The sequence below is a fragment of the Amblyomma mixtum genome, chromosome 1, assembly GCF_055824585.1.
Source record: "Amblyomma mixtum isolate Tamu chromosome 1, ASM5582458v1, whole genome shotgun sequence".
Lineage (NCBI taxonomy): Eukaryota > Metazoa > Arthropoda > Arachnida > Ixodida > Ixodidae > Amblyomma > Amblyomma mixtum.
The window spans coordinates 22301603-22445781 of NC_143012.1; the positions used below are offsets into that span (position 1 = coordinate 22301603).

At 46.7% G+C, this 144179-nt stretch overlaps 3 protein-coding genes across 3 annotated transcripts in view; 2 read left to right on the forward strand and 1 right to left on the reverse strand.

The window, feature by feature from the left end:
- Nucleotides 1-26520: 26520 nt before the first annotated feature.
- On the forward strand, nt 26521-89772 carry LOC149365701 (inaD-like protein). The gene is made up of 11 exons (XM_089545315.1): nt 26521-26902; nt 54112-54227; nt 56321-56475; nt 61933-62036; nt 62116-62199; nt 68649-68775; nt 77222-77300; nt 78394-78424; nt 80682-80801; nt 83166-83332; nt 84661-89772. Exons 3-11 carry the CDS (start codon nt 56346-56348, stop codon nt 84917-84919), a joined length of 1101 nt encoding a protein of 366 aa, XP_089401441.1. The 5' UTR covers nt 26521-26902; nt 54112-54227; nt 56321-56345; the 3' UTR covers nt 84920-89772.
- A 10082-nt stretch (nt 89773-99854) lies between these two features.
- Nucleotides 99855-101480, forward strand: LOC149365702 (uncharacterized). Its single transcript, XM_089542523.1, has one exon. It carries the CDS (start codon nt 99870-99872, stop codon nt 101478-101480), a length of 1611 nt encoding a protein of 536 aa, XP_089398649.1. The 5' UTR covers nt 99855-99869.
- A 38668-nt stretch (nt 101481-140148) lies between these two features.
- Nucleotides 140149-144179, reverse strand: part of LOC149365703 (uncharacterized) — an 18123-nt gene continuing 14092 nt past the window's right edge. The window contains exon 5 of the mRNA XM_089545329.1: nt 140149-140611. Within this exon, the coding sequence (XP_089401455.1) occupies nt 140176-140611 (436 nt within the window). The 3' untranslated portion in view covers nt 140149-140175. The remainder of the gene's footprint in view (nt 140612-144179) is intronic.

The window sequence follows — 144179 nt, forward strand, 5'->3', positions numbered from 1 at the left end:
AGGAGGAGAAACCGCGTGTCTGGCTCCTTGGCATTCCGTTGGCAGCCTTCTTGAATGGGTTTACCTGAATTCGGCAGCTTTCACGCCTGAATAGCGCATTCACGAGATAGGACACTCTGCATAGTGCGTACATTGGAAGACGTAGTCCCATATTGCTCCAAGAATGCAAAGCATCTAGCTTCTTTCTTTCGGTGCGAAAAAGAAATACGCGCTAATAATAGACAAACATTCGGGATGTGAGATTCAAGGATGCGCTGTATATACGATGCTTATACGCTTTATGCAATTTATACGAGCCGCTCGTTCCCCTTCCCTTGCCTGCTTTATAAGATGGAGTTGCTTGAGCGAATTTCTTTCAGAGAAAAAGAAGTAAAAATGTTCTTTTGCATTAGGGCAGTCTGAAAGCGAAATATGAATTTCCGTGTTGGCCAGACAGGAATACAGTGTTTGCAAACATTTCTAAGGAAATCGCGTTCGGCAGGAAGACAGATTCAGCAACACTTACTTTCGAGGCATGAAAAAGGTGAGCAAAATCAACGCGCGCAGCGCTATTCGCGGTAACTTGGCTATGAAATTGGTTCAGCAAGTTATTGCTTGCGATGGAAAAAGAAAAGGTATCTGTGGTGTTCAAAGCCCATAGCACGAGCGGCTTAAAGATGCGAGATGACAAGTTGTATAGTGAGTGCATCCTCTTTTCTCACCACCAGCTCTTCACAGAGCCAAATTTACAGCCTTCTTCCGCAGATATTTGTACTTTATGCTCTTACCCAGTCAGTACAATCGCAATATACTGCCAGATGACAAACTTACATGCACTGAAGATAATGCAGGCTTGAGGGAAGTCACACATATTTTTTTTTATTTTCTTTAGTTCATGATATTGCTTCTCAAATTTGTTTCTTGGCCACGGGACAAGGTGAAAACCTGAGCTTTCTCTAAAGTTCAACTGCGGCTCTTTTGTTGTGTAATCAGACTGTTACTGCCCGTATTTCTCCCGATCTGATAATTTCCACCCCGTTTATAAATCGTGCGGAAATTAATTCCTGACCAAGTCGATTTTAAAACCTGCCGCTTCCATGGCCTCACTTCTGGCTATTTCTGAATCTAATGGCAGGAATTTTTTTTAATTAAACTTTCTCGGCAGTAAATGTGGCTTTTCCTGCATAGCAAACAAGAAGATAGGCAGAAAAGGTCATATATTCGGTATTTTTCTAAGTACAAAATTTGATGGAGTTTTTGTAGTCCCCCTTTAATGAGCCCGTCTGACATATGGGGTAACGGCCCACGGATATGATGTGAGGACATCTTGTTTCCCTGCTACCCATGAGCATTTCTCATTCCTTACGAAAGCAGATTTGCATGGAGCATGGGCAACAGATATACCATGTTTTAACTAAGCTTGACTCGTCGCAACGGTACTGAGCAAACACACTAAGTACTTTCTAACGTGCCTCTTTTCCTCGCAACATAAGAGTGTCCGTGATTATTGGGTAATATGATTAAGCGCACGTAAATCTAGGAAATGCTATGTTGTTGGAGGAGGCAATTTTAATGTGGCGAGAAATAAATTGTCGCATGGAAGCAAAAGAAATTACGCAGGTTTATAGCGATGTACAGTATTCGTAGCTCCGTAAGGCGTAAAAAGATTAAGGCGCAATTTTGTTTCGCACTTATTGAATTCGCCTCTCGCAGCGACGCTGTAGGATTTGGTTGCGGCAGTTCTAAACTACCCTGGTGGTGGTGCTCACGTGCACTGAGTCAATCTAAAAAATATCAGATTATTTAAAAAGCTAAAAAAGGCCGTCACCGTCTGGAAGACTTTGAAGTAAAGAACGTTAGCTATTTGGTTTACTAGAATTGATATCACCGTCTGGAAGACTTTGAAGTAAAGAACGTTAGCTATTTGGTTTACTAGAATTGATATGAATGAGATGCGAGATGTGCTGTTTTCTAGTTGCTGCCACAGATGGCGCTGTGATCTCAGGATGGTAGTAGACCCCACGAAGTCTCGAAACGTGATGAGTAAGAGCGAACACTCTTAAAAGAAAGAAAGAGAGACCAACAAGGTGAACCGAAACTTTTTCTGATAGGAATGAAGTCCTCGTATGTCATTTGAAATAAAACAAGTAAACCTCATGTTTAAAGGTACCATGCAAAGAATTAAAAGGCGCTTGTAAATGTTAGAAGTGATGCTCAGAAGCATTGACACCAAGTATGAGTCTTCGGAACTGAGAAGGCAATTTATTATGAATTTTTAAAAATCGCGTTTTTTTAAATTCGCGGGCCGTTTGGTGTCTTCGTAGGGAGCCATTTTGAAACCAAAATCGGGAAAGCAGACGTCACTAGTAGGGTCCCTAGAAATAAGGGCCCTATCACTAGTCCCATGACGTCGGCAGGCCACCACGGGCACACGTCACGGGCACACCTCCGGTAGCGGTGAAAATCGTCTGCTCGAGCCGCCGCGCGACCTCCTCGCGCGAGCCAGGGCACTGCCTTCACGCATATGTTTTCAATTTACCTCTGCCGCCTCTTACTGCCGCGAGAAGAAAGCGCAGAGACCGGAGAGACGCTGCCGACGCACGCTGCTCCTCCGGAATGGGACAACTGGAAGTCGTAAACCAAACGTCAGCGAATGACGTATTCATGGGCGGAGCCCAGTCCCGGAACTGTTTTCTTAATTTTTTTATGGTGCCCCGCGCGTACGAGTTGAGGGGGGAGAGGAGGAGCGTGATTTTTAATCGTCTGTAACTTCGTTGTTATTGATGCTAGCTCAAAAATTCTTGCGCGGGGGTGACGAGTGATGGATTGCCTATCTTTGCGTAATCTCAAATAATTTATTGCATAGTCCTTTTAAAGTGTGCGAAGGAGCTCATTAGCTTGCTCCTGTATAGCCCTACGCAGATTCTGAGAGGCCGAGACGCATTGGTCTGCGTATTGCTGTCCTTACAACAGCCTAACAGGCACATGGAGAGGTATCTGTGGATTATGACGTGGATAATGACGTTCAATGCCCGTAGGTTTGACACTGTCCTCACAGCGCCGTTACCGAGCTGTGCATGCTGTCTTTGAAATTTTCCGCAGTGATCAGTCGAAGTTTCGGCACCTTCGTTCGGGAGAACGTCAACAAGCCCCAGGCATACTAAGAAGCCCCGGTGCAAACCGATACACCATCACCTAAAACAGCCATCGATCACCTGAAGCAGGGACACAAAATGCGCAGCAAAGCTGCTTAGGAAAAAAAATGATTGTTTTGAGAGCTTCTTCATTGAGACATACTGCGGGCTTAAAATCACTTCCTGGACAGCCAGAATTTTCTTCTCAGCCTTCAAGACGGATGCTAAGTGCTTCCCGGCAGATTGAAGACTTCGGCACCCAGAGAGACAAAGCGTGCCGGATTATCCTCAGAATGGGCAATTCCAAACGAGCGATGTGCGACATTCATGAGGGCGACCACGCCGTTATTTATTTATTTATTTATTTATTTATTTATTTATTTATTTATTTATTTATTTATTTATTTATTTATTTATTTATTTATTTATTTATTTATTTATTTATTTATTTATTTATTTATTTATTTATTTATTTATTTATTTATTTATTTATTTATTTATTTATTTATTTATTTATTTATTTATTTATTTATTTATTACAATACCTTCAGGGCCCCAGTGGAGCGTTACAGAAGGGAGTGGATAAAAAAGTAAAGACTATGCAGCAAAAATGAAATCAAAGTAAATAGAAAATGTAATGTAATACAGCAAAGAAAGAAAAAACGTAAGCTTGCTCAAAATACAAATCAAATTAGGTAACAAAACAGCCTAGTCAAACACATAGTTTTCCGGGGCATTTTTAAATAAACAGCTGTTAGAAATATCGGCTTGTCTCCTCGTAATCCATCTATCTCGTAGCACCACCACATCCACCCTTTCGTCTATGTTCTACCTAGTGCAAATTGAGGATCGTAAAATAAATACGGTTGGTAGTGCTTGCTGCTTTTGATACTTGGCCCGTAGCAGTGGTGCACTCACATTCTGAAAAATCGTGCAGAAATCGACAGGTGAATGGTGACTACTGTTTTTACTCGCACAATGATTTGAATTTTCGCACTCCCCCCCCTCCCCCCCCTCCCCAAAAAAAAAAATTTAGCCAGGGGAGGGGGGGGGAGGCTAATTTGCTGGATGCGTTTATTAATGGGACAGTTCCGGTGTTCACGTTACAAGCAAACCCGCCATAAGTTGTGACGAAATTCGCTGACTGCTCGAGAGGTTCCACCTGACCTCATTATGTCATCAGTGCCTCCCATGATCGGTTTTGAGCAACCTAGTTTCGAGATAGCAACCAAGATAGCATTACAGTTCACGTCAGGAGGAACTCGGGGCAATCCGGTGTAAGGAAGTTCACTGATTGGTGGAGAGAGGTCTGTTGACCTTGCTCCGTCATCACAACCTGCCCAGATGGGTTGGGAGCAACCCAGTTTCTAGACAGCAAATCTAGACAGCATGAGAGTTTGTCAGAAGCAACCCGAGCAACCTGGGCTTACTGTAAAGGGGAATGACGTCATATGATAACGTGATCTCAAATGAGATATGACGTCGCAAGGCCACACGGCTCCAAAGGCTGGTGCGCGAAAGATCCCTAACGACATTATAAAAAAAGAAACTCCTACAAGAAATTTCCTCGCGGCCCAAATTTCTTAACCACATCTGCCGACAAAGAATTCAAACATAAGATAATAATCATGAGTCTCAATTAACATGAGTTTCAACTATAGTGAGCCACAACTCAACAGCGCTATGGCAAATACTGCTCAAAGGAGCCCCTCCAACCAATGACGAAGAACGATTCTCCGCCTTGACCTATCACCTTGGGCCGGCTGGCATGAAATTGTAGGGGGTGCCTGATGAATATTTGTTTATGGGGGTTTAACGTCTCGAAGAGACTCCAGACTATGAGGGACGCCGTAGTGGAGGGCTCCGGAAATTTCGACCACCTGGGGTTCTTTAACGTGCACTGACACCGCACATTACACGGTAAATTGGGTTTAGAGTAAAAAAAAATGGCGCAGTATCTGTGTCACATATATGGGTGAACACATGAACCACGCCGTATGGGAAGGAATAAAGGAGGGAGTGAGAGAAGAAAGGAAGAGGTGCCGTAGTGGAGGTCTTCGGAATAATTTCGACCAACTGGGGATCTTTAACGTGCACTGACATCGCACAGCACATGGGCGCCTTTTTTGCGTTTCGCCTCCATCAAAATGCCATCGCGGCAGGGATCGAACCAGCGTCTTCCGGATCAGCAGTCGAGCACCATAACAACTAAGCCGCCGTGGCGGCTTACTTTGATTAACAGGTAATAACCGCGGCTTAATAATGAACCACGGCTTCATCAAAATCGGTAGACGCCATTGGTTGGACGACTTCCTTAGAGGGGCATCTGCCACGATATTGTTTAGTTGTATCGGACTATATTTCCTTTGCGTTCCTCCATGCATTTTCTTCCGGCTCTCCTCGGCTGGAAAAAAAAAGAAGCAGCTAGAATCTTTTATTAGCATTCCACCTTAACGTGCCTCCTACGCTCGCAACATGCTTCGATTCACCTCCCGCGGAAACCAGCAAAGAGCAAGTCACAAAGAGCAACAAGAAGGGAGTCGGAGTAGAACAGGAAGAGCTATGCCCCAAATGCACAAAGGGTGTAATACATGCGTGTATTGCTGTCGAAGCATGCGAGAGACGAAAGGCCCCGACTAATTTCACGCTCCAGTGACGAACCAAGAGTAATTTCTTCGTCGCAGGAGAAAACATCTCGTTCGAACTAATGTAATGATTAGGACTCGGTGGTGCAGACGGTAAGACGTTGGGATGAGGAATTCTCCGATGCCAAAAGCGGCTTTGCGCTAAGGTCGTGTCTCTAGTGCGTCTACGTCATTGTTCTTAGGTAAATAATACTAAGGCTTTTACTACCTTTTAACAGGTTTAAGCCGGAGGTTGTTCCGTTAGTCGTGCGCAGCGTTGGGCCGTGGTTGGGTTAGCAGTAATCATCTCGCTCACGGACGCCTGACGCCCCCTGTCGGAGCGGACAAGTATTGTTTTAGTTGTCATCCGCTACGACTGGGGGCGTCAGGTGTCCGGGGTGGTACTGAAACAAACACTTGCACATATATACTGATGACTGAGTGTTCGTTGATCTTTGGGGGGTGGGGGGGAGGGGGGGGGGGTACTTTAGACGACAACAGATAGAAATGACGAGCACAATCACGGTTAGCTTAGTCGAACGAAACTCAAACACCATCGCTGTGTCAGTCTTACACGAGACTGTAATCTGTCCTACAATTTTTTTTTTCCATAAGCTAGAAGACCGTAAGGCGCCTCCAAATCTCAAAAACATGTTTGTCGTTGAATCTGACGTCTATGCGCAAACTGGGCCGATGTGAAAGGGAATCAAACCCGCGACCTCGTGCTTCGCGTAGGCAATAGCTACTTCAACAGTCAACGCCCCAGGTCATAACCGCGAGTACCAGGCGACGGGTAATCCCTACGGCTAATTTCCTAGCCAGAAAATGAATGTATGGCTGGTTTGGTTTGGTTTATGGGGTTTAACGTCCCAAAGCGACTAAGGCTATGAGAGACGCCGTAGTGGAGGGTTCCGGAAATTTCGACCACCTGGGGTTCTTTAACGTGCACTGACATCGCACAGTACACGAGCCTCTAGAATTTCTCCTCCAAAGAAATTCAACCGCCGCGGCCGGGATCGAACCCGCATCTTTCGGGTCAGCAGCCGAGCACCATAACCGCTGAGCCACCGCGGCGGCTGAATGTATGGCCGCTAATGGCGGCCATACATTCATTCGTAGGGATACGGCGTGGTTTCGACGAATGAAGGTGTAAGGCATGACTGCATTAAAAAAAAAAAGCACGGGTGCTCTCACAGAAGTAGCGGCACATATCAATGCTGAGAACAGTGGCGTGGAAGACCACAACAGAAAAAGCATTGGAGCTACGCTGCGTTTGGCCTGACTTACTTCCTGGAATGCATGCGGGCGGCGCCGTCTTGACTGTCTTGCGTACACACCTACCGTTGTCAATAAAGGAGCTTCAGTCCAATCTTAACGCTAGTCTCTTGTCTCACGACCTCCCTTGCAACCAAATGTATTCTACCAAAGCCGTCTTCATTTTCGTTTTTTTTTCATCACCGGCTTCCGCAACATATATTGCTCACCCTCATGGCCAGGGTTGGGCACGATACCTGAAAATAGTATCTTCGATACTGATACCCGATGCACGATACCGAACTAGAATTAGGTTAGGTTTAGGTTTATGGGGATTAACGTCTCAAAGCGACTAAGGCTATGAGAGACGCCGTAGTGGAGGGCTCCGGAAATTTCGACCACCTGGGGTTCTTTAACGTGCACTGACATCGCACAGTACACGGGCCTCGAATTTCTCCTCCAAAGAAATTCAACCGCCGCGGCCGGGATCGAACCCGCGTCTTTCGGGACAGCAGCCGAGCACCACAGCCACTGAGCCACCGCGGCGGCCGAACCAGAATTGATTTGCGATACAGGTGCTCAACAGTGTATCGTCGCTACTTCAGTACATCTCTGAATTCCCCAGTATTAATAAAGCCGGTAATAAGATTTGCTAAGTTAAAACATTTCTAGCCTTTTCTGGAATTTTTAGCGCACTTGATTTAGCGGACTGCACATTGAAGAGTTTAAACGAATCCGGTCGCAAGGATAATTCTTTAAGCTCTACTGTCGGCGCAGCTGCTTTCGTTATAAATGTAGCATTGGAATGAATTCATGGGGACGTTGAAATGATCACTTTCATAAGCAGCCTAGAAGATTCTTTATTTAAAGCCAATTTTCTTCATCAGAACTGTAACGGACACGTGTCGTGTTCGTATCAGTGCCGCGCATCAGTTATTCCATCGCGCCGATGCGCAACAGTAATGCGCAGTAGGTTACAGCGTCCCGCTCGGCTCGCCCAGAACGCCGGCACGCGTCCCGCTCGGCTCGCCCAGAACGCCGGCGCGCGTCCCGCTCGGCTTGCCCAGAACGCCGGCGCGCGTCCCACTCGGCTGGCCCAGAACGCCGGCAAGCGTCGTGCCTATAAAAGCTGTGCCTTCAATAAACAGTGGTTCATTCTTGCACTGACCATGCTGCTGTAAGCGTCGTCCCTCCGGCTGGTTACATGGTGTCAGAAGTGGCCCTTTGAGGCCTATGGAAATCGACCCTGCGTCCGGCGTGCGATGGACCTGCTGAAGACACCAGAGCCATTGCGGCTGACTGGTAACGTAACAGAAAACTGGAAGCGTTTTAAGCAGAAATTCGAGTTATTTCTGCAGGCGACGGAGACTAAGGACCAGCCCAGATCGGATGCATCCAAGGCGGCACTCCTGTTGAGCATCGCTGGCGACGACGCTTTGGACGTCTTCAACAACTTCCAGTTTGGCGACAATGAAGACAAGACGAACTACAGCACCTTGGTGAGCAAGTTTGATGCTTATTGTGCCGAAGTTAGCAATGAAGTACATGAAAGATACGTATTCCGTTCAAGAAAGCAAGCGGAGGGAGAACCTTTTGAAAAATTTGTTCGTGACTTGAAAAAGCAAGCGGCACAGTGCAACTTTGGCACGCTGCAAGAATCGATGATAAGGGACCAGATTGTATTTGGCACGTGTAATCCTCGACTACGTGAGAAGATGCTGCGGGACAACCAGCTGACGTTGAAAAAAGCAGAGGAAATGTGCAGAGCAGCAGAGACGCTAGCACAGCGGAATGAAGTTTGGCACAGAGGGGACGACAGTGTCGACGCGATTTCGAGGCGCGCGGCTCCCTCGAAAGAGGGGAAAGAAGCAAAAAAACAGTTTCGTTGTCGTAAGTGCAACCGCTGGCACAAACCTAAGCAATGCCCAGCTTTTGGAAAGAAGTGTCGTTTGTGTCACAAGCTGAACCATTTCGCAAATTGCTGCGCGTCAGCCGGGGTCAGTGAAGTGCGAGAACAGCAAGACGCGGACTTTGACATCCTAGAAGTCACCACGGCAAAGCGCGAGAGGGATTGGATGGTCAAGGCTCAAGTTCGTAACTGTGCGATCCGTTTTAAAGTGGACACCGGATCGCAAGCAAGCTTGTTTCCTATGTCGATTTACCAAAAACTGCGGGGAGCAGAAGAACTGGAGCCGACTAATTCGATCCTGCGGGCGTATAACGGAGGCATCATAACGTGTTTTGGAACGTGTACGCTTGAAGTCCGTCTTGGGAACACTTCTGCCACAGTGAAGTTCTTTGTGGTGAAAAATGGGCGTCAAGCCATACTTGGGCTAGAAGCGAGTGAAGCTCTGGGGCTAGTCCAGCGTAGGGTATGTGCCGTAGACAAGACCGCAACTGATGACCTTCTGAAAAATTTCGGGCACATATTCCAGGGCCTCGGGTGTTTGCAGCAGGCGTACAGTATGGTCTTGTCACCTGAAGCGATACCAGTAGTGCAACCAGCGCGACGAGTTCCGGTGGCGCTAGAAGAACCCCTTAAAAAAGAACTTGACCGAATGGTACGTGCTGGCATCATTGTGAGGGTGAACGAACCTACCGACTGGGTCAGCCCCCTAGTTTTGGCAAAGAAGAAAGATGGCACGCTGAGGGTGTGTATGGATCCCAGGGCTATAAACAAGTACATAAAGAGGCAGCATTTCCCGCTTCCTAGGCGAGAAGATTTGGAAGCGCGTTTAACAAATGCCCAGTACTTCAGCTGCCTTGATGCAAATTCGGGCTATCATCAGATACCGCTTGATGAGCGGACTTCGAGGATCTGCACTTTTTCTTCGCCGTTCGGGAGATACCGTTTTCTCCGGCTGCCCTTTGGCATTTCTTCCGCACCAGAGGTATTTCAACAGAGTATGAGCCAAGTCTTTGATGGCCTACCCGGCGTACTGGTATATATTGACGATATTTTAGTATGGGGTTCCAGTAGACAAGAACACGATGAGCGGTTGATAGCAGCGCTAAAAGCCGCCGAGAAAGCCGGCTTGACTTTCAACATCCAGAAGTGCAAGTTTAGGGTGAAAGAAGTCAGATTCCTTGGCGATATCATAGGCCGAACGGGCATATCGCCTGACCCTAAGCTGATCAAGAACTTGGTGAATATACCAACACCAACGTCCAAGAGCGACGTCCAGCGAATGCTGGGTGTTCTTAATTACTTTGGTAAATTTGTCCCACGACTGTCCGAGCGAACAACGCTTCTACGTGAGCTTATCAAGACGCGCTCAGAATTCCAATGGACAGATAACCATGCGCAGGAGTGGAAAAAACTAACACAAATCCTGACCACCGCCCCCCTTCTTGCAATCTTTGATCCGCAACGAAAATCCAAAATTACCTGTGACGCATCAAAAGACGGCGTTGGTGCAGCATTACTGCAAGACTACAGTGGTGAGTGGAGGCCCGTAGCATACGCATCTCGTGTTTTAACGCAAGCCGAGAAGAATTATGCCCAAATTGAGAAGGAAGCACTTGGGATATGTTTTGGCTGCGAAAGGTTTCACGAGTTCGTGTACGGTAGAAACGTGCTTATCGAAACGGACCACAAACCGCTGGTAGCGATAGCACGGAAAGAAATTGCTGACATGCCACCACGAGTGCAACGATTCTTTTTGCGTTTGCTAAAGTACGACTTTGTCTTGCAGTACATTCCAGGAAAACATCTCGTTCTCGCTGACATGTTGTCACGGTCAACAAAGGATCAGGTCGAAGAAAAAGGTGGCACAACACACGACGTTCAGGTTCACGCCGTCCAGTCCTTGGGCTACATGGTCACCTCCGAAACGCTGCGGTCGCTACAGCTAGAAACTGCACGGGACTGCTACCTCCAGACTGTGATAGCATGCTTGGTGGACGGGCAGCCAGTGACAGGTGAACTCAAGCCATTTTCGCACGAACTCTCTGTCGTTAATGGAGTAGTGCTGAAAGGCACTAAAGTCGTCATACCGAAAAGTATGCGACGAATCATGTTGGAAAGAATTCATGCGGGCCACCTTGGGATGCAAAAATGTAAGGAGAGGGCTCGGAAACTTATTTTTTGGCCTGGTCTGAATGGCGACATCACTGCCCGTGTGGAAAGCTGTGCAACGGTGCAGAAAATACGCGTACAGGCAGCCAGAAGAACCCTTGCTAATGCGACCCGTTCCAAAATGTGCTTGGTACAGGGTTGGAGTAGATATCTTTTCCTATGCGGGCAAGTCGTACGTGGTTGCGTATGATGCATTTTCAAATTTTCCCGAGGTCGCCACGCTCGACAACACAACTGCGGAAACCACGATCGCAGCCCTTAGCGCCATGTTCGCCCGGTATGGTATACCAGTGGAAGTATGCACGGATAACGGACCCCAGTTCTCGAGCCATGAATTTGCCACGTTTGCCAGAGCATATGACTTTCATCATATAACATCGAGCCCCCGTTATCCGCAGTCGAACGGCTTGGCGGAAAAAGGAGTGCAGATCGTGAAGAGGATCCTGAAAAAGACCCTCGACGCCCGGGAGGACTTCTGGCTTGGTCTTCTTGCATATCGCTCTACACCGCTGGAAGATGGGCATTCTCCGGGTGAGCTTCTTCAGCGAAGGCGACTTCGTTCTAACCTTCCCGACTTCGGCAGGGTGACTCGTACTACAGTAAGGAAACGCCACCAAGCCAGGGCTGGACAGCCTTTGGCAGCACTACACAGAGGCTCAACGGTGCGACTTCAGGATGCTGCTGGTTGGTCGCGTAAAGCGAAGGTCGTTGCTGAAAGCGCTCCAAGATCCTACTTGGTACAAACCAAACATCAACGTATGCTGCGGCGGAACCGCCGGCATCTGCTTAGGACGGCGGAGCAGTACACCAGTGAAAGCGACGACGACACTTGTTCGGGTTCTCAGCCCCGTACACAGCAACCTACGACACCAGCTGAATCAGGTGCACAATCCTCTAGAGTGGCCTCTGCTACAAACGGTGAGGAATCTTCTCGACCAGCAAGTGGATACAATTCTCCGTCGAGCATCCCATCGTCGCCCACCGTGAGAAGATCAACTCGGACCTCCCGGCCCCCACAGAGGCTACGCTATGACGAACACTTTAATCAAGTGCCCTAACTGTGACTGTTATATTTAAGTGTTTCATTTTGTTCTTTCCCGAGGGAGGATGTAACGGACACGTGTCGTGTTTGTATCAGTGCCGCACATCAGTGATTGTATCGCGCCGATGCGCAACAGTAATGCGCAGTAGGTACAGCGCTCTCGCTCGTGCCTATAAAAGCTGTGCCTTCAATAAACAGTGGTTCATTCTTGCACTGACCATGCTGCTGTAAGCGTCGTCCCTCCGGCTGGTTACAAGAACCGGTCCGTGAGCACTAAACTACATACGAATAAACTACAATACGAATTTTTGTATTTATTTAACTGTAGTAAGCAACAGCATTTCCGCATACTGTCTTTCTTGCGGGGCTCTTTCTGAAAGAGCCCTGCAATGCGGCCATGATTTAAGCGAAACAAAGGAAAAATGCCTCTGTGTCCAGGATCACACCAGCACGTTTGGTGTGTGGTATTTTATGAAGGTGGCTTTTACCGCGAGAGCGTTATGGGTTCCGTTCAGTGGAGAAACCGGCGTAGCTGGCGATGGCGTATCGAGAAAATCGGAGTTGAGAGGGTCGTGACGCCATAACCGCATGGCCACGCGAGGATAATTAAAACACCCCCAAACAATGACACAGTGCAACAACGATGACGTCACTACGGAATTTCTCCCTGACCTACTAGGCCGTTCTTTCTGCTATAACTGTAAGCCTGTCTCCTGGTCCCTGCTGTCACCGTGTGTACAGAAGCGCAACATACCTGTATAAGTAATTTGTTTGCCAAACAACGAACGTAGGAAGACAGACGACAGACAGGGCCAATGCCACTGACATCGTCTCTTCCTGGTTTTATGATCTTACCGTGTGTAACGTCCCAAAGCGACTCATGCTATAAAGGAGGTCGTAGTGAAGGGCCCCGGAAAATTTCACCCCCTGGGGTTCTCTAGCGTACACTGACATCGCACAGAACCCGGATCTCTAACATTCCGTCTCCATACATCGAAACGGGACCACCGCGATAGGGATCTTTTCCTATTTCTTCCCTTTTTTTTCAGTGCGCTATACCTGCTGAACGAGCACCTCCGCCCCAAATTATGACATGGTTTATGGTTTATGGGGTTTAACGCCCCAAAGCAAACTAAGGCTATGAGAGATGCCGTAGTGGAGGGCTCCGTAAATTTCGACCAACTGGGGTTCTTTAACGTGCACTGACATCCCACAGCACATGGGCCTCTAGAATTTCTCCTCCGAAGAAATTCAACCGCCGCGGCCGGGATCGAACCCGCGTCTTTCGGATCAGCAGCCGAGCACCATAACCGCTGAGCGACCGCGGCGGCACCCAAATTATGACACTCGGTAGCGTCAATATCTGCGGCACACTTCTTTTTTTGAGCATCGGGTATCGGTAAAATACACGGTACCCTAAAATGTATTTCCGGAGCCCTTCACTGCGGCGTCCCTCATAGCCTGAGTCGCTTTGGGACGTTAAACGCCCATAAACCATAAACCATAAAATGTATTTCCGACACCGACACTCTGATACTTTCATTTATAGCAAGCGATACCTAATACGGATAGACGAAATGTATCGAAAGATAGTATCGAAGATACTTGTTTTTTTGATACTGTCTTCGATACTACCCATGCCTGCCACCTGCCATTTCGGCCATGTATCCAGTCTACGCTTACGAATATACTGTGTCCTCTTTATATGTGTTTGTCTTCTGTATAAATGTCGAGATCTTTACCTGAATTACCTTTGGTTTGAATTGTTATGCACCTGAGCATTACTGTTGTCCCTGTTCCCGGTGACAAAATTTGGCGGGCTTTTAAAATACAGCACTTGGATACCAGACAAGATAAAGTGAAGAAGCAAGTGTAGATAATAGGCACTGCACTAAATAGACACCTGTGTAGCTGAAGCCATCACTCATGGATCTTGAAGAGCGGAGCGGATACCACAAACTTTCACGCTGCGCTTTAGTTTGACAGCAATTAATCTAAACAGCGCGAATTTGTGTGCTGCGTTGTTCTAATCAGGAACAACTGCATGAGTTTAAAAAAATATGTACGCTTCAGATAAACGATATTTCTTTCTTAAATTGGCAAGGAAACTACAGCGACATTTAAAATATTAGTCTAACAACATTTTGAAATTATCGTGGCATGCGGTACACAGAGAATTTGCACTGAAATTCACCCTTGGCGTTTCAGGCTGACATTCTTTTGCTATTTTTAACCACACGGTTGTTTTTCTTAACCGCGCCTAAATATTTGACTCATTTTCCAGCTTAATTTCCGAGCCTCTCACCCAACCAGTTAATACTAGCTATACCTAACCTGCTTGGAACAGTTAAAGTCAGTGGCACATCATGGTCACTGCGACGTATACACTGCTCACTTCGCCTCTTTTAAAGGGACACTGAGGAGAGCACTATTAATATTTTTTTATAGTAAAATCCGATAGTTCGGCATGTCATGGCTTTGTTGCCACTTGGCCGGCAGCGAAAGATGCATTTATTTCTAAGAAATTTGGATTCGAAGTTGAAAAAGTTTTTCCCGCCGCTCTGATTCAAACTTGGGATTCGTCTATGACGACACAGGACTAAGAGACGCGAAACATGACGCGCACATGACGTAACGCAGACTCCGTGATTTCTGGCTGCCAGCAGTGTGGCCTAGCAGCAGCCGAAAAGAAAGCTACCGCCGGCCGCACGTTGAAGGCATCTATCGGCTATTGCGGCCGTCGCTACAGTCGCTTCGATTACGTTTGCACTGGCGTTTTGCCAGCGTTACGATGGATCTCGTTCTCGAAGTCGTCAATGAAGTTCTCGCAAATAGACACCTTTAGCATACCGTGTACCTTGTTACCGCTAGCGGAATACCGGGAGCCCGCCTACCGCCGGAAAACAGGCGCTGATTTGTCCCGATGCTTCAGGAGCGCGCGTAGCAGCCGGGCACGTGGCGCCATCTGGCGACGTCAAGGAAATTTGCGCATGCATTGGCTGCGCCTCAGTGATGCATGGTTTCTCGGTTCCTGGTGTTGCTAGAACCATTCGTTCTAGCAACACTGTTTTGTCCTATGATCTCATCACGCTTGTACTTGCGAGTTTGGCCTGTGGCGGCGATACCTGTATTTTGTTTCTTGCTCTTTTCTACGTTACAAGAGCTTTGTTGTCAGTATGAGTGGCGTTTTTGTAATCAGGAGCTGGTATTCTGTCGATACAAGCTAACTTCAATTTCTCCTCAGTGTCCCTTTAACCAGTCAGTTACGTAGACGTAGAGGAGAAGTTAAATGCACAAAGGTTGTTGAGATCCGGCCGCAGTGTCGGGAACGCTAACCAGCATGCCGTTCGTAACGATACATGCACGAACATTGAACCACCCACACCAGCGCCGCTTCTATACAGCTGTTGTCGCTACAGTAACATAATGGCTCTTTCCACTCCACTGGGTGGTGACCCCGGAAAGAGCCGAAAAGGTCGTGACAGTCGTAGGCGGCGCTTAGCTACGTCATCGCACGCTGATGAACTGAGCAATACTCACTGGACACCTCCTTCCCCGGAATGCGGCAAGGCCAACACAGCTGGGCCAGAAGTCTTTATTCTAGCTAGTGCGCCCGCACCACTGCACTGGTACAAGCCATTCGGAAGTGGACCTTGTAACGTTAGTTGTGATTCTATTTCTGCTTGAGGATTCCCCTTGCCAAACAAAGCTCCTACATTACAGTGCATCTGGCCAAACAGGTTTGGACAGATTTGGATATACTGCGGCATCTCGTCTGACGTGCTTTGCTCAAGCCTGATTCTAGAATCGCAAGTAATGGCTTAGGAGTCATTTCTTCGCTACCTATTTGTGCAGGTGTCGAGGCAATAACTGTCCGGCCAATGAATAAGGATTGAGCCGGCAGCATCGTTGCCCAAAATTACGACACGCGGGTTAACCCTTGCCTCAGTACCGCTGTAGTTTATGGTTCCGAGCTTGTCATCTCAAAAGGCATTGCATTGCGCGCATTGTCTGGGATACAGGTGTCGTCACTTTCATTGACGTGGCCACTCCTGTCACCATAATGACAATGAAGAGCTCCCCGTTTCGTACATATTGCTCAGAGTAGCAGTGAAGTCTGAGCTCCCTTACATCGTGGTCATTAAAAGTAGCACAATGACCGGCCACGCATAGCGATGAATATCGCGAGGCTTGTAAACTTTGTTTTCAATATGTCAAGGCTGCTCAGCTCTACAAGTAATTCGTAATAGTTAAATTTGCAGGTTTAAGTACGTCCTGCGCACTCAAACGCCGTAAAACGCCAGAAAAATCAAGAAAGCGCTGCCATTGCCATTTTATACTTGCATTCCAGCGCTGAAATCTCCACCCGAAACGCTGACTTCATGCTTTCACCATAAAGTAGGTAGGTGTACTGTAACGCTGATATTCGTGAGTGGAATGTTTTTTTTTTTTTGTAATATTCGTGAAAACTGTGTTTATATGCGTGTACGGCTTCTACAAAAAAAATGCATATTATTCTACTAGAAGCTTGCGCGAAACTGGAACTATAACACAAGCAAGCAGCTTGCGAGGCTTTCCATTTATTTTTAGGTAGAAGCGCCAGAGGATTCTAGAGGTTTTGGCATGAACAATTTCGCCTCCATTCAAATTCAACCGCCGCAGCCAGGGTCGAACCCGCGTCTCACTTGCGTGCGTGAATGCATGTGCGTGCGTGCGGCTACACGCGATGGTATCTATAAATGATTGCGTCCACGTGCTCCGTAGCAGGTGGCGATTAAATAATGATTGGTCGCGCGAAGTTGCTCGGAAAGACCAACCTGTACTGCACAAATTTCATCGGTGGCAGCGCCTGCCATCCCAAGGCAGTGGTGCACTGCTTAACCGCTATGAATGTTAAGCTTAGGGAGCTATGAATGTTAAGTGAAGAAAGACCCATTCTGCATATATGGGCATTAACCCATTAGGCATCGCCTCATCCCCTTAAGGCGGATTAGCGCGGATAACAGAAGGGGTGCGGCAGCGGCTACTTAGAGCCATGCAGAGGTAGAATTGCCAACGGCGTGGCATCGAGTTACATCACGCCGCAGCGCGTGGCGACTGTGTTCATAAAGTGAGCGGGCGGGCTTATGCCTTCTCGCATGTAAGCAGTCCTAAGTGTCTGTGAACACTTTTTTTTTCATTGCCTTTGCGCAGTAACGTGGGTGTCGACTCCATCGTGCTGTAATTACTGGCCTCTTAACGAGTCCGTACCCTTGGCGCAGCAGGTCACGAGCACTTCGCATGGGACCTTCTAGCGAGCACTTTCCCTACTAATTTGGGACTGCACCTTCACAGACCTCGGCTCACAACAAGGGCACGTGCGTCGAACTTTCGAAATCTCCAGCGCACTCGGTGGGTCACTGTTGCATGCAGGCGCAGTCAACTAATTAAGGATGCGCAGAGTGCGGCCAGCGCTGCTTGCGAGGGACGTAAAGACGCCTCCGCGGTAATTGCAGGCCATTATGAGTCGACGCGGCGAATGCAATGGAGACTAGAGGCGAGTTTCTTGAGTAGGATAACCTAAGCGACATGGAAAAAAAATAAACAGACGGTCATGTATCATGGTTGGTCAAATGTTTAGGGGAATCCCCCAAGGTGGAGTAAATTTGTAATAAGGGAGTAATTACCCATTGGCATCCACCCAAACGCAGCCATAAGGCTACAAAGGAAAGCTATACAGCTTTCTCAGAAACTTCGTAGTTTCGTAGAAACTTCGTAGAAACTTCGTAGTAATGTATCATGGTGATACGTAGTTTCAGCGCTATCAGTACGTTAAGCAGAAGAAATGTATTTGTGCCTTCTGTTCATAAATGGATCATGTGGGCGGTGGCAACAGGTCCTGTGAGATTCCTCTCTGGTGGCGTCATATCTTGCTGAGCTGTCTGTAACGGAGATGTGTGAGAATTGTGCCATGTGGGACATATTGGGGTTAAGTTAATTGTGAACAAAAATTGGATTTACAGGTCCTATCTCCCAAAAATCATAAGGCCCAGAGTCATGTGATCGACAACGCTGGATAAAGCAGCGAGCTATGGAAAGAAAAATAATCGGTGTAACGTTAAGAGTCCGCAAGCGGGCAGAGTGGGTGAGGGAACAAACGCGGGTTAGTGACATCCGAGTCGAAATCAAGAGGAAGAAATGGGCTAGGGCAGGACATGTAATGTGAAGGAACGATAACCGCTGGTCCATAAGGGTAACATAGTGGATTTCAGGCAAGCGTAGCAGAGGGCACCAGAAAGTCAGGTGGGCGGATGAGATAAAGAAGTTTGCGGGGATACAGAGGCTGCAGCTGGCTACGCCGCAAACATGATCGTCCAAACTGTCTCACGGCTGTCGAATAGATAAAATACCAATGGCACGTGACGACTCTGCTTAGGAAAAGACTGGAATGCCAGAATGCAGACCGGAGAATATATATGAGGTAAGTAGGGAGCAGGCACGAACACACCGACAATGTATGCGTCGTTAAAAACGCAATGTTGTCCACAGAAATCTCCTAAACTCTAGTCACAACAGCCGACCCGACCGGAGAACTGATTTCAGAGAGACAAAATGTCGCAAGCTTGCATGATCTGATAGAATCGAGGGAGGAGAGCCAAAGGTAAAGACCATGAAAATAGGTGCACCAGAAAAGCCTCTGGAGTTGCTCTTTAAGACCCATTTATTGCGAGCTGTCTTTTTTGCCCACAAATGTAAGCCTTTGCCCTTGTCGCGATTATTTCATGCTGACTGCTGCGTTAAGCGCGGTTGAACCTAATCAGGATGCTACTGCGAAAATAGGTGATAAATACGGAGCCATATTCAATGTTGTGAGGCCGTCGGAAGCATTTATTCACTGCGCACTTTTATTCTGTGTTAAAGAGGCCCATTCAGGAAACGATTGAACAGCGTATTCTAGATCGGCGTGCATTCAGTCTCAGCATTCAAAAACAACATGGAATAGCGCCGAGGTTGCAGTTTTGTAAAACATGTTTGCTTCCCGGTTGCCTTCTTCGAGACTTGTACACTCCGAGCACATCAAAAGGGCATTCAAATCGTTTAACAACGCTGCGTAGTGCCCTTAAAGAACAATGCTTAGATCTGTTCTTGATAACCACCCCCGGAACTAAAATGTACGCTCACTCCGGTAAAAACAATACCACCACTCTGGTGATTTCTTTATTGTAAATTCATCGTTTCAAATAATGTACATGAGTGCAGTTTCACAAACGCAAGCATTCTTTTTTTTTTCTCTCCTCAGTTTGTTTCCGCACAGACTGTTTCGAAAATTGTACCTTGGACACCGCAACCATTATGTTCAACCAACACAGCCTCATTGAGATCGTTAATCTTGAAAAGATTCATTATGCGGGCTCTTAAAGCTGTATGTTTAAAAAAGCAGATTTTTTAGAATACGCGCACCTGCAATTGTAAATGATGTTCGCAAGCCTGGAACAAGGAGCGCTTGAAGCGAAGTTTTTCTCGAAGCTCCTCTCCGAGCTACGCTTATTGTTTTAAATGTTGGGACAATGGTTTTGGAAGAAGAGTAAACAATTCGATCCAAGCCTAATGGATTTCTCTGCCAAAGCAGTGCATTCAAACTGCGTCTGGAAATTTCGAAAGCACCGAAGGTAGTTTCTTGAGGCCGGTGCCTGAACTCCGCGATAATTATCCAAATTGATTACGCAGAAACGGACTAACAGTCTTTGCATTAGGAGTACCGCAGTATCCTATATGGTTAAAAACAAAACACAGTGCGAAATCTTTCATTCATAGCGTGTTTTGTACCGAAAGAGCTCTGACTCCGATAGCTGCTTTATGAATCCCGCAGTGCAAGCATAGTAAAGCTCGACACCGAATCACGTTCAAAAATATATCTGGCCAGCCACCTTTATGATCAAAACAAATATCTGTTGACTGTTTTTTCCCTGCTGTGCCTCTTTCCATAGATCTTTTACTGCATCGCACCCTGATTTTCTCCATGCTTCCTTCTCAAAATTAGTTGAAACGTGGAAATATCAGTATCAATTACTGCGATGCGTGTCAGTTCAACTACACTGCCCTGATAGGAATACGACGACGGACGAAGGCGAATAGGCAGTCAGGGCGCCCAACTTCCATGTGCGTTTTGATCAGCAGTATCACACGTGTGTGCTCGTGAAGATGCAGAAATAATGAGAAAAAGGCCCAGATTCACACAAGCAATGACGAAAATACACTAGGAACGCGACATACAAACCTTCAGGGGCTATTCAACTACATTCAAGAACAGTTGGCGCTTGTGAATAGTGCTATCGAAGCTGTAGTAAAAGAGAAGAAGCCTAATTGACGACGATGGGTTTAAATGGCGCAAGGATATCTTTGGCCGTAGAGAGACAAGGGATAAATCATTTTCTTTACACATGATGAGTTCAAACACCCACTTCTCAAGCATTTTACCCCGAGGGAGGCCGAGCGCTATGGCAGGGGAAAGCTTGCACTCATTTTATCATTGGTGGATACCCGGGGGCACTGGGGATTGAAGCCCGCACCTCTCTCATGTGAGACGGATGCTGAAACCACTAAGCAGCCAAGGCGTTAAAAGCGGCCTAACCGTACGATCCACTTTGTCCACTTGGCTGGCGCAAAATACAACGTTGAGCTCCAAGAATCACGTAGGTTTGTGCTCCGCAAAACAGGCATGGCGTATGACATTCCACTATACTGCGAAAAGTGCTATGTCGGGAAATCGTCGCGTAGCAAAAAAAGTGGCTGCGGCTCAACTCAACTCGGCTAGGATACACACAACGAAAGCTTTGTCTAGCATGGTCATAAAGGGTTCAGCTTTGGTTCATCTTTATTTTTTGAAGACTTTTGTGAGAAGAAATTGTTTCAGCGCACGCAAATCACGTTATGTACCACGTGCCGCAAGTGCAAGAGCAAGCGCCCAGAGCGGCGGTCGTCTAAGCGGCGGACGTGACTGCCAGGCGCAAGAGCGAGTCACGTGACATATCACATGCCACAACTGGCGAGGGGGAGCGGCCGAGCAGCAGCCAGCGCAGTGGCGGGCATGACTGCTAAACGCGCAGCTATGGCGCCGAAGAAGATCGAGGCACCTGCCATGCGCGATTTTGCGCATGTAGCACACCTCCCCGTTAGAGGTCAAATCAAAGAGCCAGATGACCTTCAGGCTCAGCATGGGAGAAGTAGAGCTTTTCGCTTTAAAACGATCGTCTTACAGGAAACGCACCACACCATGGCTACATCGGCAAGTCAGATCGGGAGATCTGCCAGGCCTTCCCAGTTAACAGGGAAGGAGACAAGTGCCTGGCACTCTATTGAGCTCTTGATCGAAGGAATAAGTGGTCTTAAGTCACCACTTTATCTGTCATCTTATTAAAGCAGCCCGCGCACCACTGCGAACGCAGGAAATAGACTAGGGAACATAACCTGGGGGCCCATCTTCAGCGCTCCCTAGGTCGAAGTGATTTTTCCGAGACCGGATTTAAGCTTGCGAATAAGTCGGTACCTTATCTGTCAGCTTATGTGCTTTGGAACCTACTGACCCGGGCTGCGCACATGAAGGTGAGCACTTGTCGGCATCGCGTCAAATGAGTGGTGCAGGTGGATGCTATTTCATTACTGCAATATAAACTTTAAAGCTTATGATAACTGAATTGCTCCACTAAATTTAAACATTCGGCAATATTTGACGCCTTTTCAAAATACTAATGCAAGCAGTGCGGTTGAACTTATGTTAGTCGACAATAAGGAGCTCGTCGGAGCATTTTGCGTTAATGCCGTGATGTCACACTGAAACTTTGGTGCATGCGCCTGTCTTATTACTGTTCTGCGCCCGAGCACTGGTCCCCAGCTATAACCGTATGCCCTCAACTGATAGCGTCACCCTATTCTAAAAGTCCCTATTCTCTCCGTTAAGAGAACCCGATAAGGCGGAGTTGTCGCCGCATTACTTTCAATTGTGCAGCCAAGAACAGCACTCAAACCTGAGAAACTTCTTTTTCTGAATTGTCGATATTTTTGTCGTACCATTCGTAGAAACAGTTTTTTTGGGGAAAATTGTTTGCTATTCGCAAAGAAGGGTAAAAATTAAGCCGTTGACTATTACGCTTAATTCATCTTTTATTACTGCGTGCTACTCAAACACTCACGCCACCCAAGGGAGAACAAAACTGCACAAATAAAGAGCTTTATTTGCGCCAGTGCCTTTGTGCCTCATGTGTCTAAGTGTACGGGTAGTGTGCAGTAATCAGACATGCAGGGACCCTCTGTTTCTAATTTACATCAGTGGTCTGCCCTCTCTGGTGAACTCTCATATTCACCTATTCGCTGATAATTGCGTCAATTTTAGAGAAATAACCAACACTAACGACGTTACATCCGTCAGACCTCAACATAATAGGGAACTGGCGCAAAGAATGGTCAATGCAGCTAAATAATAACAAATGCAAAGTGATGCCTGTATCTAGAAAAACTTCTGCCCCACCTCACTACTACACCATTAACATTTCGTTGCAATTATATTCAAGTTAGCTTCATCGCATAGCAGAGCTGTGGCGCGGAAATAATTCAGCAGTAGAGACCGCAGTCCACCTTCAAGCGAGAGCCTGTTAGCCGCGTCATATAAATACCTCGGTGTTCACATCTTAACTGATCTTTTCATACCAAGAAGATAATTGCAAATGCTAATCGCGTGCGTCGCAACTTTTTTAATGTTCCTTCAAATTTGAAACTATTGCTTTATCGAACACTAATACAATCCAAACTCGAGTATGCAACACCTCTATCGGACGCTACTAATGACAACTTAATGATCTTCAGATGGTGCAGAACAATTATGAACCTTTTATCATTGGTAACTACAATTGCGAAGCGAATAAAGCTACTATGAAGTTTAATCTCTGCCTCTCATCGCTAACATCGTGTAGAAAAGTGTTTCGTATCGCCCTGTTCCACAAGTTGTACCATCATCCCGCTCTTCGTGATCACCTCATCTCCCAACAAATTTCTGTATCCCGCCGCATAGATCATAAAAAAGTCGGAATTGTGTCATGTAACATGAAATGCTTCTCGCATTCATTTCTGCCGCGAACCTCATCTGACTGGAACCTCATCTGACTCATCTGACGTTCCCGCAGAAGTTACTGGCACTGAAAATTATGAGTAGTTCCGCGTAGCACTAGTTAACATCGTATATTAAGGTGCTGTTTAACATTCGTATAACCAACTATATTTTTTTCTCCGTTCTTGTATATTTATCAGTCCCCCTTTTTGAATGCCACTAGCCCTGAGGGGTAACGTAAACAAAATAAATAAACTATTTCCTGTCTTAAACCCATCTGTCCCGCGATATCCAAGTTACAAAGAGTGAATTTACATTTAGGATTTTGTGCCACCTGTGAGAGAAGGTATTTGGTATCTACGTTCCCTCCTTTATAAACTCGTGTATGAGTCATGGGCATATCTGTGCCATGCTCTCATCGTAGCCATCCATCGTAAACACACATTAAAGAATGACAATGTCGAAGACTCTCTGCATGAATACAGGTAGCAACACTGCTATTTAGCCAATTGGAACATGGCCGGTCGTGAAGTCAAAGAGTTCCAGATGTAGCTGGCGTTTTTCTTTGTCTGAAGTCGTTTCCTATCTGAAAGAGGAGCGGCTGCATTAATGGCGGTACGAAGCAAAACCCCGGCTCCTAATTCACTGTTCCATGCGTAGTGACGCCATTTATACTTGAGACAAATGGAAGCTAAGGCGTATGGACATGTGCTCTCAACGAGCGCTCTACCAAAACATTTCCTCTTCTCACCGATCACTCTGTAGGACGCGAAGTTCGTCAAGTACGCGACATGCCATATAAGAAGCGCAGTTTCAGAAAGAAACAAAAGTATGTTTTGTTTTTCCGGTCATTTCTCGACCTTCAGTAAAGCGTCGAAACACTTGACGGGGCTTACGAACGCCCCTGCAGCTGCGATGCGACGGAAATAGATCGTAAAAACGGCCCAACCGCCTCCCGAAGTCTATACAATGCACCTCGTGTAAGCCATCCCTTCAGGGAATCAACTCCACCTTTTGTAGGCTTTTTTACTTTTTTCAGTCTTGCCGCCTCCTTTTTATATAAATTTTTATTGCGCATTTCTCATCTGGCAATACTCCACAGAGTGAGGGTAATAAACTGCACATCAGTTATTTAGCTTTTTTTCCTCTTTCCCTATCCGCACGCAAGAAAGGAGCTTGAACGAGAATCAAGCCGCCTAGCAAGAGCTACAACTCGAGAAGTTACAAGCAACATCCGGGTTCATAATCCTTTCGTAATTATTCTCTTCCGTAGTCAATCAGCCTAATTATTTTTAGCGCAGAGCGAAGCGCACGGGGGCAGGATTGTCGTCAGTACAATTAATAGATGAGGCCCATTTTCAAGCCACGCGTTTTCAATGCAGACCTTTTGTTACCAGTTGCATGTTATATCGTCTTCTCCTAAACTGTGCACTGAATAATTACATGTTCATCGAATATGACCATAAATTAGAAGTTGGCGCCACTCTTGTGAGTGCGTGGTCCCTGTGCCCGTGTTTCGCATTATGAAATATAATAGGTTATTAGGTCTTGCGACAGCATACCATAACGAGTATTCTTTCAAATAATAAAGCACTCTATCGCTCATGACGAATCAACACACGTTTCCAAACGGCGCTGCTCGCTACAGCTCGTCCGAAGTAGATCTTGACGCCATACACCGTGATGACTCACATAACGGTTCGTTCCAGAGGCCATAGAAAAAAATGCCAAAATCCCAGCAGAGCTCTTACAATAGAAAGCAGGTCCTCTTTAATTTCAAATTCTTTGGGTTACAATTTATACAGCGCCTCGCCAGAAGCTCAAGCCTTACGACTCGGTCTGTGATTATCACAGTCGTTTAATGCTTAGCTTTTTTCTTTCGCTCGATTTGTGTTTTTCTTGAGGTAGCAGTCAGCCTTTTCCGAGAAAAAAATGTGAGATAAGCTTCCGCGAAGACTCTGACCGGTCGATGCGCCGACCCGAACTTAATGAAAGTCTGAATTCGATGCGACATTATCATGCTGTGCTGAGAACGTGAGTTTTTTCAGATGAAAAAAAGTGGGCGCCTATTATGTGGCTTGTGATATTGTAGAGTGCCCAGGTTCAAACATTTTTGCTAAGTCTCTATAAATAGCGGCCCTTATACTGGGCTTATCAGGTCATACAGTGTGTAAGGTTTAATGTCCCATTGCGACAGATGGGTTATAAGCGACGCTGTAGTGGTCGGCTCAGGAATAATTTAAAACTAGTGAGGTTCTTTAACGTGCACTGGCATCGCACAGTACACGGAAGACTTGCGTTTCGCTGTGAAAGTGGAAGCCGCATTAGTGATTGGACCTGCGTCCCAAGTCTTAGCAGTCGGAAACACCTATTTTTGTGCTAATGGGATAGCTTCGTCTCCAGAGGAAACGTGTAAGACCATTTACACCTTTACTTGACATCCTTCGCTAAGCAAAGGAAACTTTACTTTAATGACAGCCTGACACGCATTCTCTTGTCTCCACCTACATCTTAGAGTTTCGTACCTTGCTGAATATCAGTAGACACAGGAAAGCCTCGGCTTTAACTGAAGCGACAGCTGTGAAGGAATCAAAGCATGGGGGTTAAAGCCGCTTTCGATGTTTTGTCCTATCTCAGCTGTCATGTTCTGTTGATGTGCATAAAGATTAGGTGGGCTTGAATTCTGATGGCATGGCTCGTATAATAGCACCTGCAAAACTACGTTTAATTACCTAGACGTCTCTCTCGTAGCTGTTCCACGAACCTATCGGTCGTCAGCGCCATCTATAGACAATGGTGTTATTTATCGCCTACACCAAACAACAATCAAGGAAATAAGAACAGTTTATTCCACAGGCATAAGCGGCGCGACAGTTTGAAACTAAAAGGTCCTGTACCACTGAGCGTGCCGAATTTCGAAACTTAAGTCATATATTGCGCTTCACAACTGGCGTGATCAGTGAAGTGGGATGGCAGTAAACGAATAGATCAATGTTGGTTTAGGTGTCTGATTAGCAGGCTACGCATGACAGGCCACTCCGTGGTAAAGAAGGGGACGAGACACGAAGACCACGAAAAACAAAGCTCACATTGACAGCTACTGTTTAATCACCTACTGTATAGGAGTGCCTTATTTTCTGAATAAACAACAGTAGTGAGTGGCACAGCCTTCTAAAGGAGGCTATGTCAGTGTGCATTCTCTTTGTGAAGTCTTCTTCCTTCGTCCCTTTAACCGTGGTCTAGCCTGTCAGTGGCAGCACCCTAACTAAACACCACGTATAAAACCGACTGTCTTTTTACGCCTTTTCTTTGTTTTGAATTGCAGGTCGACCTGATGCTACTCCAGAAACGGACGAGAACTGCTTCAAATTACTAAACTGAGAGCGTCTCTTCTCCGAAGCCTCCGCTTCTCTTCTTGAGAACGAAGCCGAAGATATCAACCGTCTACTACGAGAGGAGTTTCTGATTGCACCAGTCGTCGAGTGAGCTGTGAAAGTGCGAAGGTTTTTGACAGCACATTAGAGAGAGCTCCATGTCACCAGGTCTGTGTCTGGGATAAGCTGTACCACTTCGCCGCACCACTTCACGGACGCTAACTAAAAGAGGGACCGTCAAGGCGTGACAAAGCACTGCGTTCATCGAAGCGTCGAAAGGATTACCTCAAGTCTTCGGGAATCACGGTATCCGTGCGGTGTTTATATCGTACAGAAGGTGAGTCGTTTCTCTCTCACTTTTTCTCTCTTTCTATCGAAAATCTTCAATCGACTTGCTGATTGATATGAACCTAGACCAAATGTTATTCGAGCTAAGAGGCTGTCCAGCGGAAGTAAAGGATATGATAATGCTTCGCTGTCAGTAGTCGCTATCTTTGTAGGGTGATGAAAGGCCTAAGCTTTCAAATAAATTACTTGTTCGACTATGTGACGGTTTCTCACGCGACGCCCTGTGACGAATTTTCGGGACCCACATAGTTCCGGACAGTGATGCGCGCAGAAAAAGAGGCGACGTTCATCCTGACCCCTAAACTACAGGATTTGGAAAACGAAAAGCAGGGCGAACGACAACCAAGGCTTCTTTTTCTTTCTTTTGCATTTTATTATTGTACCCGCGATACATTAGTGGTGCGGGCGAGGTCCTCTCTCGACCTCTACCTATAGTAAGGTTTTTATACTGCTGTGCATGGAATGGGCATAAACCCATTACGGGCTAAACGACGACCCGTATGTGCTGCCAAATAAGTACGATACGCGTACTATGATAACTTTCAGTTTACTCTAGACATGGCTGAAAGTGCTGTTTCTGCAGCCCTGCTGCCCAAATTTCGTCCGTTCTGTCATTCGCTGTTCACGTTCGCAGTCTTAATACTTTTAGGGTGCGGATGGTTCGTCAAAAAGACGCGGCATCATGGACTGGTCTGTGATACCACCGTAGTGTGAATATCCTTACGCAATTGCTCATCAATCGACATCACGTCACGGACGCCGGGAATAAAGCATGATGTGTGTTGCCACTGTGCTCCAGATGTTCGTCTTTACTCCGTGGGTGGGTTTCGGCGCACTGTGCGTTCTCTTTAAAGAAATCAATGGCGTGTGAGTTCCACTGCCGAGCAGGTTTGGCGCAGGTAACACGTGCTGCTCATTTAAAGAGACAATTCGAAAATGCTCCAGTACTTAGATTGATGAGTACTCAGTACTGGATATTGAGGTGCACTTTAGAGCCCAAGAATCTTCAATTCTCAGAGGACAGATGCTCGTCATTGGAGATTTGGAGATTTTCTCCAGAGTAAACGGCTGTCGTGGCACCTCTCAGCAGAAAGTGTTGAGGAAAATCCCCCTTTCCTTTTCGTGCGCCATCACTGCAGACAAATACAGATCAAGAACGAAGCAGCTTTTTCCGGTCAAATGACTCCCTTCCAGCCGAAAGCGTCGTCCCGATTCTCATGACCCTGCTAGCGTGACAATGCAGGGAGCGGCGCGACAATGCTTTCTTCGGCCACTCCCTTCATTGTCACGCTAGTAGGCTCATGAGAATCGGCGGACGCCGTTGGTTGGGAGGGGGTCCTTTGACGGGGAAAAGACACTTCGTTCTTGAGTTCCGACTATAGCACTAGGTGGGTCACTGGCTAAAAAGACGTTATGTGTACTGCTGAAGGACGAAAACCGATTTCGCGGCAGCTGCAGTCGAGTGGAAATGCAGAAGTCTCGTCGCGCGAGCTGCCGCTTACATTACCTGTAAAATCGCCGAAAGTAACCATTGCAAATGGTTTCAAACATATCCTGCTAGCGCACCTATGCCGCCTATAACTTAACAAGGTAAATCGGTGGCTAATTTTTTACTCTGTGAAATTGACAAGAAAAATCACACATCTTTGGGGGTTCTTAAGTGTTAATCACGCTTAATTACACATTTTGCCACCTAATATGAGACAGATCCGATGTTTTTTCACTATGCAGCGACGACTTCCGATGGGTGTGACGTCACACCGTTCCCGTGGCTGTATCGACGTCCGCGCTAATGCGACGCAATTTCGGTATTTCTGCTTATAATGAATTAACTAATTAATCCACAGTCATCAAAATTGGCTTGTGATCACGTTTTCCTCCTCTATCTGAGGCACCATTCGTTTTCTTCTTTTTTTTTAGTTCCCGAGTTAAATGTGTGTGACACGCTTTGTTAACGGACGACACTATGAGCCATTAGAGGTTTTCGCCTTAATAACACTTCACTGGTATGTTTCATGTCATCAGCTCAGTTTTCGAGTGCCTATCTGTGGCTATATATAAAGGCAGCTCGCTAGCGTAAGGCCAGGCATTAGCCTCATTAAAGGAAAAAGACAAGTATAAACGTCACGCAGGATGTCAAGAATAAACGAAGTGAAACGGTGCAGAAGATAAGCGCTGGTGCTCCTTTCAGGGTATTAGTTAGCCGGTGGCTGTATTAATCCCTAGCTAATTGGAAGGACGCAGGTGGCCCGGCAAGGCTAATCGAACAGCATTTGGGAAAACTATTTCCACGAAACTGCCTCGCAAAAGGACGATGGCGCGAATGAAAGCCACATAGGCACTGAGGTGTCATTAACGTCTATGGTGCCGTTCCAACAAACTGCATTGCACAGGAATTGAACGAAACTTGTTTTTTGTTAGTTGTTCAGTTTGAGCGCGTTACGTGCCAAATATGTTGCGTAAAATCAACAGTCCCTGACATCGCTACGATGACCGCTACTGCCTGTGATCAGCAAGAATGATAACGAGCTGGATGTGCCTTATATTGTTGGTTGCATAATAACGAGAAAGCACTGCATATTGCTTGGTTCGCAGTAATTACGTTACGAGTGAAAGAGCAGCCGGCTCGGCAAAAAAATATTAATCATCTCCTCAACATTCAGCAAAGTAAAAAACGTAAGAACGTCATACTAAGTGTATTCTCTTCCGCAGTACGTACGTACGTATGTCGTAATACTTCGGGGCAGAGACATGTCGACGCTAGTTCAAACTCATCCATCAGCAGTAAGCTGCATCGCACATGTCCGCAAGAGGAATTCTCGATGCCGGCCGGGTGCTCTCACAAATGTGCCATACGTGCCCAAGCGATTCAGGTGGTCTTGGAAGCGGTCCCTTTTTGTAATGGTTTCAATGCAGCTGTCTTTCTCACAACATTCCCACAAACGAAGGAACGAACACATAGACAGACGGATGCTGTAGCATCTACTCGTGTGTGTGTGTGTTGTTTTTGTGGTTTCCCCATTTTCTATTTATTTAAAAAATAAAATAAAACTCATAACTGCGATGCAAAACGTATTACAGCAAGATATCCCAAAATACATGACTGAAGTAAAAGACACAAGTAATACTGCGCTTATGATAGTTCAGGCGTAAGTGCAGCGCGAGTTGCACTTGCACCTCAAGTATCATACCGAGTCTTCCGAAAGCTGCTCTTCTCTCCTTCTGGCCTCTTTGGCGCAGCCGATGTGAAAATATTCAAGAACTTTCCACTTAACCAATTTTCCATTGATCATTGACTCTCTTTTTGTCTACACACTCTGGTCCGAACTTTCAGCGTGGGTACGTGTAATTTAAAAGAATCAACAAAAGCAGCAGTAATGACGCCGTGACTCCAAAACTGACACTAGGCATCTTTGACAAGACGTGAGGGAAGTGGTGGTAGACATTGGTGCGTATGGAATGGCGAATGAAACGTTAAGATGATCATCATTTTAAACTAGTTTGGTAGATAAATTGTTCATTAGTGGTTTTGTAGAAAGAAAATGGCGCAGTAACTGTCTCACTTTTCGGTGGACACCTCAACTGCGCAGTGAAGGGAGGGAGGGAGGTGGGAGTGAAAGAAAAAAAGAAGAAAGGGGTTCCGTAGTGGAAGCCTCCGCAATAATTACGACTACCTGAGGATCTTTAATGGACACAGGCATGGCAAGCGCACGGGCGCCTTTTGCGTTTCATCTCGATCGAAACGCGGAGCCTTTCAAAGCAGTATCGCACCAAGTGGGAAACAAGGGGGGGGGGGGGGGGGGGGGTGTGATGTGCGCCGCTTACTCATACCCGATTACTCACAGCCCATTCGAAGAGTCATTACCTAATGGCAATTCTCCGTCTTGGTTTGTTTTGCTATTTCTATTTTGTTGTTGTTGTTGTTGTTGATGACGATGTTCCTGCTGCTGCTTCCGCACGGCTGTATTAATAAGACAGGGAGGAGAAAGGCGCCGGTTATCTCCTCCCTGGTTTCTAGTTTGTTGCTCATTAGCGCAGTGACGAGGCCTCTGCTAATTACCGTCGACGCCGGCCTGCTCTCCTGCCATTTGTATACTACGCAGACGCTATCCACGCTTCCGTTGTACCCGTCGTCATCGGGTAGAGCGAAGACGTCCACTAGCCCCCGCGCTCTGACTTGTGCCAGACGCGAGGGGATCCAATATCGCCGCGGCGATTGCAACTTCCCAAGCGCGCCTAGAATCGCAGACGCATCCTCTGAATTCGGGCCAATCAGCTTGTGATGCCACCGCGTATGGGTTCATTCGTGGACGTGAATAAGTGACATCCACACAGACGGCAATAGAGTACCCAGGCTTTGTGCGCATATACAAGAAAATTTTGCTAACTGCCTCTGCCTAAAGTAACTTTCATCAGTCGGTACAACACGGGCAGGCCTAAATTCGGGCTCAAGACATGGGCTCCACTAGAGTCAAGTGTTTTGTATTTCTTCGCTTTCGCTAACGTAAACTTCAGTATCCTATGATCGTGGTTAACCATTCAAGCATACGCGTTAGAATTTTAATTACCGATGGTAGTAATTAAGTAAAGATTATCAGCGAATGACACATTTTACGTTGCAGTCCTGGAGTGGCGTTTCTGCCAATGAAAAATGAAAAGTTTGGTTTATTGGGGTTTAACGTCCCGAAGCAACTTAGGCTATGAGGGACGCCGTAGTGAAGGGCTCCGGGAATTTCGACCACCTGGGGTTCTTTAACGTGCACTGACATCGCACAGTACACGGGCCTCTAAAATTTCGCCTTCATCAAAAATGAAAAGCTACATTTTGGTTTTCTCAAGTTTTATATAAAAGCCGGTCATTTTCTATACGAATACTAGTCGGCTTAACTTTCTACATTCCGCTGCTTTGCCCTAAAAAGTACGCGCCTGAGCGAGTTACCAAACATCGGTTCACAATGGTAAAACTCTCTTGGCTACCAGCCATGCATGAAGTATATTCTGTAGTTGAAAACCAGTTCTTTCTGGCGTGACGCAGTACTATCACGTAATGAAGCCACTCGCTCGCTGGTGACATCTTGTAGTCAGAAAGTGACCGCATGAATCAATCACGTATGTGAAGAGAATGTTCTTCGCTGTAGTCGGATACAACTAATAAACGAAACGGATTTTTGCCAATCGTATTCCAGCAAACGGCATCCGGCGATTCTCATGAACCTGCCAGCTTGACAATACAGGGAGCGGCATGACAATGCGGGTAGGGAACTATTACCGACCATGGAGAGAGGAACTATCCCCTTTTTCAACGATTCCCTTCCAGCCACTGAAATCCGACGATTCTCATGAACCTGCTAGCATGACAATAAAGGGAGTGACATGGCAATACAGGCGGGAAACTATCCCCGACCATGGAGGGAGGGGATTATCCCATTTTATCTGCCACTCCCAGTATTGCGATGCTAGTAGGCTAACGAGAATTTGCACAATGCTTTTCTGCAAGCGCACACATATACAACTTGGCGCATTCTGCTAGCTCGCTTAGGGCATTTCGCGCGCCCTGTCTTCGCTGCCAGCGCCTTTATCAGCACCTTTCCTTACACATGATGTTATGCGGTTAGCTTCTCGTGCTGATAAGCGGAATCCTGTCCGCTATTTTGCTTTTTTTCTACGCTTCCTGATGAAAAACAGCAAGCACTGTAGTTCACCGAATATTAGCGACCGCGTAACTGCAGTCGAGAGGAAGTAATCTGAATCCGCGGTAAATATGTTTTCGCTGTCTCGACCAACTATCGGCCTCGCCGCTCTGGTCATCCAGGCGGACGTCATTAACGATGCCAACGGAAGTCTTTCGTGGCAAGGTTTTAGGATAATTCACTTCCGTTCTGCTTAGCACCGTCCAGTCCGGGCAGGCGCAGTACTGCTACCGCGAAGCTACGAATTCATTACCGTGTTCCATCGGGAAAAGCGTGCTAGTGTCACCGTGAAAATAATTAGTCATGCGCAAGAAAGAGATGGGGCGAAATATGAAAGCGAGGACCAACAAAGCGGCAAATTCAGTCTTCAACCTCTAACGCTTGTACGGTCGCGAAGAATAAGGTAGAAGCGCTGCTCTCGCAAGGTAAAAGAAACATACAAGTGCGAAGCTGGGACTAGTTATGCAGTGCAAGGCAATCTTCTCCAGCACACTGAGAACTAAACTAGACGGAGAAAAAATGGCAGCCACGACTACCCAGCATAGTCCATCATCTCTTTCATGTACAGGTGGCTGGCTGGTGAGAAGATAGTACTTCACAGCCGAAGAAAAATAGACAAGGAAGGAAGGTAGAAACGTGTTTTCTTTAGTATTAGGAGTGATCCCCCTGCGTACCACCCAGTGTATGGCATCGGCGAAGGGGATTTATACTGCTCAGAGCAAAGTTTTTATTTCCAGAGGCCGTTTCTTGAAAGAACGAAAGAAAGACCAGTAGATAAGAGAAATAACAAAAGTCACTTGCATGCCTGCGAATCTCAAAAGCAGTTTTATGGATGTAATCACTTATTTTCATTAACAACATTATCTAAGAAGCGCAACGGCTGTGCTGCTGACAGCAGCGTTCAAGTTTACGCATTGTCCATTTCGATACTCCAGGCGTGCTGAAGCCCTTGTATACAGACGACTTCCTTGATAAAGCTAAAAGAACAGTGCTGGTATTAGAAATGTAGCTGTTACCTTCCACTGCTAGGCTTGTGGAGAAGCCTTAGCCCTTTATTCATCGTTTAGACAAGGTATTCTAGACTGAGTTCAAGGTTGTAAACATTCAGAGTATGCCCAGTGTGCCCTGCTAGTTACGGACTAGGGACACGTGAAAAGTGGTCTACCTTCCTCTCTCCCGTTTATATCTCTCCCTCTGTTCCCCTTCCCACGGATAGGGTAGCGTACGGGATGTCGCCTCTTTCTCTCGCCTGAACATCGTGGCTTCGTCTGCGGCCATTTCAAGACAAATCCTTTAACCGAAACTAGGCACAGAAACTGAGGCATTTCTCTTGCCCCGTTTTCCTCTAACAAGAATTCCACCTTCTTTGTCATCGCACCGGCTTCATGCGGGCAACAGTCAGAGAAACCGAGAGATAGCTTCCGTCTCTTCCATCCTAGAACTCTTTGGCTACCATGTCAGAATTTAAAGCAATATGCATCCCGCACAACGAAAGGTACGCATTAACTCTTATCCCCAACTGTTCCCAATCCAGTGGCCTGAGTTACGAAGGTTGCGAAGGCAAGATTAGCGATGGTCATTAAAGGTAACGGACTGGGGGCCAAGAGAAGGCAAGCGCAGCAGAGGACGGCAGAAAGTTATGTGGGTGGATCAGATTCGATGCGTTCCGCAGAGTACCCGTCGCGGTGGCCCGGTACAGAAATGCCGATACAGTACAACACCATGGCCAGGACCGTGTGACCTATCACATAATAACTAGTTTGGGTCGATACGGATAACAGCAGATAGTTATGACTCGGTTATACAGGCACGATAAAAGTTATGTCGTTCAGATAGCTACACAGTTATCGCAGGTTTCGAGCTTCGAAAAACTGACCATAAAACAATTTTGAACTTCGGTCACATTGCAAAAAAAGAGCAGCGGCGGCTAAAATGAAAACTGACGCAGCAACACGGTGTGGTAGTTTCTTTGGAAAACAGCAGGTACACAAAGCAAAGATTCAATGAACACTGTATTTTGATTGGTCTCTCTTTCTGGACCACTTTGCGCTTTTTTTTTACAATACGCCATCTTGCTCTGCTACGAAACCGATCACGAGATTGAGTAAGATAGAATTCTCTCAACTCGAGATTGAGTAAGACCGAAATCTCACAAGCAGTGCGGACAGAACTCGGGCTTTAATCTGAGCTCGATGAACCTTTAGCGCAGGTCAAGTGGAGAAAAAATACCGAGCGGAGCGCGACACGCGAGTAAGCACGGTACCTCCGGAATTACGTATGAACGCCGGTGAAAATCGATAAGCAATTAGACAGGAGACCGAGGGCCTCGTCGGATTCAGACATCCTACGGGAACAGCCATCAGCGTGTAAGCAGTTCTGGCGACAGGGTTGAAGCTTACCAGCGTGTCTGCTTTGATGACAGTTCAGTAGTGATCTACGCAGCGGCAAAGCTAATGCGCTGCTGGTATCTCCCTGGGTCTTTTCAAACACTCTGAGAGCCCAGTTTTAAAGGGCATGGTTACGCACGCGCTACGGCATCGGCTTCTGCTACTCGCAACACAATACTGAGCCCCTGGAACAGAGCTAGATCCATGCTTGAAACATCTTGAAATATCTTGAAGGTCTGTAGAGCACCTTACGAGCAATGTCGTCACCAATATACGTTTTCGGAGGGACAAACAGAGCGGGAAAATGAAGCGCACAATATTAAGCATTAAATTTAGCTGTTATTGTCGACAGATTGACGTGATCACCATCTGGTGATCGCAGCGAACCTACTACAGTGTCGCTTGGCTGAGTCGCCAAACCTTGTTGTACCAACATGTGTCATGCGTCGAATCCCACTGCGAATTGCAGTCGTAGACTGAAGCACGAACTAGAAGTGAATCAGTTCTTCAAGCGCACGAATGTAATTCACAGAAATTGTGGTAAGAGTTCCAGAGGTGAACAGCAATTGTTTGGACTTTTAGTTACGGCTGGTTCCGACTTCTTAGTCTGTAGGAATTTAAAGATGGTCAGGTTTTTTTTTTCGTATGTGCGTGCACGCACTCTGTGCACGCACGAACGAAAACATATACGTATACAACGGCACCGTATAGAGGACATGGCTGAACATTTCGCCCCTATAGAAGAAATCAAAAACTTGCTAGAGGAGCTAAGTACGAGGCCAGGGGAAAACTTTTTTCCTATTAAAACAGACAGGTGCCTATCCGGTGGCACAGGTGATTGAACCTTGCACCTTCAACATGCAGAAGCTTATACTTACTTTGCAAGCTCAGCTCTATATCCTCCTTTCCTTTTTTCAGCCCCCACACCCTCTCGGCCAGTGCATGCATGGTAGCAAACCAGTGCCTTCTGGTTAACCTCCTTACTGTTAACTATTGTAGACGTTACGCAGCTCGATGAAGGAGACGTCGGAGAAGTCACTCAGCAAAAACAGTGACTAATCGACTCACCGTAACTGTACACTAGCGATATGAGCATCCGTCTTGCACACAGGAAGTACGGGGCAATATCCCCAGTGCCGTGGGATATGTTCCAATTTTAGTGTGCCAGAACTGGAACCCCCCCCTCTCAGATTTCTCCGATGTTTGTTTTTCAGCCGAAGCCCATGGCAGGTGGTCCACTTGCCGCGGTGGGCAAGACGCAACCTGTCCACCAGTTAAGGGAACTTTCCAGCAGACTTTATGGCAGACAGTGCAGAACACTTCACGGCAAAACAGTATGGTAGTGGGTGCGTTTTGAGTCAGCGGCGGCGCGAGCAGCTAGATCAGCTTCGTTGGTCACCGCATTAGACCACAACGTCATCGCCACAGCCGAACATTTCGCGTGTTTAACTCATGACGATGTCCTCAGGGTGCACACTGTTAGTCTCTCGCGCTGTGCTTTGGATGTCGTCGTCTCCATCAATTTTCAACTCGGATCCAGAACTCACCGGGACGGCATTGCCTTCCTAAAACGGGCCTCGAACCGAGATGGAATCGAAGGGAATAGCGAAATGCAGACGCACATAATCCTCATTTGGCCCAACCACACTGAATTGTCCGTTATTTTCTTCCTTCTTTCACGGGATACAGTCTTTCCCCATGGACTCATGTTCGGATTCACAGGGTTTAAATGCTTTATAAAATGCATCTCCGACCGCACCTCGTGCTCACCAAAAATACGTAACCTGTACCAAGCTCCATGGCCAAGCATCGCTTTCGACAGTAAAATAAAATCATCACCAAAAACACCAGTTGTGCTGTAAAGATATCCTACTATAGAAGCCGACTAATCAAGTAAAGTATTTCCAGCTGCAACAACGAGCTTACTTCACGTCTCCAGTCGCGAGTTTGTTTTGTAAGACGAGTTCAAAAAGCGCCTGCTTCGCTTGTAAGGGTGCCATTTCTCGGTGAGTGCTCGTAAGCTCGACGCGCTCACGATACAGCAAACGGAAGAGCGTAGAAAAGCGGGTGCGAGAGACGTTTTCCCTAGAGGCCATAGCAGGGCGCCGTAATTGATTCAGCCTTTACCTTCCCCCTCCACGCCCTGAAGGAATCTGCGTGCTTCGTACGGGCCGTACGAGGTCGTAGGGCTCGTTCGGTTATTTTAGCGCAGCGGCAGAGTCTCTTTGCATCTTCACTCGTGCCAAATGAATGCAGCTATGTCTCTTGCAACTGTTTTGAAGACAGATAGAGAGGAGAAAAAAACAAGTGAGAAGGAGCGGACGCAGCGAACGGAGAAAACAAAACGAAAAGAAAGCAGTAGAGGAACCCAGAAAGCGAGGAAAAGTGATAATCAAGAGAGAAAGAGAAGGGTAGAAAACTAAATATACCGAAAGAGAAAGAAACAAGGTACAAAACAAAACAGAAGAAAGGAAAGAAGAAGGGAAGAAATAGAGACAGGAAAGAAAGGAAAAGGTAAAGAAAGAAAGGAAGAAAGAGATACAAAGAAAAGAAATAGAAAGGAAGAAAGAAATAAAGGAAGAAAACGGCACAGATCAAAAGTGAAGAAAGATTCAAAGAAATGAAAAACAAACACAGGAAGAAATAGAGAAAGAATGTAATACACTCTCACGCTGGAAGGTTTAATGTCATTTAAATTGAATGACATTCGATGGATCCAATGTCATTCGCCGTGCTTCGCTGTTATACGCTGTAAAATATAACGTCATTCTCAAATTACAGCCCCAAAGATCAGTGCAAAGAAACAGACTGGTACGATTAAGGAACATCAGTGCGCACAAAAGGTACTAGAAGTTGTTGTGGGTTTCAATGAAGGCGAAACGCAAAAGTCGCCCGTGTGTTGTGCAATGCCAGTGCACCTCAAAGATCTCCACCCAGATGGTCGAAATTATTCCGGTGATCTTCACGACGGCACGTCTTTCTCTGTCTTCTTTTTCTCCCTGCTTTTTCGCTTCTCTTACGACACGGTTCGGGCGTCCACTGAGATATGAGAGACAGTTACTGCGCCATTTCTTTTCCTCAAGACCAATTTTAATTTTCAAACTATTGCGCAGTACTCTTGAAAAAAGGTTAATGCATTCCTGCGCAATATTATCAGCTTCAGCTATTATGTATGGCCACGCTGTAGAAAGCCACCAAATCCAAGCCCAGTATAAACACAACCAGAAATCCGATAAAAAAAAGAAACAAACACTGTGGAATGCGGAGAAGTGCAGAGCGTGGAATTGACATCCTCAAGGTGAAGCGCTCAGTTCGAGCTTTATGTATTTGCGACCTCAAAGCGCGTGGTGCACCAGCCAGTAAGGAAGACAGAAAAAGTGATCGACAGGCTCTGCAACTGCTGAGACTGAGAGTAACAGCGACATTCTCCACTGTCCACTGTTCTACGCCAAAATCAACTCTTTCCTAAACTCAATAAATAAAACCTTTAACTTTGGAGGTCCTTGCCCTATTTTTTTCGCCTTGCTTGTTTCTCCTGCATATCCGTTGTCCAGTGTGTACATTCCATTTGAGATGGAATACCAAGGAGTTTCCAAACTCATTCCATGGCGAACATCATTCGAACCTATGACATTAAATATTCCCGTGTAGCATCTGAATACTGGCATTCGATGGTAATGCGATTCGAATCGAATTACATTAAATTTGCTGGTGTGACAGGGAAAAAAATGAAGGAACGAATTATGAAAAGATCAAGGATGAAAATTCACTCTTGTCTTCTTCCCATCCTCCTTTCAAGTATACCGTTTCATGCATCCTTATTACAAAGAAAATAACGCTGCTTCGTAGTAAAACATTGTCGGTCGCATGTCGCAGCTGTATCATACAAGAACTTGCATGCAAAACGTTTCTAATGCTAGAGCCCTTCAATGCTTTTGGGGGCTCTGGCAATACCAACACGGACACATTTGTACCCTGCTTTCCCACTCTTGTAAATGGAAAAAATAAAACAAGTGTGCTCAGATTGATGTCGTGGTCGAGAAGGAACTGGAGGGCGTAAAGCGCATAAATATGGCGATACTCGTTCATGGCAGTACACTCGACGAAAGAACACCATGTGGTCGAAATTTCTGAAGCCCTTCACTACGGCGTCCCTCAAAGCCTGAGTCGCTTTGGGACGTTAAACCCCAATAAACCAATAAACCAAACTTGCACAACATTCCGCAAAAGAATGTTTTTGTGCGAGCTGTAAGGATAGCCATACCTCGCGAGGCTGCTAGCAACTGCGAAAATTTGCTTGCCTTTCTATGTGTCGCTACTTAGAATTTGCCGTTCTAAGTAGCTCCAAAGTTGGAACTCTTTTTCTCAAATTATGTATCTAGAGAGCTTGTTTAATGTACTCAGTACTCAGTACTCATCATCGACATCTTTCTCTTTTTAAGATACAGACTTTCATGGCGTTGCACTCCTAAGGAATCACTTTGATGTTATTTTACTCTCTTAGCAGCATAGCGCTCATTTCGCGAAAACATTGTCGTTGTGTCCCAAGCCCCCGCCCACCACCGACCTGCACCCACTACAAACTCTACTCATCCTCCACCCATCAGCTGGCCACGCAGTAGCGAAACGAAAAAGCCCCTACCCACCTGTACCTACTAGAAACTCTACTCATCCTCCACCTATCAGCTGGCTTCACAGAAGCGAAACGAAAAAGCTCCCACCCACCTGCATCCACTAGAAACTCTACTGATCCTCCACCCGTCAGCAGGCCACACAGTAGCGAAACAAAAAAGCTTCCACCCACCTGTGCCCACTAGAAACTCTACTCATCCTCCACCTATCAGCTGGCTTCACAGAAGCGAAACGAAAAAGCTCCCACCCACCTGTACCCACTAAAACTCTACTCATCATCCACCCGTCAGCAGGCCACACAGTAGCGAAACGAAAAAGCCCCTACTCACCTGTACCTACTAGAAACTCTACTCATCCTCCACCTATCAGCTGGCTTCACAGAAGCGAAACGAAAAAGCTCCCACCCACCTGTACCCACTAAAACTCTACTCATTATCCACCCGTCAGCAGGCCACACAGTAGCGAAACAAAAAAGCCCCCACCCACCTGTGCCCACTAGAAACTCTATTCATCCTCCACCCATCAGCTGGCCATACAGTAGCGAAACGAAAAAGCCCCCACCCACCTGTACCCACTAGAAATTCTGCTCATCCTCCACCCATCAGCCGGCCACATAGTAGCGAAACGAAAAAGCACCGGCGAGGTCAAATAACAAGAGGCAGAGCTAAGGCGATCATTGTAAAAGCAAAATGAAACATTATACCAGTACTCCTAACGCAAATTTGTTGTATCAAATCAAACGACAACCATTCAAATTTTTTCAAGTATAGCACTGATAATATTACCTGTGCTCTATCTAGAAGATTTTATCCCGCGCCTTGTGTGTGAGGTTCTGTTTACAGCGCAGAATTAGAGTAATTTATCAAAATAATTAATATGCTTTCTATCTTTCTCACTAACATAATTACCACAACGGTACTCTGTTCGCTTTGATCTTTCACGTACCTTATGCGTACACTCTGTCTGAAAAGATGGCTCAGTATAGAGCACCAATGTCTCGCAGCAGCTATTTCCTGAGTGGCTAAGAGAAAGGAATTTGGCTGCTTCGTTTACGGCAACTCATTACAGCGACTTTGTGCTGCTCTCGTATTCTTACAGGTGAAATAAAAAGTCCTAAATTCAGCACCCCGTTACTTACGACGCAATTTTGGAGATCCCTCAACTGCGTTCCGGAGATGTAAAATGCGCTCTCTCACTAAGTGCGGCCGGCACTGCTTTGGTCTTGAGAAAAAGTTTCTTTGCTCTATGTTGATAAAAAAAATAGTAATAAGGGAGTAATTACTCATTGGCATCCACCCAAGCGCAGCCATACGGCTACAAAGGAAAGCTATACAGCTTTCTCAGAAACTTCGTAGTTTTTTTTTTTTTTTAACTACGAAGTTTCTGAGAAAGCTGTATAGCTTTCCTTTGTAGCCGTATGGCTGCGCTTGGGTGGATGCCAATGAGTAATTACTCCCTTATTAGAAAATTACTCCACCTTGGGGGATTCCCCTAAAACATTTGACCAAAAAAAATAGTATTTCCAAATTTTTAGAACCCTTGCCATCAATTCCTGCCTGCCGGTAAACTGAAGAATAATGAACAACTGGCCAAGTTAGAAAGAAACAGCTCTGGCCAAGTTAGAAAAGAAATAGCTCTAAAAACAGAAGTGCCCGAGGATGCATACGCAGGACTACGGCTCGTTTGTGTATAACTTCGCACTTTTTTCGTTCGTTCATCGCGCCAGCATATTTTGTCTTTTGTCTTTTCGCGCCAACTGCTCCTCAGTGCAGGAGAAAAGTAAGAGGCCGTTAAATAAGCCTTAAATAAACCTTATACTCCTTGCGACGCGGGAATCTGAGCAATAATAAAGCACTGTTAGTTTCAGCATCTTACTGTAAATGCATACACGGAGTTAGACATGAACTTTTCCTGGCTCAGGCTTAAGTGTCGCAAAAATGAAGTTTGTCAGCAAAGAATTCTCTCCACTGAAGGTCAGGATGCCGACACTCAAATATCTTCAGAATTCTTCGCATCATATCGCCGGAGTATGACCAGAAAGCTACGTATAAGACACCTGCGTAGTATACGATGCAAACGAAAAACTACTCATGACACAGCCGAATGATGAAAAAAAAATCTCAAATAAGTGCCCTGCCCGCTTATCGTTCAACGGAACGCTAGGGTCGTTTTCGCTGCAGTTCTGGCAATAGTGATAAAAAGACCCAGTTAGGGTGCCAGCACCATCAACAACAGGCTTCACGGCTACCGTCGTCAGAACAAATTTTGAAACGAGCTCCATTTTTCTATCAGCTGCCGTGACACAAGTAACTTTTTAATAACTTTGAATTTGTTTGCACTCAATAAACGTCGCTCAGTACCGCCACAGGAGCATATTACAAGCGCATCGCCGTCTATTTTTTCACGTAAAATTTCTTCAGTTCTCGTTACGACGTTGCGTTGTGATAACAAACATCTATGCGCTTCGGCCGAAGCGTATAACGCACAGGCTTCCTCCAAATTTGCTTTCACAACAACTGCATCTTACGTGTTTAGCGGTATCTGCAACAAGATCTGTGTAATACGAGGAGCGCTTTCACTATGCAACATAGCCTCAATGTCCGTTTCTTATTTTTCGATTTTATTCTTTGCAAAAACCCCCTGTGTTATTTTTCTTATTCCAACATTGTGCGAGCTTCAGCTTATATTCCGTTTTGGTAGTCATCTTTTATCTTATTTATTTATTTATTTATTTATTTATTTATTTATTTATTTATTTATTTATTTATTTATTTATTTATTTATTTATTTATTTATTTATTTATTGTACCCTCAGGGCCCGAAGGCATTACAGAGGGGAGTGGGAATACATAAAATTTTCAGTCTAAACAGCAACAACAAGAGAAAACAAAAATAAACCAGGAATACATGACAAATTGAAAACACAGGAAGGCAATAAGATTAGAATGCAGTAGGGATATATTAAAACAGTGTGTAGACAGTGAAAGGCAATTTTTATACAGTAATAAACGACACACTCAGAAAGAAACATTAAGGACTTGACGAAATGCATTGTTATCAGAAATACCTGCGATGTCGTGGGGAAGGTGATTCCAGCTGGCATAAGTTCGAGGTATGAATGAGTCATGAAAACATTTGGTGTGACAAGATGGGATTCCAACTTTATGACGGTGATCAACGCATGCTGATATGTAACATGGTCTTGACAGTAACTTAGGGTTGAGAAAGCTGTTGTGGTAAATTTTATGAAAAAGACACAATGAGGCTATTGATCTGCGGTGGGAAAGAAGTGGTAGGGACAAACTTGATTTCATGGCGGTTACACTGCTTGTTCGGTGATAATTAGAAAGAATGAAACGGCATGCGCGGTTCTGCACAGCTTCCAAATCTGAAACAAGTGAATCGATGCCAGGGCTCCAGACAGATGCAGCATATTCTAACTTGGACCGTACCAATGTTTTATAAAGTAATAATTTTATTGAACTAGATGAACGTGAGAAATTTCTGCGAAGGTACCCAAGCATGCGATCAGCGTTATTTATTATGTATTCAACGTGAGTTTTCCAAGACAGCTTACAAGAAACGTAAACACCCAGATATTTATAACATGACACGGTTTCGAGAGACACGTTGTTAATGTGATAAGAGGAAGGGGCATTAGAGAGACGAGAAATGCGAACATGTTTACACTTATTAATGTTTAGTTGCATGTTCCAAATAAAACACCAGTCAAGAATCTTGTTAATATCGGATTGAAGACAACAGACATCATTATCATCTTTAATTTCGCGGTAAATAACACAATCATCGGCAAAAAGATTAATTGAAGAAGAAATGTTAGCCGGTAAGTCATTTATATAGATGAGAAAAAGGAGGGGCCCAAGAACTGACCCCTGAGGCACTCCGGAACGGACAGGCAAAGAATGCGAGTTTATATTGTTCGCTGTTACGAATTGTGAACGGTTAGAAAGAAAGCATTGTAGCCATGCAAGGACATTAGGGTCTATGTTAAGATTGCTTAATTTAAGAAAGAGAAGCTCATGCGAAACAGTGTCAAACGCTTTCGAGAAGTCCAAAAATATGCAGTCTGCCTGAGACCCGTGGTCAAGGATGCAATGAAGGTCATGTGTGAAACATATTAGCTGAGTTTCGCATGAAAAAGACTTACGAAAACCATGCTGGGCAATGCTGAAAAAGGAGTTAGATTCTATAAAAGAGATGAGATGAGAATATATGACGTGTGCCATGATCTTGCACGGAATACTAGTGAGCGATATAGGTCTAAAGTTATCAGGAGAATGTTTATTTCCGGACTTATGCAGTGGAATCACCTTCCCAATTTTCCAATCATTGGGAATACAACCTGTTACAAGAGACTGTTCAAACAATTTAGTAAGAATTATGGAACAATAGAACTTTGTATTAATTAAAAACTTCGAATTAATGTTGTCAACACCGCAGGAAGAGGAAACCTTAAGATTTTCTATGATGCACTGGATTCCTGACGCGTCGAATACAACTGGATCCATAGGAAGAGCATCAAAAACAGGGCACACGCGATGAACAAGAGAAACATTGCTAGAAAATGCCGCAGCAAATGTATTGTTTAGAACAGAAGAACATTCGTATGGAGGAAAGGCAACAGCATCAGAAGAAGTAAGTAGAATTGTGGAAGCGTCTTTCTTGTTAACTACATTCCAAAATTGTTTAGGATTATTGACCAGCATAGCAGGCAGGGTGTGGTTAAAAAATGTGTCCTTTGCGTTTTTTAGCGCACCTTTGTACTCTGCAGCTGCGGAAAAGTAGGCCTCCCATCGTTGTTTAGAATTCAACAACTTCGCAGAGCGGAACAAGCGCTTCTTTTTATTGCAGAGTCTTTTTAAAACATTATTAAACCAGGGTGATTCCCGATCGCACTTCAGAGATCTTAATGGTACAAAAGTGTTAATGTGATGTTCAACGATATCCTTGAACAAATCCCAGTTAGTGTAAACAGAACGCTGTGAAAAGCCTGGTAAGTAATCGTCCAAAAAACGAGCTAGTTCGCAGTTAATAGCGTTAAAGTCAGCCCGTTTATAATCTCTAATTTGTTTAGTCTGACTAACTCGGATAGATACAGGAATTTGTACATCAAAATGGAGCAAAGAATGATCACTGAGACCAGGTAGGTAAAAAATCGAAGGGATAAGATCAGGCACGTTAGTTAGAACAAGATCTAAAACATTCGATGAGGATAAAGTAGTTCGAGTAGGTTTAGAGACTAACTGCGAAAGATTGAAATCCATACAAGTTGACAAAAACTTTTTACACTCCGTAGAAAAAGAGCTGAGATAAGGTGATGTATTAGTCCACACGATACTAGGGTAGTTAAAGTCGCCAGCTAAGACAATAGGTGTACTCGGCAATCGTACAGTGATCATGTTAAGGGAATCATGCAGTTCATCAACGAATGTTGGGCTCGAGGACGGGGGACGGTAACATATACCCAAAATCATTCTCTTAAAACGTACACTAAGTTCCACCCAAACCAGTTCCAGGCTAGCTGGAATATTAATAGGCGTCGCTACGAAGTTATCCGCGACAGCTATTAAAACACCTCCTCCAGATCTCTCACTTCTGTCAGATCTAAACACGTTATAGCGTTTTTTACAGTCAAATAGTTCAATGTCCGCTATCTTGGAAGAAAGCCATGTTTCGGTTAGTAAGACGACATCAGCATCACACGAATCAATGACAGGATTAAGTTCATCCTGCTTGGGTAGTAAGCTTCGTATGTTGGAAAAAAGAAAAGAAAGCGAGTTGCCAGTATCGGACACCGGCCCACTGCCCCTCGCGCAGCCCTACGGCGCGTAGGTCGAGCCAGAGGTACCGTGATTTGACTGCTGATTGTGGACTGGCGAAGGAGACAATCGATCAGTCTGCTCAGCATGTGACGAAGCAGCGCTACCGTGACTCGAGTTACTATCAAGAAAAGTTGCTGATGCCCGAAGATTAGCCTCCATGAAAACGCAGTCGCGAGCAGGGTTATAACTGCAGCATTTGTTCTTAGACAACGCGCTACTTGAACCAGAAAAAATTCTGAGTAAATTGAAGGTAAGCCCGTCATCCTAACTTGCCATTTCTTGTTCAGTATTTCTGGAACTAGACCAACGTGCAATGCATTGTGAGCCGGATATATCACCCTCAGTCCCGCTGCGGGAACCATAAGCCGTTTCGAACTTCCCAGCGTCGAATTGAAACTGATCGTATCTGTGCCTGCAAGGTTCTATGTCTGCCTTTTGCGAACCCCGATAAAGTTAGTGAAACCAGATAAAATGAGGCATCCAATCATCACACGAGGGAGATGGCACAAAGCCACTCGTGGTTACTAAATTAACGCAAGGTAAGTGCACTTATAGTGCGTTACGAAATTTCTAATGCGCTAGCCTCCTGAAGGCCATATGCTGTCTGAAACAACACTATCTTTTATAAACGGAAGTGCGCTAGAAGACAGCTTTCTGCTTGTTACTCTCATATAGATGTAATTATGTTGAGTGAAATCCACTTCCTGATTTCGTTTGGTTTCGTTTATAGGGCTTAACGTCCCAAAGCGACTCAGGCTATGAGGGAGGCCGTAGTGAAGGGCTCCACAAATTTCGACCGCCTGAGGTTCTTTAACGTGCACTGACATCGCACAGTACACGGGCCTCTAGAATTTCGCCATCGAAATTAGATTGCAGCGGCCGGGGTCGAACCCGCGTCTCTCGGGTCAGCAGACAAGCACCATAACTACTGAGCCACCGTGGCGTCTACTTTCTCAATTCAATCAAGCAACAACGCATGTTAATTTGCAAGTACAATGCAATGCCCGCCTTGCGCAACTTTAATTCTGATGCGACTTCGAAGAACGGGCTCTGGTACCTAATTACACGCACGCAAAGAGTACGGTTTTCACTGGCCTTTTCGAAATTTCGCTCGCGCCACAGCTAAAAGACATCATTCAACGCAGAAGATGCAAGATCGTCGTCGTTATCAGACACACGCTATATGTATCTTTCCATCAGAGCGAGCAGTAATGACTGCCTACATCTCAAGATGTTCGTGAGGCTCGGTACAGTGGGGTCATCACGGCGCGCACTTTCGGTGGGAGCGTCGGGGCCCGAGCTAATCGTTTTAACAGCGGCGCTCTAAGAGCCACTAGCGCCGTTAATGACTTTGTTGGCTTGTGTGTATGCATTTTTTGCGCGTAGTCACTCGAAAAAACGGCGGAAAACTTTTCGGATTAGAAAGAAGTGAAGGAGAGCAGATTCAAATGCATGGAATCATCATAACTTTTTTTCCCCTCTAATGCTGAACTCAAAGCCCCATTTAATGGTGAGGCTACTCATTAACGTTTGCAGTCATAACGCAGCAGTAACAATCACGCGGAGAAGTTGTTGAAAGTTGCAGTTATTTGTTGGTTTTCTGTCGGTGAAAGGCAGGGGTTTTGCGTTTCTCTGTCTTCAGGTGAGGGTACTCACTCAATAATTAATGTCGTGTAAAGGTTTACGTCCAGTGCCCGAATTCTGGCTCCATCGAAAAGAGGTTTCTAAGGAGTCGAGAAGAGATGGAGAGGGAAACATTGAGAAGAAGAAAAGCGGCTGGCGGCTTGTTTTACACATCGCTTCATACAGAGGGAAGAAATCATTTTTAATGGTCGTTGTTTTTCTCATTTTATGCCACCAACCTGATAGAAACGACCCCATGTTCAGCCAGTGCCCCCGTTGTTGTGTTGCGTAACCTTGGAGTTGAGTGGGCAACTCTGGTCTGACTGGTGGTGCGACGGCACTGATTTCCCTTTTTTGATCTAGCCTTCGTTTAGTGGCGCCACCTTTTTATTTTTCTCCGTCTCGGGTTTTAGAAAACATGTCCATAAACCTTCCTAAAAGTCAGCGTGAAATATTCAAACCAAGAGAGAAGTTTTCTGACCACCCATGACAAAAAGAAAAAAAAATGATTGCCTGCTTCGGATTTATTCAGTCCCTAGATTCTAGCACGCAGGGTCTGATACCCTTGTCAATACTTGTGAGTGGCCTAAAACTACCTGAGACCCCCCTTACTTTAAAAGCCCTGCGTGCGTTCATGAAAACGTCCAGATTCTCTCTCTGTAGAGAAAAAAATCTGCCATTTTTAACGAATTCAGTCTAGAAATAAGGTTTATGAAGAAGGCTTACGAGGGTTTAACGCCACAAAGCGACTCAGGCTATGAGGAACGCCGTACTGAAAGGCTCCGGAAATTTCGACCATCACAGGTTCTTTAATGTGCACTGACAACGCACAATACACGGGCCTCTAGAATTTCGCCTCCATGGAAATTCGACCACCGCGGCCCAGATCGAACCCGCGTCTTACGGGACAGCAGCCGAACGCCGTAACCATGAAGCCACCACGGCGGCTGTGCTTTGGAAATAAGCAGTATCCGGTGAACATGCGCGTGAACCTCACTGGAACTTGGTGACGCATATGCGCGCCGCATCATACATTTCCTGCCTGCCGTACTGATGGTGCCTGCGTTGAAAACGAAAGCCGTTTGCGTCACTCCTCGCAGAAGTGAGTATATACAATTGGAATTGCCTTCTGGCCAACCTTTCCGCATCACTCTGATAGCCCATTCGTTTCACCTCTAAACATCGGTTTTTTAGCTCTTATGTTGCACGATGGAAATGCGGCCAGCTAGAATTCATCCTCCGAGCTTCAGAATCTACAAATTATTGATGTACAGGGGTGGTCAAAATTTTCCAGGCCACTGAGTCCGCTTTTAAGCAGTATAGTCAGAATAATACGAAATACCCGAAGGTCAGAATTTCTGTAGAGGGTAGGAGGAATGTCAGTCCCTCCTCTGAGAACCTTGATCGCTTTATTGACATCTTAAGTATTAGTATATACTGCTCAAAAGCAGACCTTGTGGCCTGGGAACATTTGACTTGCCCTGTACCTTTACGGTGGCACTCTCTTAAATGTCACCTGATTCTGGTTTGATGTCTATAATATCTGGCTGTTTACTACGACATATTCACATTTCACTATGATTGAAAAGCCTAAATTACAATTCTGCAAGAAGCCTTAATCAAAAACATTTTCTTTTACACTTTGCCCCGACTACAGAAACAAAGGTCAAGGCCAACTATGTTGCAAAAATATCAACTCTGGCATCATACCCTTAGGTAAATTTACCGCCCTTTCAGAGTGAACAAAGGCTGATAGAATGCAACGGTAGTTATCAGGGTGCTGAGGCACAGCGCCGCGTCCGCTGGAGGTTGGCGCGTCCCAAAATTGGATTCACATCACCTCCGGGAGAAAACACTAAGGAAGAACACGGGCCCTTCCTGCAAATAGAACTCCTTCTCCACCTCTGCGCCCTGAAGATGTGAGGCCATCACGTTCGTTCCTATTTCCGAGATACGCTGCCACCGCTGGAGCACTACCGAGTAATCTTCGAACCTCCTCGCACTCCTCTTCAACGCGTAAACAAAACCCGCCAGATCAACTCCTCCACTCAGTTTTCTTGTTATTTTTGACGTGCTTTCAGTTGTGTTATTCACTGTATTTGTTCTTGATGAAGAAGATGATGACTTCTTCGGTGGTTTTTTCGGTGGTTGCGGATGCTCAGAATAACCCAGCAGGATGCTGTACGCATTTGCAATATTTATTTTCTTCGTTTACACTTTACTTTTGGTAACAATATTCTACTCTGGTTCCCTCGCTTTTGTTCGCGCGCTATGGAGAGGAGAAAAATGGTGGCCAGTGTTCTCAAGCGATGAGGTATTTCGTCGTTGAGTTTTCGCAATTCCTCTGTTGATTCAGTTACCAGGATTCTTTCCTTCGCCGTTCATTTTCGCTGCGACCTCACCGTCGGCCCCGTAGGAAAACAGTGGGCGCTTGCGAAGACTCCAAACAAACCGAGTCCCGAAGACGGCAGCCGTAGTGTCGCAACCCGGTCCATGCGCCACCCACTTGAAAGCTCTTTCTTCAGGCCCGACTGCTTGCCAGCACGGGTAGAGATACGGGCGGAGATTGGCAGCTATTGCACACACGCGCATGTACAAACACACACTTCGGTCAGCCTCCAACGGTACGATCTCGTGAGTACCCTAATGCTCTTTTTTTGGATTTCTGTCAGGAGTAACGAGTTCCTAGATGGCATGATCCTAGGACCTGCCGTCGCCGACCCTCTGATTACCTGATTCCGTTCAAAGGGACAGAAAAGGTTACTAAAGCGGTGGCCGCTCTTCTGACGCGCAGTGGCGAAATATTGCTGGGTCCCAATCTAATTCGATAGCCGCCAACGCAACAAAGCAATCAGTGACCTGCAGTCTTCTTTATACCGGCTACCAGAGATGGACTGTTTGCAGCTCCCCGTTTCTCCCGCGTAATCAAGCAAACTTAGAACAAATATTACGTTTCGCGTTTCCTTATCAAAGCTTTCATATTTCTCGAGCCACGTTGGCGCAAACATTGTAATATCGATTGCAGGCGCTCACACCACCAGCCCACAGCTGTCAACAGATGAGTTGAAAGCAGCTTTCATAACATCTCAAAAATTCTCCTTGCTAACCTCTCCAGAAGTCCACTGGTGCTACTCTGCATTGCAGCAGCACGCTTCCTTACTACAAGATGAGGTTTGCCCCCTAAGCATTCCTATTCGGAAAGCTTGATGGTCACAGGTGTCACATTTTATTTTGCAGTGGTATTCTCTAACCTAATAAAGACAGTGTTGTATTTACACTATGGCGTTGGTTCAGCCTGTGGGTTCGTTTTACAGTCATCACTTTAAGTTAACTGATAAATTATTCACTTTAGGCACTACTACTAGTCTATATTTGGCTGAGAAAAGGAGGTAGTAATATTAAAAGTCAAGATTAGTAATATATACAGAAGACAAGAGTTTTTTTTTTTAAACACATCAAGATAAACAGCCGAAGAAGTTCACTCACAGATGATAAGACATCAGTTAAATTGGTTAGAAGGGAGCGTAAAAAAGCAAAATGTATACACAACAGCACTTAATGTAGTTCCAAATCGAATTGGAGAGCTTCTGCAGGTTGCTCAGAGCTTGGGAATTTCACCATTCTAGCTGGTGGCCGGTTCCATTAACAACGAATTGTCTTCGGAAAGTAGAAATTTTTTCTTGTTTCATTATGCCAGGGAGAACCATTTAATATTTTTTTTTTTCTGTGGTGCGATTCGGTGGTTCGCCTGTAAACCGGCGTTATGTGAGCCAATTTTTTTTTCTTTCATACGACGGTTACGTCACCTGAGATTTTAGGGACCTCTGCTGGTGGTAAACGCCGACGCCGTGTTTCGACGCCAAACAGCCTTATAATGCATTAAAAAGTACTAGCCTGCTGTGCGATGTCAGCGCACGTTAAACATCCCCAGGTCAAAGAGGATGCTGAACTGGGCGAAGTGGAGTTGTTTCACAGTTGTAGTTCTGCACGAACAGACAAAGGACGTGTGTGTTTTTTCTCTCATCTCGTCCTTGCTAGTTGGCACTGAATTCCAACCAGGAACAGGAGATGGCCTGAGTTAATCTAAAGTCCTTCACTGCGACGTTCAATCATAGCTCGCGGGTTGCTTCGGCACGTTAAACCTCATTATTTTTAACTAACAACAATCGCTCCGCTCTGTGGGCGCCTCCATCACGGCGTTGCCGTACTAACCGTTTCGAGTGTCGGAGTGTTTCACTCGGGCCTTTGTGGATTTAGTGCTTGTAGAATGAGCGTTTGGAGGCGCGTCTTCGCCTTCACAGCGCGCGATAGATTTCAAGTGCACCTTTTGATCTTTTTTTTTTTTTAGCGGCAACACGCTCCGATTCCAAGACAATCATAACCGACCCACGAGGGCCGTGTCGGAACGTCCAACAGGGCTGGGTCCCGTACCTGGCCTACCGGCTACTGCAGAACAGCTCTAACTTAGGAAGTCCATCCCACCGCTTCATAGTCTGGGCTCCTGCCTACTCGTTGCTATAGGAGGAAACGAGGCAGCAGACGCAGCCGCCCTCGCGCTCTCTAACCGGGCAGCCTCATCCACCCCCCCTCTGAAGAAGTAGCGGAAGCCACGCCAGCCTACACTTTCAGAGAAATAACTCAGCTATACCAAGATAGACATAAACTGTACTCCCACCCGTGTAAAGGATTAACGAAAGCGGAAGAACGCCTGTTTCTCCGCCTCGTCACAAACACCATGATGTGCCCTGCCTCGCTAAATCACTTTGACCCTGCCTTCTCCAGGAAGTGCCAGCACTGTGGGGAGAGGACTTCTACCACATAGTGTGGGCGTGCCCCTCCAACCCTGCCTTTACTCCCAATTCAAACCCTACCCGGCAGGACTGGGAGGCGACCCTACTCGCCTGATCCGACCTGAAAGCCCAAAAGGCGGTGGTCGAACGAGCAATGGCGGCAGCGGAAGCCACTGGGGTTCCGTACTAGGGACTCCGCCTAGTGTTTGTGGGGGGAAGGGCACTAAGCCTGACCCCAGAGCAACCTCCATGTAACTTCCTCTTTTCAGAGGAAATAAACGTTTTTACCACCACCACTACTATCGCAAGGTTCAAACAAAGGCCGTCGGCTTTTCTCGTTTGGGACTATCAATGTTTGCGCACAAAAAAACTCATTGACGACGATGAAACAATAGACAACACTAGTACAATGCAAAACAGTTCAAAGCCTCCGACCGGCTTGTTTGAGACCACATACTGCCAAACATACTGCCACATGAATAATCCTAATTTTGTCTAAATGGTGCATGCAAGTGTTAATTAAATTTAACAGTTTACTGTGTAGGGCATGAGAAGTTTGGATGAAACTTCGACTTTTTATAGAACCAGCTGAGGCAGCAAAAAAAAAAGGGGGGGGGGGGGGGGGGGACCCGTGGCAACAACATGCCTAAATCAGAAGAGCACCGAGAGTGGGTACAAGGTATCCATGCAACTAAAACATTCAGATTAAAAATTTATTTTAGCAGAAAACAAAATTATTCGTTAATAGGAAATGAAAGGCGTGGTTACCATCTCACATCTCAGTGGAAGCCTTAACAGTGCCGTGAGGGAAGGAAGGTAGGAGTGAAACAAGTAAGAGAGAAAGAGGCGGCATATTGAAGGGCTGCAGAAGAATTTCGACCACCTGCGATTGTTCGACAACCACAAACATTACGGATGATTTAGGCTTCTTATGCAGCGTTTTCATGGCTGTGAAACACAAAACGCGCCCGTATTGCAATGTCAGTGAACGCCAAGGATTTGCAGGTTGCCGGAGTTATTTCACGGTACTAATTAGCCACACCAATATTAATTGGTGAGGCTAATTAGCGACCCAAATTAACTGCTCCTGTAATGTAATCATCCACTGTGTGGCGTGAGGTACTGACACAAAACGTTCAATTATCCTGCTGAAGAAAAGTACCTCTATGGTTTCGAGGTGGCCTTTCCGGCTCCCGACCCAAAAGACAGCAGTTCCATTGCGCTTGACCACCTTGTATTTTCAGCCAAACTACTTTTCTACGTCCCTACCCTCTCGACGAATCAGGATTTTCCATTCATGACGACTCAGACGCTGGGTTCTCAACTGAACTGGACCTTTAATGCTACCCTGTAAATATATTTACATTTATCTGCTTCAGCCGCACTCAGCACATGTTAGAGGAGAGGCCTTTGCCAACGACCTCCGCATATTCTCGCTTGGCTTTGCACACGGCCATGATATTCTAGATAATTTCCCAATCTCCTCACTTCGTGCACGCGTCGACCACCCGAAGTTGCGTTTTTCTTGTCATATCCGCTTTGACGTTCTTAAAGACCGCTGGTTCGCGTTTGTGACCATTTTATACCATCCTTGTCGCGTCTATATCTTTTCTAGATTCCTACTACAATATTTTCAAGTCGCGTTTGGTCTTTAATGCACGGTTTTTTTTTCGTCTTTTAAATTCACACTGCAAACAACTTCAACAAATTTCATTCGCTAATAAAAACAGTTATCTCACTTTTTGTCCGCCTAATGTCCGCCGCTCGACAGGTAAATGAGTATTTATTGTTCAAAATATCGAAGTGGAAAATGAGATATCTTCGGCCACCACTCGATTCAAATTTGTGACGCTAGCGATTACAACAGCGCTAATATGGACTCTGTGACCGCTGCCGCAAGATGAATGCTGGTGTGTGAGATCTGGGAAAAAATCATTACTGGTAATTTCAATTTGGCTGCTAAAACTGTCTCTGGCTGCAATACCTGCATCTTTTTTTTCCTTTTCTACCTTACGAAGACTCAATTTTTGAAATTAACAATTATAAGCTCCATTTCTTGAAGCTCCGTTTTCACTAAAAACACGTTATTTGTCCATAGAACGCGGTGAACTGTCGATATAGACCGGCATAAATTTGACGTCAGGGTCCCTTTAATAAATACCGAATAGCATCGAGAACAAATAACCTATGTCTGGAGCTGGCGGTCTTTCCACTTTTTGCTTTGTTCCAACAGATGGCGACTCCCGATTCGAACCCAAGCAACCTGGCTCGCAGGGAGTACAAGGCGTGACCAGAGCACCAGCGTCAGCAGAACCCTCCTTTGTCGTGCTGAGATCGCCCAGAATTATGGTACGGCCACTCTTTGGTTCATCTCAGTATCACGGGCGGGTGGCGGAGTCGATCACAATATCGAGCGATCAAATAACTGCAGAAAAATATTTCCTCAACGATGCTATCTTTCTTTCCAGACATCAACAAAGCGTTAAAGTATATTAGCCAGGTCTAGTAAAATTTTCACAAAGGTGACTTCCTGATCAGAATTTCTCTTAAATCTCTCAACTGGATACCCACCTAGAATTTAAGCAGAATTTGTCAAGAATGTTTGTTTAAGGGAATAGCCAGTGTTCGTAAACCCAGAAGTACAGCTATTTGCGACGACTTGCCAGGCGTACCAGCTAGCACTAGAAACGCAGCAACTAGAAAGTTTTTTTATTATTACGTAACCAATTCAACGAAATAAAACAGTTCTTTCTTGCTGCATGTAGTGGTCGACCACATGGTAGAAGTTTCGTCTAATTATCTGGTCTAGGTATATTTTTATTTTGATAATGTCAGCTGGAACACCTGGTACACGTTCCGAAGTGCACCTGCGGCCGCAAACAACAGATTTACTTAGTGCGTCTATATCTCTATTGCACACTGTCGGTAACGGGCACTACCACAACTGCAAAAAAGGCTACAATTCAGGTGCTGCCAAAAAGTGTAACTGATACTGTAAGAAACGTTACTCTTTTTTTAAAGCCTGCACCATATCTTAGCAACGATGAATCGCTAATTATGAAACTTCTTTTAAAAAGACCTTGAGCTGCACCCGAGGTTTGACACAATTATTTAGTTGTGGAAAAAAAAGTAAACAAAATTGCGCCGCCAGATATCAAGTCGTGATCTCTGCTTCCCAACAGGCATATTGTAATAAAAATCTGAAAATCGTAGCTGTAATTCTCAAGCTGGGTCAATGTGTCCTTTAGAGAGGAAAAATATACGAGTACATGAAGTTTGTTAAAACTACAGCGTGTGCAGGCGCGGACAAAAGTAAACGGAGCACGCAACTGTCTTCGAATATTTTTCCACGCGTCACCTAATTGAAATTTACAGCAGTGGTACGCGCATGCTGGTAGGGGAGGTTGGTGGGCCTTCTTGTAGACAAACAACGCTTCTTCATTACCAATGGAGGAAGCATGATTGCACTTCGAACGCAATAGCATGCTCCGTTTACTTATGGCCGCGCCTGTACTTTCCGTTTTAGTCTCTTATTTAATATTTTTTTAATTCTCATTTTGTTTTACGAATACTCGTCTGCTCAGTCTTTGTAGTGGGGCAAATTATTTACAGAAAGAAGTAGTGCAAACCTACAATAGCTATGCTTGAGTAGCTGTTTTCATCTTTCAGATAATAAAGACCCAGTCTTTGAGATTTCTTTCTTTTCAGTGCGAGCTCTTTATGTTCGCAAATGCGTTTTTAGCGCTAGAAGAAAATACGGTTCTACAGCATATCACTGAAATGAGAAACATGCGGTATGCTTTCTGTGTGGCGCCCTTCTTCCTCTTCAACCTCTTGGGGCTGCTTCCTACCATTGAAAAACTCCTGTCCAATCTGATACGCTAAACACTGCGAGGACTGGATAGCAATCACGAATGTCTTACTGACTTTTGTGAGAGCTAATTACTCGCTGCTACAATATATAAATTCTGAATAAATATGCCGACTTTTCATTTTTCTTTACTTGCGGTGTATTGTCGCCGCCACACGAAGGGTGATCAGTAATTTTAGTCTCATCATCAAAAGCTCAATTCCAGAATGTTTTATGTATACACCAGTCTGGCATGTGCTCTTTCACAGCACTATATGACGTGCTTACTACAAACTATCTTCCCCAGTACAGAGTAGCCCACCAGAACTCCCTTCTCGTTAACATCCCTGCCTTGCCTCTATCAGTGTTCACGGGATCAGTAGCGTAAGTTCCTCTCCGCCGATGCTTACTAGGGAAAGAACACACGCGATCTTTCATTTCAATTTAAGGTCTTTCACTTCATTGGCCCAAAGGTATAGCTCCGGAGGCAAAACTTACTGACTGCCTCTCTTGCAAGATCTTGAGCGCACACCCTCTGCAGTAGCTCTTCTGCACTCCTAAGGCTCTTTCTGTCATGTTCGTGCATGCGCAGCCTTGTGCTTCTGGTGCGCCCCAGCATGACCAACAAGGAGAACTACAAGATCGCCGACGCTGACGCCCTGTTCGACGCCGTCCAGCTTTACATTGACTCGACTCCGCCCTGCGACCAGAACAGGCTCTCGCCGCGGCACGCGGTCTTGCCCAGGGGTAAGTATCCGCATCTGTGTCCTTTTCTTGCCCGCATTTTGAGACGTTATCTCATTGCGATGGCGGTAGCGGCCGTACCTCTTCACGCGTAATGTGCTCTTTTTTTCTCCCTTTACTGTGGCATACACACAAGAGTTATCCGAAGAAGGCTCGTGCCTCACTAAGTCCAACCTTCAATCGAAGAATATTTCGCCTAATTTGTGCAATCGATAGGTGAAACCATCACGCTAACAGAGATACATTTACTTCACAATTTGCGAGATTATTTACAGTACATGTAGGATGACTCAACGATAGCAAATGGCGTCAGTAATCGTCATCCGGTTGACGTTCCCATCGAGGAACCAGGAAAATTGGAAAATTAATGGCCCTTGAGTACGCTCGCTCGTTGCTGACAGGCCTACAGTTAAAACTGCGCATCTGTTGCTAATCCTCAGCAAATTTGTTTTCCGCAGCAAGATAGTAGATTAGAAACTATAACGATGAAGACCACCACCATTACCACTAAACTGACAAAATCGTACGTTAAATAGAGAGAAGCTTATTTATTGATCAGTTCTGGATATCAGCAACACAAGTGCCCCCTCGCAACCCTGTTCCTGTATTGTCGTTAAGGCGGCTTCTTATCACTAGTAATTATTATGCGGCAAAGCACGCTTTACAGATCACACATAGAAGCAAAGAAATGCGGTTCGCGGAGAACGGAGCCTTCATGTTGAGAATTGTCTCCAAATCCCTGCCCGTAATCGCATGGCTCGCGTTGTTTCCGGTAGTATCTGCCTCTCGTAAGGCAGGGCCGCGCGCTCTTGAAGAACGCCGCTCGCCGAACTGGATTCAATGACGCGCGCCTTCTGTGCTTGCCGCCACGCCTCATGATATCGTTATGACGGAGGCAGACGAGAGCTCGGCACGACTGTAACGTCTCAGCGTAGCCACTCTCCCTCCAGAAACGACCCGGGCGTTTCACTGATCACCGAAGCGCACGCCACTGTGCGCGGCCATCACTCGCAGAAGCGGTCCGCCCCTTGTCCTGAGCTGAGCTATGAGGCGAGAGCACGCCACTGTGTAACGGGCCTACTTCTCTGCACACAAATCTCCTCCTCCCTCTTCTTTTCTACCTCTCTGCCTCACTCGAGAAGATTGTTTGCGTCTGCTATCTCAATCTATACTAAGAAACAGCGAACGGAAAGCACTATTTTGTTTGTTATGTGCTAACTAGCTGACGTCATGTTATTTGTGCTAAATCATGCTGACCAAAGCAAAGCAAAGAATTCACGGGAAATATGGGCGCGTATTTACAGATTTTAGCTGATGATGTACAGTAATGGACAAAAGTGATCGACCGCAGTATATGTACAGGAATTTCGCCATGCAGCTCAAAGAAAAGCCAACATTTACCGCCTCCCCACACTCCGACATGACTCACAGCCTTAACCCCCACCCCTCCCCCACGCCCTTCGCATAACAGCTTTCGTTCTTTTGACCTCCTGCTCCCCTCCATGCATACTTAAAGACGTTAGCTACTGGCCCCAGTCTCCCCCCCCCCCCCCCCGTTCACCCCCCTCGCGACGGAGCGGACCCGGCTCCGAAACGTTGGGTTTCAAATTAAAGTTTTTGGTTGGAGATGTGTTAAAGTTCATTATATATACATACATAATTGTACGCGACTCTGTCGCCGCCCCTGATGACGCTACTGTAACATTCTATACCAACCTGGATTTATAAACAAGAATGAAGCGGAGGTGGTGATGATTAAGGCGTTTCAAACTCAAGTACTGCGGACCCGAATTTGACTTAAGAAATCACTAAGTGCTTTCATTTCGATGCTATGTGATAAAACAGACCAAATCTGCTAATGAAGATAAGGTGAAATCCCTAGACTCTGGAAAATTCCCTAGATGAGAAGATGAGCACAGCAAGGTTGAAAAGAGGTTCCTCAATAAGGAATATATTACGCGCACATTTATGAAAGCGGAAGCATTACTTACTAGGCTATGCCGGCGGCTTTCTGTCATCAAAACCGTGTCCGCAGCGATTGTGGGAATCTATAGGTACCGTCTCAAAAGCGGTTATAATCGAAGGAGGATGATGTGAGGATGCGGAGCAAAAATTTCTTGGTGCCGATCAGATCGTTAGTTAGTTAGAGCCAAAGAAGTCACCAAAAGTGAGCGTGGTCGGCTCGGGAGTGGCGCGAAATTTGAATCGCCGGAAGTGCGGTGCCACGTGACACATCATGTGATGTACCACGTGATTGGCCCACGTGACCGGAAAGATGGGCGGAGCCAACGCGCGGAACGAAATATGATTGTCCGAAATAAATACCGAGGTGAAACGATAGGGGCTTTGGAGTTAATCAAAATCTAATCAATAATAAAAATTACAGAAACGTCAGTAGAAAATGATGAATTAAGGTGCATTACAATGAATTACGGTGAATTAATTATAAATTAATGTGGATTAATGAGGGCATAATGTGACTCAATGATACATTGGAATGAATAAAAGTGACATTATGCCCGCATTAATCCGCCATAATCTATGATTAATTCACCTTAAATCACTGCATTGCACTTTAATTCATCTTCATGTGATACACTTGAATTAATTTAAGGTGAATTAGAGTAAAATTGTGAAATTATTGGGAATTATGATGAAACCAATGTATAAATTTGGAAATAAGCGAATTAAGAGTGAATTAAATTGATTAAGCGTGGAATAGTGTCAAAATTGTGAATTAAGTGAATTAAGTGTGAGTTAAATTAATTGTGAATCAGACGCGAATTATAGAGTAAGGTGCATTAACTGTGGTTTAAGGTGAATTATGGAATTCGGTTGTCAGACGTGACGTGACAATCGACATAGAGGCAAAGAGGAGCAATTAGATGCAGCGAGAAGGCGTCAATGGTTTCGCATTACTCCAATGCGGTTTCCGCAGTGCCCTCTAACGTGTTTGCTTTCCTGCAAAACAACGCTACTCCATCGTTTTGTACCTGGTTCTAAGGCATCCAATAATAGTATACTGCAAAAATGCGTGGGGTTGAACCAAGACAAAAACAAAGGGACTATACGATTACGTTGTATGCTCCACTGCTCCTTAAAAGGTTCCGTGAATAAGCGAAGAATGAAACTAAATGGAACCTCTTTTTAACCTCAGATGTTCTGCGATACATCTACTCTTCAAAAGAAAGTAGTTTCGAACACTTAAAAATTATCAACGTATGTTTGTTACTGACGCTTTCCCTTCCTACCAATGGAAAACAAATATTGATATTTTATTGCGTCTCGTTTTTATGCCTCGCCTGCATTCCCAGTTTATGCAATGCAATGTAATAAGATAGCGTTTTCAAAAAATAAAATAAAACGTAAAAACTTCACCACCTCTGTTAAACTGAGCAGGGTGAAAGATGAAACGGAATCTGGCGAGCCTGTGTGAGAAATTCGCAATCTGCGCCCTCCTTCTTAAAACGTTCCGGCCAAGTTTAGCGCTCGCGTCTAAAGCGTGAGAACTCAGCAGACCGATGTTCGGGTTCCGTCTCGTCGAGGCATGCCGGTCAGGAGCACAAACCTGCCGCCTTTCAACCTCTCTCTCTAACCTTCCCTTCCGACCTTCGTATCCGGGACTGTGTGCGTCATACGCCCGGGGTGGAGCTCGGGTTCGTAATGAAAAATTCAGCCTGCTAGGTCATGGTTTACCATTCGGAAGGCGGGTGAGTTTACTTCAGTGCCGGGAAGCTCAGCCTTCCTCGTAGATCATTCAGCGCACAGCGGTGGATAATGGGTCGGTTCTAAAACAATGCTTAAAGGCGCGTACGGACGTCAACGACGGTCTTGTAAGTTGCCATCCTTCTGTTTCTTTTGCATGGAATTAGTAACGTCACCATTTTGGCCCTTTCTTGTTGCTATTGAAGTTGGATTAGGCAAACGCTTGCAATGTCTAACAATATCAGTCTGCTTACATCAACAAGACTAGCCTTTTATTGTGAGTCTTTGTTTCCCCAAGCGCCATTTAAAAACTTTATACTAATGTTTTGAGATCTTAGTGGGCACTGTGGTTTCTGTTCGTTTATATTGACCTTAATTACTTCAAATCTTCGCTGTCCACACAAATATTGCGCGTAGTTAGCTTGCTATCACATCTCTCCTTGCTCGCTCTGTATTTCTGTGTCAAGCGGTTTAGCCACTTGGAGCTTTTATGGAGCAGCTTAGCCAATATTCACTCGCACCAGCAACTACTGAACTTCAAAAATGAGACACCCTCGTGTAATTTTCTGAAAACTCCCCTTTGTTTTCTCGAGTGCTTTTCCCTTCGGGTCCCCTCAGAAGGAGAGAATGTTGCGCTAGCTGGTGGTACATGAAGGAAGAAGATTAGCGCACACACACAGCAGAACGAGGGGAAGACACGCCGCGAGTGATCGAGCTTTGTGCTGAGAGTTTGCGCTAATCTCTTTTCCCAATACTTCGCCTCGGGTGAAGAACTTCGTGATAGCGCTGCCATGCTCTGTGTTTAGTTTTATTTAATTCGGACCTACACATGCGCTTTACATGAAGATTTACTTGTGGAGAATATTTATCTTGTCTCAAGGTGCAACAGATATTTTCCACTCTTTGTCTGTAATGACAGGTATTCTTTCAGTTAATGCATTTTCTGTAAAATGGCAACATCTCCCGTCATGGTGAGAGGGTGCTGCGTAATCTTAGAGAAAATGCTGCTAAAACAAGAACAGAAGTCATTACGGCTGATTTATATTCCAGAGTAGTGCCTTCCTCACTTCCCTGATGGGGCGGTTCAGCTGTCCACTTTGAGGTCGGACAGGTACCGCGCCTTTCTTCTCCAATACACAATTCCAAAATAGCGCAACAACCGATATATTAACCACAACGCCTTTCTCATTTTCAGCGAGCTTCATTTAAACACACGTAGCTTACTCCGGCTCATAATGTCGGGCTGCATTTTACGTCACTCTGTCTTACAGTTTATGATCAATATTTAATCTTCGCCCAATATTCCATTTTATTTTCTATCTTCTTTATTCAATAAATTTCACCTATCATTCTTCCCTCCCGCGATATAGCATGTAATGGATTTCAAACCCGTAGACAAGAACCTCTCCATTACCGTAAACTTTCTCTCCCCCTCTCTAACGCCTTTACCGTCTACTGCGCAGTATACTCTGATGACGATTATCACGGTATTCTTGATGATGATGACGATGATGATGTGGTTTAATAGCTCTTAGAGAGCCTGGCCAAAGGACGCCGTAACTAAGATGTTTGATGTGCAGAAGTGGACTCCAAGCCCCACTTTCCTAGCGTTTCGGCATAGAAACGCAGATCACAAGGCCAAGCGAAAGCTTGTGCCCATTGGACATTGGATCACTTCGTGTTGTATTGAAGTGTTTTCCATTCTGTGAAGCATGCTATTCTAATTAAGTACGGTTTATTTCTATGCACGTACAGCTGCCCTCAGCACTGTGCAGGACTTCGTGGAAACCACGATCGTGCTCCGAAAAGAGCGGAACGAGCTTGGAATAAGTATCACGGGAGGCAGTGATACTTACTTGGTGAGTGAGTCGCAAATCACCTCGTGAATGAAATGCTACAACAGCGTTCTCATACTATTCGGGTCCTTGATCTTTCCAGGAAGCCATCTGCGTAAGTGAAGTCCACAGAGACGGTGTCGCCTACCAAGATGGACGGTTGAAAAAGGGCGACGTCATTTTAGCGGTAAGCAAAGCTGCGAAAGCAACTAGATGGTATTGCACTCTGAACAGAAAAGACTAAAAAAGGAGCAAGCTGTTCTCTAACGCATTCCCTTTTATAACGGAATGCGCTAGACAACAGCTTTACCACCTTTTTACACCCAAGTAGGCGTAATAGCGTATGGGCCGAAAATCGCTTTTTGCTGTGACTAAATTGAGAAAAGCCAGTTTTACGCCTTTCATTTCCAAAAACCAACGGAGGTTATATGCTGCGAGTAAGTCAACGCTGGGAACTAGACTAATTTGCTTCGTGCAAGCGGATTTTGGATTCCGCGAAGCGCGTAGGAAACACGATCGAATCGAAAACCGCCAATGGTAGGCTGAGTATGCTCGCGATCGCAGGGATACAAAAACAGGTCTGTGAGACGACCAACTAGGAAGTTGCCTGGGAAAGGTCAAAACGGGCCCGTAACTTCAGACCTCCGAACCGCTAATGCCAGTCAGCTTCCGCTTATTGGCGACCTAAGCCGGTAAGCTTAGGTCTGCTAATTCTTTCAGCACTGACCGCGAACATTTGCTAAATGGGCTCCTATTGCCACACCACAAAATAACCCAGGCAAAGAATGAGAAATATCGTGCACATTTTAGCTGGCCAACAGGTCATCATGACGGAACTCGAAGAAGTCAAAGCACAATATGAGTACCGAATTCGCACTTAGGTCTGACATCGATGTTTGCGCCAGAAGCAAGTCTGGGACCGGCGCGCAAAAGATAAATTGGTTCCGTGCCACTTTCGCGATCCTGTAATGGAAGTCGCTGTCTAGTTCTAATCCTCCGAAAACAGCCTCGAGAAAAATGACCCGCCGCTTTTTCAGCTCGCCGAGTGTGAGCAAGAACGCCGGAAGTAGGGGTTTTAACGGATCCTTGCGATCATATGTCCGAGGTTTCGAACTTTAAAAGCGAAAGCCAACGGCATCAAACATCGGCAAAAAACAGCCTCAAAAGTGCAGCTTTCTAGCTTCTCAGGAGACCGAGGAAGGAAAGACTATAGAGGCGCCTTGCGATTTACTCTGATACACGTTTCTATCGGAACAGAAAACAGATGTAGCACACTGAAGTTGGCCCGTCTTCAGCTTTATCAGAGAACTTCCAACTCATTTCTTGTAGCACCATGTTTGAAGGTCTATCGTAGTAAGCACCTGTGTTTCTTTCTTTTAGGTACATATATTATCGCACTTTCGACTTTTGTTTTTTGTGCCGGTATTTCACAGCCGCGAAAAAAAGGAGGAGCTAAGAGGAACCTTTTTTATATTATTACACAACAAGCTATATTATGAACTCGAGCTTCTCGGTACTTTTACCCTTTACTCGAAAGTAAACAGCCAATGTATCCTGCGAACACACATATACTGAACGAAAGCTTGCAGGGTAAAATGATTTTATCAAAGCAGCAGCCAGCCATCGAAACAACAATGACAGATGTATCGAGCGACGAACAGCACAAATGAATGTCCATCGTACAAAGCAATTAGGGACCTTAGCGCCGTCGTAAACGCTTACTACGTTACCCCATGCGCGTGACACCGGTGACACCGATGCGCTGTCGGAAATATGCCAGCGCCGACACAGTGTAACGATGTGCTTGATCAGGAGATGAGAATGTGTGCACGTGTGCAAGTGCGCTTTCTCTGTCTGTACCCAGGCTCGAAAGTTCTGCCTCTGACATGGTTGTAAACTTTACACGCAGTGGATACGTTGTGTGAGGTCGACGAGCGAGATGGTGCGGGCGAGGGTACGGCACAATTCACGGGTGACTAAGATAAAAAGACAGTTTTAGTGTTATAACTTTTATGACACTTTTCGAAGTTCCTGCGCCCGATATAGGCAAGCTAAAACGAGACAAAAAACGCATGAAGACACATCTCCTCTTTGTGTGGTTGTGTTCCTCTAACGCGCTAGCACTGGGGCATCCACTCGCTGATTTCACTACTGTCTGGTGGAGCGGGTGGGTCTGTCGCCATTGTCTGTCTGGCGAAGCGAGTTGCTCGGGTAGAGCAACCTCAGTCTGACAAGCCTCACTGGTTGTAGCACCTGCCATCGCGCAGGGCAGTGGCGCATCGCTTAACCGCTGCAACACTGAACCAGAAGTGGTACGAAGACTTCTAGCGGTCTGTGAATGTAAAGTAGAGAATGGCCAATTCCACATATGTGGGTATTAACCGCTATCGTGTCATACCCTTAGCAGGGAGCTTAAGTGCCCCCTCCAATTTTACTGCGGTAGCACTAAGGCCCCAAACTCACCGATTTTGCCAATCTCTAAAGTCTGAGGCCTGCTTGAGATTGAAAACCAAACCTCTAACTGAAACCGAAACCGAAGTGCTAGCGCATCTTATTGGCGTTTGGCCTAACCACGCCAAATCACCCTTCATTTACCTGTCCCGTTTTATCGTGCCTATACTCAGCGCAGAAACTACAAAAACATGGGTTTACCTATGTTCTATTCACTCCCCCTGGCCTCTGTCCATCAGATTCGTCTTGCGCACTTAGGTAAAAGTGTCATATATGTATATTAACGTATGAAGCCCGCGTGATTCATTACGTCCACACTTACAGAAATGAACTGCCGTCGTTACAGCCTGACATTATCTAGGCCGGTGTCAGAGAGCCTACGATGCACTACAGTGACATGTGTGCGTCTAACATTTTAGCGCGCATCTCTTTGGCGCCCCTTTCTGCGTTGCGCAGCGTCGCCGTCGCCGTTGTAGCCAGCAGTGGACACTTTATTCGCGCTTCAAGCTGCGAAACCAATCGAGCGGGAGCTTGGAAAGCAAAGGAAAGGCGCATAACTGCCCTTTTGGAACAGTGAACACCTAAATCGTGGTTTAAGCTGTGTGGCGGTAGTGACAGATGTGCGCGACAGGCGTTGGCATTGACAACGTTGTGCCATTTTAAGGAAAGGAAGTGCGCATACCTGGCTCCCTGGGTCAGTGGACGCCTGAATCACGCTTATATGTACGTGGGGTGATGAGAGACAGGTGTGAGCTGCAAGCATTGACAGCGTTGTGCCAGAAACGCGGCGCTGAAGCCTTAGGCCTTCTGCGTTCATTGTGTCCATTAGCGTTGGCGCTGACGTTTTACACTCCGATCATTTAAAGGAAAAATGCGCATAACTGAATCCTTGGGTCAGCGGACGCCTGAATCGCGACGTGGCGTGATGAGCGACACAGATGTGGGCTGCATGCGTTAGCGCTGACAACGGTGACCGAACTCTCGCGATCAACCATTAACCGCCACCTGCCAAAGGTGGCAGGGTGGGTGGGGACTTTAATGTATACATATAAAGACCAACAGGAATTTCTTACCACTTATGCGCGAGGACATCCCGTTCTCTCGCTCGTAACGCCTCCCACAGCTGCGACAACCTCACGAAATACTTGCACAGACCTCGTCTTTGGGAACCAGGCATTGGTGCAGAAAGTCGAGCATATACCTATCTATTTCTCCGACCACAAAGCTTCCTTCATGACAATCAAGAACTGTTAATGGAGTGTTTCTTGAAGAAGGAAAATGTGCGAAAAATAACAAGTTGCATGTAACTGTACACACGTCTTGATCGAATTCTTTGCCTCAACCTATCGAAAAGTTTAAAGAGATGATGAGATTCGCTTACTGTTTCAGTTGAAACTGGGTTATCTGATCACTGCATGGTGGTTTTTACTTGTACCATTCAACAAAATGTCGACAGTGAACCTGCAAAAATTATTCCCTTGAAAAACTTCTCCAGAGCTAATGATGAAAGTGTGTTAGACTACTTCAGCTTACACCTTGACATGTTTCAAGGAACTAATGTTGATGAACTCTGGAATAAATTTAAAGAAATCTGTACGTACTGCATTGATAACTACATTCCTAATAGAACAAAGAAAACGTGTAAAAAAACTTCTTGGATCACGCGAGAAATAATACATTTGAAAAGAAAAATCAAACGTCTGAAGCGTGGGGGTGCCTGTCGAAATATAGTTAAAATACATCAGGCTACTTCACAAGCGCTTTGCGCCAGGCTAAACAAAATTACTTTCAGCATAGCCTGCCAAATTTTCTTCGTGACTCACCACATAAGTTCCGGAAATTTTTATCGAAAAAGAAAAAAACAATTACGCGCATTTCATGTCAAGGTGTGCAGCTTGCTGATAAATCGCAAATCTCTGAGGCATTCAATAAGTATTTTCAGAGTGTGTTTTCCCATCATGGTTTATTTGTTCAACCCAGTACCATGTCTCCCAACTCGACCCCCAACATTGTTTCTTCATCTGGCGTATTATCCATGCTACTTAACCTCAAACCTAAAGCGTCCGCTGGACCTGACGGGATACCAAATATTTTTTTGCGCCGTTATGCAGAAGCCATCACAGAGTTCCTGGTTGTTATTTTCCGCAAATCATTTGAAACAGGAAACGTTCCTTCTGACTGGAGGAAAGCGCGGATTGTCCCCGTGCTGAAAAAGGGTGATCCTCCCTTGATTACTAATTATCGTTCCATATCAATAACTTCCGCATGTTGCAAACTTACTGAGCATATCATAGCTAACTACATAACTACATTTCTAAACGATAACAAGGTACTTACCCCCCATCAGCACGGGTTTCGAAAAGGCTTTTCCACTGTCACTCAGCTAACTTCTGTCATTCATACTTTTGCAAGTGTACTAAATAGCGCTGGTCAAATGGATGTTATTTTTTTAGACTTCAGCAAAGCCTTTGATGTTATTTCTCATGCCAAACTAATTTACAAACTTGAACTTATTGGTCTTCCTAATTTCATAATTCGTTGGATTTCCTCATACCTTTCTCACCGCACACAATTTGTTTGTATTGATGATTGCTATTCAAACACCTGCCGGTCACTTCAGGCGTCCCTCAGGGAAGCGTCCTCGGACCTCTCCTCTTTTTGATATATATCAATGACATTATTAACATTATAACTACCCCTGTCCAAATTAGATTATTTGCAGATGACTGCGTTTTATTTCACCAAATTACTTGCCAAGATGATCAAGTTTTACTAAACTCCAATCTTCAGAACATACATACATGGTGACATGAAGCTAAATTTAGAGAAAATAGTATTCATGACATTAACTAACAAAAAGGCTTCCTTCTCATTTCCTTACAATATTTTATCTCACCTTCTGACCGAAGTCAGCGAGTACAAGTATCTAGGAGTTACAATAACGAAAAACCTTAGCTGGAATAAACATGTATCAAACGTACGCTCCTCAGCCTTTCGTAAACTCTGCTTTCTTAGACAAACTAAAACTTGCCCCACCTGAACTTAAAAAATTAACCTAATTTTCAATAATAAGACCATCACTAGTCTGTGCGATGTCAGTGCACGTTAAAGAACCCCAGGTGGTCGAAATTTCCGGAGCCCTTCACTACGGCGTCTCTCATAGCCTCAGTCGCTTTGGGACGTTAAACCCCATAAAACCATAAAACCAAGAACATGCGTGCACCGTCTGGGATCCCTACACTAGACGTAACATCGAGGCCCTTGAAATGATTCAACGCAAAGCCGTCCTTTTTTTTTTTTTTCAAAGTATCGTGTAACTGACTCACCAACGACCCTCATGCGAACTCACGGTATTGAAACATTACAGCTGCGCCGGAAAATTCAAAGACTGAAACTACTTTTCTTACTAAAGAACCATAAACTGTCTATGAATGCAGACCCCTTCCTTAACCCTAACACTACGCGCCAAACACGAAATCATCATACACAATCATTAACCCCTTACAGTGCTAGGATTAACGCCTTTAAATACTCATTTTTTCCACGCACCATTGAGGAGTGGAACAGGTGTCCGCCATGTCTCTGAACCAGAGCTGATTCTTTTGACTCAATGTTTTCTTCACAGCATTTAATTTGAGAGCCATTTATTTCTACGTTTACTTTTTGTATTTTGCATCTGAGCCTTGTATTTATTGCTGTATTTTGTGTGACAACTTGTATTTAACATTTTTCAATTTTGCTAAACCTGTTCTTTTTTGCATATATTATGTATTCGCCCCTCCTGCTTGGGCCTACTGTAGGCCTGCAGTATGTTCTAAGTAAATAAGTAAATATATTCCGCATTAGGAAGTAACGTAATCGTAGGCAATGTTTTGTAGCGAAAGCTACATTGGCCACGAAATGGCGATTTCGCTGTGGCGGTGCTCTGAAGAGGCACAGAGACCGACCTTGAGCCGTTGCATAGCAACCGCCGCAGCTGGCGGACGCCGCGCGATCGTCAAACCACTTGGCATGACGTCACACCGCGCTCCTCGCCTAGGAGCCGCCTCTGTCGTCTCGTATGACGTCACACCGCTTGCCTCGTTGTTGAGCTCGTCTCCGCTCGCTTCGCCAGCTGTGTCGCATGCCTGCTTTCGCTATATATCCTGACATAGCCGAGCTAAGCCAACTTTTTTTCATTTGCAGGTCAACGAGCTGTCCTTGAGAGACGTGTGCTCGACCGACGCCGTGCGAGCACTGAGAGAAGCCCCGTCGCCTGTGCGGCTCATGGTGCTCAGGGAGAACCCGCAGACGCTGTTCACCACCACCGAGAGTGAGTCTGTCCCCGTTGATCGCCTTCATTGCCTCGCTAAAATATCATGCGGGGCTCTTGTCTATGAATTTTGGATTCGTCGAGCTCTGCTTCAGACTATACAAAGTCGCACACACAAAGTTCAAACGAACACGCTTTACGCATTTCAGCCGGAGATGATGGCTCATTTGTTGTGACCTTCGCTGGTCGGCACGAGCTTGCGGATTTGACACAAGCCACAGCAGCCTCCAATCACTGGAGGCGAAACGCGTGTGTTTCCGTATACTGGTATTTCTGCGCAGGTTAATGGACCTGCAGGTAGCCGAAATTATTAATGCGAAAGCTACAGTGGGCTAATCGACAGGAAAACCAGGCGCCGTGGCGTCACAAAACTTTTGATTAGTCGAAACGATGTGACGTCATCAAAGACGGGAAAATACGAAATGATAAGCAGTAATAGTCAGTACTGATACCACTGCACCAGTTACAAAGCAAATAGATTTAGAATAGAATGCATCTGAATGCCGCGAGACGACTCTAACCACCAACGGGGCGGTTGCTGTACTAACGTTGAACAGCATTGCGCAAGAAAGATGTTCCCTCGGCTAGTGCGTGCGAACTAAACGTTATATCACAAAACAAACTGAAAGCAGACCGCAGACGCCGGTCAGACTACTTATATACATGTCATATTGAGGCCCTCTCTTCACCTCCCTTGTGTGCTCCATAACTATATATACCCCTAGAACGCGCACCAGCCTGCCCAATGATGCGGTTTCGTATTACATATCCTGAACCCCCAAACTGCCGCACAAGTATGGCGCTGATTGCGTTTGAATCTGCGTGACACGTTACACAGAATTTATAGTCATAACTTAAGTCAAGCGAGAGACGAGAGTCAGACGGTCGACTAACAAATGCAGGAGTGTCGATGGGAGCGGGTCCACCTCGTTTCGCAAGCTCGTTGGTGGACGGAAAGATATGCTATCGCATTGTCACACGTAATTAGCGATTCATCGGGTCCCTAAATCTTGCAAAGCCTTCCACAACGTTGCCAGTATACCCCTCCCCCTGTCGTTTCGACTATCCTCTAACCTCTTTCTTTTCACTTCTACACACTGCCTGCTATCCTTTATTAAGGCGAAAGCCTTTAATGCCTCATACTGTCGTTAGCAGACGCGTCGGTAGCCGTGTCGACAGACGCGTCGGCAGCCGTGTCGACAGACGCGTCGGCACAAGTTTTGTTTGTTTGCTTTGTTCATGGGGTTTAACGTCCCAAAGCGACTAAGGCTATGAGAGACGCCGTAGTGGAGGGCTCCGGAAATTTCGACCACCTGGGGTTCTTTAACGTGCACTGACATCGCACAGTACACGGGCCTCGAATTTCTCCTCCAAAGCAATTCAACCGCCGCGGCCGGGATCGAACCCGCGTCTTTCGGGACAGCAGCCGAGCACCATAGCCACTGAGCCACCGCGTCGGCACAAGTGTCGACAGCCGTGTCGACAGACGCGTCGGCAGAAGTGTTCACAGACGCGTCGGCAGCCGTGTCGACAGGCGCGCCGGCAGATTTGTCCGCCTTTCGGCGTCACTGCTAAAAAATGGCTGAGGCTTAGCTTAGGTTAAGCTATAGTGCCTAGAATATGCCAGTATATTCTAGGCACTATAGTTAAGCCTAGTCAGATGCGAAGCATATTGTCGCCGAGTTGCGTATCGAGCACGCCGCTTGGCTAGACGTTCTTCACGCTCTTCATCAGTCTCTGTAGCACGCCGCAACTTTTGCTTCTCATTCCAACGAGCTGCCCTGTCTCCAGGAGGCATCTCTATCCCGTGTACGCCTAGCAGAGGAAGGCGCACCCCCTTGTATACCGCCGCTCCAGCATCACGTGTTCACTACCGCGCACCTAGCGGCAGAAGCAGGAAACACATTGGTCGCGACGCCTCGCGCGACGGCGCTAGCTGGGGCCCCGTTTCTCCTATGTCGTTACGTCACGCATCACGTGGTCCTCCTTGGTCGCGACGCCTCGCACGACGGCGCGAGCTGGGCCCCCGTTTCTCATCTGCTGTGACGTCACGCACCACGTGGTCATCCTTGGTCACGACGCCTCCCGCGACGGCGCGAGTTGGGCCCCCGTTTTTCATCTGCTGTGACGTCACGCATCACGCGGTATGACATGGAGGTCACGAAAGGTCAATGGTAACGACACCGCCGCGCTCGAGGAGCTGGGTTGGGCTATTTTAGTATGCTTCGCATAAAAGAAACTGCGCCGAGGGTGGGGATCGCACCAGGGCCTTAGGCATTCGAAGCGGAGACGCTACCACTCCGCCACGAAGGCTCAAGGTTCGAGCATGAATAAAGGCGCATCTAGTGAATGGGTTTCATAAATAAAATAAAAGAAATAAAGTCAAGAAAAGAAAAAATAAACAAAATAAAAATAACATCTGAAAATAAAAATAAAAACAAAAATACAAAAAGGAGCAAACAAATAAAAAATAAAAAAGTAAATAAAAGAAACAGTGCGCCAGGAAGCGTTTTCCCCTTGCAGCACTTTAAAGAGCCAAAGTGCCCCCTGAATTTTCGCGGGTGTCCACCGAGATATGCGAGGCAGTTACTGCGTAATTTCCTTTCCTTAAATACAATTGTCAGTTTCATTACGGCCCCCTCTTTCTTCTTTCACTCCCACCTCCTCCCCTCCTGTAGGGTGCGGTTCGGGTGTCCACCGATATGACAGAGAATTTCCTCAAAAAGCGTTGCGTTCAAAGAGCAAGGCATCGCGCCGAACGGGTGGTGGCGTTCCTCCCTTCCTGTACAGTGCGGTTCGGGTGTACATCGAGATGACAAGAGATTTACTACGTAATTTCCTTTCCTCAAAAAGCGTCGCATTCAAAGGGCAAGGCACGCCTCTCCTTAACATCCGCATGCCGCTCTATCCTCGATTGACTTCGCATCGCTCCCTTCCGTCCGCCATCCTCGGTGGTCAATCTCCCACCTGCCATCAGGGCCAACATCAAGACTGTCCCTCTCCCCCGCAACATGCATCCAACTCATCAAGATCGCAGAGAAGCTCGGGCCGCGTCACTCGGCATCGCGCCGAACGGGTGGTGGCGTTCCGTGGACTGCCTGGCAGCGCTACAACACGCTGTCGCGTTCTTCTCCTAAAGGCGAAGCTTGAGCGTCATTAATTAACGGTTAATTAATGCATAGTCATTTATCGGTAATAAGTCACTAATTAGTAATTTGTCATTACTTCGTCATCAATCATGTGTGACGTAATCCAGTGGTGACGTCACCAGTGTCACATAGGCAATGTGGTGCGGAAAACGCTTTCGCCTCTACGCACTTTAGACAGCCAAAGTGCCCCCGAGTTTATTTCCGCTGCCCCAGCTCAGGTGCTTCCAGCAGCGATAGCAGATGCCGGGGTAGCAAAAATTCCTTCTCCTTCCATATTCAATGCAAACTAAAAACCAATACTACTACTGCTATTTCCACTACGGCGTCGCTGAAAGCCCCACAGGTTATGCCCTGCCTGGCAAAAACTCATTAGCCCACCATTACAAAATGTGCGCATTTCCTCGCTTATTGTATTTTCTTTTTCCTTGCTTCTCGTATAATTGGAGCTGTAAGTTTTTTAGTTGACGTTGCTAAACACACATTAAATCTCAATATCACACGCTTTCTCCAATCACGCATAATTTGCTGCCTTTTTTAGCCCGTTTCAAATTAACTCTTTAAAAAGTTGCACGGGCAGCATCCCGTCCCAGCCACATCAAATCTTACAGCGAAAAAATTGGAGGACGCTTGACAGCGGCTTGCAGCGTTGCCAAGGGGTCCATGGAACACCATCCCGTTCGGCGCGACGCCTTGCCCGAAGGAAAGGAAACGACGCCTGTGTGTCATATCTCGGTGGAAACTCGAACCGCGCCGTAAGGAAAGGAATATGAAATGAAAATTGGTTTTTAAGGAAATGACAATCTCAGCGGACAGCCGAACCGCGCCGTAAGGCAAAGAAAATGAAATGAAAATTGGTTTTAAGGAATGAAAACGACGCCTGTCGCTCTAATATCTCGGTGGACACCCGAACCGCGCCGAAAGGGCCTATAACGAAAATGAAATGAAAATTGAATTTAAGGAAAGGAAGTGCGCCTTTCTCTCATATAAAGCGATGGACACCAAAGTACCGTCTTTGTCAAAAGTAACCAGGCTGCATGGTTTGCTTCTAGCTTGTATAGTGGCGCCCTTGTGGCTTTCCTAAAGATCGAAAGGTGTTGGAAGATAAGAAGACCCCCAGTCCTTACCTTTAACGACCATTTCACCTTCATGGATGCTGTAAGGGTTCCACAGTACGAGCTAGAAGCAAACCATGCAGCCTGGTTACGTTTGACAAAGACTGTACATGTCTCTAAAGCAACCTTCGAAGACAACACCAATATTCACTAGACGCGCATTTGTTCATTCCAAACCATCGCGCTGGCGTGGTGGAGTGGCTAGCATGCTCGCCTCGCACTCCGGAGGCCCTGGTTCGATTCCCCAACCGGAACAATTTCATACGCGGTTTTATTGCGAAAGCAACACTACTTCCAAGAACGGCCTTTCGCGTAGCGGCGGCCACTTGGCACGTTTGACCCTTAGAATGACCCCTGACGTCATACCATGCCTAGTGACGTCATAGCGTGACGTGATACCAGGAGCGAGACACGGGCTACCAACTCGGCTCGTCGGGCAACGGCGGCCGCTTGGCACGGCGCGCCGCGCTCCTTCCGCTAGAGGCGCTAGTGACGTTAAGGCGTGACGTCATACTAGGAGCGAGAGATGGGGTACCAACTCGGCTCGTCGGGTAACGGCGGCCGCTTGGCACGGCGCGCCGCACTCTTCCCGCTAGAGGCGCTGCATATGCAGTATAGAACACCTGCTTTCGCAACCTACCGGGCTTAACCAAAGCTCAGCGTTCGCCAATTTTTATTTATTAAATAATGCATCTGGGATTTTTCGCTCGCCGCCAACGGCGCCAACACCGGCTTATCTGCGACACGGGGCTCTTAACGTTGTCGCGTTGCTAAGCACTGAGCTCGTAGTTAGCCCCGTCGAAATCTCTCTCACGTGACTGGTGCCTCGTTCTTATGAGATTAATTTAAACGAATCATACAACGCTTTCATATTCATATGTTTCATTTTATGTAGCTTGATTACTTGTCTCATTCGGCCTGGTTTGATGCGCTTCAATTTCGGTTTTACGCGAACTACAAGCCTCGCAGTTACAACTAGTTTTACACTTCTCGCCGGTCGCGCAGCTGACCCAGTTTCGCAGGCTGCTGAGCTACGTGACAGGCCTAGTGCACGTATTTCTCCTCACGAATGGTGCAAAGTTTAAAAAAAAAATCAAGCAAAATGACCCCAAAGTACCAAAGCTGCAAAGTAGAGACGGCTTTACACACATTGTAAGGGTATGTAGTGGTACATAAAAGGAAATAGAGAACGACACAGAAACGGCACAGCTGTTGCTGTGCGCGAGCTTCGACCAATTATTGTAACAGGCTTTCCTTAATAAATGTACGGATCAGTAAGTAACAAGAAACATAATACTACGCGCCATCGCAAAAAATAGTACACTGTCATTTGAGTGAAGAACTTTCAAGTCAACACCGACTAATTTTTGTAAGAGCGCCACTATTTATTTTAGTAAACCAGCATTTTGTGCTTCTTATGCGTTTTCCTATTTTGCGCTGTACTGAACCCAATTTTTAGGCCATTTCCGGATATTTCGGGAAATAAAATAAATAAATAAACAAAAAATCAGGCGGCACTTTGTCTAATGTGCGCAGACGCGAAAGCGTTTTCGGCACCGCTTTGACTGTCTCTGTGGCACTGGTGACGTTACCACTGGATGTCACACATAATGACTAATTACTAAGTAATGACAAATTACTAATACCTAATTACTGATTACTGTATAATTACTGATTAATTCTTAAACACTAATAAACTGATAATGGCGCTTAAGCCTCGCCTTTAGGAGTGGAACGCGACAGCGTGTTGTAACGCTGCCAGGGAGTCGACGGAACACAACCCTCCGTTCGGAGCGATACCTTGCCCGTTGGAAACACCTTTGAACGTAACGCTTTTTGAGGAAAGCAAATGGCGCAGTAATTCTCTGACATCTCGGTGGACACCCGAACCGCACCGTACAGGAAGGAAGGAAGTGGGAGTGCAAGAAGAAAGAGAAAGAGAGGCCGTAATGAAGAAAATGAAAATTGTAACTGAGGAAAGGAAATTGCGGTAACTGTCGCACATATCTCGGTGGACACCCGTCATCCGTTTGATGACGTCAGCTGCGCTCGTCGATGAGTCATAACAGGCGCTAGATGTAACGCCGGACGGACGGGAGAATGAGCCGTTAAAATTGGACGGGCAGTTAAGCTCCAACCCACCGCGGTGGCTCAGTGGTTAAGGCGCTCGTCTACCAAGCCGGAGTGAACGGTTTTAAGAACCGTGTTAACACACGCTGTTAAAGGTTCACGAAAGAGGGACCTGAACTCGTATTTTTACCGCGGGAACTCGATCTGCACGTTCCAAGCATTCTTATCAAACTTCGAATTATTGGCCTGTACGGCCTATTTCCCCAATTTAAAGCGGATTAAACGTCCCGGCTCCACCGCACGCGGTAGGAGGAGTCAGCCAACCTTTCGGCGAGTACCGTGGCGGCTTGCCGCTCTTCCATCAGCGGAGTGATACGCAGTGATCGGCGAAAGCAGAGAGTCCACTTGTATTTTTATTTCTGAGGTCCCAATTTGCAGCTATGTAGTCTCTGACCAGACCTATTTATTCATGGAAACGAAAAAACTTAATAAAAGTGAAAGCGACGCGCCACGCGACTGCCTGAAAGGCACTCCACGCGTTAGTTGACTCCACCTAGCGTCCGCGGTGACTTGAAAAAAGGCGGGAGCCGGAACGTTTAATCCGATTTAAATTATGGAAATCGGCCGCACAAGACAATAATTCGAACTTTCTAAGAATGCTCGGAACATGCAGATCGAGTTGGCGTGGTAGAAAGACGAGTTCAGATTCCTCTTTAGTGCGCCTTTAACCTGTGTAAATGCCATGGTAACACGCTGTGCTATCACACAGTTCTAGGCGCACTGGAGCAGGTGTCAGATGAACCACTCCGGTACATGCATGTATCCAGTGTGAATAAATGCAGGCCACAATTCTAAGACATCACTGGGATCAGTCGTTTCGCGAATAGAAAGGAGTAATTTACGAGGCGCACGCAATATGATCTCGAGACACGGGCAGTGTATTCGTAGCACAACTTTCATCACCTGAACGTCTCATGTGCCGTGGCGACTACCTAACACCACAGTTTTCTACAGTTCAAAAGCAAGCGAACTTCCTAACCCCATCGGGCGAGGATAAAGTGGACGCAGCTGACACAGGACAACATGAATTAGAGGAATACGGGAGAGGCCCTGCAGTGGGCGTAGGTAGCCTGATGTTGATTGTGAATAAAGGGACCCTGAGGAGAAATTGAAGTTGGCTTGTATCGACAGAATACCAGCTCCTGGTTATAAAAAACGCCACTCATACTGACATCAAAGCTCTTGTAACGTAGAAAAGAGCAGGAACCAAAATACAGGTATCGCCGCCACAGCCCAAATTTGCAAGTACAAGCGTGATGACGTCATAGGACAAGACAGTGTTACAGGGACACGAGAAGTAAGGAATCACTGAGGCGTAGCCAATGCATGCGCAAATCTCCTTGACGTCGCCAGATGACGCCACGTACCCGGCAGCTACGCGCGCGCCTGCAGCATCGGGACCAATCAGCGCCTCCTAACCGGCGGTAGGCGGGCTCCCGGTATTCCACTAACGGTAACAAGGTACACGGTATGCTAAAGGAGTCTATTTGCGAGAACTTCGTTGACGACTTCGAGAACGGGATCCATCATAACACTGGCAAAACGCCGGCTGCTGCTAGGCCGCACTGCTGGCCGCCAGAAACACGGAGTGTGCGTTACGTCATGCGCACGTCATGTTCACGTCACTTAGTCCTGTGTCGTCATAAGAAAGTCCCAAGTTTGAATCAGAGCGGCGGTAAAACTTTTTCAACTTCGAATCCAAATTTCTTAGAAATAAATGCATCTTTCGCTGCCAGCCAAGTGGCAACAAAGCCATAAAATGCCAAACTATCAGATTTTGCTATAAAAAATATTAATGGAGCTCTCCTTACTGTCCCTTTAAGCTCATATCGGACCTCTAGCGTCAAAGAAAGCTCTCTTAAATTTACTATGACAAACTTCTTGCTGTCAGGAAAATGTGAAACCAAAACAAATAATTCTTAAAACGAGCCCAACTTTGTAATGCGCTTGTGTCAGCCTCAGTATGCTCAGTAATCGGCTCAATCGACTTGAGTTGTCCTTCACTTCTCTCCAATTTGTTTCCATTCATGTGTCAATTTTTTTCATGTCTTCTAGAGCCTTCCAAGTTCATCACGGTGGAAATGCGCAAAGCCAGCATCAAAGACCGCCTGGGCATCAGCTTCATACAGAGGACGTAAGTTGCAACAAGCAGAGCTCTCAACCACTGTCAGGGTACCGCATAGGCAGGTAGTTTTTCTCAAGCAAACCCTGTGCCTAGTCCCCACATGCGTCGGTTGTTCTTATGCCGTTTACTTTTGCCGATCGCTGTGGCGTCAAAACGGGCATTGTTAGTGTGTTTCGATGTTATTACCATGCGAACACCGAAAGCTAAGCGCGAGATAAAATTTTCAGAGACTTTGTGTAGGCTCCTGTTATCTTCACCCTTCGGTAAGCGCCCCTCGTGTTGAAGAGGATTTAGGATGAGATGTACTCAGTAGGACCACAGAATGTGATTTGTACGAAACCTGTCTAAAATATTCGTTGGAATTTTGCAAGCAACGTGAATTACGATTTCCTAAGAAAAAAAAAGAAAAAGCGCGAAAATAGCAATGTTATATAACAAAGTCGCCTCCACAATGTTGCTTACAACTTCACTAGTAATGAAAATGTTAACGATTTATAGGCAAATTCTTTGTACTTTGCAGTTGAAGTTAAAATATTCACGCCTTTTCTTGCATTTCCGACGTTTCACTCTCCAATCTAGTATGCCGAAACTTTGACACCCGTAATTTCTGGTGCGATATTGTTTTCTTTCATCTTTTATCACCCTCATGGGGTGTATCCTGCCACGTAAACTACTAAGCAAACCTCTCCAGTCATCAATAAAGTATGCCTCGCACTCTTTCTGTAATCTGGTGCTTTGTATTTCTGTGCGCTGCGCATTGGCACATTTCTTTTGTCATGCCTCAACTAGTGCTTTCCCGTCTGTTTTGGGAATTTTTCCGCATGAAGGCAGGAACTAATGTACTCAAGTTCTACTGTATGCGTTTCAGTCTATTCAATCTGTGCATTTTGTTGTTTTAGAAAGAGAACACCTCAGTCTTGCTCGCAAACACCTTTTGCATAGCTTCAGTCGGTCTCCACCAAACGAAAAAAATGAAATGTTAACCAAACTGAAGACAAAAGGTTCTAGTGATTACTTTTCTCCCACGCGCCATAATGACGAGAAGTCTGCGTGCTTAGTGTTGATGCTTTCTGTCCTTTCTTTATGCTCTTTTTTGCTTCAGAAATGGCCGTGGAGTCTTCATCACTTACATCGTAAGTGCAAGCTGCTTCGCTACCCAAATGTGCCAACCATTATCTCGAAGGCTGGACATTAATTTCACTCCAAGAATACGAAGAATATAAGATTTAGATGGCAGAGCGTGTTTAGAGTTTAGAGATACTAATGACGTTGCGATCATTAGGAGTGTTTCATCCAGTCCCGCACTCCCCAAAAACTTCGCCTATTTTAGCATACTCCTATGCTAGAAATAAAAAGAAAACTTTGCAAACCATCACTGCTGGACAGCGCTCAAAGCCCAAGTTCAAAATGTAGATTAGTTAGGGACTGCATAGCACGTGATAACAAAAATGTCCCTTTTTTTTTCTCACAGTTTTCGCCACCGTTAAAAGTGGAAGGCGATATTATCTTCTAGTGAATTGAAAACGAAATGAAAAATGAAGTTTGACAGCCCATTACTGTTTTTTTTTTCCTGCAGCGATATAACCTTACATGAACAGACAAAAAAAAAGCGAGATTTGGCGCGGGAAGGCAAAACAAAACGAAATATGAAAACTCGCCTGAAAAACCAGGGCAACCTGTCTGTCATAGTCACGTTAGGTTTGTCGAAACCAAGTTCGAAGCGAACTTTTCTGGCACGGATAAATTAAAAAAATAACTCACCCTTGGCACCCAGACTATGCGATGAACGGCACAGGCACTGTGGCGTTGACGAGGCCGGCAGACTGGGCTGGGCGAAAGCAGAAAAGAAAAGCTTTATCGCCAAAATCTAAAACCCAGAGTTAAAGAGTTTTAACAACAAATTCTCAATCAGTGTTGTTTCGCTGTAAGCGTCAGTAAACATAAACCAATTAGCCAGCAGCCAGTACGTAGTGTATAACTGAGTTTCTTCATACGTGTTATTTTAGTTATGGCTTTAACAGCCGAATGGTGCCTAGGACGTCGAAGTACAGGTCAGGTCATGTGAGGCATGCAATACTTCGATGTTTACATCTGCGTTATCATTCGTTGTCGCCCCAGCTCGTCGAAGCAATAAAACGACGAAGCGGTGATAATTTGCAGTTATTTTGTCGCTCATCTGTGATCTATGTACACTACCCTACGCACATTTCCAAAAGAACAGTAAAGGCCATAAACTATACAGGTTTAATGATTTTTTTATCGCTCAGTTGGCAATGCATCGAAACAAAATATGCACCGTGATTTTGGTGCCCGTACTCCTGTATGATAATGCATTAAAAGACTAGTGGAACTATCTTCTTGACAACACAAGAAATCAATCCCGGATTTCTACGCACAATAATTCGAAGACAGATCGACATTTTCTTACTTTTATTCAGAGGTTGTGAATCAAGCTCGCAACCTTAAATAATATTTTACAGGGCCTGGTATTCGTTCTCTTTCACATCAGCATATGAGGGCTCAACAAGAACATATTAGGAGGCTTTGGTGCCTCACCGGGACACCAGCAGTTATTTTCGCAGAGGTGATCAAAAACACACAAAATTGAGTCAATCGACACTCAGCGCAGTTCATATGGAATTATGTCGGTAATATTAGTAACCAGTGTTTGGCTCAAAATTCTGAAGACTGTAGTGCAAATACAAAGGCAGCGAAAAAAAGGAAAACGGCAAACTAGAAACGAAAGAAAACACACTACAAAGAAATGCGTACTCCACACAGTAAGCTAGATTAATCGTAACAATATGGTATGCAAATCAGTGGGTAATAAAACAGTATATTAGTGCAACCTGATTTTGAACGTGAAGGCTAATAAGCCAGTACTACTAGTAGACCAAATGTGATCATGCCAACGGGCTCATTATCTTTCCATTTTGCTAACAACCAACGGAGTTACGAGAGCCATCAGTGCAACACAGAATACAGGCAACAGCGCGATCTCTACGAGTGCGGTTTGTTGCAATTAAAGCCCGATGATCTTATCAAAAAAAAAAAGAAGCTTTTTCCACTAGTCAGCTAGTTAGTTGGTTCTTTCTTTTGTTAATCATTCAGTTCCTTGCTTAGTTATTAAGTACCTAAATTGTACAGTGAAAAAACTAGTGTGTTATGCATGCATATAATGCTTCAATTTCTTTTCATCTCATTGGGCAGGGCTAAACAAGCTGGAACAAGAGTCGATGAGAATCCCACAGTTTTTTTTTTTTTTCAGGTAGACGTGACCTGGTCACTCACGATCAATGTGGTCATGGCAACAACTTGGCTGAGATCTCTCTCGGATTTAGAAGCGACTTCAAAGGAAGGTATACTGATACACTTCTCTTGCACCCGCAGCAACCGGGCAGCATCGCAGCTCGCCACGGCCGCCGCATCATGCAGGGCGACCAGATACTGGAGATCAACGGCCAGAACGTGCGCGAGAGCAACCAGAAGGACGTGGCGCAGATGATACACGTGAGACCGAGACGCACTTCGCTTGCACGCTGTCGCGATAGCATGCACCTTTTCTACTGCACGTGGATGTTAGCACCCCGCGACTACTCAGCAAGGAGCATTCAGCACATATGTTTTGTTACATGACATACATTGAACGGTTCATACCAACGCCCGGTCTTCCATTTTGCTGTCTTTCAAACCGTTCACTACTGTCCACCTGTCCACTGGGCTGTACAGATGCACACCCTGGTCTCCATCTATGCTCATTCTGGGCGGAGGTGCTTCTGTTCGCACATGCGCACCCCGAGTGTCGCGAGAAAGACGGCCCAGCATCCCTTGTGCAGGTAGCCCTGTAATGCATGGACTACACTGGGAGCCCACTTTACCAATACAGCTTCAAGGCTAACGTGGAGAACAGAGGTGGGCAAATGTACGAGTGCAGATGTCCCCGAAGAATGCATGGGTCTAAATGGGTCCCTTAGCGGTGCCTACACATAAACACCCGAGCCGTATTCTGTAATCTTTCATTTCGTTTTCGTTTCATTTGATCGCCACGCGAATCATGAGCAGCAACATGATGTGGAGCTGCAAATTACAAAGCACAGTCATGGCCGGTCCAGACGCTGACCAGTTGCCGCCGCATCCAATCCGGCCGTGCCATATAAAGCAGTTCCCTCCATTCTCAACAAAACCGCCGCACTGTTTTCTTCCCAGATTCCCAGATACAGGAGTAGCACCGAAAAAAAGTTGTCAGGCGTATCAAAGCGTCGTTCTCCGTCAATCTACGCCGCCCGCACCGCTCTATCAGTATCCGCGCGCGTTTTTACGAATAAGTGGCATGACTGCCATGTTTCTGCCACGACCAGCATATCGTCATCTGCCCAGATTACGTCACCTTGAGCAGCGGCGGCCAAGAACAGAGGACCAAATGAATCAAACTAAAATACTTCAGAATACGGCCTCCTTCCGCTATATCACTACTACAGTACTATATGCAGCGGTGACGTCCAGGAGTAGCCTAGGCTAGTCCACCTAATTTCGCCGGACATAATACACGGGCGGCGTTCACATGCACTGTTGTAACATGTTTACTAATTGATGCAACTGAAAGGTGTTTCAGTGAATTGAAGGCTTGGAATGCAGACTTTCTAGCAGCCCACTGTTTTCCGATGTAGTGATCGCCAACAGCGATAGACTTCTGCCAAAACTGAACTATTTTCTGCCCGACGTAAAAGAATAATGAAGGCAGCTGTACAAACTAGCAGCGCATTGCTTAAGTTACTTTGTCAAGAAGCGCGAGGTGCATACGTTTGAAATTCTGCTTCATCGTGGGAACCAGCTAGAAGTTCGATACCACGGGGTCCACACTACAGCCTGTGTGAGAAAAAATTAGCTCTGGTTTAGCTCTGGTTAAACCTGAAGTGACGCGTGAGCTCCCCCGAGCCACGCGCTTATACAGCTGTGACACCTCTCCCCCTCTCACACCCCCTCCCCCCAACACGGCGCATGCGCACAGCTGTTGCAGCTGTTTCGCTGGCGAGCCGCGCCGCCAGCAGCAGCAGCTGCTCCGCATCACGTGACCAGCCGGCTCAAGGCCACGGCGCCTGCCACGCTGAAGGCTCAAAGAGCTGGCGTAGTGTAGCTCTCGCTACAAAACGTAATGGGACTACACCTTCATTTTTGGCGTCCGCACGCTGACTGCCCAGTGCGCATGGGGGAGCTTCAAAACAGCACTCGACCTCAAACAAAATGTCACCGAGCTCTAGAAACTCGCTGAAGCAGCTGAACCTTGGCTTCTTGGTAAGCGGTGTGGCTACCTTTTAACCCGAGGAAAGCTGCTTTCTGGTACAGTTAGCATCGGATATCAACATCGAAGACACGCAGGAAGGAACAGACTCAACACGAACGTTGGTGTTGGCTTATAGAAAACGACAGACATTTTTGCGCAATTTAAGCTCCGCGCATGTGCCCCAACACAACTAGTCGCTTTTATTTTCTAGAGCTTCAATGACCGCCAACAAGCTTCCTACCGCGAAAGAACTAAGGAACCAATTAGCCTATTTTTTGCCGTTAGTTATGCTTGGCCCAGGTCTTATGCAGTGCTTTTCGTCTCTCATTGTACACATTTTTCAGGAACCAGTACAATGAGAGCAGAGTTGTCCTGAAGTCTAACACTCCCTTTCAAAAGTATCAAATTCGTAGACATCGCTGCACATCGAAATACCTTTTGCCGAAGATTGTCTGGTGTGGACTTTTCGGTTCTCGTCTTTTTACCAGAGGGTGATTTTGCTGCAGATTAACAGTCAGATTGGTTTGAAGTTTGTGACAACATCTAACTATTCCGTTTTAAGCGAGGGGTATATAATTCTATTCCCCGCGCAGAACTTGGACGGTGCCATCGTGCTGCTTCTGGGCCGCGTTCCGAGCCTGTCTACCGCCATTCAAGAATGGGCCCGCAAGAAGGCCCAGCAGACACTGCGGACACGCACTTCCACGTGGTCCTCTTACACTGGCAACAACAAGGAGAAACTGCAGATTCAGAGGCCCAGGTAAGACTTTTTACAACACCTCCTAGCAGTGCGAGATAGGGGCACTGGGGCAGTGAATGGCTCCGGAAATTTTGACCAACTGGAATTCTTTAACGTGCACTGACATCGCACAGTACCATCTCACCGTACACAGACCTCTAGAATTTCACCTGCATAGAAATTCGACCGCCGCGGCCGGGATCGAACCCGTGAATTTCGGGTAAGCAGTCGAGCGCCATAACCACTGAGCCACCGCGGCGGCTGTACGAAAGTAAAAGGACGACATAAAACTTATCTTGACACCTTAGGAAAGGTTCAAACTACACCAAGAACAACACCAAAGTGCAGAACTACACCAAGAATTTCAGTGTATCGTCCGCGAAGAATTCATTAGGATGGGGCATGCTTCAGAAACGCAGATACCTACTCAGGCTTAAATTCTTCCATACCCCTTTTCATTGTTAAACCGGTTATGATCAAGACCAATATTTGCTTCCACTACACAACATTTCTGCAGGAAAGGACAGCACTTTCAAAGTAAAAGAAAACAAAAGGAGAACAGATTTATTAGAAATGTTTTTTTAATCAATAATACAACAATACAATAAAAAAATCCGGAATTTGTATTTTTTGCATTCTGTTCTTGTGCCTGCAACATTGTTGTACTGGTTATGTATTATTCCCCCCCCCCCCCCCCCCCCCCTCTCACGGTGTAATACCCCAAATGGCGCTGTGGCTAAAGTGATAAATGAATAAATAAAACACGTCTGCTAGCTCTAAGGGTGCGTTCCAATGTACAAGATACCATCTGTTCTAGCTCCGTACCTTGTCACGTTTTATGAACACTGCAGGCCTGCAGTGTTCATAATCCATAAACAGAATTAGCACAGGAGAACTTAGAAGATTTTTGGATAATAAAATATTGAAAAGACTAAGAGGAACAGGGACACACAGTGCGTTTTGTGTGTCTTTGTCTTTTGGGGGGCTTTTTTACCTTATGCGCAACAAATCAGCCCAAACACTTTCGCCGCTGCTTATAAGAATGCAAAGTGAAGTGACCGAGCCCTGCTGCTCAGTGCAACGATATTCTCTATAAACACATACAGTAGGACAAAAGCAAATGAAGGAATACCTGAAGTGCCATGCCCGTGCCTCGTATTGTCACATCGGGCTTTCCCCATAAACACAGAAGAAGCGATTTGTCGCCCTCCTTTGCATTATTGTGGACCTCTATGGTTAAAGGCGCGAAACAGACAGGGACGCGACGAGACGGGACGAGAAGAACGAGACGTTCTTTTAAGTTATTTTGGACCATGCTCGTAACGCGGAACCCCTTTCCGTTCACGCAGCCTCCCTCTCAGCAGCGAGAGCTACGTGGTGAGCCTGGGCAACTGCGTTACGTCCATGCTGGTGGCCACAAGCACGCCCAGCGGGCCGGCCTCCCGGTCTCGAGAAGTGAGCCCCAGCTCGTCGCTGCGCAGGTCGCGGCTCAGCATCGTCGCCGAAGACGTGCGGCCCTCGGGCGGCGTCACGCGCACCACGTCCCTGGACGACGCCACGTCGCCCAGCGCCTCGGGCGTGCCCAGCATCATGGTCACGAGCTGCTGAGGCATGCACGCCGAGAATGATGGTCGAACTCATCTACTCAAAAGTGGGCACGAAAGGACACTTTGTGCAACGTCTGCGGGCTCACGTCGCGACCGACGACGTCCTGGACAAGTCTGCAGAGGATGAGTGACCCTCTCTGAAGACACTCCTTAGACTGAGTGCATCATGAAAGTTGCCCGGTCCTTGTGACTTTCACTGGAAGATTTTGGCAGTGATTTGTGCTTCGCAAGCCAAGGGTCGTGGTTCATTGCTTCAGACGCTAAGTGGTGATTTGTGGTTGAAGTCGGACGGATGTTCTGTTCCAGGGCATTGGCCGAAGTACCGTGGTAAACAGAGGACTCACCACAAACATGGCAAAGCCTACTCTAAGAAAGCCTTTTCGTGTTCTAGAAAGGCTAGCTCGGTTGCAATGTTAATGTTTGCATCACTCCTGGTTTCCTCACCAGTCTGCTGGGAGACACGTGCACGCTTTGGGCTCAGATTACACCGTTGAAGTGTCAGTCACGGCAGGAATGAACACGGCACTCTAGTAGGGTCCCCTAAAGACAAAATAGAGACCCCGGCTGCTGTAAACTTCGCAGTTAAAGGCAGTGACAGTCTGTCCTTTGCAAACGGTAGACATAGATAAATACAGAAGGCGAGATTAAGACGCTGCACCGCCATGTGCCCTGCCTTTGTGTCTACGCACAGTCGTCGTTTGCCTGCTCTGAAAGATACAGATAGACTGAATAATGAAACGCACTTGTTCAAATCCCTGCAGCAAGCCAAACGCGCACACACAAGTCGCTAATCTATGCTGCCTACTTAGAACCTAGCCTCGAACAAATTAAATTACGTCGTAAAAATAAGGAAGTGATATTGTCACGGAATGTGACAAGATATCACTAAATGCAGCACAAAGACGGTCACTTAGCACCAGAAAACGCACGAGACAGCTCCGACAATGACAGATGGAGTGGAAAAATGATCTAATGCTAGCACTCGGGTTTCTCGGCTGAGTCCGCTTTTTGTTTTAGGAATAGTGGGAACTTTTCGAACGCAAAGAAACCGACATTTAAGCCCGTCAAATAAAGTTTGATACAGCGTTACTTTTGAGGGAAAAAAATTGGAAAAAAAGGCAAGAACAACAGGGCATACAACATAAGCTTTCAGCAAAGACGTTTCCCAGCTCCGCAACTCTAATACCTCTTGATCGTTTCTCAGCACCATCTGCCGCGTCAGAATTTCAGAAGCGTTCACCAAAAGCTGCACTGAGGATAACTGCATGCATTTAGTGGTCGCAGAAAAAAAAATTACCTGCCTCTCTCTGGCTATGTTGACATTTTACCGGCAGGCAAAGACGTATTTCTTGGCGAGACAGATTTGAAAATATTCCCTGCAGTCGATTCAAACTCCTGCAGACATTACCGAATAGGACGGCTTGCACCCGCTTTAAAGTGAATAGGGTGTGGAACGTAGCCCTTGGGGTTTACGCCCAAAAATGGTATGGACGCACGCATTTTAATTACAAAATCGGCCGGTGATGGCGGCACCTGTGTTGTTTTTTTATCATCTTTTCTACCTGACAGAAGACCGTTTGTGTGATAGTGGTCTGCATAACAGTCTGCTTAACGTACGCGCCCGGTTTTTACTGTAAAATTATGCGAAGGCGGACAGAAATTCTTACATATGTAAAATTACGACACTGCGAAAACTCAACATTTTTAGCGGTTTTGTTTTTCTTTCATCAAAATTTCTGAGATATTATCGGACGCATTACCAACACACCTACTGAGCGGACAGCAGCTTCCCCGATGAGGCTGATGTCAAGCATGGTAGCAAAATGTACGCGCATGTTCTTGTGCCAACGGACTTGCTGAAAGCTCTGCAGGTCCCAATGGTGAAAGTTCAGCTCGAAGCAAAGCAGGCGCCATATCTGTCGAAATTAACTCTCTCTACAAGAGTGCCTTATCTGCTTTGTCCCCGCTTCCGGTGTGAAATAGCCCTGCCTTGTACCTTCCTGACAGCTTGTAGGTTATAGGCGACCAAGGCACGGAACCTTTTTAAACCCTCCGCTGTGTCCTACCGCTCCCTTTTTGTGAACTCAGTTATCACGTCTTTGTGCCAACAATATCGTAGATTTCCGTACGCGAAAAAACCACCTCATGGGTGTTACTGTCTTGTGTTCGACCAAACTTGTGACAGACAATCTCGTATTGAATGGGCCACTTCAGTTTACCTTTCTTTTCGGACAAATGTGACAGTAACTACAGGTATACAGAAACTTCTGAAAGGAATGATGTTGGCAGGCGTTACATCACATTCGCAGAAAAGCACACACGCTTCCTACGCAAGCACTGTTTAGAACACTGTTCCCTTAAATCCTCACTATCCACACTGCTCACTTATTCTCGTAAATCCTTCGATACAGTAAGGGGTAACGGCATTGCGTAGTTGAAAAAAACCACAAGTGAACTCGTTGGCAGTCAACCCAACAGAAGATACCCTTTCTCGGTCTGCCAAAACACTAGATGTGCAGCAAACTAGCCTATTGAACAGTGGGACGTAGAAGTCCATGTTTCGTGGAGAAACTTTTCGCCTTTGTTTGTTTTTTAACCATTCTTTCCTGTTTCCACCTAGCGCAACAATTAAACATCTTGAGAACTTGTTGGTCATTATTCTCGTAATAAGACAACATACTATGGTCAGGTTCCTTCTGCTAACATATCATTTCTGGGTGAAAATAAATTAGCACTGACATACTCAGCAGTATGTCTGTTCAGCTGAGGTGAGCTTGGATCAGCTTAACTCCGTTCAAGCCTTCGTGCCAGCGCCTAAGTGATTCCTGTGTCACTGCAATCTGCGAAATTTCGTGAAAACTATACAGCGTTCAAAAAGTTAGGACCTCCGAAATGGTCACAGTAAAATTAAAAAGTTCTACTTCGGCACCAGAGCTTCAATTGGTTATTGCAAGGCCAAATACATCAACACAATGAAGTACGCACGCGTGTACGGTGTTAAATGGCTGGCTTTAAGCACTCTTCAGAAGCAAAAACGGCTAATAACAAACTCAGTGTTGGTTACGTTCTCTTAAAATAATGTTGAGTTACTGCGCATGTGTCACTGTATTGCAGAGACCGAGCACTTTTCATCACGAGTGAATTTACAATTGTAAGTCGAAGAAACACCGTTTGTTTTGATACCGTAGGCGTTATACTTCGAATCGCGGTCGGTACAAGCCTTCTTCAGATTTAGACGATTAAGTTAAGTAGCCGGTGCAGGTGAAGACAGACACAGCGAAAACCTTCTATTCTCCAAATCATAGCCTTTATTCGCAGTTACCAAACGAAAAAATATCACGAGTAAACTCTCTACTCAATAGAGCACGAGCTGGTACAAACCGATGTCACTAGCCGGAGCAGCATCGCGTTTCTCGGTTTTGGTTGATCAAAAAGCAAATTTCTGTATTTAAAGAACCCCAGTAAACTGGTACAAACTTATAAAGAACCCACGTGACTTGACGGAGGATCCTGCACAATTCTTGGCAGTCTGTTACACATCTGTGGGTGTGTTGGGCGTTTCTTCGATGGGGACCAAGTTTTTCGTCGCAACCAAACTAGTCTAAGAATTCTGTCTTCATCGAATCATTTCCCTTGCGCATGGAGCACAGGTTGTTTTTGTTTCCCTAATCCTCAGCACATTACAGTATACAAATTACCCTATACAAGTGGAGACTGATATTGCTTACACTAGCGCTTGAAAAACGCACACGCCAGAAAAAGCTTTACAGTTCGTTCTGTTTCGAGTAGGCGTTTTAATGGTATGTTCAGATAGGGCAGTCGAAAGGCAGCTGGTGAGAGGATCAACGACACAAACGGCTACAAGAGATTAACCCTCTGAAAACAATCCCCGTTAGTTTTGGGACGTTTATTCCTTTATCCCGCAGCCAATGTGATTCAAGTATTTGTAATGTAGACAGAGTGTCTTTGAACCTGGTTTATTATTCTTTCGCAATGTTCCCCTGGTTTGACCCATAGCACCAGTTTTATTTATTTAACATTGGTGGTTGCTGTGCGGTAATGTAGACAATATTGTGCTTATTGTCGTTATTAGCCGGCTTTGAGTGATGTCGCCTGCGATGTTTTATTGTAACAGTATTTGCTCACTCGTGGCTTCACTGTTATTTGTCCTTTCGTGGCTTGTGACGTTTTTGCAGTGAAGGTTGTGTATTTGTGCAAGATTGTCTGCCACATAGCGTTAGTACATCAATTATAAAAGCTTTTATGGTGATGCTCACATAATCTTTAAGGTCTCCTTTTCACACATAATTGAAGCTGTGTTGGCTAGGATGCCTGAATGTTGCAAAGGAATGAAACCAATCTTGAGATACACTCAACGAACTGAGATGCTGTCTAATCAGGTGAATGAAATTCAGCAGTCATTTGTACATTACGTTTAAGGAGTTTCAAATGGCTCGCAGCTAAAAAAAAAATGCTGACATTAAACAATTTGTTTTAAGCGTATTGAAGCGTGTGCATGCACTCATATCGCGAAAGCTTGTAAAACAGTGCCTAAGAAATAAATTGAATGAACAGTATTGTCGGAGTTCAGGAATAGTGGTGCATATTTCTGATGCCTCATGTCGTCTCTGAATCTGCTTGAAATGTGAGAACAATTTGGTTTTCACCTCTGTCTACTTTATTCACGTCAAGAGCGCAGCGTGATTGGTCTTTCCGCCACTGTCCTGTGCAGGCTCCGTTTCAAGCAATAACGCGAACTTATTCCCTTGGTGAAAGGCTGTTTTCGTTAACAGAAGCCACCATTTCTAACTCGTACGGAGCCAGGGTTTTTGTTGTATCAGCGGAGCGGGAATAAAAAGGCGTACATTTGAGTGGCATTCAATTCAATCGTCTTGATTTAGAAAACCATGAGAAACAAGTTCACACTGCTTTTCCCGCAAAAACATTTTTTTTAATGAAGACGTAAATCCTGCACATAAGTTATTGTGTGAATAGAATAATTGTATATAGTTCCTCTCCCATCCCAACCCCCCCATCCCCCTATCCTTTCTGGCGGTCCGCTCACATCTTTCATTTCTACAGTCTGCCTGCTATCCCTCTATTTCCGCTGCCCGCTCAGGTGCTTCCAGTAGCGATGGCAGAAGCCCGGGCTGACAAAAATCTTTCCTTCCTTTTACTTTTTATTTTAATAAACCACTACTTCTCTCCAATTGTCTGCAGAGTGATGGGCGAAATCAGAACAAGTCCCGAGGGAAAAACATCGATCATGACAGTATTCCTAGTGACAGAAGTCAGTCAAATATAGATTAGAATTTCCTGGTATGAAGGCTAAAGAATGCAACGGCACAAGGAGAAAAGAAACGAAATGCCGTAACAAAGAGCCCGGCCGTCAATTCACGTTAGAAACTTCTGTTCAGTACAAAAAAAAGCTGAAACTGGTTTCTATGACTTCGTCTCTGATGATAAGCAGAATTCCTTCCTGGAACGTTCCATATGAGCCGCTCGTATGGAATTATGGGAATATGGAGTGTATAAGATATGGAAAATATATGTAAATTCATATCTTGCCTGTATGGAGTTAATAAGCATTCTACATATTGTTTATACAATTTTCATACAGTGTATATGATGTCATATGGAGTCCGCAAATTCTATACGTGCTTCTATATATTTCATACCGACTCCATAACAGTTTTTATGCAAACGTATGAAATTGCCGAAATCGTCATATGACTACTCTCAGTAGTGTGGTGTATGTAAGTTGAGGGGTGGACTTGACAGGGAGGGACGCTAATTTAATAAGTGCACAGGATGCGCCGAAAACTTTGTAATAAGTGGACTTCGTAATAATGGATGAATCGTACACTAATGAATTTAATCTCTCAAAATTCTAGGAACACAAGTGCATCCTCAAAGTAATCGGCTAGTGCGTTTGGAGGCCAGCTGCGAAGCATAAGAATCACAGTGAACTTAGCCTAGCTACCGTGCGTGCGACGGCGCTTACAGCGAGGATTTTACGCAAATGTTCCTTACAGAAACTCTTTAGGCAGTCTACAGACTGTCCATAAACTTTTAATAGAAAAATCTTTAAGACTAGCCTATGGGCAATACACATAGACAGCCTATAGACAATCTATAGATTTATGGCCGTGCACTTTTAGTACACTTTTTTCGATAGACAGTCTATAAGCTATGAATAAACAGGAAATATGTATAGGTAGGCAACAGAGTGTATAAAAAGTCAATAAGCTAGTCTATATTCCATTTTTCTGAGGGATACGTGCTGCTACCATCGAACGACGACAAGACACATTACCATCATCATCATCAGCCTGACTACGCCCACCGCAGGGCAAAGGCCTCGCCCATGTCTCGCCAATTAACCCTGCCCTTTTCCAGCTGCAGTAACCGTATCCCCGCATACTTCTTAATATCATCCGCCCACCTAACTTTCTGGCGTCCCCTGATATGCTTGCCTTCTCTTGAAATCCGCACCGTTACCCTTAAGGACAAGCGGTTATGTTGCCTTTGCACTACATGCCCTGCCCAAGCCCATTTCTTCCCCTAGATTTTTACTTAACCCGCGTTTGTTCCCTCACCTATTGTGCGCGCTTCGGGTCTCTTTACGTTACACGTGTCATTTCCTTTCCACAGCTCGCTGTGCTGTCCTTAACTAAAGCTGAACTCTTTCTGCCAAGACACAAGCATGCATAACTTTTTCCAATGTAGGTTTGACGAGTGAACCTCCATATTACACTGAACGTTTTCTGCACTACATTTGGGCGCTGAAGGGGAGGAAGAACAGCGGCTTCAGGTCGCCCAGGCGGTCGACATGCTCGGCCTTTAAATTATGGTCGAATAAAGGTCTTCTACTGCTACTAGTGGGTAAGTATAACAAACTGACGATGACATCAGTGTGTTTGCCTTCTGTGATCACCAACGTCAACATTGAGGAGATTATAATGGGTTTCCTCACGTCATTTAGTTTGCCTGTTTTCTTTCAGAAAGCATCATAAGATCGCCTTTAGCAGCCCATGTGTTTTTGTGATACCAAGCGCGAAAATACCGAATGGCTGACATTTAAGATTTCGATACTTCTTTCCCGAACTCCTGAATTCGGGAAACCGGGTGTCTTGAAATTGGGTTTCCAGTATTTAGCTATAAACAGCTTCTGTTTCTCTCAACCTCTTTCTTCTCACATCAACCAGTCTGGCAGCGTGTGTGTGTGTTTGTGTGTGTTTTAGACAGATTAATATGAAACCGAGTTTGAGAGCTGGCGGCGTCCATTTAGCCCGGATTGTTGGCTGCCTGGCGAGGTTATTTTAAAAAGATTGTTGGCTACAACAAGGACACGTATGCACATGGAAAAGGTAAGAGCACATAAGAAATAAAAGCATGGTAGTTAGACGGGTTAAATGTCCGCTGGACTCCCTTCTCTTCGGGATGGGTACATAGCAAAGAGCACAGAGTAGCGACGAAAGGAAGAAACTCTGAGATCACTGCGGCGACCCGCACTGGAGCAATGCGAAAGCAAAACGTCCACATACTATATTGACGTCCGTGGCTGTTCTGGCGTCCGTGTACTTATCGACGTCCGTGGCTATTTTGACGTCTAAGTATTTTTTCGCGCTTTTTCGCGTTTAACTAACAGCACCACATAAACAAAATTTTTCCCACGGTGACATTTTATCACACACTATCTGTCACAATCACACTCTCACGGATTTATCTTCAGAGACCAACGTAATCGCGCGGACAAAATTTGCGGACACATTATGCGGACACTTTTTGCTGACGGGACAGAGCTAGATAATGCTTTCGCATTAATAGAAGCCTCAGATGTTCCAGGGCAGATTGCGTAACAGGAGCAGTAAGACTAAAAAATGTAAAGGCGAAGACGTTGATCTGCAGTTGCAGACAAGATTCTACTTGACAAAGACGTGAACAATATATGCGCTTCCTCTGAAAAAGAATTTCCACGATCTATATAACTACTCCTCTCCGAAAGAAACGTTTTGACTATCCTAATCTCCCATGAGTAACACTGCCATGGGTGATACTGGTACAAATCGCACAAACAAAACAAAGAAAGCAGCTTTTACACAAATCAGTAAAACTTTTTCAGAAACACACTAGAAAGAAACAATACTACAACCAAGTTATTTTCAGTAATCAGCAGAACTCAAGAAAGCGATTGACAGATAATTAACTCGGGCATAGCATCCACCAAAATGAGGTATTCGGTGCTATTGTTACCGACTGGTAAGGCAGCTGGTTGTGACGCTTTAACTGTAAAATGTTTGAAATCGAATATGGGCATGCTCTGTCCATTTCTAGAAAAGATATTTAACGCCGCCTACCCTCCGGCACATACCGTGGCCTTCTCTAAATAGCAAGAATGTCTCCTCTGTTTAAGGGAGGGAATCTAGTTCTCGAAAAAATACCACCTGCCTTTATTGGACCTTTTAACAATAAATACATTATTTGAGGAACTTCTACCAAACCGAACGTTAAGCTTTATAATAAAATGCAATGCCATAATTCGTAATCGGCATGGATTCCGGCTAAACAAAATCGCAGCCATTATATCTATTATAAAAATGATTTATAATGTTTTAAATAGCATAGGAACGTTACTGCCACAACCTTAGATTTAAAGATAACATTTGGTACGGTTGAAAATCAATTAATATTAAGAACGCTGCTTTGCTATGGATTTCGTGGCGTATCATTAAAATTTTTCCAACCTCTTTCCAACATTCAGCAAAAAGTACATACGGGTGTGTTCAGCCAAGAACGGGAATCAAGGTGCCATGAGCATTCTTGTTTTAAATTATTTTTACATGTGATAAGCGAATGTGTCGACGAAAGGGAATCGTACGTAGTTTTCGGCTGCTGACCCAAAAGACGCGGGCTCGATGCCGGCCGCGGCGGTCGAATTTCGATGGAGGCGAAAGCCCGCCGCGGTGGCTTAGTGGTTAGGGCGCTTGGCAACTGAGCTGGAGTACCAGGGTTCGAATCTGACCACGGCGGCAGCGTTGCGATGGAGGCGAAACGCAGAAGGCGCCCGTGTGCTGTGCGATGTCAGTGCACGTCAAAGATCCCCAGGTGGTCGAACTTACTCCGGAGCCCTCCACTACGGCACCTCTTGCTTCCTTTCTTCTTTCAGTTATACCTTTATCCCTTCTCTTACGGCGCGGTTCAGGCGTCACCGAGATATGTGAGACAGATACTGTACCATTCCCCCCCCCCCCCCCCCCCCCATTAAAAAAAAAACATTCTAGATGCCCGTGCACTGTGCGATGTCAGTGCACGTTAAAGAACCCCAGGTGGTGCAAATTTCCGGAGCCCTTCGCTACGGCGTCTCTCTTAGTTTGAGTCACTTTGAGACGTAAAACTGCGTAAAACCAAAACGCTTTGCAAGAAATGTTGTATGTTTTTTAGTTAAAAAATGTAGTGTATATCACGCTAGGTGGATTTTTGTCAACGTTGTCAATGCCAACGCTAATGAACCCAATGAACGGCGGTGGCCCACTCGCTTTGTTTCGCTTTTGAAGATACGAAATGGCGCAGGATGTGTCTCACCTCAGTGAAAACCACAAGTGCACTTTAAGGGAAGGGCCGCCGCGGTGGCTCAGTGGCTATGGTGCTCGGCTGCTGGCCCGAAAGACGCGGGTTCGATCCCGGTCGCGGCGGCTGAATTTCTTTGGAGGAGAAATTCGAGGCCCGTGTACTGTGCGATGTCAGTGCACGTTAAAGAACCCCAGGTGGTCGAAATTTCCGGTGCCCTACACTACGGCGTCTCTCATAGCCTTAGTCGCTTTGGGACGTTAAACCCCATAAACCAACTTTAAGGGAAGGGATAAAGGAGGGAATAAGAGAAGATCTGACACGTGGCTGCCACACCTCCACCACTCCTCCACTTGAAGGTCGAATTGACTTGACTAGGCCAGCAAAGCTTTGTTGTTGTTATGTTGTTGTGACTGAGAGAAGGATGAAAAGGAAATTGCATGGGCCTGCCTACTGGCTCGAGCCAAGCCACCACCGCTGCCACGTGCAGATAGAGGAGAGTTTAAAAGATCAGAGGAAAGAGAGAAAGGAAAGAAAAGACGCGCGTCGTAGCAACAACTGCGTCCGCCGGAGCGGACGCTGCTGAAAAAACAGATACACGGCCGAAGCCGCGCTCGCCGATGCGAGGACAGATACTCCCTCTGAACCGTGCTTTTTGTAGCGTGAGCTATACTGGCCGAGGCTGAGCAGTTTCGTGTGGCTCCTGGAGAGCCGTGCTGCGCATGCGCGAGGAGCAAGTGACGTCACTACGCACAGCTGGCGCGCCTCGCCCCGCATACTCGCCTTCCTTTCCTTAAAATGATCGGGAGTAAAACGTTGACAACGCCAATGAACACAACGAACGCCGAAGCCCTTTGGCTTCAGCGCAGCGTTTCTGACACAACACTGTCAATGCCAACGCATGCAGCGCGCACCTGTTACTACCGCCACTTAGCTTAATGAGGTGCCCACTGTTCCAAGAGGGTAGTCATGCGCCTTCCCTCTCGTTCAGATGTACACTGAGATGTGGACACCTGGCCCTCACCTCACACTACGTATATCCTGGCATAGCAGAGCTAAGCCACTGCCAATTTTTTAATGCGAATGCTTTCTTGCCTCACGAGTGGCGTGGACAGGATGCGTCACCACGGGCTGTGGACAAGGTAGTGTGGACAGAGCGTGTCCTCATGAACTGTCGATCATGCAGTAAGAGCGTAGATATGATTTCTAACGATTAGTAACGACTGAATGGAACGTTGGAATGAACAAATTACTAAATGGTAAATCACTAGTAATTCCTCCAGAATTGAACAAGTAAATATAATAAAATTGATCAATAGAATTAAGTCGTTAATACTAATACCTAATTACCATTAATAACTGATTATGCGATTAGTCATCATTCATCCTAAAACAGCGCAAAAAATGATGCCCAGGCTTAGCTTGGTTAAGCCGAGAATGCGTTGCATATTGCACGGTCTTTTTATTATTGTTATTTGTTATTTATTTTTATTTTATTTTATTATTTGAATTCTTTTTTTATTTTTCATTTCTTATTATTTCATTTTTTATTTTTTATTTAATCTTTTAAATTTTTCCCAATATTATTCTTTCTTTTTTTTTCTTTACTGTGTTTGCAATTCTCACCAAGAATCGCCATCATCATTACCTACGGTTTTTCCTCCGGCTGTCGTGACGTAACGTCACGTGGTTTGGTGGCTGCCCGGCCGCGCCCAAGGGCTGAACTGAGTGATTGCAATATGCTACGCATAAAAGACACGGACAACAGGAAGAGAGATACAAACAGGCTGAAGCATAGGTGACGCAGGCAGTAGCAGAACTCAAAATTACCGCAGACACTTGGGTAATTCTTAAGTGTGCTTGGCGAAAGCCTTGTACTCAACCCACTGCCGCTTCCCGCATGTGCGGTTTTTATTGTCTTTGGCAGCTGCCGTCGCTTTTTATGCGTAGCATATTGCAATCACTCAGTTCAGCCCTTGGGCGAGGCCGGGCAGCCACCAAACCACGTGACGTGACGTCACAACAGCCGGAGGCAAAGCTCGCGCGGTCGCGCGCGGCCGCAGCCACCACCTGACTCCCGCTAAAGACAAAAACAAATAAAAAAGAAATGAAAAGAAGGAAAGAAAAAAATAAAAAAACGAAAAAATAAAAAAGAAACGGCTGAGTATGGTGGCGGTTGCCACCGCTCCGTTTCAAAGGGGCCGCTCCTATCCATCCATCCATCCATACGTCACGGAGGAAAAGCTGCTGAGAAAATCGAGTGCCGCCAAACAATACGTCTCGCGCAAAAAGACCGCCCAATATGCAAGCATTCTTGGCTTAACCAAGCTAAGCCTGGGCATCATTTTTTTTATTGTGTTTGAAAGCGCAGCTCTTTGGCGCCCGTTTCGCGGCGTCGCCGTTGCCCGTTCGGCGTTTGCGTTGACATTTACACTCCGATCATTTTAAGAAGAGGAAGTGCGCAATCTGGCTCCATGGGTCAGTGGACGCCTGAATCGCGCTGTTATGTTGTTGATGCGGTCGTATTAGCCTTGCCTATATGGTGCTGCCGCTTGACCTTGAAGCTAGAGGCGTGCCGGAGGTGTGACTATGACGTCATACCACGCGACTTGCCATAGGCGCGCCGCCTCGTCAGCTGTCGCCACGTGACCAACCACGTGACTCGCCGTTCGCTTAATAAGCAGGCGAAGCCCCTGTAACCGTCGCGGTTGAAACGCTTTTCAGGTAAGTAAATAGCGCAGTAATTCTCTGTCATCTCGATGGACACCTGAACCGCACCCGTACAGGAAGTGAGGAAGTGGCAGTGAAAGAAGAGAGAGAAAGAGGGGCCGTAATGAAGAAAATGAAAATTGTATTTGAGGAAAAGAAATTACGCAGTAACTGTCTCGCCTATCTCGGTGGACACCCGTCATCTCCTACAGAAAGGGAGGAAGTGGGAGTGAGGGAAGAAACAGAAAGAGGGGCCGTAATGAAGAAAATTAATTTGAGGAAAGTAAATTACGGAGGAAGTTGCGCCGCTGCGCGGACGAGAGGCCACGGTTGGCCCGATTCCAGCGCACGGATGGGCACCTTTAGCATGGACGGACACCGCGAGCATGAGCTATCTTTCCCCTTAAAATGCTTTCGCATTTGCGCACGTTAGACGACACAGCAGTGCACAGCGACATCCTAGAGGCAACGGGATAACTGCTGCTGAGAGAGCCACGCCAGGACTATGAGCAGCCGCATGCTGTAGTAATTTACGCCAAACATAGGCGCAACTGAAGCAGCGGATCTGGCTAAAAGACATGAAACTGCTCAGTAGAAAGCTTTTCGCAAACATCAATGACAATTCGCCCGAAGAGCCGCATTTAGTTATTTATTCATATTTTAAAACCTGAGTCGTGATTAACGAGAGAAATGGTTTGGTTTGGTTTGGTTTAGGGGGTTTTAACGTCCCAAAGCGACTAAGGCTATGAGGGACGCCGTAGTGGAGGGCTCCGGAAATTTCGACCGCCTGGGGTTCTTTAACGTGCACTGATATCGCACAGTACACGGGCCTCTAGAATTTCTCCTCCAAAGAAATTCTAGCCGCCGCGGCCGGGATCGAACCCGCGTTTTTCGGGTCAGCAGCCGAGCGCCATAACCGCTGAGCCACCGCGGCGGCTAACGAGAGAAATATTCTTTCCATTCTTTACTCAGTATTATTAAGTGAATGTTCGCCGCAAGGACGCACTTAGAATAAGGCGAAAATGAAAATTTGTTTTATTGCGAAAGGAATACTACTCCCAAGAACGGCCTTTCGCGTAGCGGCGGCCACTTGGCACGTTTGACCCTTAGAATGACCGCTGACGTCATACCATGCCTAGTGACGTCACAGCATGACGTCATACCAGGAGCGAGAGACTGGCTACCAACTCGGCTCGTCGGGTAACTGCGGCCGCTTGGCACGGCGCGCCGCGCTCTTCCCACTGCTTTCGCAACCTACCAGGCTTAACCAAAGCTAAGCCCCCGCCAATATTTAAGGCGAAAGCCTTTAATGCCTCATGCTGTCGTTAGCAATCCGTGTCGGAAGCAGTGTCGGCGTCCGTGTCGGCAGCCGTGTCGACAGATGTGTCGACAGATGTGTCCGCGTTCTGACGGGTGTCCACCGAGATATTAAGGCGGAAGCCTTTAATGCCTCATACTGTCGTTAGCAGACGCGTCGGCAGCCGTGTCGACAGACGCGTCGGCAGAAGTGTCGGCAGCCGTGTCGACAGACGCGTCGGCAGCTGTGTCGACAGACGCGTCGGCAGCCGTGTCGACAGACGCGTCGGCAGCCGTGTCGACAGACGCGTCGGCAGCCGTGTCGACAGACGCGTCGGCAGCCGTGTCGACAGGCGCCGGCAGATTCGTCCGCCCTTCGGCGTCACTGCTTAAAAGGTTCAAGGTTCCAGCATGAATAAAGCCGCATGTAGTGAATGCATGGGCTTCATAAAAAATAAAAGGAGTAAGTTGAAGAAAAGGAAAAAAAATAAAAATAAGAAAGTAAACAAAAATAACAAAATAAGAATAAGATGTAAAAATAAAAAACAATAAAATTAAGAAAAGGAGCAAAAAATAAATGAAAAACAAAATATGAAAAGTAAAAAAGTAAATAAAAACAAACAGTGGCCAGGAAAGGCTTTCGCCTTGCAGCACTTTAGAGAGCAAAGTGCCCCCTGAATTTGAGACAGTTACTGCCTAATTTCCTTTCCTCAAATACAATTTTCAGTTTCATTATGGCCCCTCTTTCTTCTTTCACTGCCATTTCCTCCCTCCCTGTACGGTGCGGTTAAGGTGTCCACCTGAGAATTACAGCGCCATTTCCTTCGCTCAAAAAGCGTTGCGTTCAAAGGGCAAGGCATCGCGCCGAACGGATGGTGGCGTTCCGTGGACTCCCTGGCAGCGCTACAACACACTGTCGCGTTCCACTCCTAAAGGCGAAGCTTAAGCGTCATTAATTAGTAGTCAATGAGTGCTTAATGATTAATCAGTTATTAGTCATTAATTTGTTGTTTATAATTACTTCATCAATTATGTGTGACGTCATCGAGTGGTGACGTCACCAGTGTCGCATAAGGCAAAGTGGTGTGGAAAACGCTTTCGCCTCTACGCACTTTAGACAGTCAAAGTGCCCCCTGAATTTTTTGTCTCTGGCGACAGCGGTCGCTTTCTTGAAGAAAGCTGCCTCGGGGAATGGGAGGAAGGAAGAAGTGAAAGAAGGAAGAATGAGAAAGAGATGCCGTAGTGGAGGGCTCCGGACATTTCGACCAACTGGGGAACTTTAACGTGCACTGACATCGCACAGCTCCCGGACGCCTTTGCGGATCGCCTCCATCGAAACGCGGCCGCCGCTATCACCGCTCCTTTTCAACATCGCCATGATGCACCTGCCCGGCCGACTGGCTCAGGTGGAGGGCATAAAACACGCACTCTACGCAGACGACATTACAGTCTGGACCACCGAGGGGAGCCTTGGGGAGATGGAGGACCGGCTTCAGCAGGCCGCCTCAATAGTCGAAGCATATGCTGCCGACTGTGGTCTCCAATGTGCTCCCGCCAAATCAGAGCTTCTACACGTCAGGACAAACCACAAGGACAACACGTCTCTACACATATCTCTGTCGGGCGGTCCCAACAGTGAAGTGGCAGAGCTCCGGATCCTGGGTCTGTTCATCAATAACAAACTTAGGCCGGACTCTACTATAGCGAAACTCAAGAGCATAGGTGAACAGGTAGGGCGCATGACCCACCGTGTTTCCAACAAGCGGGGTGGTCTGCGGGACAGGGACGCGCTACGGCTCGCCTATTCCTTCGTTACCAGCCGGATCCCCTACGCCGTGCCGTACCTACGCACCACCAAACAACAAGAGGAGCCCATTGACGCCATCATCAGGAAGGCAACAAAGCGAGCACTGGACCTCCCGGTGGCTACCTCCAACGCCAAACTGAAGGCGTTGGGAGTGGTAAACTCCTATCAGGAGTTGCGGGAGGCCCACCTCGTGAACGAATATACGCGGCTATCGCAGACGGTTCCTGGGCGCCGCATTCTAAACCGCTTACACATCCAACACACATGCATACCAGAGGGGACGGCGAACATCCCGGTGCTGTGGCGCCACATGCTCTGGGTCGCTCCGCTCCCGCGTAACATGGACATGGCTTCACATGAAGGCAAACGACAAGCGCGGGTTCGCACGCTTGAGAGGCAATATGGATATAAAGAGGGCGTCTACTACGTGGACATCATAGCGCCGTCGCCCGCGGGATTCCTCACGGCTGCCGTACTCCACCGGGGAATGAATGTCGATGGGCTATCTTTTCGGGCCCCAAATTCAACACGAGCGGAGGAAGTCGCATTAGTTCTCGCTGCCGCCGATCCAAAATCGAAAACGGTTATCACAGACTCTCGCCGGGCCTGTGAACATTATCTTGCAGGCGAAATATCACCTCTTGCCTCGCAAATTCTAAGACGCGCTCTCGCCGATCCAACTCGCACAAAAGTGATTTGGGCTCCTGGCCACCAGGGTCTACGAGGCAATGAGGCCGCTGATGCGGCCGCCCGAGCGCTCACACACCGGGCTCCTCATCCTAGCTGTCCTGGCTCAGAAGCTCATAAACCGTTTCTGCGGTTCCGCGAAATCCTAATTCATTATTGCGACAGGCACCGTGTCTACCCGGCACCTCCCATGGGGCTGAGTAAAGTGGAGGAGCGAACTCTGCGGCGCCTGCAGACAGGAACCCTTCTCTGTCCTGCCATAGCAAAACACTTCGATCCGAACACAGATGGGCGCTGCCCGCACTGTGGAGAGATCTGCGATATCTTTCACATGGTGTGGGCATGTACTCAGAATCCTCACCTTCCCCTTTCCCCCACCCTCACCCGAGAGGCATTGGAGACTGCCCTCCTCAACTGTTCCACGCTGGAGTCCCAAAGGGCTCTGGTCAAGCGGGCACGAGACGGGGCCGCGTCGTGGGGTGTCCCGGACTAAGGATACCGACCATGCAGCCGGGTTTTTTAACCCTCAAGCTCTCTTTGAATATTAAAGTTTTTCACCACCACCACCACCGCGGCCGGGTTCGAACGCGGAAACACTGGCTCAGTAGCCCAGGGCCCTAACCACTAAGCCACCACGGCGGATGAGGCGAAGTGCGAAAAAATTAACGGTGCTTTAGCTTAGGTTAGAAATCGGGTCAGAATTGGTAGCTTCGATGGGTGGTGGTGGTGGTGGTGAAAACATTTATTCAGAACAGGAGGTGTTTGGATCGGCCCGTAAGGGACCGATCCTCACAAACACTAGGTGGAGGTCCCTAGTTTGGGACCCCAGTGGCGGTAGCCGCCGCCCGGGCGCGCCCGACCAAGGCTTGTTGGGCCTGTAAGTCGTGGCAGCCGAGCAGGGTCGCCTCCCAGTCCTCCCGGGTTGGCTTCGATGGTTCAGCCTGGCACACTCTTGTTATGCCGTTCGTTGAGGGCTCCTTTGGTATTTTCCAGGCTAAACCAACCAAATGTCGACTTATTCCTAGGCGCGCCGGCGCTCCTACCGTCATGTTCTCGATTAAAGATGGCGTGGCGGCACGCCCTATCACGTAAACGCCGCGTTTAGGCTCCTCGGCGAGCCCAAAGTCGATCACGTGACCAAATTTTGGTTGACGTTTAGACCTTGACGTCCCCGGGTTGAACTTGATATGTCGAATTGCTTGACTACTGGTATGACCACTGACCATCCGCCGGTTCTACAAACTTATAACTGAAGGTTTGACCTTGGCTGAGACTTCAAGGTCATCGGCAACGCACGGCGATCTCAGCCCGAGGCCTCTAGTAGTGAAGCTAGTGCTTCAAAATGACAGCGCTCTTGCTTGTTTGAGTAAATCTCCAATTCCGCGACACTTACTATGAATGTCATCGTCAACGGAATGTATGGCACACTGATACCAGAGGTCAAAATCCTCCAAATACTGGTTACGCACATCCAGAGTGACGGGAAGAACACCACTATAGGCTCCAGAGACTCAAGCAAGTAGTAGGGGCGCTCTCGCCCCACATCAGCTGTCTTTCTGGCCACCACAGAGACATGAAGGAGCGCGACGATTGCCCCCTTCTGAAATCGCTTGTACTCAGCGGCGTGGTCAACTCCACCCACTATCTCCAGCTCCCTCGCCATAACATTGACGCCTTGGATGCCCTCATTTATCGGGCATACAAAGTCGCCCTCCTTCCCATTAATATACCTGCCGACGGACCCTTACGACTAAGCCTTCACAACACAATCGGGGAACTTGTAGACGCGCACTGACAAGCACGATATCTTCGACTCACACAAACCGTCACTCGCCGGCATATCCTGCATTCGCTTGAAATCCGGACACCGACCAATGATACAACATTACCCTCCATATCAAGGCCCCTGTACAAGGAACTGCTCATTACACCACTCCGCTCGTAACCTGCACCCCGAACACCACGATCAATGCCGTAGAGGTCGTACTAAATAAAGCTTTTGACCGATATTACGGCTCTGAACTGGACGCAATTTGGGTAGACTCAGCCTGCACGGGCAATGAAGCGGTCGCTGCCGCAGTGGATCACAGTCTCTCCCCCATCGTTACAAACACACTCCCCACAGGCACCTCCACTGATCCTGCAGAGGAAGCCGTCATGGCTCTCGCCACTGTCAACACAAAAGCCCGGTAATGTTTTATCAGGTTCAGAAAGTGCAATCCAAAATTTAGCACGAGGCTGAATCCATGTTGCTGTTTGTTTGTTTTTTAGAGCGCAGCTCTTTGGCGTCCGTTCCTGGGTTTCGCGTCGTCGTCGGCGTCGGCCTCGTAACCAGCTCCGCCCCCAATGTCACGCTTTTCAATTGGTCGAAATGCTCGTGACGTCACAGTGCGCGAATTTCAAATGGGGCCAATTGTACTTTGGCTAGTAACCATGCAACCAATCAAAGGGATCGTATAGTGATGCTGCAACTAAGTTGGACTGAGTTTAGTTAATTCCTTAATTAATCAATTAGCCTAATTAATATAGAGGAGAATGAAGAGGTCAGAAGAATAGAAAAGAAAGACGCGCGCCGCAGCGACAACAGCGTCCGCGGAACAAGACGCTGCTGAAAAAAACAGATAAGTACGACGCCGCGTTCCCTCCACCACCACGCACTTCCCCACTCAGTAAGACGTTGCTCGTTTCATATACGTTGTGTCGAACATCCTAGACAGTTCCAACAATTGACAGGTTAATGACAGAACACGATGGATAGAAATACAATAAAATAAATATGAAATAGCCTAATTAACCTTTCTAGTTAGACCGCATAAATCAATAAAACCGAGAACGAAATTGGTCGAGTTGGAGAATCGAACCAGGGTCTCCGGAGTGCGATACGAGCACGCTAGCCACTCCGTAATGCCAGCTGAATGGTTTGGAATGAACAAAGGCGCGTCTAGCTAATACGGCGTCTTCGTTCACTCCCATCTTCCCCCTTTCCCTTACGGCGAGGTGCAGGTGTCCACCCAGATATGCGAGAGAGATACATTTCCTTTCCTCAAAAAATAAATTTACCGTCCAGCAAGGCGTACAGCCGAATTGGCGATGGCGTTCTGTGGACTCCCTGGCAGCGTTGCAAGACGCTGTCGCGTTCCACTCTTACAGGCGAAGCTTAACATATTAACCACACATCAGTAACACACGCAGACAGCCAATGGACGCGTCATTCGCTGGCAGCACTTCATTCATCATTCACAACCACATTCTTAACGTACGCTCCCTTGCCGCACATGCCAAGGACGTACACCACGATCACATTCTGCGCCATTCCTCTGTACTTTGCTTTGCTGAAACCTGGATGGATCCCGAAGAGCCTCTCGAAATCATAGATTTCCTATACTGCTGTGGTGCTCGCAGAGACCACAACAGAGCGGCGGGAGTCGCTATCTACTTGCGCACAGGTCTCTCTGCAATACCAGTCGAAATGTTTGGCACGTCACATGAAGTTGGCGAACTGTGCGCCGCAAAGTTGCCCAACGGCTTGCTGGTAGTAGCTGCCTACTTCGCCCCTACCGCACTCACGAAAGACGTCGTGCACTTCCTGCAACTCGCATTAACCGTCCATCGATCCACACCGATGTTAGTAGTAGGGGACTTTAATGTTGACATAAAGACAAACAGCAATTTCCTAACACTTATGCGGGAGAACATCCCGTTCCTCTCGCTCGTAACGCGTCCCACGGCTGTGACAACCTCGCGAGGCACTTGTATAGATCTCTTCTTTGAGAATCAGGCATTGGTGTACCAAGTCGAACATATATCAGTCTATTTCTCCGACCACAAAGCTTCCTTCATGACTGTCAAGAACTGTTAGTGGAGTCTTTGTTAAAGGAATACGTGTGAAAAATAAAAAAAAAATTCTGTGATAGCGCATACATGTGTTGCTCGATTTCTTTGCCTCAATCTATCGAAAAGGTGAAACAGCTGATTTGCTGCGCTCAAATTTCGCATTAGGAAGTAACGTAATCGTCGGTAATTTTTTGCACACTGGACTCGCCTGGTGCACCCCCGCCCCGTCATGTGAAGATGATTTGGTTGCCGGCGCACTCCGGGAATCCTGGAAACGAAGCCGCTATCCTCTCAGCCTGAGGTTTTTTTTTAAACTGGGCTCTGGCGGCCTCCCATCCGGGGTTCATGACGGAGCGCGCGCACACTTTTAGCGAGCTGATGCGGGAGCCCAAAGCCTCGAGTCAGCTATACACCCCTCGCGAAAGTCCCTCATCAATCGGCAGGCAGCCCTTTGACCCAAATTACACACACTCACCCCTCTCCTCTCACTCCTTCTCACTATCGTTTGGTTTGGTTTATGGGGTTTAACGTCCCAAAGCGAATAAGGCTATGAGAGACACCGTAGTGGAGGGCTCCGGAAATTTCGACCACCTGGGGTTCTTTAACGTGCAATGACATCGCACAGTACACGGGCCTCTAGAATTTCTCCTCCAAAGAAATTCCAGCCGCCGCGGCCGGGATCGAACCCGCGTCTTTCAGGTCAGTAGCCGAGCACCGTAACCACTGAGCCACCGCGGCGGGCTTTCTCACTATCACTCCCTTTTTCTCACTTCGTTCTGTACTCTGCCCAGGTGGCACGGGCAGGGACACTATTTTTCGTTCTTTTTGTAGCGAGAGCTACATTACGAGAAAGTCTCGCCGTTTCGCCGTGGCACCAGTTTCGCCGTGACCGTTAGCCGCCGCGCCATCTGGCGTGACGTCACAGGAGGAGGCGGTCCCGCGGCGTGCCGGCGAAACTGAGTTGCAACAGCTGTGCGCAGGCGCAGTAGGTGCAGCTGGTGCAGCTGTAGTTGGTGCAGCTGTATACATATAGAAGGCGGCTCGGTGGAGCCGTCGCTAGATATGGATAGAGAGTCGGAGGGACTGAAAGAAGACAGGCTTCAACTACAAGGCGAAGAACCGGAAATAAAATAAATGCGTCACACTTTGCTGCATAACCAATATCCCGTCTCTAATGTAGCCGCAATTAGAAGCAACGGGGGGATAACAGCCAAAGCTGAACATTGGACGTAGCCGGAGAAAAACCAAGCTAAACGACAAGGTGTAATCAAGTTTAACTGTACTCTCGCTGCGTAGCGCTCGTCTGTGTAATCTTCTTGCTTCGTCCTTCAGTTTGTTCTCAGTGTCCTTTTAAAACAAATCCAGCAGTTCGATGACAGTAAATCACATGGCTTGAACGATTTGCCTGATGACACAAACGAGCGATATCAATGAATGTTGCACTGCATCGAAGCCGTGCTTTATCAACCCACAATCGCATACTTATATGCGTCGCGACATGAAAGCATATGAAATCTGCAACTGTAGCACGGGGACCACATTCCATTCACCTGCCATGGAATCTTCAACAGCAGACGCTAGTGATAGTTAAAAGACCTAGGCGTAGCCTCTGCAAACGAAACGCGGTCGACTGAAAAGTGTCATGACCGAGGGTTTCCTCAGGGATTGATATCAGACGGGTGTCAGATCTGCTGGGGGGGGGCTGGTGAGGGGAGGTATTGAAGGTAAAGAAGAAGCGGTAGTCGTTTTCAGGACTTTTATTTCGGGGAAGCCAGCTACAGACGATATGTCCCTTCGCATACATGACTTCCTTCTGGCGGCATTAAAAAGTACACTACTTTTTGAGAGTTACGGTACATTCAAGGAATCTAGTTAGTATAAGCTGTAGGTAAATCCTGCAAAGTTGTTTTTAAGGCGGAAGCCTTTTACGGCTCATACTCGCGGCGAAGGCCATGTCCGGTGTAACGCCGTCTTCCACGAATAACGCGGCTAATAATCAGGACAGGAGAAAACAAATGGCAATATCAGATAGAGGGGACAAAATGTAACCCTGACGGCAAGTTTGATGACTGTAGAGTGATTAATTTATTATAGCCAATTGTAGCGAAAAAAACAAAGTAGACGAAATGCGTCGATATAGCCCGGATGTCGATACAGCGATGGGAACGGTGGGACGTCACAGCCACCGGAAGTCGTCACAGCATAGTGAAAATTATCACAGAATGGGCGGAAAAATGCCGGATATGTGCCAAATCACATTGCAAAATGTCTAATTGAGCGTAATTAGTGCTTAAGATCACCGAAAGGTCTATAATTTGGGCAAAAATTGCTCAAAAACGAGGAAAACCGTATGATGACGTCACATCAGACGGAAGGACGTCGAAGCAGTGTGATCCGCCGCCAAGCAACTACTGCCGACGCGCTGCGCATGCGCAGCGTGACGTCATCGCTTCCTCTCGCCACGCTCTTCTCCTCTGTCGTGAAATGAATTCAAGCCCGGCAAATTCAAATCAGTGCAATGAGTCGAAAACGGCTTTCGTCTTCCCGCACTTAAGAGGTATCTAAGTGCCGCCAACGAATATTTTTCTGGGGCGATAATTTTTAGATGGTGACGTAATAAACGATTAAAGTTGTTTCCTCTTCAAACCACTAAAGGAGTGTTGCGGAGCTCAGAGTGACATCTTGGACAGTAAGATTTTCAATTTCCGTTGCCGTCAACTATCCCCTGCCATGCGTCGTTGGATGCTGGCAAACAACGTTCGGCGGGCTTTGCCTTCAGCGGCGTTGGTTTTCCTTATTCACAGCATCAAGTACCCGTCGTCAAGCCCCACCCTCCAAATAGTGCTGTGCGCGGCGGAGAAGCCTGCAAACCGTCGCAATTTTAATTCGTGTTTGGAGCGTCTCTTCAAATGCTAGTTCAAAATGATTTCGTATGTTTTACCAGCGATTTTCACACATTCGACCCCTTTAGGCTCGACGTATTCTAAAGTCTTTGTGATGCCCTTTAAGCGAACCTCCCCATCGCGTCTAAAAAAAAATTCTTACGCACTAAGGCTTCCAGAAAGACAAGAGCGTGTGTAGAGGAATTACCGGCCATGATGCTTGAATTTTGTAGACACGGTGCACAGTGCGAAAGGGAGCTATGCCCAGTTTGCTGCCTTAATGAGCGGGCGTTGCGCAAATCTACGACCACCTTTGTGCAAAAGGACGGCTGCTCCAGAGTGGTAACAAGGCTTCCAAAGTCCGGTCATGTGCACGCGTTGTGTAGAGAGAGCCCCCACACAAGACATAAGCGGCGCCTTTTGTCAGAGATTTAACCGGTGTGATCGTGCACCGCAGACGTCGTATAGCGAGAGGCCGTATCACCGAATCACTCCCCCGCGAATGTCTGGTTTCACGGAAGCGCTGCTACCATTGACCAATATCCCAGCTTCAATCCCAAAATCGATGGGAACCAAACCCACGGCCAACTTACGTCGCTGCGCCACTTTTTGCGGTCGGCTCTAGCAGCGCTAACAAGCGCAGCTGCCTAATCAAAGTTGCATTCTTTTACGACCTACGTTCGTGCGGCTATCGCGCCCTATGACTACCGCTCCGAATCTCCGTTGCACGCGGATTCCAAGCGGCAGTGCGACACGCAAAGAAAACACGCTCGCGGACTCGCGGAGCAGGAGTTCGTCTGCTACGTGCGCCTCAAACATGGCGGCCGGCGGCGGCGCACCGCCGCGGCTGTGCGCCATTCCGCGCCATCTTCACTATCGTCTGCAAACGAAATGCAAACAGCGAAGCGCTCGGCCGGAGGTCCATTTTACGCCGTCCATCTGCTGCCGCCAAACTTAGGCGCGCAGTTCACGTCTGCGATAATTTTGCTTTTTTTTTTGGCGTTCTTTTCTCTCTTCGCCAGTGGAGCGCCATATTTCTAGCGGCAGCAGACAGTGCGGCTTAACAACGGCCATATTGGACACCCAACGCCACACGATCGGTCTTTTTCATTGCAAGCGTCGCAGCCGGGCGCTGATAACGCGACGATGACGAAAGCGAAATCAAGGTGCTGCAAGCCAGGGAGCGCTAGCGTCACCCACGCAGCCTCCAGCCGCTCCCGCCAGCTCAGCCGCGCTGGTCAAGTTGAGGCCGCTAGGAAGTACGAACACGTTGCTCCAATGACAAATCGAGACAGTGATCAAAGAAAACAGAAGCAAACCAGATAAGGGCGCCTATCTGTGATGGCAACAGGCCGACGGCGCAAATTGGGCCTTTGGTCACGCGCTTCGTTGTTCGCCTTTCACTTCTTACGGATAGTACCAGGAGAGTCAAAAAAAGAAACCGGATAATCGAAACTTGCGCACGAAATCGCAGACCTATTAGCCTCTAAATATTAAATACGGTGCGTAACCGCTTACAAAACAACGCTTATTGCGACATCGAAGTGAAACTCAACTGCGCTTTTGATTCAACTGTTTTGCTCCCGCTTCATCCGATGCTGACAGTCGTTGCGTAAGCGAAACCACGCACAGTTTAAAGACACTGCACACTTTGGCTTTCCAAAACCGCAAGTTTAAGTGCGGACATGCTATACTCAATTACATGACGTCCTTATATGAGTGTTTTACGAGCCCCGTTCATTGCATCTTCGGGGATAGCGACCACCGGACCACGACGGACAAACCGCTCAATATAGTTCCGTTTGCGACAGGTCCTTGAAAATGATCACATTAAACGGCACAGACTTCAAGCGACTTCACCGTTTAATATATTCGTTCACGTCAGAATCCGCGAATAACTTCTTGGGGACATTCAACTAGCTTTGGCGTGTTCGCGCACTGCACTAAGCGAACCGTGCACGGATGGCTAGAGACGGAGGGTTATACGGATTCGATGCGCGTTCTGAGAAGAGTAAAGAGCTCACCTTCGGGATTCAGTGCAAAAGCGACGCAGCGGGACACCGGTCATGTAGATGTGCGTGCAGAGAACACGTCGCCGCTTGCCGCCACTGTTCCCGAGGGGCCAAGCGCTGACGCCGCATCGTCGGAGCACCGGGAAAACCTGCGCGCAACACAATTGCACTTGTCAACGTGCGCTCACCGCCTTCGCATTGCTGTCGCTACGAGCTTCATCACGACCTACGCAAGGAAATGCGAAAACGTCCTTACACAGATAACCAAAGCTTCCAGAAACAGCACGAGGACCACGCCGAACCGGCGCCGCTGCCTCCTCGCACGCAAAAGGCTTCGTAAACCTTGTTCGATACGCGAAACAGGCTGCGGCTCTAAAAGATACTGAGAGGGCGCTAGAAACGAGATAAAAATTGCCGCACTACTAAGCCGTCTAGTGGCGCAGCATTGGGGCCGAACTGTCTTATCAGGGAGGGGGCGCGCGCATCAAGGCACCCTACGAGATTGCCCGCCGCCTAGCTTCATCCCGGGCGTTATCAGTGCTAGAAAGATGCTGAGTTGTTTCGGACAACGTCGCCAGGTGTTACCTGCCTCCAATCGGGCTGAGTATAGCGTCGATGTCGGGATGAGTTAGCGTCGGGCCGAGTTTAGCATCGACGAAGAGCCGGCCGCAGTGCCATGAGCGAGTTAGATAACCCCCAATTCCTGACGGCAGTCTTGCACCTGTTCCCAGCGCAAGCCGCTCCTCGATGGGAGCGACGAAGCGCCCGCTGCCGTCAGCCGTCAGCGACCATTCCTGTGCTCCGTATTATTCTCACAGCGCCTGTACGTTACAGGGGCGTTACAGTGGAAATCTCCTGAGCACATTTAGTTTATCGTATGCCGACCCAAACCCAACAATAGCGCAGGCCGCAGTGTCGTCATCTGGGGTTAAAATGTGGAAATATTTTGTGACACATTTTTCGCGCTTGGCGAAGCTAAACCAAGTTTTAACGCGTAGATAGCCAGTTCCACGGCCAGTTCAGTCGAGCCAGGGCTTAATTTCTTTTACGTAACTGAATCAAGTAAGGTTTTTAATAACGTCATGTTGAGTTCTTTCGCACCCTTCTGCCCACCGCCGCCGCGGTGGCTCAGCGGTTATGGCGCTCGGCTGCTGACCCAAAAGACGCGGGTTCGATCCCGGCCGCGGCGGCTAGAATTTCTTTGGAGGGGAAATTCTAGAGGCCCGTGTACTGTGCGATGTCAGTGCACGTTAAAGAACCCCAGGTGGTCGAAATTTCCGGAGCCCTTCACTACGGCGTCTCTCATAGCATCAGTCGCTTTGGGACGTTAAACCACATAAACCAAACCAACCTTCTGCCCACCGCCCAAACGATTACATCTGTCAAGGCTACGGCTACCTTCGTGTAAAAATCCAAATCAAGGCAATCCACAGTCAGCGGTGTCTTGTTAGGGTTAGGAACGACGGAATCGTTACACAGAATCAAAAATAGGGCAATTTTATCCCTCATTCGTTCGGCTTTCGGCGGGAGGAGGCAAAAGCGAATATCACGCGTACCATTTAAGGCAACGAATACGCCTAAAAGCCCCATAACATTGACGAATTCTCCCGAAGCGGGTGACGGGGGCGCCGCCATGTTGACAACGCTGTTTTTCCTAGCGTAAGCAAGAGCACGCACGATAAATTCGAAAAACAGCGCACGTGTCGCGAACGTACGTAAAACCTCGACTGGCGCATGCGCAGTACGACTGGCGCATGCGCAGTACATTCCAAACACGAATACACCTATATGGGAGTAAAAAGGGAGTAAGTTTCCTTCTAACGCACACCCTTTTTAAAAGACTTTACTCCTTTCTGTTTAGAGTGTAGCGTTCGCCATGCCTTTGCGAATGTTTGCGTACGCTCTACTTAAAGTGTATCATGTACTGCTCGAAATCGTGTTTCGGGAAACTTCAGCAGCGGCGTTTCGGGGAACTTCATTTTCTGTCCTCCCTTCGTTCATCATAATTGCTTCCAGACAGACAACCACCACCCTATACGAACAAACTCCACTAGGCCTGCTCAATTCAGTGGTAGAAGAGAACAGCATTCTTAGCAAGAATTATGGATAACTCAAAGCCCCTTTAGGAAGTGGCCTTTCCGTAGAGGATCTCTCCGACTCGCAATCGGGAGGTGCTGGGTTGGACCACAGTTGCCGTCGCGTACCGATCGGATTTCTAATGGGTACAATATTTCTCTAGGCCTGGTATAGGGCGTTCCTTTAATGAAATGCCTTGGACCAAACCGTTGCGTCGGCGGATCAGTGGTGCGTTCTGTAACGCCCATTGGAGGCCCTCCCTTAAGCCGATCTCATTTTAGTGTGTTTTCAATGTGTCAAAAATATAGTAGGCCGGCAAATGTCGTCTTTGTAAATATCTGTAAGAGTGTTCATAGTTTTTGTCATAGCACACTTGGTATGCATTAGTTCTGGTATTTACGTAGAGGGACAAAACACAAATTAATATGAAGTTAAAAAGTTGGCAGTGGCTTAGCTCTGTTATGCCAGGATATAGGTAGCGTGAGCAGTGACGTCACGTGGCTCTGCGCCGGCGGCAGCAGGGGCAGCGGCGAGCGCGCGCGGCGCGCCAGCTGTGCGCAGTGACGTCATTCGCTCCTCACGTATGCGCAGTATGGTCGACACAAGGAGCACGCGAAACAGCGAGGCTGTGGCCAATGTAGCTCACGCTACAAAACTACAGGATTGCACTTAAGTCTGCTTAGGAGCGGGAATGCAAAAGCCTTTCCCTGTCCTCTTTCTCTCCCTTATTTTTTCTTTTTTTCTCTATTTATTATTATTATTTATTATTACTTTTTATTTTTTCTGCGTGTTTGTTTTTATTATTTTTCTCTTGTATGTTCTTTTCTATTTATTTATTTTGTTTTTTATTTTTATTTTTGCCGTTTTAATTTTTTTGTTTTAAGATCACAGCGGCGACCCGCATAGGGGCAATAGGAACGCAAAACGTCCAAATACTATATCGACGTCCGTGGCTGTTGTGACGTCCATGTACTGTATCGACGTCCATGGCCATTTGACGTCTAAGTGCATTTTTCACTTTTTTTCTAGTTTAATTAATTAACTAACACTTTATCAACCATATTTTTTCCCACGGCAACATTTGATCACACTTTTTGTCACAATTGCACTTTCGCACATTTATCTTCAGAGAGCGACGTCATCGTGCGTACAAAATTGCGGACACTTGCTGCTGACGCGAAAGAGCCATAAATTGCTCTCGCATTACTGAATGCGACATTTTTACGTGACAGGGATGGAGTCAAGGCCAGGCACCCACGCCTAAGAACATACCCAAGCAGTAGAGTGCACCAGAGAAATACCAGCGAAACTCAGGGCCCCAAGCACGCACCTAGCCCTGGCACTTCATTCTTGTCGTCGTCGTTCACATAATGCTTGCACGGCCTACTCGCTGGAAAAATACCGTCCCGGTGTCGATTAGGAAGAGCCAAGGCACAGCAAGAGGTAGGGCTTCAGGCATGACACATGCACGATGTCAGGTTGAGGGGAACTTGAGAACATTTTCTTTCACCTTCATCTAATTGCCTGCGTGCTCATCGGAAAAGCCGCGCTGCGCGAAGCACTGCCCGTTACGAAGGTGCCGGATACCTCCAGTCGTTCAGCACGCGTCTGGCCCTCTTGAAGGGGTATTAGACACCTTTAGCATACCGTGTACCGTGTTCCCGTTACCGCAGCACCGGGATCTTGCCCACTGCCAGTGAGCACACGTTGATTGGTCCCGATGCGGCAGGCAAGCCCGCAACCAAGGTAGATGTACTATGGTAGCGTAGGCTGCATAGAAGCCCATACGTTCAAAACATGGCGGCTTGTGGTGCGCAGCCAGCGCCGTCTTCGAAATGCGTGGACAACTAAAAAGCGACGTCATAATTAAAACAAAAACGTGACGTTGAAGTCACGTGTTTTAGTGACGTCATATTCGTGACGTCAACGTCACGTGCTGCTTGGCGGGAAACATAAACTGCTGAACGCCGCGACGCTTCAATCAATCAGCGCGACACCCGACACGAGAACGAAGAAAGAAGACACGACGAGTGCCGACCACCAACGCTATTTTTAGGTAGTCAGTTCTCGTTGTGCCTTTTTCGTTCGTCCTCGCCTCAGGTGTCACGCTGAATGTCGCAGGTGTAGCGCTGAAGCGATGAAATGTGACGCCGCCAGACTGGTTATCGCTCGCACATCGTGCAACCGCACACCTCTTTTTTGCATACGGGGGCCCCATGGCCACAGACGATGCCCATTTGGGGCAAAAGCGACAGAACCGCACCCAACCGAACGAAACTACACAGAAGCGCTGGCAAAAGGGCAAAGCGGAAACTGTACACGAACGATGCACACCAAGGACTCGAGCAACAAGCAACGAGGAAAAAGTAGGGCTAGCAGAATCGAGTTTCAAACAAAAGCAAGCAGAATGGTCAAAACATGGAGGAAGGAAAAAAAGAGGAGAGGCCCTTTCCACTCAGCACCCTGGGAGAAAAGTGTGGAGGAAATCACGTGGTTTTTTTCTCGATTGGGAGGCCATCTTACTCCGGCAGCTTAGCAACGGCGTTGTAGTTGCTGTTTACAAACCAGGCGATAGCAGACGACCGCGGCGTAGCATTTGAGGTGCGGCGTAGGCGTGCTTTCCTCAACTGCTCGAGTTTGTTTTTGATCGTGCTCACAGGCTGACGTTGGCGCCGTTCACTCATATCTCAGGTGGAATTCGCCGCAAAACTCTCGTTGCGTGCATTGATTTCAACGTGCTCGGCGACCACGATCGCACGGGCATTTCGTCTACTGCGTCACTGCTCGGAGCCGTCACGAGACTGCCGCTACATTCGCGCTGTTCATTCCACCAGTGATTCAATACGGCGTGCAGCGGTCGTCGGCGCATTGTGCGGACGTTTCGCGTCCTGTACGTGCAGTGTGTGTGTGCCATTCGCGCTCCCGTTTACATCGGCAGTGAAACCTCGTTGCTACCTATGCGTGTTCTTGCAACGCTCCAGCGATTGTCACTGACGTCGGTATAACTGTCATTTTCGTTTTTCGACGATTGCGCTTGTTTGAGCGGCGGGTGCCATGACATGGGCGGAGAGCGATATTGTAAAGGAAGCAGCTGCGCTCGCTTTGCTCTTAGTATACAGAAACTTTGTTACATGCCCGTTTGAAACGTGTAACGTTTGAAGCGTCTAGCGAGCTATTTGCCTCTGGGACGGGCCGGGCTCAAGTGTATTCGTTCATATTGTAGTGTGCAACGCGAAATCGAACACCGGAGTACGAAAAACTGCGGCGGTCCCTCAGTGGTCCGAGCGCGCGAGCGAGAGCCAACTAACTTCTTTCTCTTCTAGTGCATGCACTACTTCTGTCTCTTCGAATGCATGTATCAATATCGTGGCCAATTCTGTGCTTTTGGTCACGCGCTATGTTTATACCGGTTTCCTGTAGCACGTTTGCAATTGCTTTTCTAGCTGATGTCATGGTCAAGAAGTGCGAAAAAGGCGAAGCTCTAACTGAATTTGGAGGCCTTTTCTCATGCGTTTAATGTGCCCATGTCCTGTGATAGTGTTATTTGTCGTAAAAAGTACCTGGTGAAATGAGGATCTGCATGTGCGCTGAATTTCATTGATGCTTGTGGTGGTTATTGTGATCAGGAAAGTAAAAACAGCGCTAAATTTTACACAAACCACACAGAAAGACGGACAGCGCCCGTCCTGTCCATCTTTCTGTGTGGTTTGTGTAAAATTTATGCTGTTTTTACTTTCCTGAACATAATGTCACACCAACTAGCCCAGCAAAAGGGCCTGCGGTTATGTTGAAGAAAAATAATTTGATGCATTCATTACGTACAACACATCGACTTTCATTGCCTGTATTGTCGATCACAAGTAAAGTGTGCTACTATGCAGTGACATTACAAGCTAGTATTTCACCAAGTAGAGAAAAGTGGAGCGTACAGCTGCAGCTCTGCACATTAAATATGAAACACAGCATTGAAATGAGGCACAACACCATGAAACTTATACTGCAGCCACTGGGTACTCCTAAACTTCTAGAAGTCTGAAAAGCTACGGTCATATATATTATGCACAATACTAGATCTGTGGATGTGAAACATATGCGATGTTGCCATGCTACAAAGGGTGGATTTACGGAGGGGCAGTCACATTTGAAACGTATATTTTCTGAAATTTTTTAATTGAGAAAAAGGTGTTCAGAATGGTTGTCCTATGTAAAATTTCAGTCTTTTGGAGGGAAGCGACGCCCCCCCCCCCATCCATAAATCCTCCCCTGCCGTCTACTATATGCACTTTGGCCCTCTCCGTTTCTGTCGCCTCTATGAATGGCTTTTGGAGTTGTGAATCAAAAGTCATTGTTGGCACGGCCCCCATTACAACACGTTATGATAATACATTTTGTGTTCAGGGTCAAGAACTCAAACTTATTAGTATATTTGCCCATCCTCACTGCTGTATGAGAAAGCATTCCTTGCATGGCCAGCCGCACGAAAACAAGCAATGAAGATAAGTATGATATTCAACACCAACAAAAAAATACTGCAGAATTTTTCTAATCCTCACTGCTGCAACAGAAGGCACTGTTGACACTGCCAGCTTCCAAAACGTACACAATGGAGGCATATTGCAACATACAGCGACAAGAGCTGCAATAAAGGGCAGGTTGAACTCTAAGGTGGAGTGTGGTCATGCATGGCAGCATTGTACGACACAGTACGAAGCAGTAACTGGAAGTAGCCGCCTGTCTGACACGGGTATTTCCGCTTTATTAACTTTTCCGCTGACGAATGCCAACATAGGGCACCCTAAACCGGCAAGCAGCCAAGCGCCACTCGCGCGGGGGCCTGCGCCCAATGCGGTAGCACGCTCCTTCGTTGGCTTTGAAAAGCGCGCGCAATCGGCGCGGTGGCGAAATGTAAACAGAAGCCCGCCGGAGTAAGATGGCGCCGAGCTTGTTTCCGGCTTCACAAAATGTCACGTGACGGCCTCTCCTCTTTTTTTTTCCTTCCTCCATGGGTCAAAAGATATGACAAGGGTATTACATCAGAGCACCGTCAACCTTGGCATCGTCCCTCTGCCATTGCCGCTGCTCTGAGCGAACGCTGTCATAAAAAATTTTTACAAAGCAAGCGCTATACTTTCTAACAAAATGCACACAACTAAAACATTTTAAAAAGGAATCACTACAATTGTTTTCGAATGCTTTTGAAACACAAAATATGTCCTAATTATTTTCCTCTTCTAGTCGTGTTTGTCCACTCATCTCATTTTGGCGCTTTAGTTCCACCACTATTTTGATGTCGCTAGCACTTGGTTCTGGTATGGTGTACTAGAAGATGGGGTAGTGTGTTCAGGCGCCGCCGCTCACCATGCATTGGCGTGTCGCGGCGCGCGTCGAAAGTGCGGCGGCGCTGCTGTAGCATGGGCTGTCGGGAAAAGGGGCGCTTTTCGTTGTCGTCTGCTAGTCAGTGACGCGTACGCGTGCATTGACGCGGTTGCGTGGTACGCGGCTCACAGAAAGTTTTTCATGTGATCCCTTTCTCGTGCTATAATTGCCACTGGCCGTCCGACAGTGAAGAAATGCCGAATCGTCGGCGGCAACGGCACTGCTTTACACCTAGTAGGTACACAACAGGCTACCATTGGACTAAGGGTGAGCAGCCGTCGATTTTCGCTGTTCCAAAAGATGAAGCGTGCAGGCAGATCTGGGAGCGGAATTTGCACCGGAAAGACAAGACCCTGGATGAAACGTACTCGGTATAAGAACTGCACTTCGAGCCATCGTGCATTCTCAGAGATTACGTGCACGTTATAAACGGAGAAGTCCGCATACCACGCGGGAAACCAGAGTTGACGCCGGACGCCGTGCCGACATTGCTTCCCAATAACCCGAGCTAATTGTCATTTTTTTGTCAAGGGCATCAACCAGTCGCGAGAGGCAGGGCGAAAAAAAAAACTGCATGCGAAAATCAGCCGATGTTCATAAGCATGCCACCGCGGCCGTCTGATCATGAATTGGTCACGATTTCGAGGTCGCGCTTCCTGCTCGCTGCAGTATGCACAACAGTTTGTTCAGCACCCTTGTGTTCTATCTTTACTCCGCAGCGGTACTATGGTGTACTAGAAGATGGGGTAGTGTGTTCAGGCGCCGCCGCTCACCATGCATTGGCGTGTCGCGGCGCGCGTCGAAAGTGCGGCGGCGCTGCTGTAGCATGGGCTGTCGGGAAAAGGGGCGCTTTTCGTTGTCGTCTGCTAGTCAGTGACGCGTACGCGTGCATTGACGCGGTTGCGTGGTACGCGGCTCACAGAAAGTTTTTGATGTGATCCCTTTCTCGTGCTATAGTTGCCGCTGGCCGTCCGACAGTGAAGAAATGCCGAATCGTCGGCGGCAACGGCACTGCTTTACACCTAGTAGGTACACAACAGGCTACCATTGGACTAAGGGTGAGCAGCCGTCGCTTTTCGCTGTTCCAAAAGATGAGGCGTGCAGGCAGATCTGGGAGCGGAATTTGCACCGGAAAGACAAGACCCTGGATGAAACGTACTCGGTATGAAAACTGCACTTCGAGCCATCGTGCATTCTCAGAGATTACGTGCACGTTATAAACGGAGAAGTCCGCATACCACGCGGGAAACCAGAGTTGACGCCGGACGCCGTGCCGACGTTGCTTCCCAATAACCCGAGCTAATTGTCATTGTTTTGTCAGGGGCATCAACCAGTCGCGAGAGGCAGGGCGAAAAAAAAAACTGCATGCGAAGATCAGCCGATGTTCAAAAAGCATGCCACCGCGGCCGTCTGATCATGAATTGGTCACGATTTCGAGGTCGCGCTTCCTGCTCGCTGCAGTATGCACAACAGTTTGTTCAGCACCCTTGTGTTCTATCTTTCCTCGGCAGCGGTACCCACTGTAAGTTCTCTGCGTCTGTACACATTGCAGGTATTGGAAAAGAATTTGGAGCCGCACTCTTTGCAAAAGAAAATATGAGGTAGTCGGGAAGAATGCAGGGCAGCGAAAAATTAGTATTTTAACAATGACCTGCAGACTTCATTGTGTTCTTTCATCTAAAATTTTGTTTTAATTCAATGACTTTGTTACAATAAATTAGCGGAGCTCTTTTTCCGCAATTTTCGCTGTTTCGCGGCCGTCTGCTAGTGACTGCTCTTTTTTTTTCTTCCGTGTGCGACTTGTCCTATCGCATTTAATTTTATTTGTCATGCATGTACAATGACAAACATTTACAGGGCACGTTACTGAAGTGTTGGCTTTTATAAGGAACAAAAATATTGGGTACAATGCACAGAACGCCCCGCCACGTATCGGGAGGAGTGCATGCAGTGACAGCCCGTGCTCTGGTGGCGTCGTCTCGTGGCTTTCGACATCAACAGCGACAGCCGCGAGTCCTCCCTGAACACACTACCCCATATTCTAGTACACTATAGTTCTGGACCGCACTCAGGCTCCGGCTTCGCGACCTATTTCAATTGACCTTGCCGCAACTGCCGGGTAAGTGGCGCCATCTGGCGCCCTCGAGGTGATCTAAGCACGCGCATTGGCAGTAGGCGGGCTCCCGGTGCTCCGGTAAAGCTAACGGTTGCACAGTACACGGTATGCTCAATGTGTCTAGTAACACGGTACGCGGTATGCTAAAGGTGTCTACTATGTTCTGTGCGGCTGTCCGTTTTCACAACCGGCGTGCACTGTGTTGCACAATCCCGAGGCAAGATGTGCGAGGGAGAGTGAGGAATCATGAAGGAACCAAGGATAGGGTTTGTTTCTTAGGCGTGTAGCGGAGCACTTATCGACACCCCTCAGCTCGAAATTTATTTACGTATTTACAAATACTGAAAGCCTTTTCAGCCCAAGCAGGAGCGGGACGATACACAAGAGCAAGCTGCCAGCTTCCGAAATTGGGCCCAAAAGCAAAAGCACACAAAAATAAACAAAAACTTGAAGAAAACCACGGCGGATACTTCTAATCAGTACACAACTAAAACTTAAATGAGGCAATCCTCAAGATGCTTTGGAAAATTATTCGAATCAGTTACTGTAGACTGTAAGCAGTTCCAGTCTGCAATATCATTGTATGTCTGGTTCTCCGAGTTATAGATTTCCTTTACAATTACATGAATCCTTCCTTGGTTTACCTGTAATTAATTTGTGCAAAAAATTTAACCTGTTAAGTGTTCTACAAACCGCTAACGGACGGATACCGTGTTGTTTTGTCAGAAGTGAGGGGGAATGTAGCCGTTTATATTTGCTGAATATAAACCGAGTAGCTTTCCTTTGTGCACGCGCCAACTGACTGATGTCTTTTTCAGTACGGGAGTCTCAAATCACCGCCGGGTATTCTAGTTTGGACCTAATGAAAGTATTATAGGCTAGCAACCTTGTTTCAGTCGGAGTCGTTTGAAATTCCCGCTTTATTAACCACAATTTACTTAATAACGAACTGCAGACATCTGATATATGACTAGACCACGAAGGTGTGCTCGTTAGTGTAACACTAAGCTGCTTAAAAGACTCAGCCACATTAACTAAACTATCCTGAAGGAGAACCACTGTCATCACCTTTCGACACATGGTGGTCTTTAGGCCTGCCGTACGGACTTCATTATACTGCTAAGAAAAAAATCCCGTTGCTTGGTTGCTTCAGGCACAGACGGTGCGTACTATTCTACGGCATGAAACTCTGCTTATTTCGGATGAATTTGGCCATGTTTCTCTTGATTCGGTCACGTGGAGAATATCGTCTGTGCACAAGGCACCGGTTATGGGACGATTATGGTCAGCGAGTGTTTGAGAACATAGGCTAACATGCAAGATGCGGCGCTAAGCTGAACCGAAATGTTGATGCACCGAATTCGTCTCTGTGATCATCAGCCCAGAAGTTACGATGGAAGAATTTTGTAAAGCGTAATACGGTTCATCCACACGAATATTGCGACATCGCCCAAAGGTGGCGGTGCTAAAAGAACTCGCGATTGGTCTACACGTCATCAAAAGCGGGAAAATAAATACGAAATTTTGACCAGTAATAGTCGGTTCAAGTACTTAGAACTGTACCAAGTACAAAAGGAAAAATAGAATTAGGATAGAAGAGTGATAGAATCGGACTAGAATTAAAATGTAACTGGAATAGAATTTCAATAGAATCGCAATGAACCCGCAATACTCGCACATAAGTTCAATAAGTGCCCTCAACAATTTTCTTTGTTTTGGTTTCGTGTGCGGCGCAGACAATGATGACAGCATTCTTCGTTATCGTGGAGCCTGTAATCGCATTGCATTACGTCTCGTCTGCGTGTGTATGCAGAGGGAGGCTGTCGATTCCCCAGCATCCTTCAGGACATATGAGTTGGTTCACGCGATAGAGAACGGGCGCGTATGCGTTCCGAAAACAACCTCAGCGTGATCATCGCAGCGCAATGACAACTCGCTCAAACTCTTCAGCAAAACACGAGAGGTGGAGAACTTAGAGATCATGAAAGTGTCAACGCATTTTTGCAAAGTTGGTAGCACTGGAACAGAAGAGGCGTCATCATGCTCAGCCTGGTAGGTTGAACTGATTTGAAGGCGCGTCCGTCCTGGTCCCCTGGCAACGAAAAACACCACTGGGGAGCATTCGTTCAGTGCGATAGTTGAGAGGTCTTGGACGACAAAGCGGCAGTGCTTCGCATTGTACTGTTAAAGGTAGCTTAAGCGTACTCGCGATATGTATGAGTCAGCATCATCATCATCAGCCTGACTACGCCCACTGCAGGGCAAAGGCCTCTCCCATGTCTCTCCAATTAACCCTGTCCTTCGCCATCCGCGGCCACCGTATTCCCGCATATTTCTGCATCTCATCCGCCCATCTAACTTTCTGCCGCTCCCTACTACGTTTGCTTTCTCTTGGAATCCACTCCGTTACCCTTAAGGACCAGCGGTTATCTTGCCTTCGCATTACATGCCCTGCCCAAGCCCACTTCTTCAGTTCAGTACTGACCAGCAATCCTCTGTGCGCTAGCCTGCTTTCTCGGCAAACAATGTTTACTCTGTGTTGCCTCCTATGAAGTACGTTTATTATTATTAGAAGGTGGAAGTAAAATTCACTGCATCGAAATGAGGGAACGTAGCATCGCCTTTTAATAATGCATCTCTTCCACTACTCCTCCATTAGTCATTACAATTCGAGAGAGCGAGTTCTGGCTTCACCAGTAACTCACTGCTTTGATTAAATCTTCGCCGAATGCGAAGGTGTCCGACTACAAAGACCTGCTTCTTAGAAAGCGCTAGTGTCGCGACATCAGATCTGTTGGTTGGATCTGGAAGTAATGCCGTCTTCTTGCTTCTGTGAAGACTTCCAGAGGGTATAGTATAATATCGAAGAGCGACTGCCTTCGCAAGTGGGAAAATCCATACTCTATTTTAAATATAAAAGTTCTCTCCATCTTACACAGCAGAAAGGAAACATCCATCATTGAACACCCCTCAAAACAGCATATATAGAATGCAGTGCGTATCGGCTGTCTCTACCGTTCCCCGACCATACTGTCGTATATCTCCAGCAAGCACTACAGCTGCAGAATTGAATTGATGTGGAAAAGGCCTAGGCTAGTCTTTGGCCTTTAACGCTTTAGCACAAACTGTTCACTATATAGAAGCTACGAATAAAATTTACCAGTGCAGGACAAACACCAGTGATAACACATGGCCGGGTTCCTGGTTTGGGACCACCAGCCATTTGGCATCTGAAAATAAAAGCCACGGATAAGGCCTTGGATATCACAAAATTATCGCAGTGAGGTACTCAGTTTGTTTATTTTCACAACAGAAATGCTCGTCGCTTAACCCTCTTGGCGCCAGCATCCACATATGAGGACCAGCCATGTTTTCTGGAGCCTTATTTCATGAAAGTCACTCTTTGTCTTGTTTTCATTGGATGAAAATATTATCCAGCGAGGGACGTGGGTAAAATATAATTCGCGCTGTCCGTGCCTTTTGTAGCCACGGCGTCCAACACAAAGACACAGTCTCTCTGTTCAGCGACCACGCATGCGCCCGAAAACAAAACGCTCTTTTTATTCCTCAAGAGCAAAGAAGTTAAATAAGCCGATAAAGTATCAAATGATTTTAAATTCCATGCTTGAAGGAGTGAGAACGTTTCCCTAACAAACTTACTTGTCGTATACTTTCACTGAGTCAAATTCCAAATTTTTGTAAACAATGTTGCCGCTTCTAATTCCACATCCCTGATGTATAGTTAGTTCTTGTTTCTTTTTCGATGTAAACACCGCCAGGGGGCTACAGTCATGTATATATATGCGTGTGCGTCACTGAATAAACGGGTTCGCTCCAGGCGTTGGCTGACGTGGTTCCCGTCCTTCAAGTGCGGTTCATGTGTACACTACACTGGCCATGACGGTCAACGGAAGAGGGGGCGTAACAACCTTTTCGCTTCCCGTGATCAGCTTTTCCGGACTCGCACTACCGCCTCCATTTCTACCTCTTCCTGGTCGCCCGGCTGTTTCTTAGTCACTAAGGGTGCGACTATTCGAGAACTACGGGAGCGTCTGGTTTTTCGACAAAGCGTCGCCAAGCCCTTCTTATGCACAGTCTGGGCGTCGAAGTCCAGCAAATATTCGTCACGCTTCCTGTGTCGTCCGAATACGCCAAAGAAGGTGAGAGTGCCACCACTAAGGATCTACCTGCAGATAGGACGCAAGCACGGAATTGATGCCAAAACAAAAATCGTACCTTCGCCCAAGGGCGTCCGCAGAATTTTTTGCAGGGGGGGGGCCCCGTTGGTGCCCCGGGGGGCGGGGGGGGGGGTATGTTCGTAGCAGAAAGGCGCTATTTGCGGAGTAAATTTATTTATTTATATATAAATAAAAATTAAACAAAATGCACACATGAAAGAAAAATTACAAACAGCAAATTAAAGCGCGGCTAGGAGAGGTACATTGGAGTTTATCAACGAAGAAACAACTAAAATTAATAAAAATGCAAAAAGATGCTATATCACTTCGTGGAGAAGAGTGCTCAGTCTTGCTGCATACGGGTTCTCGACTCACCCGGATTGATGACCAGCACACAGCACAACATGTTCACAAACACGCAACTACAGTCACTCAGTCAGTCTTCCTTGAACAGCAACTGTAGGCGCCTCGGATTTTTCTGGGCGAATTGCGTAATTACACGTGTGATAAATTCACTTCTGTGCTTCATTACACGCTCTCGGTGCACACTCATCATACACATTGATTGGAAAAACTGTTGAACGCGTACGTTGAAAACAAAAGATGACTATATATACAACGAAAACTTATTTACAAGATAAATGCACGCTCGCAGCTTCATACACCTCGCTCCATCTTGCTTGCGCATCCGCACAGTCGAGCAACCGCACACACACTGCTCTCCGCTCGTCGTTTTCTCGTCCGCTGTCTTGGTTGTTCTCAGCTTCGCTGACAACCGGCCACTAAAAACACCCAAGCACAAACACAGAGGCGCGCACACGTGCAAGGGCTTACTTGCCGCAGTATCCCCGAATGCGCACTTTGGGGGTAAAAGGAACGCCGCGCAACTTCCGAGGGGAAGGGACACTCGCCACTCCAGTCGGAAAATTTGTTTTTGTGTTTTTATGGGGTTCAGAGCCCCAAAACGACTCAGGCTATGAGGGATGGAGTAGTACAGAGTTCCGGGTAATGTCGACCACCTGGGTCTCTTTACCATGCACTGACACGCACAGTACATGGGGGCTGTTGTGATTTGAGGCCCAGCCAGAGGTGACAGGCGAGCCAGGCAGGCGCCATCGGGCTGCGTTGACCAAAGGCGCTGGTTTTCGCAGAAGACGCAAAGAACGCTGGTGTGGGGGCGCCTCGGGAGACTGCGTCGCCGTGAACAAAAGCAGCTAATCCCCTTTGCCGGAGATTCTGAAAGCGGCGCTTCTACCGAACTGCGCTACCCGTGGATCGGAGGAGACAGCGAGCGGCGGCGGCGCCAACTCATCGCCCGCTTGCCCCTGAGCAGCCCGACAAAGCGGGGGTGGACACGGCTGATTTTACCTTCCCTCCTTAAGAATTCATCGGTGACCGGCGTAACGATAGGCGAAAACAAGATGCCCCGTGCACTGTCTGCCTCCGTGTCGCTATCTCTCTAGAGATCAAAGAAACAGACACCCATCTCAAGGCGGCTCGAAACACATGCTCGCCGGTGCCGCTGTATGTCTGGAACAGGTCGCCCTTCAGTAGAGCTAACGATGGCGTGGTTTGAAAACGGCGGAACGACGCACGCCCGGACGCGGCATTTCGCAGATGTGACCATGCGGGGCTGCTTTTACCCTTTTGACTGAGCGCACCACCGCCCCTGGCGTGCGGCCATCACTCACGGTTCGAGTGAGTGATTTTCCAGGGGGGTGCAGCCGCCCCCCCTTGCCCCCCCCTCCAGACGCCCATGCCTTCGCCGTGACGATGTGGTTGTAGCTTTGGGGCACCATTTTACCTCCAAAACCAATATCGTCGCAGAACGTCACCGTTTTCGCAAACGCGTCCAGTAGCCAGGGGAACCTATCAACGAGTAAGTTGTTGTATTGCGTAAGCATGCCGTCACTCGTTCGTTTGCCGTGCTTGAGGATGCGCTCCGTGATCATTTCGTGACAGGCATTCTTCGCAACATGGCCGTGAGCGTCTGTTGCTCGGTGGCTCGAGTCTTTAGTTTTCACGTGCTGTGGGTTGTGGCTACTCGGCAAGAATAGATTGCTCAAGACGTCCAAGCATTTGCGTCTACAAGTGTACAGAATGTCGGTACTAAGAGCAACGCCCCCTTCTAATGCTTTTGTTGCGGTTCTATCAGCACTCTGCTGCGTCTTTCCACTGCCCGGATAAAAGGGAAACGCGTTGCTTCCGTTCGAGAACTGTGCAGTGAAGAACGCAATGACATTGCAAACATTCTGGTAATTTCCTCATCCGCTCAGCCTGGTATCCATATTGACATCTTAGTAGAAAACACCAGCTTAACACTAGCTTTGCTGATTTGTCTCGGAGGTTGCGCACACTGCTCGTACAGCATACATTTTGTTTCATGCCGTACACCGGGGCCCTTAGCTTCTCGGTATCGACGCGGTTAAGGTTAATAATCTATGAAACGATGGCTAATCCCTTCGCTGACTACAGAGAATAGTCACTGGAGCGGGGATGGTATAGCCAAGAACAATGTTGTGTAAAAAAACTCCTCCGTGTTAAGCGGGACTTACCAGCTACTTGGGAGGAGTTCCATTGCCTCTTTGAAAAGGGCATTGGTCTGGCTACGACTTTTGTTTGCCAGGTCAAAAAGCGTACATCCGCCCAACCCATTGTGGCTAACTTCGTCGGCTAGAAGAGACGGATGGGATTCAGTGCATCGGCGCACCGTAATGGGACTGCCCTATCGTCGTGGTAAAAGAAAAAAAAAGATTCGCCTGTGAGTCGAGCTTCGAGAAGCCAAGAAAGTCGTCATGCCGGACAATTTTCCGCTTTCCCACACCGAAGAACTTCTGCGCAGCCTTGTGAGTGCAACACGTTCTTCAAAGTTAGATCTGGCATCTTATCTAGTTTTGCTACATGCAGAGAGCCGTGATTTAGCATCGTTATAACACATGACGGACTTTGTCGCTTCAAGCACGCTCTTTTGGTTAGCTTCCATTCCTTGCCTTCCAACGCATGATGTCGCAAATTCTACAAGAATGCTCTGGTGTCTCGTTTTACATCGAGGACACAATTGCTTTTGGAAAAAGTGAGGTTACTGGGCAAACCTTGGGACCGCTCTTAGGGCATAAAAGAACTACGGCTGAAGCTTAATGACAAGTGTGTATTTTGCACAAATGAGCTTTCGTTCTTGGGCCACAAAGTTGCGCCTGATGACATCACTCCACAACCGGAGAAGGTAGAACCCATCAAAAACATCCCTGCTCCGGCGGATGCTGCTGGTCTTTGCTCCTTCCTTCCCAAGTTCGTTCCCAATTTAGCCGATGCCCGTGTTCGATTCCGGGACAGTATATTCCGGATTTTCGACCCGTCCCCTCCAGTCGTTGTCGCCACAGATGCATTAGAGTGCGGCCTCGGAGCCGTTCTTCAGTAAATGCATGGGCATCATGGCGTTTGCATCAATGACTGTCTCCTGCAGAACGAAAGTACGCCGCAGTAGAACGCGAAGCACTCGCGTTTGTCTGGGCGAGCGATCATTTACACACACATCTTCTGGGGTGCCACTTCACACTGCAAATAGATCACCAGGTTTTGGTATTTCTCCTGTCAAGTAAAGGTACTGGTAGACGGCCGCTTCGCATAGCACACTTGTCAGAGCGACTACTCCGGTATAGCTATACGGTGAAATACCGGAAAGGTTTGGAAAACACAGTTGCAGACGCTCTGTCCAGTTTTCGCAATTACGGCACAGCTTGGCTGAAGACAACACGTTACGAGACATTTCTTATGACCTGTCTTCATGGCCTTCGCATAAATCACTCCCTGTTGAACTAAGTCTATAATGTAAGGTGCGCCAAGAATTGTCTGTCGTTCGTAATTTTTTGCTCCACGGAGAGCGTCCTTTTGTTGCAGAAGCCTCCACACCGCAAGTGGTCACCAAGCACATGAGGCCCATCCCGGAATTGTCAGGACAAAGACACATCTACGAGAGCGGTTTTGGTGGCCGGGCAATGGATTGCGAAGTCGAGCTAGCGATTCAAACTACTGCCAGGTAGCAGACAAGAGCGCCAAGCTATCTGCTACTCCACTCCAGCCGGTGCCATTCATAGACGGCCCATGGCAAAAGATAGCACTCGACATCGTGGGTCCTCTGGAGCGAGCTCCGCGTAACTCTATTCGACTATTATTCGAAGTTGCCCGAGGTACACTTCTGCTGCGACGTTTCCAACTATAGATATTGCTTTCTGTATTTTCCCCTTGAAGGTGAAATGCTGCCCTGCCCTGCACCTGCCTTTTTCAGCGACCCAGATTCAGAGCTGGGGCGCCTGCGCGAAAGAGAGAAGCAACAGCAAAATAGCCAGATGTATGCGAACAGTCGCAGGACTGCGAAAGAGGCTACTGTGGCAGTTTGGGGACTTTGTGCGGGGGAAGAAGCCAGCCACTTCTTTCAAGGGAGATTTCGCGCTTTCACAGCTCCCCGCGAGGTAACGAAGAAACATGGGCGACCGTCTTTTCATTCATCATTTTTTATTTTTCTGATCCTTTTCTCTTATTTAATAAAGCCGAAGGGTTGTTGTCCCGTGCACTGTAATATCAACATAATACGAGTGCACACAAGACTCCGAGGACTTGATTCGTAAAAAACATTTTCCTCACAAAGAAACACTCGTACCAAAAATTACGGATATTTGCAGTATTTTCTCATAATATACAACAGCAAAAAAGCGTCTGCTCTACAAAAAGGTCAACTTTGAAAATTCTCTTCAAATTATCCCTCTCAAAAGTTATCTTATTCTCTGCAATAACTTGCGCTTCCTATTGAAACGGGAACTATTTTTGTGAACGAAGAGAGACTCCTATTATTTTCCTTTTTTGCATTTTAATACGTATATCTATGCGGTGTGAATAGCACTGGCAAAAAAAAATTACCGACGATTACGTTACTTCCTAATGCGAAATTTGAGCGCAGCAAATAAGCTGTTTCACCTTTTCGATAGATTGAGGCAAAGAAATCGAGCAACACATGTATGCGCTATCACAGAATTTTTTTTTATTTTTCGCAGGAAGAGGGGGGAGGGGGGCGGCGTGTACACCCAGCGGCAAACGATGGGGGCAGAAGCGCGCGCAGCAAGCGGACAACACGATAAAGGGAGGAGGGAAGAGATAGCAGCGACTGACTGATGCCGCTGACGCCGATAGTGAGTCAACCCCAGCTGCGGAGTTGGTTTCAGGGACAACGCCGCCGATGCCGACACAAACAATATGATACCCTCGCTTCCGCAGCGCTAAGAACCAGGTCTAGCCGTGGGAAGGTGGTCACGTATTCGTCGACGTGCCGGGGCCTACGTGAAATAACCGGCGCGTCGGCAACTGAAGAGCACCCTATCCGCCACACAAGAACAGGGGGGGGGGGACCCTTTCCTCCTCTTTCTGCATGGCGGCGACGGTGTTCTATGCAGTCACATTATCTTGACTCTCTAGCGGCGTCAGCGGCATCCAGCGGTATCAGTCGGTCGCTGCTGGCGCTGGGGGGATGAAAGGGGGGCGGAGCTGGTTACGAGGCCGACGACAACGCCGACGACAACGCGAAACCCAGGAACGGACGCCAAAGAGCTGCGCTCTAAAAAACATCGGGGAGCTTCCCTTGCCCGCGCCCTGTCCACGGCTTGGCGTCTGTAACGTTGAGTACGTTCCGGACAGTGGATAGGCAGCGCGCCCACGCTGGCTGATGGCAGTTCAATAAAACTTGCGTTGGGCCTAGTTGGTGCATGATGTTGTGAAGGTGGAGATTGCGCAACCACGGGACGAACCACGAAGAAAAGACACACATACACACAAGGCAGTTAATGGTTGATCGCGAGAGTTTGCTCATACAGTGAACGCTGCGGCCTATTGCAGCAGTGCCGCGTGTTTGCCACAACGTTGTCAGCACTAACGCATGCAGCCCACATCTCTCTCACCACTCGCGTACCTCAAAGCCCGATTCAGGAGTCCACTGACCCAGGGAACCATTTATGCACACTAACTTTCCTAAAATCATCAGACAGTAAAATATTATGAGCAGATGAATTAGATGTCGAAATTAACTAAGTACCGAAATACTTTTCCGGTGTTTTTACGTTTTTGCTTGGCGTGCTGTAGCGCCATCATGCGGCGTCTTCTGAAAACCCCCTCCGAATGTACGACGCTGGCCCAGCAGATGGCGCGCGCGTACTAACGCAGCGGACGCAGCTCGCCACTTAGCCGTGCTTCAAGACGGAAATTCAGATGGCGGTCCGCGCATAGCTTTCCCATTTCCGGACCTAAGGTAACTGAAGGGCACATTATAGTTTCTTCACAAGGCGAGATTTTACAGCGTTCGTACAATGAAAAATGAACTAGTCCATAACGAAATAAATCGACCCCCCGCCATGGCTTTTAGTTAATATGCGTCGATGACAAAAATAGCGCTTTCGGTACATAGTCGCTTTCGGAAATTACCGCAGCAATAAGGGGGTTGCGTTGACGGTGAAATGAGACGAGTTTGCATTTTTTAGCGTTTAGTGTCATTAGCCAGAGGTCACACCATTCATGGACGCGGTTGGTCATTTTGAAGAGCCACTTGATCAGAAATGTTAGTAACCGTACGATAAATTACACAGTCGTCGGCGAATATACGAATTTTACACGATACTCTTGGCGCCAGATCGTTAATATATATTAAGAATAAAAGCGGGCCGAGCACAGATCCCTGCGGAATGCCGGATGTTACAGGGAGAGTGCGTGAGTTGTGATTGTTAATAGAAACAAACTGAGAACGGTTAGCTAGGAATTCTTTAATCCAGTCTAGAATATTAGGGTGTAAATTTAAAAAGGATAGTTTAAGTAATAGGCGTTGGTGTGGTACCTTGTCAAAAGCCTTTGCGAAATCTAAAAATAATGCATCGGTCTGTAGGTGCCGGTCAAGATTAGCATGCAGATCGAAAGTGAAGATTGCCAATTCGGTCTCGCAGGAGAGTCCCCTACGAAACCCGTGCCCTACGAAACCTGTTCTCGCATTTGTATTCAGTTTTGATTTATTTCATTCATGAAATACTGCGGACATGTCGTATGTCCAAACAGAAGGGGCAAAGTACATAAAGGGACACCAATGGATTTTTCTGGGCATCAGAACCCAGAAAAATCCATTAGTACGATCTATACAGCCATAATGAATTGCATGACTAACACGCATTACAATAATGCACATTACAATAATACGATTGAAGAACATAATGAAACTGCACGAACAGCTCCCGAGCTAACAGCACATCACTTAAAGGGATACTGAGGCGAATACAAGGGGGGGTACTGCGCACAAAAAGACAAGGACAAGAACGTACGCTCTTAAACTATGTTTCTTCTACCGTGGGGCCTTTCCTGCGCTTGTTGTGTTATCTTCTTGTCCTTGTCTTTTTGTGCGCAGTACCCCCCCCCCCCTTGTATTCACCATGATTGACCGACTAGCCCAACAACGTACGCTCTTAAACTATGTTTCTTCTACCGTGGGCCCTTTCCTGGGCTTGTTCTGTTATCTTCTTGTCCTTGTCTTTTTGTACGCAGTACCCCCCCTTGTATTCACCATGATTGACCGACTAGCCCAACAACGTACGCTCTTAAACTATGTTTCTTCTACCGTGGGCCCTTTCCTGGGCTTGTTGTGTTATCTTCTTGTCCTTGTCTTTTTGTGCGCAGTACCCCCCCTTGTATTCACCATGATTGACCGACTAGCCCATCAACGTACGCTCTTAAACTATGTTTCTTCTACCGTGGGCCCTTTCCTGGGCTTGTTCTGTTATCTTCTTGTCCTTGTCTTTTTGTGCGCAGTACCCCCCCTTGTATTCACCATGATTGACCGACTAGCCCAACAACGTACGCTCTTAAACTATGTTTCTTCTACCGTGGGCCCTTTCCTCCGCTTGTTGTGTTATCTTCTTGTCCTTGTCTTTTTGTGCGCAGTACCCCCCCCCTTGTATTCACCATGATTGACCGACTAGCCCAACAACGTACGCTCTTAAACTATGTTTCTTCTACCGTGGAGCCTTTCCTGCGCTTGTTGTGTTATCTTCTTGTCCTTGTCTTTTTGTGCGCAGTACCCCCCCTTGTATTCACCATGATTGACCGACTAGCCCAACAACGTACGCTCTTAAACTGTTTCTTCTACCGTGGGCCCTTTCCTCCGCTTGTTGTGTTATCTTCTTGTCCTTGTCTTTTTGTGCGCAGTACCCCCCTTGTATTCACCATGATTGACCGACTAGCCCAACAACGTACGCTCTTAGACTATGTTTCTTCTACCGTGGGCCCTTTCCTGGGCTTGTTCTGTTATCTTCTTGTCCTTGTCTTTTTGTGCGCAGTACCCCCCCTTGTATTCACCATGATTGACCGACTAGCCCAACAACGTACGCTCTTAAACTATATTTCTTCTACCGTGGGCCCTTTCCTCCGCTTGTTGTGTTATCTTCTTGTCCTTGTCTTTTTGTGCGCAGTACCCCCCCTTGTATTCACCATGATTGACCGACTAGCCCATCAACGTACGCTCTTAAACTATGTTTCTTCTACCGTGGGCCCTTTCCTGGGCTTGTTCTGTTATCTTCTTGTCCTTGTCTTTTTGTGCGCAGTACCCCCCCTTGTATTCACCATGATTGACCGACTAGCCCAACAACGTACGCTCTTAAACTATGTTTCTTCTACCGTGGGGCCTTTCCTGCGCTTGTTGTGTTATCTTCTTGTCCTTGTCTTTTTGTGCGCAGTACCCCCCCTTGTATTCACCATGATTGACCGACTAGCCAAACAACGTACGCTCTTAAACTGTTTCTTCTACCGTGGGACCTTTCCTGGGCTTGTTCTGTTATCTTCTTGTCCTTGTCTTTTTGTGCGCAGTACCCCCCCCCCCTTGTATTCACCATGATTGACCGACTAGCCCAACAACGTACGCTCTTAAACTATGTTTCTTCTACCGTGGGCCCTTTCCTCCGCTTGTTGTGTTATCTTCTTGTCCTTGTCTTTTTGTGCGCAGTACCCCCCCTTGTATTCACCATGATTGACCGACTAGCCCAACAACGTACGCTCTTAAACTATGTTTCTTCTACCGTGGGCCCTTTCCTGGGCTTGTTCTGTTATCTTCTTGTCCTTGTCTTTTTGTGCGCAGTACCCCCCTTGTATTCACCATGATTGACCGACTAGCCCAACAACGTACGCTCTTAAACTATGTTTCTTCTACCGTGGGCCCTTTCCTCCGCTTGTTGTGTTATCTTCTTGTCCTTGTCTTTTTGTGCGCAGTACCCCCCCTTGTATTCACCATGATTGACCGACTAGCCCAACAACGTACGCTCTTAAACTATGTTTCTTCTACCGTGGGTCCTTTCCTGGGCATGTTCTGTTATCTTCTTGTCCTTGTCTTTTTGTGCGCAGTACCCCCCCTTGTATTCACCATGATTGACCGACTAGCCCAACAACGTACGCTCTTAAACTATGTTTCTTCTACCGTGGGCCCTTTCCTCCGCTTGATGTGTTATCTTCTTGTCCTTGTCTTTTTGTGCGCAGTACCCCCACTTGTATTCACCATGATCGACCGACTAGCCCAACAACGTACGCTCTTAAACTATGTTTCTTCTACCGTGGGCCCTTTCTTGGGCTTGTTCTGTTATCTTCTTGTCCTTGTCTTTTTGTGCGCAGTACCCCCCCCCTTGTATTCACCATGATTGACCGACTAGCCCAACAACGTACGCTCTTAAACTATGTTTCTTCTACCGTGGGCCCTTTCCTCCGCTTGTTGTGTTATCTTCTTGTCCTTGTCTTTTTGTGCGCAGTACCCCCCCTTGTATTCACCATGATTGACCGACTAGCCCAACAACGTACGCTCTTAAACTATGTTTCTTCTACCGTGGGCCCTTTCCTGGGCTTGTTCTGTTATCTTCTTGTCCTTGTCTTTTTGTGCGCAGTACCCCCCCTTGTATTCACCATGATTGACCGACTAGCCCAACAACGTACGCTCTTAAACTATGTTTCTTCTACCGTGGGCCCTTTCCTCCGCTTGTTGTGTTATCTTCTTGTCCTTGTCTTTTTGTGCGCAGTACCCCCCCTTGTATTCACCATGATTGGCCGACTAGCCCAACAACGTACGCTCTTATACTGAGGCGGTTTTCGAATCAACTAATTTTTTAGGGTTTTGAAGTAGTTTCATTGCTGATCACGTCTGTGAAATTATTTTTTCGATTTTGGCTATGACAGTGGCGCAATCACCAATTAAAAACGCGATGTTCAAATCTCCCGCGCCCCGCGCAAGCGTAGGAGAGCAGAACAGCGGAGAGGGAATTAAACCTCGTCCATGTCGGCCAACGTGACGTCACGTTGAGGAGCCGGGGATACTTCGGCGCACCCGCGCGAGCTTTCGGCGCGCGTTGTTTCTCGTGCTGCGTGCGTTGTGACGTACAAAGCGTGTCAGCCGACCTTGAGAATCAGATTCAACACGAGGTACTACTCTGCGTTCGTGTCCATGAACAAATACGGCCGAGACTGTGTCGTCTTCCACTGTTTTTAGCAAGATCAAAAGCTCGCAGCGCAACCGCTCGCTGCTGTGACTAAGAATTCAAGCTGACCAAAGCAAGCCTACTCTGCTCGAAGAACTTTCGTAAGAGCGGCTACATGCAGAGCTTGTCCCTAACGTGACCTCTGGATATTTCTGTCGAAAAGGCGCGGCTGAACCATGACACAGTTCCTTCGATTTTCTCCCGCATGAGAGGCGTGTCACCATTCCGAAGCGCCTCTTTTAAAAGTAGAAACATGCTCACTTAGCCGCTGAAGAAACCTTATAGAGGCTTAAGCATGTGTCGTTCTCCTCAGCTTAGGTGCGGCCAGACCACCTGAGACGTGCTCAGCAAGGCTCGGTTAGTGATTTTATACTCGGTTCGACGTGCCCAAGCAAGCAAGCAAGCAATCAAGCAGAGCAAAGCACAATAAAGCAAAGCAAGCAAGCATCGCAGCTCTTCATATGCGGCATCTCGTTTAATCGTTGCTAAGCAATTAAAATGAAAGTGTTCGACGTTGGTTTATGGTTTGGTTTATGGGGTTTAATGTCCCAAAGCGACTAAGGCTATGAGAGACGCCGTAGTGGAGGGCTCCGGAAATTTCGACCACCTGGGGTTCTTTAACGTGCACTGACATCGCACAGTACACGGGCCTCTAGAATTTCTCCTCCAAAGAAATTCAACCGCCGCAGCCGGGTTCGAACCTCTTTGGAGGAGAAATTCTAGAGGCCCGTGTACTGTGCGATGTCAGTGCACGTTAAAGAACCCCAGGTGGTCGAAATTTCCGGAGCCCTCCACTACGGCGTCTCTCATAGCCTTAGTCGCTTTGGGACGTTAAACCCCATAAACCAAACCATAAACCAACCAATTTTGTTGCGGAAACAACACTACGCTAGGTGTAGTTGGCAGTGGCTTAGCACTGCTATGGCAGGATATACGTAGCGGGAGGTGAGGGCGTGGTGCACACATCTCGATGGACACGTCCCGAAGCAACTTAGGCTATGAGGGAAGCCTTAGTGAAGGGCTCCGGAAATTTCGGCCACTTGGGGTTCTTTCACGTTAAAGAACCCCAGGTGGTCGAAATTTCCGGAGCCCTTCAGTACGGCGTCCCTCATAGCCTAAGTTGCTTTGGGACGTTAAACCCTAACAAACCAAACCAACCTGAACCAGAGAAAAGGCGCATAACTGCCCTCTTGGAACCGTGGACACCTCAACCGTACTTTAAGCTGTGCCGACAATTAAACGAACTGCCGTACTTCGTGCGATGGCGAAGAGGAGGCTATTCTTTGCGATAACTTCCCCTTCTTGTTCGAACAGAAACTATTTTGGTCAACGAACAGACACTCTTCTTATTTTTTGGGGGCATTTTAATATATGCATGCGGTGTGAATAGCACTGGCAAAAAAAAAAGGCTGAAGCGGGGAGGGCGACGGAGTGGGGAGGAAAATGCAGCGCTCAGAGAATTTCGGGGGTGTTCTAATACCGAAACACCACCGCTCCGCCGTGGCACCACAGCTCCGCCAGCTGTGTGCATGCGCAGAGTGACGTCATAGCCCGCAGCTGGTGTGCACGCCGCTGGTGTGCATGAGCTCTCTCAGCCTCTTAGACACGGTAAGTGCTTTGATGATCAACCATCCACCTCATGCTTGCTCATGTTCCTTTACACTCTCGCGGGTGCCAATAGCCCATCTGGAGTCTTCCTCTTTCTCCAGCCCCGTTTCCATTCAGACCCTTGCCCCATATCCAACACGGCACCGAGAGCGAGCAGGTTCCACCCGCACACGCCTGTGTCACACTATCTAGTCAGTCTTTTTGGCCCTTTTCGACTTCTTTGGCCATTCCGCAAAACTGCGGATAAATTTTCCACCTAGAGTCAGATATTTACTACTCCTTCACGCTCCTCATGATCTCTCTCTTCTCCTCTTATGCGCAGTCCTTTTCAACTTTTAGAGTCAGCGTAATTCTTATCCCGCAAGTGGATTTGCAGTCTTGGATGTACACCAACAGCGCGTTGGTCCCTACATGCATGGGCGACCTGCTCTCTCAGCCGTATGTTATGACAGCGCGCCCCTTAGCTGTGCTAAAAATTCATTCCGAACATATAGTATTAATTTCGTATTAATTTTATATTTTTTGTCTTTATGCTTAAATTCCAACACGATTACTTTTTAAGTAGCTAGGAGTAATATTTTGAACATTCTTACAAATACGTCAGAAATACAATTTTTGCCGGCTTAGTAGATTTATAATACATTAAAAATATACTAAACTCTACATTAAATACATTACTTGAAAAAATATACCAAAAATATACTATAAAGAGATTACATTAAAACACACTAAAATATAAATTCAATACATAAAATTTATATTCTCTTCGGCTTAAAAAAGTTCTACTAGTTCGCTTTACCGGAAAAGGCTTATGATAGTTGTACACAGGAGAACTGACTGAACCAGGTCAAAGCGATAAGCATGAGGAGCCCATCCCTGAGAAAACGAGGGGTGGCATCAGTCAAGAGGTTTATGACAACACTGCAGTGTCAAATGATTCAACTCGAAAAGAAAATGCCGACAGAAAGTGGCGTCAGCAAACAGGAAGTGCTCTAACAAGCGTAATACTTGGTTTGACTTATATATACCTCCAGAGACGACGCATTATCTTGCTTGGCGAGGTGTTTTTTGGCGCAAAGACAGTGGGCCCCAAATTGTCGCACAAGTGTTGGACTGGTCGCGTTCCAACCTGGAGGCGATCTGGTTCCGAAGAGCTAATGGTAACTTTGCATCGATCAGGAGTCGAACCGTAGAACAACAAATATATGGGCGTCTATGAGAGCCGGTCGGCCTTGCGAGTCGGAGTCCTTTTCGGTGGCACGTCCAAGGCGCCCTCGCCCGTATAATACTATGAGGTTCTCCACATGTAATGTTAATAATTGGTGACTGTCTTCTTGCTAGAAGTTACCATAAACGAAAGGACTACAGAAAAATGGTTGCCCGAAACGTGATTTCGTGCACTAGATTGTAGCTTGTACACGCGGAGTGCCCATTTGTTAGAAATGAAGTACAGGTTGGACGAATTATTTTACATTTATGAAAGCACACATTAAATAGATTACCAACATGCAGATGCGATTTTCTGAAGCGCGATTTCGAGCACTATACTGTTATACGGCAGCTTAAACTGTGCTGCAAATATCTTGACGCAGGCTGCCCACATGTTAAAATCGTAGTATACTTTGGACGAGTTAATTTCGTATTTACAAAAGCCCACTTTAAATATATTGCCAACATGCAAATTCTATTTCCCGAAATAAAATTTCGAGCACTAGATTGTTCTACAGTAGCTTGAAATGTGCCACAAATATATTTACAAGGACCGCCCGTTTCTTAGAATTGAACTACACTTCGGACGAATTAATTTCATATTTACGAAAGTACACTTTTCCTACATTGACAAGATACTAAACCCCATACATATTTTTTTTCACATATTTAAAATGTGCTCGAAGCATGCTTTAAGTATGGTATTTGTGACCAAATTTAACAAAATTTTTCAAATACCAAGCATGAAATTTCAGGACCCTATTTCCCTGATATTTTTTACTGCTTCCATGAATACAATGTATCTTCAAAACGCAATGTAAATAACAGCCGTATAGTCCAAACGTATTAGTTTTCGCAAAGCCCATGCCCTTCCCCCACCTCTTGTGCGCCGCCATTTTCAACCTTTAGAGCCAATGCAATTCCTATCAGGCCACTGGATTTGCAGTCTGGGAAGTCCACCGACAGCGCGACCGTCCTTACAGGGGTGACCTGCTCTCTCTGCTGTCTCTATGAGAGCGCGCGCGCGCATCCCAAGAAATATCACGTGACTCGTCCGTAGGACCACCCGTCTCGGTAGATGGCACCGCTGACTTCCCAGATAATGTCGCCAGAGCGGCAAAAGTACTTCGACCGTCGGAAGAGCGCGGGCATTGCCGAAATATTACGCGACAGCTTAACACCATCGTTAGAGCAAGCGTCATTGGTTTTGCAGTTTTGAAAACATGCGTCTGCAATCGATTCGATGTCATCGGTGACATTTCTACAGCTATCAAATTTGTGCGACACAAAGGCGAAAATCCTTACTAGCCCCATTACAAGAATAGCTGGTGGCGCGCGCGCGCGCGCGCGCGTGTGTGTGTGTGTGTGTGTGTGTGTGTGTGTGTGTGTGTGTGTGTGTGTGTGTGTGTGTGTGTGTGTGTGTGTGTGTGTGTGTGTGTGTGTGTGTGTGTGTGTGTGTGTGTGTGTGTGTGTGTGTGTGTGTGTGTGTGTGTGTGTGTGTGTGTGTGTGTGTGTGTGTGTGTGTGTGTGTGTGTGTGTGTGTGTGTGTGTGTGTGTGTGTGTGTGTGTGTGTGTGTGTGTGTGTGTGTGTGTGTGTGTGTGTGTGTGTGTGTGTGTGTGTGTGTGTGTGTGTGTGTGTGTGTGTGTGTGTGTGTGTGTGTGTGTGTGTGTGTGTGTGTGTGTGTGTGTGTGTGTGTGTGTGTGTGTGTGTGTGTGTGTGTGTGTGTGTGTGTGTGTGTGTGTGTGTGTGTGTGTGTGTGTGTGTGTGTGTGTGTGTGTGTGTGTGTGTGTGTGTGTGTGTGTGTGTGTGTGTGTGTGTGTGTGTGTGTGTGTGTGTGTGTGTGTGTGTGTGTGTGTGTGTGTGTGTGTGTGTGTGTGTGTGTGTGTGTGTGTGTGTGTGTGTGTGTGTGTGTGTGTGTGTGTGTGTGTGTGTGTGTGTGTGTGTGTGTGTGTGTGTGTGTGTGTGTGTGTGTGTGTGTGTGTGTGTGTGTGTGTGTGTGTGTGTGTGTGTGTGTGTGTGTGTGTGTGTGTGTGTGTGTGTGTGTGTGTGCAGGGGGGGGAGAGGAGAACGTGAACATCGCGCTATGCATCGGGTGAACACATATACGAAGGGAAACGAATGCAGGATACCGTTGCCCATAGCCGCCTATGTAACTCGCATCTTCGCCGGTGGAGCAGATAGTTTATTTATTTACTCAAAATACCCAAAAGGCCCTCATTTGAGGGTAATGGGAGGGGGGGGGAATAAGTACAAAGCACAGGTTCAAGGTTAAAAGAATGCAGTAAAGTAAAATAGAAATCACAGATTTTAATGAAAAATAGGCATACACAAAAAGAGTCGCAACAATGCACATAGCAGCAAAATTTGAGGAATAAATAACAGCACCGCAAAAAAAAGACGACACCGGACAAAGTGCGCTGAAGTACAAATCAAAAATATAAAACAAAAAGACAAGGCGGAAGAAAGTACGCTAAAAAATACCTTTTTGATTGTTGAAGCATGAGTAAGTAAGGTATTGGAACTTATTTATTGCCCATTCTGTGGCAATGGCTGTTGGTAAAGGGTTCCATTCGATTATTGTGCGCGGGAAAAAAGAATAAGCACAATGGGATGACTGGCAGTTTAAGTGTTTCACTTTGTAAGGATGGTCACGAAGTGGAAAGATAACTGGCGGTGGCTGAAAGAATTCACCATGAAGGGAAGGATGGTGGTAAAGATTATGGAAAAGTGATAAGACAGAAAATTTGACGCCGCAGTGCTGTTTTCTAACTCGGCTTTAGTCTTCAATGAGGTAATGCTGGTGTAGCATGAATAATCAGAAAAGATGAATCGTGCAACACGGTTTTGCAGGGCTTCGATGTTACTGATCATATAATTCTGATTAGGATCCCAAATAGCAGACGCATATTCGAGTTTCGGAGGGATTAATGTGGTATACGCCAGTTTTTTTACATGTGTTGCGGCCTCCTTTAAATTATGTTTGAGAAGTCCGAAAGTATGATTGGCGGAAGAAAGAGTTAGATTAATATGATGATTTCATGATAAGTCGGATTCAAGGGTATTGCCATGATACTTGTAATTTCTGGTGAATTCTGCACTATTGCTATCAAGAGAGTAGGCGGTAGGAATACGTGGCTTGTTGGTGAAAGACATGAGCTTAGTTTTGGAAGCATTAAACGCTTTAACCAACCAATGAACCTGCTTTTAACGATTCCCAGGACGAGTCTAGTTAAGGCGTTGCAATGTGTCACAGCCACACATGTTGCGGCAACCGATGGCGTTCCCGGATGCGCGCGTCAAAAAACATCCCGTTTTTGACCAATTCCACAGACGACGGAATTGCTAGCACACACACTTTACATGTTTATTGGCCGTACAAGCGGTAAAAAGGCTTCGCATTTCCTGGCCTCACCTTGGTGAGGTCTTCGCCCCTGTCTTTTCTGGCGGCCAGTTCGGCGACACTCAGCACGGGCGTGTTCGGATCGACGAAGTCCGAGGTACCAAAAAGCACCGATCGCGACATCTGCCCCATCGCATTGTCCAGGTCCCTGACGTTTCTTTCGCTGAAGGCTTTGTTTTGCAGAGCGTCATGGAGAGACTCTCCCCGATAGTTGATGTAGGGATGGATTGCAAAAGCATCCCGCCAGTTAGGGTACGCATGCGGTTCGAACACAACGCCGAGCATGTCGAGGTTGGACTCCAGGTTGTAGCGCATGCAATTCACCAGATGCTTCCGCTTGAGGACCAGCAACCTTGTGGGGACTTCGCATGTGTTATAATTCCACCTGGAGTCGTTAAACCTGCAAATAAGATACACGTTGGCCGCGCGGAGCATACAACACCGGCGTCGTCACAGCGCAGGCACCGTTCAACGTTTGGGCAGAGTAATCAGGTGAGACAGAGGCTAGAACCTGAAGTTAAGGCCACTGCCTGCTCCACCTAACCCCGAAGTCACACTAAACGCGAACATGTGTGACGTGAGTAAGATTTATTGCTGACCTAGTTTACGGACATCTTTCTGTCGTAATATCCTAACACAAGGTGACCGCAAGCCAAGTCTTGTCCCGTCTACCCTCCTTCTGGTCGTCTTGTGTTACCCAAAGTAATTACCTAAACAATCGTCCAACGCCTTTTCATTTCTGTTACTCTATTCCATTTGGCAATGCTGGAATAGCAGTAACCCTGCCACTGCCTCCTTTACGCATCTGTGCACTTTTGCTTTAAAAAAGAGGCGGAACTTTTGGCAGACGAGTGAAAATGCGCCAACACTGATCGAGCACGTATGCAGTAGGTAGTAGTTACCTGCAATAAGTATCTTTGTCAGTCCAATCTTCAAGGGAATCCCCAAATGTGGAGTAAATACGTTATAAGGAACTATTTACCCATTAGCATTGACAAATCCTACGGCATAAATTAAACAACAAGCACTTCATACAGTTTCAGTGACACACTATTTAAATTTTTGAACATACCCAAGACTAACGATTTGGCTACATTTAATATCGCTTCCTTAATTTATAAATTGCATCACCACACGTTAACTATACTGACTCCCTCTCTCAGTTCTTCCGTTCGAGCTGAGGCATCATCCTCATGTCATCGCTATCTGTTACCAAAAATAAAACCTGATTATGGTCGTTACACCTTCAAATTTACAGATATTGTGCAATGGTACCTTAAACAGCAAAAGCCAAAACTACCTTCCATTCCTTCAAGAAACATATAAAGCAGTAGCTCCTTAGCAAGACGTGATAAGTTGCTGTTATTTTGCAACAGCTATGTGCTACCCATAACATGTAGGTATGTCTTGCTAAGGAGCTACTGCTTTATATGTTTCTTGAAGGAATGGAAGGTAGTTTTGGCTTTTGCTGTTGAAGGTACCATTGCACAATATCTGTAAATTTGAAGGTGTAACGACCATAATCAGGTTTTATTTTTGGTAACAGATAGCGATGACATGAGGATGATGCCTCAGCTCGAACGGAAGAACTGAGAGAGGGAGTCAGTATAGTTAACGTGTGGTGATGCAATTTATAAATTAAGGAAGCGATATTAAATGTAGCCAAATCGTTAGTCTTGGGTATGTTCAAAAATTTAAATAGTGTGCCTTTTGCCTGTTGTTAATCGCATAAGAGTATAAATCTTCTCTTGAATTATAGTGTTCTTTTTATAGCAGCAATTTCTTTATGATTGTCAATGTCACGTCCTCTCCGGTGTCGCCATTGCATATTTTTTAACTCTACATATTCAGGGACTTTTAACAATTTTTTGGGGTCCCATAATTTCTTCATTCTGATTGTAAACAGTCTCTGTGGCAAATAAACCTCCAAGCCTTCAAAAGCTGCACAGTTTGCACAGCAGTTTCATTAGCTGAGGAAAGATTGAGGAAAGAGGTTGGTCCCCGAAGGGGGAGAATTTTTATTCAACTGCAAAGGTACTGAGGCACCTGCATAGCTTTTTGTTTTGTTTGGTTTGGTTTATGGGGGTTTAACGTCCCAAAGCGACTCAGGCTATGAGGGGCGCCGTAGTGAAGGGCTCCGGAAATTTCGACCACCAGGGGTTCTTTAACGTGCACTCACATCGCAGAGTACACGGGCGTCTAGAATTTCGCCTCCATCGACATTCGACCGCCGTGGCGCAAATCGAACTCGCGTCTTTCGGGTCAGCAGCCGAGCGCCATAACAACTGAACCACCGCTGCGGCGTGCATAGCTTTTTTGGCCGCATGGCTGCCCATGGTTGCTGCTAATTACTAAATACTCCGTTTTGAATAATTAACATCGTATTTGGAAAGATGAAGGGCTGGTAAAAGGCTTGCTAAAGAGGAGGGCTGCGAATTTGTTTACCCCCTTCCCCGAATTTCCTTGATACGCATTCAAGTCTGAGTAGACGAATATCCACTTCATAAAAAGTCAGCAGCTGTTTGCGGCATGGAACCTCAAACTTCGGGCATTGTACCAGAGCGCTATGTGTACTGATCTCGAGCGCAGTGACATCAGTCCACCATCAAAGCGCGCTATTGGTGGTGAGAAGCGCAAGAACTCCTGAATTTACTTTCTCTTATTGCTACAGACTATGAAAACATATGTGGCTAGACCAGAGAAAAATTCTTGGCTCATTCAATTTTTCTTAGCAGTTGTGTTTCTACAATTACCTGAGGAGGAAGAATTGCGTAATATTTTGCAGATTGAGGGTAACGGTTCAAGCAATTAAGCTAATTTTCAAAAAATCAGGCTCTAAAGAATGACGTTATGTGAAACTGGTCAGAACGGAGATGGTCATCGCATGAAATCAGATCAGGAGTCAGGCAAGAAAGGCGAAGAGCGCCTGTGATAAAAAAAGGAAATAATTTACCTGTGCACTTCCAACTACAGCACATCGCTAGCCTGACTCATGTTTCCTGGTAAGGGTCCATCTAAATACAGAGTCATAAACTTCTAATAAAATATCTTGTCTGAACTACAAATGTAATCGCGCTCAGCGGACAAGGAGGGCAGTATCATTATCAATATAGATAAGACTAAATATAGTCGCAGAAGTTAGCCTAAATCTCCTCAGTAGCCTAAGGAACCCGAGCGATAAAGATGCATTCAGTGGTGTAGACGGATCGGAAAGCCCGTAGCTAAAAAAGAGAACGTGAGGTAAGCCTTAGATGCAATTCAATCGAGGAAATCCGTGGCTGAGCATCAGGCAACTGCAGATTTCTTTATCGACGGTGATAAGAGTTTTCTTGACGAACATGAAGCTCCATGTACGCAGTAGCTAACGACCTTGACAGTACTCGAATCTTGGAAGAACCCTGTCATCTTCTCAAACCTATCCGTCGATCACCCGGTGAAAGTCCTGTATCTTTTTCCTATTAATGTTTTTGCTACCGTCAAAAGAATTCCCCATTGGTCTTCTATAGCAGTCTTAACTTTTCGATTCTATCTATGGAGTCACTTTAAAAGAAAGATTTCGCTCCACATAAAAACAATAGACCCTTACCTTAGATATTTCTATAACAGTGTCTTACAATTTTCCCCTTTTCAATAATTTGCCCAAGAATTTTGGACATGGTATGAGAAGCGGTATGTCAAACACTTGAAAAACTATAGGCCTTTAGAAAGGTAGTCGCTCTTCGGATTTAGTTAACCTCAGACTTCTGTCAACCAAACGACAAAATGGGTTCCGGAAAGAATATTCGACTACTGTCTATATTAGTGATGTCTCTGCGTGCTTCTTTCCTTTGCAGCTGAGGTGCGCCGTCAGCGAAGGTTTTCTTAAATGAAGACTCGTAGCAAGAGGAGGAATATTGGCAAACGTAACTAAAGCTTTGTATACAACACAGTTACAAGGAAAACAAATTTACTGCAAGCTGGGTCCAATA

What these genes read in the sequence shown, in the direction of transcription:
- LOC149365701 (XM_089545315.1), top strand. Translation starts at nt 56,346, where the DNA reads ATGACCAACAAGGAGAACTACAAGATCGCCGACGCTGACGCCCTGTTC. An exon ending in GAGGCAGTGATACTTACTTG is followed by an intron (nt 62,037 to 62,115) that starts GTGAGTGAGTCG and finishes TGATCTTTCCAG; the next exon opens with GAAGCCATCTGCGTAAGTGA. An exon ending in ATCAGCTTCATACAGAGGAC is followed by an intron (nt 77,301 to 78,393) that starts GTAAGTTGCAAC and finishes TTTTTGCTTCAG; the next exon opens with AAATGGCCGTGGAGTCTTCA.
- LOC149365702 (XM_089542523.1), top strand. Translation starts at nt 99,870, where the DNA reads ATGATGCACCTGCCCGGCCGACTGGCTCAGGTGGAGGGCATAAAACAC.